The following is a 101,397-nucleotide window of genomic DNA, read 5'->3' on the forward strand; positions in this document are numbered from 1 at the left end:
AGTAGGGAGGCGGGCTTATTTCAATACACGATTAGTAGTGGAGTTACGACTTTGGCACTATTTGATTATTTAACTGTATTGAAAGTTCTGTTTAATACTGTTATATCAAGGTTGTTGATATTAAATTGTTATTGTTGGCATTAGTTTTTGTGTGCAGACCAATGGAAGTGGGTTCTTAAAATTGAACATTTGAAAACTTTGATATAAAAATAATAAGGTGTTGTATGATTGCAAATGAGACAACTCTAGTCTAAATTCAACACATAAAGATAGTCGGTAAGATAAATTCGTTACATAGTGTGCTAGAGACCTAATACGATATATACAGGGTCAGTAAATTCCATTTGGGTTTGAGGTTAGCTCTCATTCCATATGAGATTTACTGACCCCGTATATATCGTATTAGGTCACTAATACACTATGTAACTAATAGTCCAAAGTCATGATCCTTTAATTCACTAGTTGTCGTTTATTGATGTGTTACATATTTGTTTTTCGTTCATCTTTTGTAAATTATGTCGTTTGTTTTCTCGTTTGAATTGTTTTATATTTGTTGTATCGGGACCTTTTATAGTTGACTATGCGGTATGGGCTTTGCTCATTGTTGAAGGCCGTCATGGTGACCAACCAATAGTTGTTAATTTCTGTGCAATTATACCAAATCTTCTTTAATATCTATAGTTCAGCAAATATGGACATCACAATAAAAACTAAAAAAATCATATAAATTAACTAAAATTTCAAAAAGAATAAACATACAAAACAAACAAAGGCCAGAGGTTCCTGGCTAGGGACAGGCGCAAAAGTGCGGCGTGTTGGACATGTTATGCGAGATCGCAATCCTCCCTTATACCTCGAGCTAGCTAATGTGGAATACTATACACAGTAACACCCAGTTTATAGAAGTCCGAGTCCGATGTCAGATAAGGTAACTTAGCAAAATGATAACGATAAACATAGATTAACAAACTATTACTGCCAGTAACTGACATGCCAGGTCCAGACCTCAATTAAACTGATTAAAATATTATGAAACTTCGTGTTTTTTGTTTTCATTGTATAAATTGGGTGGGTGCCTGTATGTTGTGTAGCTTCAGCTATTGTGTTTGAGGTTTGCTGTGTATAAATTATGTAGGTGTTTGTTACCGTTGTTTGGCTTCTTTTTTGTGTCTAGCTGTGTTTGTTGTGTATATGTTGGTATATGTTGTGTAGCTTCTATAAGTGTTTGTGTTTGCTATGTATATTTTGTATGGTTTATTCTTTTGTGTCTATGTGCATAAATACTATGGATGTATTTTGAGTGGCTTCTTTTGTTGTGTCTGCATGCGGTTTTCTGTGTTTATGTTGGGTTTGAATATATATCATTGCTGTTTGGTGCAGTTTGTAGTTAACTCTTTTGTTCGCACCCGTCCTTCCAATGCTCCGCATAAGGTAAGATCATTGTGTAAAAGTGCTGTTTAATGCCTGTACCAGGTCAGGAATATGACAGTTGTTATCCATTCGTTTGATGTGTTAAAGCTTTTGATTTTATGCAGATTCAAATTTATTTATTTTGGTGACGTACTGAAATATTGATTTCAATGTTTGTTGCCTTTTCTTTTTCGTTTGTCTTTCTGTCTTTCAAGTTTTGTTTTTGTTTGATTGTCTGTTTTTTTGTGTCTTTTTGTGTATCTTGTCATAAAAATAAGAAGATGTGGTATTTTGTCCAACGAGACAACTTTCAAACACATTTGGAATTAAACATTTATAGGTAACCGTACAGCCTTTGACAATGAGTAAAACCGATATGAATTATAGTAACTAAGCCGTAGTATAGATGGTCAAGACATTACAAAATTTGAAACAATTCAAACGAAAAATATAAAACTCATTCTTGTAATTCTTAGTGTTTTTGTTGAAGCTTTTTTTCTTGTTTAATTTCACTTCTTGTCAGTTTTCTTTTATTTTTTTTTTTTATTTATTTTTTTTTTTTTGGGGGGGGGGGGGTCTTATTTTATACTTTTTTCGTTGTTGTTGGTGTTGTTAATATTTTAACTGCATGATACAGACAGGAACTTCTGTTGGATTAAAGTCTCCTGGGGAAGCACCTTACTTCGTTACTGATATTTGTAACTACGATTACCGTAGCAGAATATTTGACATTTCCTTTTTTTTTTAATTTGGGTTATCAATGCTTTCAGTGAAGCTCAAATAACAAATTCAAAATAAATTATAAAGTTTGGGAGTATTGAGCATTTGCCAAATACATCTTTTAAGAAAATCCTTATTTTTCGAAATCGGATTCAAAATTTTGTAAACAGTTATTGATTTATAGTTTTCTAACGTAATATCAGAAGCTGAGGGTAACTGTTTATTCAAAATACTTTTTTACTATTGGAAGAATTTACTTGACATTTGGAACCAAGCAAGATGAGAATTTATAATTAATAAATGAAAAAAAAAAAAAAAAAAAAAAAATATTTATAAGAGTTAGAAAACTTGATCTGACCAACTTGACTTTTAAACTACTAATGTCCTGGGTCGATATGAAACGGCTAAAAAATGTTTTATTATGGGGACGAAGTCCCCAATTACGGTAGAAAAATCAATAAAAAAAAAAAAAAAAAAATCGAGAAAATTTCCCGAATTTTTCATTCTATTAATGAACTCAAAATCGTTAACTTTTTTTTCAGATCTAGTTCCTGTTCCGGTTTTCCCCGCATTTGCGCAGAAATCTGTCTTGTTCGCATGAGACTTTGAAAAGAAAATTATATGTATCAGTCTAGTAAAATATAAGATTGGAACTCAATACAATTACATTTTTAATAATTGTTTGACTTGAAAAAAACGTTACCTTATGGAAGCGTTTCTTTTGTTTACATTGAATATGACGTCATAATTTAAACAACGTCACAGCTAAATCCCTAACCACAGAACCGAAATCGGGAACGTTACGGTCCGTGTATTAACACTTATCAATTTAAAGTTTTAAAAAGTTTTGAAATTTTGGATTTTTGGAATTTTGATCAAAGTTTTAAAATATCAAAATTTCAAATTGTGTAAAAGTTTTGAAATTTAGAAATTTTAACCAAATTATTAAAATATTAAAATTCTAAATATCGTTTTTAAATTTGATAGTTTAGGATTTTTATCAAACTTCTAAAATATTAAACCTTACGTGCAATTTTGATTATTTCACTTTTTGAAAGTTTGATTTTTTAAATATTTGATTAAAATATCAAAAATAGAAAAGGGGCAAAAAGAGGGGTGCCTGTAAAAAGCGAAACGAAATAAAAGCGGAACAAAACGAAACAATATGAATTGAAAACATACTGATACTTAAAAGTTAATGTATGAAATAAAACCCCAGACAGACAGTTGTAAGCGGTGAAAAATTGGATGACAAAATAAATATTTCTCAAAAGAAGAGAATTCATTTCGAAACAAGACGTACGGATCTGATATTGGCCATTTTACTTGCTGGTTTTTCTAGCACCCATATTTAAGAAGAAACAGGAGTAACAGTAAAAACTGAACAACTCGCAGTAGGTCAAATAATATGTTTAGGTTGTGCATGTATATATATTTTCTACTGAACTCTAAGCAATAGAAAGGCTCAATACCCGGTGTATTATCTCTTTTGATTTCAATTTTTTCTGTTTTGCTCTACGACTTCTTACCTTCTGCGATCATGTTGGCTAAAGAATATATCATTTAATCTGTTCTTTGTAAGTTGTTGGCCCTTAATATTCAGCTTTGAGCGTTCCCTAAGAAGGTCGATCCAGAAAAGAGTTTCGGTCGTAACTTTTAACGTTATATTTCATTTTTATCGGTTTTATGACGATCATAATTATATTGCCTTGTATCAATGATTTTAGTTAATATTTTTTTTTGGTACGGTAGGAATACTGAATGCATGGTGTCCCAATTAAGGTTGTGCTAGTCTACAATGTGGGAGGTGTTTGATATATTTATATTTTATTTACGCTGAAATTAAGAGTAATAAGACCAAATATAAGTAGATTGGAGCCAAGGTACTGTTACAAGGTATCTACATAAACTCATCATAGATGGATACCGGGATATACATTTTGCCGGTTTTTGCGCCAGACGCACGTTTCGTCTACAAAAGACTTATCAGTGACGCTCGATTCAAATCAAGTTAAAAAAGCAAATAAAGTCAAATAAAATTAAAAAGGCCAAATAAATTAAACGTTTATATCAAACTTATAGCTATGGTTTTGTAAAAGTTGAAACCAATGTTACCATTCATATCATATATAAACGTATACCATAAACATTATTTTCAGCGTTCATATGTATGTAATTGTTGCCGCTGTACTACATTAAACGCCCATCTATCTATTTGTAGGTGTCGGCATTTTGAAAATTGAAAATTCTTTTCAAATTAAAGTTTATATCAGCGATATACATAATTTAATAAAATTGTTAGCGCTTCGACAAAACAACAACACCCCACTTTTAAAGTTAAATGGTCAGAGGCGGATTAAGGGGGGGCAGGGGTCCCGGGCCTCCCTTTTGGGGAAAAAAATTGGTTGCTTATATAGAGAATCACTGAAGCGTGACTGGAGCGGGCCCCTCTTAGGTCAGTCAGTGGGCCCCCACTTATGAAAATTTCTGGATCCGCCACTGATGGTTGCTCCCTTATAGACAACGTTTGGACTGGTTATCATATACGTACATGTAGCTCCGATATGGGTCCTAAATCAACCACTGTTTTTAAATGGTAAATAAAAGGAAAGGGATTTTTTTTGTATTGAGGGATATTATTGTTCCGTTTTTGCATTTTGTTATTTGAACATTTTAAAAGTTATCGTACGACAATCGACTTTTAGCAACCTAAAAATACACAAGTACGTTCAGTCATAATGGGGCGAGTAAAGAGAAGCCAAAGTGTCAGCTGCATGTTAAATTTTTCCATATTTGGCCATACACGAGGGGGGTCTAAATAGGTTTAACAATTTTTTTTTGATAGATGCACAACCTATAAATTTCAGGATACTGTTATCACATGTGATGTCTAATATGTTTTATATAAAAAAAAAAGGCTTTCCATTATTTATTTTTGTAATTAAAAATGATTTGATATATTTCGTGCTATTTATCTATAACTAAGAATGATTGTTATCAGAGCCGTGTTTACATCAGTGTTTACAGGCACCCTTCTTTTCGCCCCTTTTCTATTTTTGATATTTTAATCAAAAATTTGAAAAATCAAACTTTCAAAAAGTGAAATAATCAAAATTGCACGTTGGGTTTTGTATTTTAAAAGTTTGATCAAATTCCTAAACTATCAAATTCCTAAACTATCAAATTTATAAACGATATTTAGAATTTTAATATTTTGATAATTTGGTTAAAATTTCAAAATTTCAAAACTTTTACACAATTTGAAATTTTGATATTTTAAAACTTTGATCAAAATTCCAAAAATCTAAAGTTTCAAAACTTTTTAAAACTTTGAATTGATAAGTGTTACACGGACCCGTTACGGTATTTCCGTTTCCTTTATTAACATGTTTGAGGTAAGAAAATAATACACAAAGACTTCGTCCCCATTCACAGGTTATGCCTGCCTCATATTATTGACAGGATATTAATATAAAATTATATGAAAAAAACAAAACAATTTTTTTTTTAAAGAGTTGGGAAACTTGACCTGACCAACTACGTCTTTCCCGTGACTGCTCATCATGGCCGATGTAAAATGTTTATAACTTTTTTGTTCTTTAAAGGATCTACTTCAAATTTGATGTCAAGGAAGATTATAACACTAAATATAGAGATACAGTAAAAGAAAATTTACTCAAAACATAATTTTAAGAGTTAGAAAACTTGACCTTACAAATGTCGACTCTGCCCTGACAAATGCCCTGACCGATGTAAAAATGCTAATAACTATTTTTTATTATTGAATTGACTAAAGAACTTACCAGGGAAGATTATATGGGGACGAAGTCCCCAATAACAGTAGAAAATTCAATAATAAAAAAAAAAAAAAATCGGGAAAATTTTCCCAATATTTTCATTGTACTAATGAACTCAAAATCGTTCATTTTTTTTTTTTTGTCGCGTTTTTGAATTACCGGATCTGCGCAGAAATCTACAATGTACTTCCTTTTTCCGGTCTCGTTTGTATGAAACTTTAAGTAAAATATATATTTATCAGTCTAGTATAAAATAGGAAGGGACGCAATACCAATTTCACTTTTAATAATTCCTTGATATGAAAAAAACGTTACCTGATGATAGCGTTTCTTTGTTTACATTGCATATGACGTCATAACTTAAATAACGTCACAACTAAAATCCCTAACAACAGAACCAAAATCGGAAACGTTACGGTATTTCTGTTTCTTTTTTAACAAATATTTAAGGTCAAGTAACAGTAAATGAACGCCGTCTAGCGGATTCCGCGAAATATTGCGACGTTTTGTACGAATTACGTCCCTTTGACCAGATTTTGCAATGTTAAAATGCGTTAAAATTGCACCCGGCGACTTTTCGATGGGACAACGTCAACGGTAAATTTGACGGAAAGTATGTTACTTCTAGGAGAATGAACTTGTTTTTCTAAAATAAAAAATTGAAAATGAATATGAAAACAGTCCTGAAGACGATCTTCAAAATGAAAATCAGGACATACGGTGGTAGAGTTTGTATATCTGCCGACCAGTTAAAACAAGTGTGAAAACTGTTGCTCACTACTATTTCTACATAATTGTGATGAGAAAAAACAGTGTGGTCTCGGAAGTATTCTATATGTAGTATGTCAAAACTGTCCTTTCAAAAACCCTATATTCACTGGGAAAAGACATCGTCTAGCAGAAAATAAGCAGAAGCTAGGGCCAGTAGGGGTGCAAGTTTGGGACATTAATACTAAAGTTAAAACTTAGTATTGTACGGTAAGACTATAATATCTCCCATATTTTGAAAATTATCACACCAGTCGGAACAAGTAAAAATATTTTCAAATTAGAGAAAAGGAAATGAACCACATAAACTAATACTGGTCATAAATTCGCCGCTGCGTCAGTCATAGATGGCACTAAACTATAATACACTTAAATTAATTAACCTTGTTCACGGTTGGAACAATAGTTTAATATTCATACACAGTTTTTAGACTATAACAAATTAAAAATAAGCAAAAATGATGTTTCACGATCATTAATCCATCGCTACATTTTGTAATCTAACGTTGTTTTTTGTTGTTGTAATGGTGCTTTCTTTCACGTCCGCAATTTCGATGTTAAAAATAGAACTCAAATCTATAAATAGATACATGTATAAATAGTATATGGTTTAAAGATTTATACAGGGCTTAGTATCTTAATAGTATTGATTCGTACGGTTGTCTCCTCAAAGGAAATTTGTTATATATATATGGGTAAAAATTAACCGAATAAAAAAAAAGTACCCTAGCTGAAAGTAGCACCTCAAATATACAATAGAACTGTTCTCAATTCTATTTCACTCATAAAACTTGAAGGTTGAGAACGAGATTATATCGATCACCTCTATATCATAGTACTACTATATATACCGACTGAAAAATATGCACAGTGTCACAGACTTTCAGTACCTAAAGTTAAATGTAAATCCCGTAAGTAGTCAGTACTTCAATAAGACAGCAACCAGACAACAACACAAGGCCAAAAGAAAATTAAAAAGGAAAAGACATTTTATGATATGCATTTGACGGGGGTGGGTGCAGGGGTCCTGATCCCGAAATCCCGGACTTAAAAACATGAAATCCCGAGGTCCCGAATTTATAGAAATTTCAATCCCACCATACCGAAATTCGAAAAAAAAAATAGCCGGATCCATAAAGGATCAATCCCGAAATCCCGTGCTGAAAAACACCCGATCCCGGAGTCCCGTTTAAGGTCCCCCCTCAGTTGTGTAGATGGACTAAATAACAAAACACAATATTACCTGTCATGTCTCAGGGGGGGGGGTTGTTGTTGTAGACATATCAAACATAAATATGTACATCTGTTGTTATGTCATATGTCTCAACCTCCGTTAATTTGGTTTCCTCGGAAATGTTTTTACACGATGTATTTTCTGGAAAATACACTGTACTACAAAGACTACAAATGTCTTGAGAGAAAGGGAAATTCAGAGAGAGAAGCACCATAATTTATTGTCACATATAATTAGATCTCAAAGGGAGTTGCAGAATAAGGAATACTGGCGAATGTCAAAATTGAACAAAAAAGTGCAAAATTATAAAGAATAACAACGGAAAATAAAATAATTATTTAATATAATAGTGTAGACCATGTACAGAATTTTACAAAATCGTTAATTGAAGATTTTACAGAATAAGCGTTATATCTAAAGATAAAGAACATTTAGGTCCACACTTCATATGGACCCTTAAAAATCATTGGATTATCTCGGTGTTGCTGGTCAGTAATGAATAAAAAATCACTGGTCAATTTAAAGGTTGTTGTAAGTGATGCAATATATTCTTATTTCCTGTTCCCCTTATGTAACTTCCAGTTTTATTACAGTTTACATCCATCAAAGCCTTAGTTTAATTTAGTTTCCTGTCATTACTACCCCCCCCCCTTTTATTTGTCGCATGTTGTGTATCATGTACTGATTCTATATATACTTTGAGCATACATATGTACACTTATGGAACAATAACCATTTAGTAAACCTTTTTAAAACGTTTTTGTAGACTTGTATACAATAAATTTTATACAGAATAAAAAAGATATTAACAAAGATGTCAGTTTGTCTGCGTGTTTTACTTGTTAACTTGAAGATGTATAAATAACCACACGACACTCTTTCAAGAATTTGTAGAATCATTGATATAATGTTTGTTTATATATGCGATGTTAAGCAGCAGTATATGGACAGAACACGTTCTGTCGTGATATAGTACCAAAACACAAGCTTTTACATGTTCCGCTGCTAAAAAAAACCCGTTTTTTTTCTTCAAAAGTGGCCAAATCATATATCGGAACGGAGGAAAAAGTGTAAACAGATGACTTACAAGATAGTCTAAGAGATTTATGAATTGGTTACCCAAAAATGACAAAGTTCAACTATCTCTCATTAGAGCAAATATTAATAAAGATCAAAACCATGACCACATGCAAACAGACAGCAAAGTACGTTCTAGGATTCAAACTGTATGCGGAATAACTATAAACTATAAAGTGGGACGGACGGACGGACGGAGGGAAGGACGGGCGGCCAGACGGAATGACGGACGGACAGACGTACAGGGGTAGTTGAGGGGGCATACAAAAATATAGCTTCATTTACATCTTTTATTGCGTCAACTTGTAGACAGTAACCCTGATGATTTCTATTTTTAAGATTTTACCATTTTTGCGTTCATGTACTTACAACGTATTTTTGTCTGAATTAGTAATTGATTTAGATATGTATATTGATAATGAACATACATGTATCACATTTTTTACAACGTATAATTTCTTTTTAAAATGTTCAATAAAAGAGGTTCTGATTGGGGTTTACGGAATACAGAATAATGGGCAAAAATTGCAGAATAAAATGCAAAAAAGAAAAAAAAAAGAAAAAGTGTATAATGAGGTGCTAAAATATAAAGAATAAAGAATATTGGTAATACTAAATAAAAATTTATGATAATTATCCAGACTCTTATGATAAAAAGAATCTATCAATACGAAACACATAGTCATCGTGCATAATCAACACGAAGAACGTTGGAAATTATTAGCATGATAACTTGACGTTATATAATAAAAATTACGACGTCACGAATTTTGATGTTCTTTTTTTTTGGTCAAAATGTTGGGTTTGCGTCGCTTCTACAGGGAAAACGAAGTCGGTGACCATATATTTTTTTAATATCATCTAATTCGTAAGACATAGAGGAAAAAAATATTAATTTAAAAAAAAATTCTATGGAGCGGTTCTCGTGATTTATACCAGAAACCGAAAACTGTAGAAGAAAAATATAGATTTACCCTATATATTCAATGTAATTTAGTACCCTCTCGGACCATTTTAAAAATGGATTTTTCTTGAAAACGAAGTCGGTGACATATACTTTATTTTACATTTTCTGATGTATATTTTCAATATCTAATTGAGTTCTAACTTTTAAAAAAATCTATGGACTAGTTTATTTACTGATCCTTGACCTTAAGTTACAAAAAATTAATTCATACAGACTTCGTCCCCATTTACAGGAAATGCCTGCCTCATATTAGCATTGAATATAAGAATTTATGCCGGAAAAAAGTATGTTAATTTTTGAAATCGGTTAGAAAACTTAACCTACCAACTCGATCTTTGCCATGATGAATGTCCTGACCGATTTAAAAATGACAATAACTTCTTTTTGTTATTAAAATGATATATTAAATCAATTTTGGTATCAGGTAGGGCTGACTTAAAAATATCTTTATAAATAATGTGGTGATAATTCATTTTCTTCACATAAGTGATACATTGACAAAAATAAAACAAGCGTTTACAAAATCGTTCAAAATAGTACTAAAAAGTAAAAACACAAAAATACTGAACTCCGAGGAAAATTCAAAAAGGAAAATCAAAAATCAAAAGGCAAAATCAAAAGTCCAAGCACATCAAACGAATGGATAACAACTGTCATATTCCTGACTTGGTACAGGCATTTTCTAATGTAGAAAATGGTGGATTGAACCTGGTTTTATAGCTAGCTAAACCTCTCACTTGTATGACAGTCGCATCAAATTCCATTACATTGTCAACGATGCATGAACAAAACAAACATACTCAAAGAGTAAAAATGTCAAAAATAGGGGTACAACAGTCAATGTTGTGTTATCATCTTAATATCACTACATAAACAACAAATGTAACAAAGTAGCACAAACAGGCATACATCAAATTCAACATTCTCATTTTGCTTTTCCTATACGGCTGAATTTATCTATGTAAAGTCTACCCATAAATGAAAGAAGGTTTTCATTACTGGTGTAAAATTGCGCGTTTGAAATTCGCACAGGTAGACATAAAAATAATTTTGTCGTATGACGGCATACATAAATGCAGACTCACGTAAAGTAGATATAACAAAAAACAGACTTACAGTAAAAATAATAAATAAAATAATGGTGTGGTTCAAAGTATGACGGGATACATAAGTACTGTATCACGTCAAATACGGCTGAATTTATCTATGTAAAGTCTACCCATAAATGATAGAAGGTTTATAATGTCAAGTATAATAAAAGGAACCAATCGTTGAAATTAAAAAAAAAAAAAAAACAGTTGCATGTTCATTGGGATATTTCCAGAGGTTTCTAAAAGTCCTTTCAGTTCTTTGAAAAAGGACGTATGACAGATTAGCTCCCTTTGTATCTTTCGGTGTATTCCGTTACTTTCCGGAATACATCGTTAGTAAACATGGACGTCTGAAAATGATGCGATTTTTAATGCAGCAATATTTTATTTTCTAAGCGAAAACAAAACCTGTAAGATCACTTAAACCATATGAAACTCTCATTCAAAACTAGAAAAATAGACCAAAAATGTTTTCTTCTGTTTAAAACACCATAAAACAGACGATTTGTCATTTTTTTATTTGTGTAAATATTTGACACGTCTCTGCACCAACAATTTAATAGTGTACCCTATTAAATATAGCTGCGTAACCGTAGCTCTACTCAGGGGCGTATCCAGCCATTTAAAATAGGGGGTTCCCCAACCCAGGGTAAATGGGGTTCCAACAAAATGCTCCTATTCAACAGGTCAGGAATAACCATCAATTGGTGGATTATACCTCAATTGAGTATAATCCACCAATTGACATATATGGGTATAGACCAATTGACGTATAATGCAGGTTTTTTGTAATAAAATGCTAGTGTGAGAGGAGATAGGAGCATGATTTTGCAACTTGCAACCTATTTTATGACCCTTATTGAGTCCTCCGAAAGATTCAGATTTGTCAAAGCCTTCTGCATCTCTTGAGAATGCATGTGTACAGCAATTCTTTTGTTGAAACATTCGTACTATTGACAATGATTGTCTTTTGATAATGAAAGTCAAGTATTAACAAAGAGCTCCATTCACCTGTGGAGTTGTACTCATGTCAGATCACATGACTGCACACAGTATTGATGTCCAATGACAGGTGATTAGTGGTTAATTTGCCAATCAAGAATTGACAAGATAACAATAGAAGAAACTGCAAATACAATTACTGATTAAATGCATTATGTTATGTGACTATACTAAACTAGGAATGTTTGACAAGTTTTCATACCATAATATGGTTTTAAGAAAACAATGCTCCATTTTGGTGGAATAATTTGCTTTGAAAAAAAAAGATTTAGTACACCAATTGGTCTATATCATTATATGTCAATTGGTGGATTATACGTCAATTGAGGTATAATCCACCAATTGGTGGTTATTCCTGACCTGTTCAAATGCATTGATCGTCCCATGAACATACCTGCCAACTTTTAAAAATGCCCATGGGGGTTTTACGTGAAAGATGGTTCTTATAGTTCTATAGAACCTTCAAGGGGGCCTTCAAATATATTCTAATGTGGTTTTTTGGTTTCTTCATGCTTTAACAAGCTCATAGCCATTGTTAAATTAATTGTTTTCTTTAAAATAGTGGACAAAATTGCTCTTACAAAATTTCCACTGGGGAGCCTCCATGGGGGAAATCCCCCGCAAATAGTGACAGTTGGCGGGTTTGCATGAAAAGGGGTTACTAACACAGGCACTTGTTTTTATCCATAGGAAGGTCGACTATCCATATAAATAGAAGAAGGTGGCAAACGTAATTTTTTTTTAAGGTCACGACAGTCTCCCCTTCGGACACTTTTTGCACCCTTTAAATTAATGCAAAAAATCCCTACCTTATATGAATCGATTCAGTGAATATTTTCCTCTAACACTAAACTAATTTTATATCCCCCAAATATATAAAATATGTAGTTCAAATATAATATTCTATTGTAATTGGGATGATTATTATGCTCAACATGCTCAATAATGGGTGCTGTGATTGGCACAATAAAATATCTTGTATCTTGTTTTAAATTTTCCACATTACAAAAGTATTCAATTAACTTCATTTTCATGCTCGTATAAAAATAGGAAGATGTTGTATGATTGCCAATGAGACAATTCTCAACAAGAGCCTCAATGACGCAGAAAATAACAACTATAGGTAATTTTGTTGCTTTCAACAATGAGTAAAACCTATATTTACTTGTACTAGAGCAATGATGAGTCCTATAATGATAATATTAACCCTTTCATTGGTATGCCAGGATGACATACGCGCCTCCACTGCTATACGTGGCATATGCCACAATGACAACAGATTTTTCATCAGGACTCTTAAACCATTCGGTTTTCATTCGGGTCCTCTCTAATTTTTCCTTGTATGAATCGAGGATATGCAAGGTCTCATTTGCGCTTGAAATCACGGCAATTTTTCTTGTAAAATCATGCAGTAGAAGGAAAATTGAAGGAAAATAAAAACAAATATTTTGACAAATGCAAATGGTGGAAATCGGAAACGAAGCTGTAAATATGAAAATATTTCAGCATTTCTATGGTGAAACTGACAACGAGGATTAGTTAAAAGGTTTCTTGTTATCTCAATGTGTTTATTACAATAAATTCGTGTGGGAAATATGATTTTATCGATCATTACAAGACGTAGAAAAAGGGGGGAAAATGGAGGTTGACTAAAAATTTTGAGGACGGAGCCACTGATTTGTGCCACGATTACATAATACATTGTACGTTGTGTATGGTGCAATACGCTACAGAATCGAGCAATTGGTGTCTTCTTTATTATATGGCAGATAAAACAACAAAATAGATGAAGACTAAAAGTAGTTTTTATTCAAAATTCAACACAAATGTAATAAATTACACCTTTTACCTGTTAATTACCTGAAAATGCAGGTAACCTGATAAAAAAATTACTGAAATAACTGCCTAACATTACAGTTCATAGTCTCCTGAGCATTTTTCATGCAATAACTTTCTCTGTATCTCTTATAATAAAAAAGATACAGCAGTCTGAAAAGGAATATACTGTTCTAATGAATGAACACAAAAAAAATGCAGCAGCAGCAGCCATTTTTCTATTTTTTTGTGTAGTGTTGAAAGGGTTAAGAACAGAAATTCCAAGAAGATGGAGGTTATATATCAATGTGACAGCACCCTTAATCATATAAGCTGTGTTTGACAAAAATTAACCTTACATGCTGTGTGCAAGTGTACATTTGTACATATACATTTTGATCGATTTTGGAACATTCAAATACCAAATAAAAGATTACAACCTAGCTCACTTGTTAGCTGACAATGTATTACACTGCAAATTCTCTAATGTGTGCACACATGTGTATTTATTTACATGTAGGCTTTAAAAGTCTAGATGGAATAAAATAAGTACATCATTCAACCTAACTATAAAACTATTCTAATTTTCATTTTTTTATTTTTATTTTCCACAGATTGTCTGGTAGTTCCTCAGCACTGTGTACAGATATCATATAGAAAAGATGTCGTAAGTATATTAGATAAAAAAAAACTTGACCATGCAGTGTTCTCCCCAGATATTTTATTGACCATCCTGGTAAACAGGGAAATTGAAATACCATCCTTTTTCTTAAAATTATAGCATCACATCCATAGCATAATCTATAAGAAAACCACTTCAGATAACATCACATTTAAGATTATAGCATCACATTTGAGATTATAGCATCACATTACCATGATGCAAAAAGGCCCTGAGGAGAACACATGCACATTTCTTTGTAGTTGAATCTCAGCTTAGAGTATTGATACAAATAATAATTAAATAAACAAGAGCATTTGATTATAAATCTGAAAGAAATAATCAATTACCTGTCAGATAGTGAGTTTTGACTCATATTCATGACAGTCTATAGGAGATCAAAGATATTGGAACTTTCAATTTATAGTATTACAGGTTAAAATTGTTTTATCACATGACTTTTTTCTTGTGCATCTACAATGTCTATGCTGTCTTTCTAACATGAAGATTTTTTTAACAGACTTTCACTTAAAACATAAAAACACATGCTATAAAAAAATATTATTTGTCTGCCATGTTTAATTTCTCTCTGAGTTTTGTCAAAGAACATCAGTCAAACTGTTTTAAATCTTTCTTCAGTCGTCATGGTTATAGTGGATCCAACTATGATAAATATGTGGAACGAACAGATACATCCACAGTTCACAAGATCAAGGAAACATTCTGGACCACCAAACAGGCAGTAATACAGAAACTAGGCAAGAAAGAGGATGAACATGTGGTGGCATCAGATGCTCAGCTTGATGCTAAGCTAGAGGTATGACATGGGAATATTGCTGAAATGAAAGTCTGTAGTACTGGAAATCTACTTTTAATATTCAGTACTATTTTGTTACTTTAAAATTATTGTAATATTTAGGTACCTGTATTTTACAGTACTTGTTTTGTACTTGAAATTTAAGTACAGATTTTTGGTTGCACGGTTACATTTTCAGCATTTTGAAAGTTTGTCTTTTTCAAATCTCATAAAATTATGATGTTCAAACATGAAATACAAAAATGAAATACTGTGATCATTGTTGGTATTATTTTTGTACCAATATTTTAACTACAAATCAAGTACTGGAAAATATAAGTATCTAAATTTTACCATTATTTTAAAGTAAAGAAATAGTACTAAATATTGAAAGTAAATTTCCAGTTCTACAGATTTTAAGTACAGAAATAGTTCATATGTAAAAGTATCTGTGTAAAGTAGCTCTGTTACAGAGAAATGTTATGAATTAATTCTGTGAATCTGTACTGACAACTATTTATTCTTGCTTTATATAAGAATAAGGAGAAGTGGTATGATTGCCAATGAGACAAGACAGTTCAAATAACGTGAATAAAGGTAAAAGTAAGTCACTGTACAGTTTTCAACAATGAGAAAACCCATAAGGTAAAGTCAGAGTTCTATAAAAGGTCTGACTTGAAAAACATGACAATTCAGATTAGAAAACTAACTTTTTATTAGTTATAATGCAATTTATAAAAAAAATAATTTTTATATAGATTAGACCGCTGCTTTTCCCGTTTGAATAAGTTGACACTAGTAATTATTTGGGGCCCTTTATAGCTTTCTGATCGGTGTGAGCCAGGCTCTGTGTTGAAGACCCTACCTTGACCTATAGTGGTTTACTTTTATAAATTGTTACTTGGATGGAGAGTTGTCTCATTGACACTCATACCACATCTTTTTATGCCCCACCTACGATAGTAGAGGGGCATTATGTTTTCTGGTCTGTGCCTCCGTTCGTCCGTTCGTTCGTTCGTTCGTTCGTCCCACTTCAGGTTAAAGTTTTTGGTCAAGGTAGTTTTTGATGAAGTTGAAGTCCAATCCACTTGAAACTTAGTACACATGTTCCCCATGATATGAACTTTCTAATTTTAATGCCAAATTATCATTTTTATGCCCCACCTACGATAGTAGAGGGGCATTATGTTTTCTGGTCTGTGCGTCCGTTCGTCCGGACGTTCGTTCGTTCGTTCATCCCACTTCAGGTTAAAGTTTTTGGTCAAGGTAGTTTTTGATGAAGTTGAAGTCCAATCCACTTGAAACTTAGTACACATGTTCCCCATGATATGAACTTTCTAATTTTAATGCCAAATTATAGTTTTGACCCCAATTTCATGGTCAACTGAACATAGAAAATGAAAGTGCGAAGTTCAGGTTAAAGTTTTTGGTCAAGGTAGTTTTTGATGAAGTTAAGTCACATCTACTTGAAACTTAGTACACATGTTCCCTATGATATGATCTTTCTAATTTTAATTCCAAATTAAAGTTTTGACCCCAATTTCACGGTCCACTGAACATGGAAAATTATAGTGCGAGTGGGGCATCCGTGTACTATGGACACATTCTTGTTATATCTATGAACTAACAACAACCACTGAATTTCAGGCTCCTGTCACGATAAATAAATATTTAACACAAAAATAAGCCATGTTGTTGTGTTATTTAATGGATTAATTATATGATTTTAAAAAGTATTCTGAACTACATTGATGAATGCCATTTTTATCTCTTAGGTATTCAGATCTATACAGAGATCTTCCATGGAACTATTGAAAGTAATAGAAAAATACCAGGATCGTTTATGTCGTAAGTACGAACTACAAGAAAATATTAGAAAATGTCAGAATTGTTTACATCTTCATATGAGGGTAGTAATGGGGGTACCTTCATGACGAATAATGATAAAAATTCTTGCCAAATGACGTTAACGGTAATTTGTGGTGCATGACGATAAAAACGTCACCTGATTTTGACGAATCATGTTAATTTTTTTCCAAAAATAACGGTAACAATAAGGGTATTTTGACTAATCACGGTAAAATTTATCTAATTTGACGCTAACGATAGCCGAAAATTACTGTTTCACGCCTGACTGTAAAGGGCATTACTACCAAGGCTTCCAAAACGATCAATTGTATAATGTCCGGTAAAAGTCCGGCTGGGCATAGCATGAAATGGCCATCTACTTTTTAGTTTTCAAGGCTTTTTTGGTCATTTTAACATAATTCACTATCTTTTGACCCAACCTTTTACCTTTAACAGCCACACATTTTTCGGTCATAAAAGTGATATGATGATTAATTACTATCAAAACAACCCCTACTTCAATACTTTCTAATTTTAATCAAGACTAATTAGTTGTTGGACAGCTGAAAACTACCTGTTCAGGTGACAGGTAAACTATTTTCAGTTCCTGACATCGTATAAATTAATCGGTCTATTCACAATTATTTTCATACATTTCAGCGGTTTGTGTCTAATTGATTTAGTCCAACAGATTAAAATTATAATAAATACATTTATAAACATGATTTGATGAAACATTTAAAAAGGTTTTAAAAGAAATTTCGTCAGAACTACGATGTATGAACAAGAACGTGTGCGCATGTGCACAGGTGGGAAATTTAATTATGCATCCTACATTTCTTCAAAAATGCTAAAATTATCATTGATACCTGTTACAAACATTCATTTCAAGTATTTTGTTGAAGACATAATGTGGAAAGAGCTTCTTCACTAAGTGGTGCTTTGTAAACGAAAACTGATTTTTTGTTGCCGTTTAAGGTCCATGTTTAACCATTGTAAGGCAACATCTGGTTTTTAAAAATGTGACTTTAAAAACGAAAGTATAGTTTTTTGACAACGTCATTTTGCACAAATAAAGAGTCTAGGGCAGATATGAGCACGCTGATGTGCACACTTTGAATGATGTACTGCCAATTTTAAGTTTACGTCAGAAGATCAAATTCATATCAAAGTAAAGTTTAATATCGTTTTTTTAAAGCAATTGCTTTTATGCTATCGCGTATGGCCATCTTTGTGACCCAGATCAGAGACTCCGCCCATATCAAGCCATAGTATTTTGTTAAACAGGCTCCTGGTCTGTCATTCTTTAACACCTATGTATGTTTTCTAATGCAATACATAGCTTGAAACTTTAAAAAAACGTTAGTGGATTTAAGAAGTTTCAGAATATGTTCTTGTAGATGTATTTTTGTATTTAAAGGGTCAACCGTTTGACTATCAAATAACATAGAAGTGCGAGTGAAAAAAAGTACATTTTTATAACTGCGATTCCGTTTTTCGCCGTTCGTACGATGTTTCAACAAAATATGGATTCATTTCAGTTGTTGATTTAGTATTGAAAATTTAACTGAATTATCTCCTATTAAATACGGTTTTATATGTTTAATTTGTGTTTCTTTAAGAGGTCAGGTGCTCTTGTTCATTCATAAAATTATCGTTCATTCATACATTTATCGTAAAATCAAAATCACTACACAGGTTAATGCGTAGTGTCAAATGATTACCTGTAATCTAAAAATAGACAAACTTTGTTTGCGCAAATAATTTAGCGGAACGAAACCCTTGTTGAAAACAAATAACAATAAGTTCGTTTTCCTTTTCTGTCAAACTCCGTAATATTTATCGATCACCTTACTAATGAAATGGACCCGTCCAAACGTAGTAGATGCCAAGTCGGTCCAGATGAAGAGATATTTCAATTTGGAATTTTCTAGTTACATAGATTGAAAAAAAGTACGTCTTTTTAAATATCATGATCAAAACTGGGAATGCATAACAAATGTCAGATGAAACCATTATCCTCGTCTTTTCAGTGAACAAGTCTACTACGTTTGTTGACACTCGACGGTCCACCGTGTTAGCAATTTTATTTCACATGTTTTCGAAATATTGAAGATCATTTTTCGCAATGTTTCCTGAAAATTGATAAATGTCAAAGCAACGTAGAGCTGTTTGTTCTTGTTCGTATAATAAAATTGAGAATGGAAATGGGGAATGTGTCAAAGAGACAACAACCCGACCATAGAAAAACATACAACAGCAGAAGGTCACCAACAGGTCTTCAATGCAGCGAAAAATTCCCGCACCCGGAGGCGTCCTTCAACTGCCCCTAAACAATACATCAGTGATAACGATTTAATGTCATGTTTGTCTGTGATGACCCCCCCCCCCCCTTTTCGGGATTGCATGAGAATTATAGTTATCTCGTACCCACATGCACTTGTTTCTATCCATAGGAAGGTCGGCTATCCATATAAAACTATTTTGGATAGAAACAAGTGCCTGTGCTCGTACCGCATCAGAAGGACATACATGTATATCAACTGAGCAATAATGTTTGGAACTTAGTTTTAAAAATGATGACAAAGTACCATTATGAAAATATTTTTATTAAGCTGAAATATATATTTATTCTTTACATGTTTATGTCTTGTAAGATATTTTATTTCTTTCCCGTTTTTTAACATTTGCGTCTGGAAAGTTGAAATGTTTTAACTTAATCATTTGTGTTAATGGTTAAATATAAATTGATAATGAAAATTGTTAAAATTAAATCAATAAAGGAAATTATTGCCCAGTTACAAACACTACCAGGGGATAATCCATGATGATTTCTTTTTATGCCCCATTTAGGGGCATTATGTTTTCTGGTCTGTGCGTCCGTTCGTCCGTCTGTTCGTTCGTCCGTTCGTTCGTCCGTTCGTCCGTCTGTCCCGCTTCAGGTTAAAGTTTTTGGTCGAGGTAGTTTTTGATGAAGTTGAAGTCCAATCAACTTGAAACTTAGTACACATGTTCCTTATGATATGATCTTTCTAATTTAAATGCCAAATTAGAGTTTTGACCCCAATTTTACGGTTCACTGATAGAAAATGATAGTGCAAATTTGTGGTTAAAGTTTTTGGCTTCAGGTTAAAGTTTTTGGTCAAGGTAGTTTTTGATGAAGTTGAAGTCCAATCAACTTGAAACTTAGTATACATGTGCCCTATGATATGATCTTTCTAATTTAAATGCCAAATTAGAGTTTTGACCCCAATTTTACGGTTCACTGAACATAGAAAATGATAGTGCAAATTTCAGGTTAAAGTTTTTGGCTTCAGGTTAAAGTTTTTGGTCAAGGTAGTTTTTGATGAAGTTGAAGTCCAATCAACTTGAAACTTAGTATACATGTGCCCTATGATATGATCTTTCTAATTTAAATGCCAAATTAGAGTTTTGACCCCAATTTTACGGTTCACTGAACATAGAAAATGATAGTGCAAATTTCAGGTTAAAGTTTTTGGTCAAGGTAGTTTTTGATGAAGTTGAAGTCCAATCAACTTGAAACTTAGTATACATGTGCCCTATGATATGATCTTTCTAATTTAAATGCCAAATTAGAGTTTTGACCCCCAATTTTACGGTTCACTGAACATAGAAAATGATAGTGCAAATTTCAGGTTAAAGTTTTTGGTCAAGGTAGTTTTTGATGAAGTTGAAGTCCAATCAACTTGAAACTTAGTATACATGTGCCCTATGATATGATCTTTCTAATTTAAATGCCAAATTAGAGTTTTGACCCCAATTTTACGGTTCACTGAACATAGAAAATGATAGTGCAAATTTCAGGTTAAAGTTTTTGGTCAAGGTAGTTTTTGATAAAGTAGAAGTCCAATCAACTTGAAACTTAGTATACATGTTTCCTTTGATAAGATCATTCTAATTTTAATGCCAAATTAGAGAATTTATTCCAATTTCACAGTCCTTTAAACATAGAAAATGATAGTGTGAGTGGGGCATCCGTGTACTGTGGACACATTCTTGTTGAGTTATATGTTTCAGCACATGTATATTTGACCCCAACTTTAGCCTGGTAAACATGTTGTCTCCTTGTGAAATATAAAACATATTAAAAATGACTTTCTGCTAAAGTCTTTTATTTATATAAAGTTAAAACCTTCTTACTTCTAACTAGACAACACTCATGTCAGGTTTAATTATTATATATATGTGGATGAAAAATAAAAGTCCCCAAACATTAACATGACAGCAATTGCTTTTACAGCCTTTAAGGCTTTGATTTTTAATCTAATGTCAATCATTGGGATGGCCATCTGATTAACATAATTTCCTTTTGTGACTTAGTCTTAGGGATTAGAATTGGGATCAGATATGAAATGTCTGGCTGGCTCATAAAAATTTGGAAGCTCTGATTACTACCCTCTTATATGTAAACCAATGTTTCAGATATGAAATTATGTGGGAAATCTTGAATTTAAAATTGAGAATGGAAATGGGGAATATGTCAAAGAGACAACAACCCGACCAAAGAGCAGAAACATACTGAGGCCACCAATGGGTCTTCTACACAGTGAGAAAATTCCACACCTGGAAGCAGGCCTCAGCTGGGCCCTGATTTAAAATGTTTTTCATTCAGTGAAAGAACAACTAAATTCAGAACAATTAAATTTGATCTAGAGAAAGTGCTGCATACGAAAGTATTAGAATGTGTGAAAGTACTAATTAAACTCCCATTGAACATTTGGAAAAAAAATTATGAAATTAAATTCTTAACATAAATTTAAAAACCAAGTACGATTTGAATTCTAGTTCCATCCAAACTTTGCAATGAAAATGTATAAATATTAGAAAAACAAAGAATACACAAAACCAGTACATGATTAAAATAAAACCAACACAAAAAACAAAGAAACTGCTTGTATTGCTGTTCTTCATCTCAATGTGACAGACCTTCAACATGGAGCCAAAAAACTATCACTGCAAGTTTTAGATAGCGTCTCTCACTGGCTTAAGGTGGTACCCAACACTTTCACTAAAATTAATTTGGCTCATTAAATTTTCATAAAATTTTGTCAAAGTATTTACTTTGAACCTTAAATAAAAATATAAAAATTTAAAAAATTTTTGAACTAACCGTTTTGTCAGAAAAATTACACTGGTTATATAGCAATTTGACAAACACCAATTTTGATCATTGAGAAGCTTAATATTCCTTTTACAACACATCAAAATTAAAATGTTTAGCTGACTTTACAGAGTTATCTCCCTGTAGTGTTAGGTACCACCTTAAGAAGAGATCTTGAAAAAAAAAATAATAATAAATGAACATACTAGTAAGTAGTTTATAAATGTATATTAAGACAAAATAAAAAGAAGTTTGAATGAATATTTTCTTTTATAGGTTTGTCACAAGAAGAAAGTAGCACAGGCAGATTCCTTAAATCACAGAGTAACATTGACAAAACCAGAGCTGGAAAAATGATGGCTGCTGTAGGCAAATCACAGAGCTTCTCAGCTCAGCAAAGGTAGGCAAATCATAGAGATTCTCAGCTCAGCAACTAGGCAAATCACAGAGGTTCTCAGCTAAGCAAAGGTATGAAATTCACAGAGGTTCTCAGCTCAGCAAAGGTAGGCATTCGTAGAGCTTCTCAGCTCAGCAACTAGGCAAATCATACAACTTCTCAGCTCAGCTAAGGTAGCCTAATCAGAGAGCTAATCAGCTCAGTAGTTCATATAACTTAATCACAGAGCTTAATCTCCTCTTCAATTGATGTGAATTCTCAGTTATTCTGGTCTCATCAAAGGTACATGAATCTCAGAGCTTCTCAGTTCAGTTTAAATGAAAGTTGTATTTTGGTTTTCAGTGATTCACAAGATCATGTAAAACCTGCAAGCTTAGGCTACAGAAATCTTAAAATTAAAAAAATGTAAAGATAAAAAAATATTTTTTAAAAAAATATTACCTTATCAAATTTACGTATCAAGCAATTGCTTGATTTTTGTTAATGTATGGTGGTCAAACAATTATGGACCTTTTAACTTTCTGTCAATTTCCATTAAAAAAGAAGCAGTTTTGTCATAGTCTTTATTTAACATCATAACATAAGCAATATGATGGGTGCCACATGTGGAGCAGGATCTGCTTAGCCTTCCAGAGATCCAAGATCACCCCCAATTTCTGGTGGGGTTCATGTTGCTTAGTCTTTGGTTTTCTATGTTGTGTCTTCTGTACTATTATTTGTCTGTTTGTCTTTTTATTTTTAGCCATGGCTTGTCAGTTTATTTTCGATCTATGAGTTTGACTATCCCTCTGGTATCTTTCGTCCCTCCTTTATTTGAATTGTATGAAACTTAAAAATCATTTGTATTTTAGGTTAGCGATGAGAGTGCCGCTAGTAAGACTTTACCAGGAAGTGGAAACATTTAGATACCGAGCCATATCAGACACATTGATGACTATAAATAGAATGGAAGGAGCCAGGACAGAGTACAGAGGTGCCCTCTTGTGGATGAAAGACGTATCAGAACAGTTGGATCCAGATACTTATAAACAGTTAGAAAAATTTAGAAAAGTAAGAAAAAATAATTTAGAAAAGAAAGAAAAAAATAGACAGAGAAAAGAAAGATATTTTAATTTTAGATTTTAGGTTTCTGAGTTTTAGGGTTTTATTCATTAAAAAAGGGGGATTTTCCAGTTTTCAGACAATAACTCAAAAATGCTTTCAGTAGTTCTCATGAAACTTTGGTAAGTAGTTTATATCTATTGACGTAAGCCCCTATTAGTTTTCTATAAATTCTGATTTGACATTGAAAAATATGTCATTTGATTGTTGAACAATACTAGAAAATAGAAATATCAAGAAATTATAATAAACTTATCTCCCTTTGCCCAGCAGCCGGAAACTCAACTTTTTATTTTGTTTAAATTTATCTGCAGATTTTATTTTGTATCCCCATAAATGACTATCTTCCATACATTTGTACATATATTTGTCAAGTAGAATCTGAAAGCTATTAATTTAATTTATAAAAATCACACATAACATATTCTATTTAAAGCCCCCCTTCTAATTAACGCCCCCCTACCGAAAATCGTGCGTTCAGAACTTTTGACTTTTAATAAACGCCCCCATTTTGTAGTTAAAAAAATAATATTGAAACTTACCTATTACAGGTAAGCTCTGTAATAGGCTTAAAAACACGAAATCCCGTGGTCCCGAATTTAAATAAAGTAAATCCCGACATCCCGAAATCCGAAAAGAAGAATTCCCAGATCCCGAAAGGGTCAATCCCGAAATCCCGAGCTTAAAAACACCCGATCCCGAAGTCCCGATAAAGGTCCTATCCCCCCTCATTACAATATTGCTAAGACATCGACCCGGTCACTCAGAAACATGAAACAAAAAATCAATAATGCCCATGTTTTAATCCACTCCGATAATCCAACACAGTGTGAACAAGTTCCAAAAATAGATCTGTCAGTTACACAGTACGCTGTTGAAATTATGTTCCATTGATGTGCACGCTTGTTCATTCGAAAATTTTAACAAATTATTAGATGAGGTCACATTACCGATAAACGCTATTTATAGATTATGGAGACAATAAGAAACACGTGTATGTTACTATAGTCTGTTTCAACAAAATTCAGGTAAAGGTCAATGAAGTAAGGTACGAAATTCGTTTCTCTAATTGATGCCCCCCTTTCGGAAATTGTCTTCGCCCCCGGGGCGTTTATTAGAATAAATACGGTAGATTGTAAAATGGGGAAATTAATTAAATGGTGTTTAGTTCTAATTTCATGATTGATATAATTTTGCAAAATTATCTCCTTGCATAATTTTTTTCTTTTTGAAGAAATTCTGGTATCAAACCAAAGAAAAATGTAAAACATCAACTTTGTGAAAGGAGTTTTCCTAGATCTGGAAATTAAGAAATTTAAATTCCATGAACAAGAAACCCTCTTACAGTTAAAAAATTTTAAAAAAAAATTTGAAATGTAATTTCTTAGTAGCAGATGATTGAGGACATACAGAATAAATAAAATAGTTCAGTGATATCTGCCGTTAACAGTCATTGGCTTCTAAAAGCCACATTCAGACCAACCCAAACACTTTCTTTATACATATATATAATTTAACTCTTTTCATTGGTCACATCTTTTTGGTAAAATCCTCATTTGCTGAATGTATTTCATAGCCCTGATGATAATGTCTTTTTTTCAAGTTCAAGCACAAGTGCGGAAAACAAAAGCTAAATTTGATATTATAATTGGTCAGTTTACTTTGAATTTGATATTATATAGGTCATTTTACTATGAATTTAATATTATAAAGGTTTGTTTACCATGAATTTAATATTATAAATGGAGAATTGAACATAGTCTCTTGATGATAATGATTTTATTTCAGGTTCAAGCGCAAGTGCGGAAAACAAAAGCGAAATTTGATAAATTAAAACTGGATGTGATGCAAAAAGTAGACTTATTAGCAGCCAGTAGATGTAATATGTTCTCACATGTCTTAGCCAATTATCAATCAACGTTATTACATTTCTGGGAGAAAACATCAAGAACCATGACAGCCGTCGCAGAAAGCTTTAAAGGATACCAGTACTATGAATTTAATATTATAAAGGTTTGTTTACTATCAATTTAATATTATAAAGGTTTGTTTACTATCAATTTAATATCATAAAGGTTTGTTTACTGTGAATTTAATATTATAAAGGTTTGTTTACTATCAATTTAATATTATAAAGGTTTGTTTACTATCAATTTAATATCATAAAGGTTTGTTTACTATCAATTTAATATTATAAAGGTTTGTTTACTATCAATTTAATATTATAAAGGTTTGTTTACTGTGAATTTAATATTATAAAGGTTTGTTTACTATCAATTTAATATTATAAAGGTTTGTTTACTATCAATTTAATATTATAAAGGTTTGTTTACTATCAATTTAATATCATAAAGGTTTGTTTACTATCAATTTAATATTATAAAGGTTTGTTTACTATGAATTTAATATTATAAAGGTTTGTTTACTATCAATTTGCTATTATATCACTAATATAGGTCTGTTTACTATGAATTTAATATAATTATAAAAGGTGGGTTTACTATCAATTTAATATTATGAATGTCAGTTTACTATCAATTTAATATTATGAATATCAGTTTACTGTGAATTTAATATTATGAATGTCAGTTTGCTATGAATTTAATATTATGAATGTCAGTTTACTATGAATTTAATATTATAAAGGTTGGTTTACTATGAATTTAAAATTATGCTGGTCAGTTTAATATTATAAAGGTTGGTTTCCTATGAATTTATAAAGATTATGATGATCAGTTTAATATCATAAAGGTTGGCTTCCTATGAATTTATAAAGATTATAATGATAAGTTTAATGTTAAAAAGGTTGGCTTCCTATGAATTCAATGTAATGATGGTCAATTTAATATCACAAATGTCATTTTACTATAAATTTTATATTATAAAGATCAGTTTATTTTTAGTTTATTTTTATTGAAAAGATTGCATTGAAATTATGGTCAAGTCTCAGATATCCACTTCTTAAGGTAGATCCATGGTATACTGCCATCTTAGATTGAACAATCCCAGTACAATATCGGTCTAGTTATATGCCCAAATCTGCAAATTTGGAGACAGATTTACAACTTAATGGTTAGACTGATTATTTATATAAAGAAAACTTGGTGATTTATTATATTAAGCAAAATATTTAAATAGTTATCATTTTTTGTTGGTTTTATAATCATTTATTTAAATGAGCCATTTAAGGGGAGATAACTCTTTTAGTAGCAAATTATACTGGATTAATAGGGAATTTTTTTATTTTTAATTGTGGCAAGAAAAAAAGTTTGGTGACACCATTTTTTCTTTTTATTTTCTTGAAACATATAATAAAACCTATCTTCTCACAATTTATAGAAATTTTTTTTATGCACACGAATGTGTTTTTTCATGAACAATCTAACCAAATTTAGGCAATTTTCAACGACTCATAGCTTGAAAAATAGCACGGTGACCCATACTTTTTATTATATTTAAAAAAAAAAAGCATAGTAAAATCTTCATATTGGCAAATTATATGAAAATTCTGTCTCAAAAAGTATATACTTATGATCTACCTTAAAAGATTGATTAGGTTTGAAAACAGGGAAGAATCTAGATCTAAAATACTTATCAACCCACATTCACGATCTGAAAAAAAAACCTTAACTAATTCACATTTAAACAACTCATTACACACCAGAAAAAAATAATTCTTACGATGCCACTTTAGAGCTTAAAATGTAGGCTGTTAGACCTTATTGCTATTCATTCCAAACTTTTTACAGATTCATAAAGATGTCTTCTTCTCAATACACCTGATCGGTATTTATTCCAATCCAGATAAGCTCTGAAATTACACAACTTGTTAATGATGTCACAAACCAGTTGAAGCTATTTGGGGTACTCGTTTACTTAATATATATTGTAAATAAAACTAGTAATAGTTAATAATTTTATTTTCCTATGTATTTTAGGATTTAGCAGAACCTAGTAGAAAATTAGCTGAAGAGGCGGGGAAAGATAAAGAAGCTGACATAGATGACGACTTTGATCCTAGCAAGTTAGTATTCAAAATGGTTAAATGATTTTTGTCTTTTCTGTGCTGTTGTGAGAAATATCAAAATATCTTTAAGAGTATCTTTATTATACAGTACCAAGGGGAGATAATTATCCATCAAATTTTATAACATTTTAATCTCACAATTCATTTTGGAAAATTTATTCATGCCTATGAATCTGTTTCTCAGTGTTCCAGCTGGGCCGTTTTCAGAGGGCGCGGCGCCCGCCCTTTTCCGAGTGTCGCCCTGTGCCCTTTTTACAGTTTCCAGGGCGCCCTGCCTTTTTTGAAGATCGATTGCATATTAATTTGCGTATTGATATGATACGCTAATTACTAAATTTTACCTGGGGAAAAGATTATGACTTTGTTTACCACCCCAAGCTAATCAATGGTTACAACTGGTGTCATAATCTGTTGTTATAGGTAATCCGTTTATCGGATGGGTCATTAATGATCATCAACATTAATTCGTTCAAATAGAATCGGTCAGTCGGCAATTATCTTTGAAGAAATGTGCATACAACAACTTGGGCACAATTTGCGATGTTTACCGTAGTTTCATGGAAGAAACGTAAAGACAGAAAGTTGGAAAACCATTATAAACTCGTTGAAGACATTGTTTTACTTGTTTTCTGTAAAATAAACAGAAAATTCAGATGTATTTGTCATTGACTGCCTTCATTTTTGATACGAAAATAACAAAATCGGGCACCATATTGTGATCATATTTACATCATATTTACGTACTGTTTATAATCCTCCAAAGAAGGAGCACACCTGAATAAAGAAAGATAACTCAATCTGATTGTTTTCCTAGCATTGAGTAACCCATTTACATATTCTAAAATGTGTCTCCATACTTCTTGCTTAAGAATATATATGTTTAGGTATTTATTTTGAGTTATGGGAAAAGTTAAAGAGGGTCTTAGTAGCAGTGTTGGTAGGGTGCCTTGGTCATCTTTTTCTGTATTCTTTATTTTTGATACTATTTTTCACTGTTGCTTTATATCCTAAAATTGTGAATTTACTGATCACAGCTGTTTTGTGCTGTATTGCCATCAAGCACAGCAGGGGTAGAAAGGTGAAACTGGTAAAATGTGGTAGACCATAGAAACAGTATGAAACAGATCTCCTTTCAAAACATACTGCATATAAAGTTCAACTGTGCCAAGCAATGATAAAAAAACTTGTGTGACAAGCTGCTTGACAAGTTTTTCAGCCTTAAAAGTAGAAAGTTCTATATGGGCTAAAGATGTTGTTCTTGTATAACCTGTGATTCAACGAATAAACACAAATGTTTGATTAACATCTTTTATTAAAATATGCCCTTTTCATATTATCATATCGCACGTTAAATGCCCTTTTTCAGGATTGACACCCTGCCCTTTTGAAAACCTAGCTGGAACACTGTTTCTGATTTATTTATTTTTATGGATTTTTGATTTTTCATGGTTTTTGCAAAAGTCTGCATGCCAAGCCTTTAGAAATTTTGTATTTTTTTTAAAATTAAAAATGAAAACATATTCTTTCATAAATTATGTTTATGTGTAAAAGTTGGAGAAAAATGTATAGAATACTGTTTGGGTTTTATGTCTAACTTCTTTTCGCATGCCTAAAGTATGTGCACAATGTAGGTTGCATTTTAACAATTTTTTCACATAGGTTGTTTTTTATAGGGACATGTATCTGCAGTGTTTGAATTTGTTGCATAAGAAATCCATACTTTTCCTGCAAAAATACTTGCCAAAGTTTATGTTTAAACCAAGTGCATACAAATGTTTTTGCTTGCATGCTTTGATTAGACCTAGTGTATAGATTTGAATTCTAAAGTTTGCATGATGAGTCTTGTACTTTTAAATGCTTTAATTAGACCTAGTGTATAAATTGAATCTTTAAGTTTGCATGATGAATTTTATAGTTTTTGAAAGCTTTAATTAGACCTAGTGTACATGCATGTTTAAATGTGAATCCTTAGGTTTGCATGATAAATCTTGTACTTTTGCATGCTTTAATAAGACAGAGTGTATACATTTTATTTTCCAAGATCAATGTTGTATTTTTGCATGCTTGATTTAACCAAGTGTATACAAGGTTTTTTTTTGTTTACTGAATTATGTAGTTTTGCATGCTTAATTAAATTTAGTTTATGCATGTTTTTTTGCTTGATGAATTATGTAGATTTGCATGATTTGATTATACATGTACCAAGTGTATATATATGAATCTTACAGATTTGGATGCTTATATTAAAACAAGTGTATAAATGTTGTTTACCCAAATAGTTCCCCTATTTTTGCATGCTATGATTGTGTATTCTGCACGTGCTAGTTTATCTGTGTGTATAAATGTTGTGTTTGTGTTGTCACTTTCAGTTACGATTACATCAAAGAAAAATGTCAAAAACAAAGAGAAGAATTTGATCAAGAATTGTCCAGTAGATTAGAAGGGCACATTGATGAAAATGATGATCAAAATTTGTTACAAAATAATGGAGATATTTCAGAAAATATTAGTGACGACAGGTAAACCTGACTGTGGATTCATTATTATTCGTCGGATACCAATTTTTCGTGGATTTCGTGGGTACAAGAGAACCACAAATTTAAATGTCCAACAAATCACAAAGATTCTTAAGAAATATATCCAGACTTTTCCAAAACTATGAAAATAAATATCCACAAATATTCAAGTTGTCCTCAAACCACAAAAGTGGTATCCATGAAAATAACTGAATCCACAGTATTTTGAATGAATGGAGATAGGCCAATGTGTTCAAAAAATTACTGTAAAAATTCAGAAATTATGAGTGCATCTATTATTGTAAATTTTGAAAAGTGGACAATCTTCATACAGATATATATATGTGATATCAGATTGCAGTTTCTTATTTTGGCAATATTCACCCAGTCACATCATTTGTACAATTAAAAACTTGGCAAAAGTTTCGAAATTGACAGTTTTTTTAATGACTTTGAGGTAGGCCAGAAAATCCCCCAAAAATAGTGAGAAAAAGTGTATACTTGTGGAAAATTATAATTGATTTAAGCTAAAGTAACAAGGCTCATTCAGCATTGATTTTGGCCACATATTTTCTCGAAAAACTAAAAAGGCATTTGCTAAAATTAGTGGTTTTGTAGTTCATTCTAACAAACTTAGTTTTCTCGTTTGAATTGTTTAACATTGTCTTATCGGGGCTTTCTATAGCTGGCTATGCGGTATGGGCTTTGCTCATTGTTGAAGGCCGTACGGTGACCTATAGTTGTTAATGTCTGTTTCATTTTGGTCTTTTGTTGATAGTTGTCTCATTGGCAATCATACCACATCTTCTTTTTTATATTTTCAAACATTAGGGACTATTTTAACATAAGAAGTAGCTTTCAAATAGAGAATAGGTGGGCCAAAAACAAGCCTAATCGTACCTTGTCCTTCTTTTAGTATTAAGTTTTAGTTTAAAGTTGACACATTGTTCAAATGGCACTTCAAAGAAGCCAATGTAATGACAAACCACAATATGATTTTTTTTATTAAACAGATTTCATTAAACTAACAGAACCAAACTTTCCATAATTTATTTACCCCAAATACTTTTACTTTAAAATTTTTTAAAAGAATTCATTGCCTTGAAACAGGGTTTTAAATTGCGGCAATTTTAGAAGCATACCTTTTCCATCATGTGGTAGATGAAAAAATGGAAGCATTCTATACAAAGCACCTTTTAGATGAAAATGACAATCATCAAATTTTGTTTTCTGTCCATTCAGTAAATTTTTAAAAGAAGGTGTGGTATGATTGCCAATGAGACAACTCTGCACAAGAGACCAAAATGACACAGAAATTAACAACTACAGGTCACAGTACAGCCTTCAACATTGATCATAGTTAGCTATAAAAGGCCCCAAAATGACAATGTAAAACAATTCAAACTATAAAACTAAGGGCCTAATTTATGTAAAAAAAAACACTTTGGATTTGGTCTTTGAGACATGTGAAATTACTTTGTTTCTCTCAAAACAACATAGCCAGAGTTTTCACCCATTGAATTGCAAAAACTTTGATAATGTATTGATAACTTTGTCAGTTACAAATATTTGGAAAAAAGTAGTGGAAACTTGAATATATAAAAGAATTATAAAATTGTCAAAATAGAAGCATTCTATACAAAGCACCTTTTGGTTGAAAATGATAACCATCACATTTTGTTTTTTATTCATTCAGTAAACATTTCCTGCAACTTTGGATTTGGTCTTTGAGACATGGGAGATAATCTGTTTTTTCTCTACAGAACTTAGCCTGAGTTCTCTCCCATTGAATTGCAAAAACTTTCATAATGTATTGGTTACAAATATTGGTATAAAAAAACAGTTTAAATTTGAATATATGAAATAGCATTTGAAATCAAAGGTCTTTTTTCTCTCTGTATACAACATAGCAAGAGTTCTCTCCCATTAAATTGCAAAAACTTTCATAATGTATTGAAAACTTTGTTGGTTACAAATATTTGGATAAAAAAACTGTAAATTTGAAGATATGGAATAACATTTGAAATCAAAGGTCTTTTTTCTCTCTGTATACAACATAGCAAGAGTTCTCTCCCATTGAATTGCAAAAACTTTCATAATGAATTGAAAACTTTTGTTGGTTACATATATTTGGATAAAAAAACAGTGTAAATTTGAAGATATGGAATAACATTTGAAATCAAAGGTCTTTTTTTCTCTCTGTATACAACATAGCAAGAGTTCTTTCCTATTGAATTGCAAAAACTTGGATAATGTATTGAAAACTTTAAAGGTTACAAATATTTGTATAAAAAAAACAGTGTAAATTTGAATATATGGAATGACATTTGAATTGAAATCAAAGGTCTTTTTTCTCTCTGTATGCAACATAGCAAGAGTTCTCTCCCATTGAATCGCAAAAACTTTGATAATGTATTGAAAACTTTAAAGGTTACAAATATTTGTATAAAAAAAACAGTGTAAATTTGAATATATGGAATAACATTTAAATTGAAATCAAAGGTCTTTTTTCTCTCTGTATGCAACATAGCAAGAGTTCTCTCCCATTGAATCGCAAAAACTTGGATAATGTATTGAAAACTTTAGAGGTTACAAATATTTGAAAAAAAGTAGTGGCAACTTGAATATATAAAAAAATTATAAAATTAAAGACAAACAATGTCTTTTATTTTAGGTTGATTGAATTTGAAGATTACCATGACGATGAAGGTAAAGACTCCTTACAGACTAATGGCAGCTTGCAGAATTTGTATGAAGGAGATGGACATGCTTTAAATGATGGTATGATTGATTTGACTATTTTAAATTATTTTTACCATGCCAATAATTAAGGTGGTACCTAACACTACAGGGAGATAACTTTGTAAAGTCAGCTAAACGTTTTAATTAATCTGTGTTGTAAAGGGAATATTAAGCTTCTCAGTGATCAAAATTGGTGTTTGTCAAACTGCTATATAACCAGTGTAATTTTTCTGATAAAATGGTTGGTTCAAATTTTTTGAAATTTTTATATTTTTGTTAAAGAGTCAAAGTAAATACTTTGTCAAAATTTTATAAAATTTAAACGAGCCAAATTAATTTTAGGGAAAGTGTTGGGTATCACCTTAAATATATTGATGGCATATATTTGGTTGATTGATTTTTGGTGTTTAATGGTTAAGCACTATTGGTTATAACTTAGTGGTTAGATTTTATTGTTCATTGTACAAACCGCCAACCTTTGTTGTGAGTTCAATTAAGATTAAGGGATCCAACACTCAACCTAAGTGTTGATAGGCTTATGATACAGTAGACAAATTACTTGAAATATTTGATAGTCTCTGTTGTATATTTTTTTCCGTTATTTTTCTAGATTCAATATAATTTTGAACTTTATTTTTTGAATAGAAACTTGACAATTTTGATGAACAAATATTGACATTCAAGATTCATTTATTTTTTGTGACATTGAATTGTATACTGTTTCATTTCGTTTCACTGCTGATTGACAATGCTTTTTATACCCCACTCAACGGGTTGCCGAGGGTATAATGTTTTTGACCCATCCGTCAGTCCGTCTGTCAGTCCTGTTTCTTGTCATCGCAACTCCTCTCAAACCACACAACAGAATTTCACGAAACCTTTTCAGATAATAAGGACATACTATGTTGTTGTGCATATCAACGGGAAATTGCGATTCAATTTTTTTTCTAGGAGTTGCGCCCCTTTGAACTTATTTACTTTAATGTACTACTGCAACAGTTTGTCATCGCAACTCCTCTCAAACCACACAACAGAATTTCACGAAACCTGCGAAGTGAGATTTTGTTTCTCCAGTGACAATATGAAGACGTGGGGTATGTGAGCATGCTCACAAAGGTTCTTTAATTCGAGGAGTAACAATCTCAAATATCACTATCATAGCTTTGTTTCATTTCATTTATTATACTGAACGTTCTGATATTAATTCCTATTTAAACCTGAATTCAAAGTAATCAACTAGTACATATTTAACCATCTGTAAAAGTATCTGTTGATACAAAAATGACTTTGTAAAATATTAGCCATATAATAAAATAAATTGTCTACCTAGTATTAGCCAATCAAAATCTAAAATGAAGTATGATAAAGTGAAACATCACACGACATCAATGAAATTTTTATACCCCATTTATAGGCATTATGTTTTTTGGTCTTTCCATCTGTCTGTCCCACTTCAGGTTAAAGATGTTTGTCGAGGTAGTTTTTGATGAAGTTGAAGTCCAATCAACTTGAAACTTAGTGAACATGTTCCCTATGATATGATCTTTCTCATTTTAATGCCAAATTAAAGGTTTTATCCAATTTTCACGGTCCACTGAACATAGAAAATAATAGTCATCCGTGTACTTGGGACATAAATTTAAAAACTAAATATTATTGATGTCGACTGCTTGACAATAAAATACAATCCTATCTAGCAACATTGAAGACCCCTTGTTGGCCATCGGCTGTTGTCTGCTCTTTGGTTGGGCAGTTGTCTCTTTGACACATTCCTCATTTCCATTTTCAATTTTCTCTAGGCACTCCAGCTTCCTCCACCAATAAAAACTGACTGCCATAAAATAGCCTAAATGTGGTGCTTAAAAGTGGTGTTAAAGCACCAAAAATCAAACCAAATCAATTTTATCTATGTTTAATCCATATTTTTCAGAAAACAAATCAATCCTTTCAAGAGATTCCAAAAAGTCTGATACTTCTAGTCCATTTATAGAGTTTGAGGAGGACAAGCCGGAGGAAGATTTTAGTGGCCAAATCATATCAACATCAGAAAAGATCAAGCTGACTAAAGTTAATAAAAAAGGTATGTACACCTCTCTTATAACTTATAATCAGGATTACAGGGTATTTTGAAAGTAATTGACTAAATTAAATTACATGTAATCAGAATTTTGGCTGATTAATGATTACTATGATTACTTGAAAAATTGTAATCAATTACAGCTGATTAACGATTACAATTACAATTACCCCAAGTCTGCTTATAATATGTTAATGGGTTGTTCATATTGGTAATGTCTGGTGAGAAATGCTATGATTTAAATGGTAGTGACAGTTGTTTGTTGAAGGGTAGGTGTACTTTTATAATATCAACGTCAAAAAAGACAAAGTAAATTTAATAAAAAAAAGGTATGTAGACCTCTCTTAGGCCAAATAAAAAAGTATGTGTGGTTCCAGTTACATCTGAAAAAAAGTTAGGGTAGGTAGGTAGGGATTTTTTTTTATTTTATGTTTTTTTTACCTTGAGTCTATGGGAGCAACATTCTGACTTTAACAGTGCTTAATGAAAAATGACAATAAAATCTTTAGGGTAGGCTATTTTAAAGCCGAAAAAGTAGGGATGGTAGGGTTACTGGAACCACACATATATTTTTATTTGGCCTTATGATTTGTTAAAGGGTTGATTAACTTTCAAAATAGATATAGGAAGATGTGGTGTGATAATGTCTGGATTTAAGGGCATACAATACAGTTACAGGGGAGGTAATGATATTGCTGACGTAAAATGTTATTTTCATGAAGTCAACTTTTTTTAAGATTTGAAACTTATAGCAAACCAAAAGTATAGTTCTGTCTAAAACATGGTTGATTGGTTGATAAATAAATTGGTTTTGTGACACGATGATCAATTGAGGGGAAGGAAATCTGACTTGCTTCTGAAAACCTAGCGTTTGGTTGATAATGACCTTGCCACATGTCTTCTATTGACCTTGTAAGATCACAAGGCGCCACATGCACACTGATTAAATTTCAAGATGGCTGAGTATTAATACATCCAGCACAGTTACATGGGTTCTCTTCAAAATCGGTTCATATACTGGAAAAGAGAAGTCCATGTCACCATATTTTAATAGCACTGTAAACCTTTGAGATCTTAAACCATGAATATCATAACCAGAAATAACTTTAAATTTGAAACCAACACATATATTTTGAATTGTTTTGTGGTGAGGGAATTTGACAACTATTGAATGAAACCTCTTGACATTTACCTCTTAAGCACAAGGACTTAGGGAGAAAACTCCTTAAAATATTCTTTTGCCACAAGTTGACTTAGAATGTCAATTGATTCTGTTTAGTTGGCTACATATATACTCTGAAGCAAATCTTTGATAAAGAAATTTTAATTGCACTAGTACATGAAAGAAAGAGAGTGTCAGATTGATTAAACTAAATTCTAGATGCTGTTTTCATATTAGTTCTTTAAAAATCAAATATATCGGAAGACGCGAACTTTGCCTAGAGCTTCTGTGACTAGAAAATGTCCATTTTTAGTGATAGCTAAACCCATAGGGTGCCAGAGTCCATCGCTTTTAGTCAGAAGATATTTACAGAAGGAACCATCAGGTAGAAGAACGTGAATACGATGGTTCTGGTTGTCGGCCACGAAAATATACCCGTAATCATCACAACAGATACCGTAGGGTTGAAGTATTTGATCTTGTTTTGTGCCGTAACTTCCATATTTTGCAAGGAATTTTCCGCTTGAACTGAAGATTTTGATATTTGGCGCTGCTGTGTCTGTTACTAAGATATTATCGTTATTGGTAACGGCCACACAATATGGATCTACCAGAACTTTCGAACCTTTGTTATCTACTGCTTCAATTTTCTTTAAAAGTTCCCCTGTTTTGGGATCGTGAACTGTTAATTGCAGTGTGCCACAATCTACAACTATGATATGACCTTTACTATTAGTAGTTATGCCCCTTGGATGCTTGAAATGACCAGAAATAGATGAAAGATATTGACCAGCAGCATCAAAGATTTTAACTTCATTCGTTTCATAATCCGTCACTGCAATATTTCCATTTTTAAGAACAGTTGCATCGAAAGGTGATCCTAACTTATCATCTGGTTTTCCAATGAATTCCAAAGTGAGGTTGCCGTTCTTGTCAAAGACTTTGACCTTTTTGTTGTCCCTGTCAACTGTGACCACCTCATCACTCTGTGTAATAGAAACTCCAGTTGGCCAGACATCTTTGAAATCGTTACTTCCTTCAGCATCGAATGTTTTAACGACCTCTGGTGAATTCTTCAATGGTGGTAACATAGTGGTCACAGTCAATTGACCATTTTCAAGAGCAGACGCAGCCTCTTTTTGACTAACAGGAACATGCTCAAGTAGAAGTTTTCCAAAGAGAAGTTTGATATTTTGTTCCATGTTTGTTCCTGTGGAGAACACCATTTTTAGTTTCTGAGTAATTCCATCAATTTGCATATTAGCAAGTTGTGTAAGACGGAAAGTTATTTGCCGATGTAAAGCTAGGATCTCATCGCTACGTCCATGATGAAGTAGATATTGAAGATATGTCGCATTATCCTGCAAAGATTTACCAGCGATTTCAAGGTTATTGCTTTTTGTTTCAAGGTCAGCCAATTCCGCTTCACATTTTTGAGAAATGTTTGCAAGCATTTCAGATTTGTAATTGTCAATTATTTGATGTAAAGTATTTGACTGGGCTTCTAAATTTTCTGTAAGTTTTTGTTTGCTCTCTTTCAAAGAATTCTCGTAAGATTTTAAATATTTCACATAGTCAGCAATGCTTGGAATACGACCTTGGATGCCCTCTAGTAATCCATAAATATGACGTTTATAGCGAGGCAAGGCGTCGTCAAATTTGATACTCTTATGACTATCATGCTCCTCATTTTTACATTGAGGACAAATCAAAATTTCACAGATTTCACAAAAAAAGTCCAATCGATCGTCGTGTTTGGTACATGGTTGTACTTGATGTGAACGCATGTCATGATCGTAGAGGCCATTTTGAATTTGTTTGAATGGTATGACACTGTGGTTACGGGTTATTTTTGTTCGACGGTGGGCATCGGAACAATTGCTACACATATCGTCATTACAGTCTAAACATAAATATTCAGCTGATGTCTTTTTCCCATCAAATGAGCAATAATCACACTTTCGTTCTTTTGGATGTTTGTATTCATGAATATTCAGTAAATTAAACAAGAATGGATTTTCAGGAAATGTAGTGGCTCCCTCTCCTGGAATTCCTATAAATGATTGACATATAGGGCACTGTAATCGATCAATAGAATTTTCTTGATTTGTCGTGACTGGTGCATCATCGGAGATTTCCTCAATGCAATTCTTACAGAATGTATGTAAACAAGGGAGAATCCTGGGATCCTGATAAATCTGGTTACATTTGGAACACCTCAGGAATTTTGATTCGATTAATTCAGCAAGAGTTACCTCCTCTTTTCCATTCATTGTTGTTGCTGTGGTCATCCCTGAAAAAAGTAATAGATGTTAAAATGATTTATTATATACTTAGTAGTAAATACAGATAAATTGTATGTGTAATACAATCAATGGCAAGCGTGCTGTATCAGCCACCCGTGATGATATCGATATCAGCATGGTTGCAAAAGATTTATCACACCTTTAATCTGTATGACGTTATCGATTGCAGTCACTGTTGCAAAGCTTTATCAAAACCCTAATCTGTATGACGTCATGTCAAACCTATAGTCTATATGACGTCATTTCAATCCTCCTTATCTGTATGACGTCATGTCACATAAAAAACATCTACTTGAGATATATGTATATAATAAAGTGTATATGATATGGCTTTTTCAATATCACACACCGTATCAACCCTCAACCAATATAATCCCTTGAGCAGAGCTCTTGGGATTATATTGGTGTCTCGGGTTGATATAGATGCGATATTGAAAAAGCCATATGTTATTCTCTATATGTATTGAAATTACATGTAAAGTAAAATCACAAAAATACTAAAATGCAAGGAAAGTTGAATATGGAAAGTCCTTTAGCATAATCAACAGCTAAAACACTTCAAATGAATGTATAACAACTGTCATATTACTGACTTAGTATAGGCATTTTCATGTGATTGTGTGATTAAAATTCTTACATATAAAAAAGAAGTGAAATTTATTTTTATGCCCCACCTACGATAGTAGAGGGGCATTATGTTTTCTGGTCTGTGCCTCCGTTCGTTCGTCCGTTCGTTCGTTCGTCCGACTTTAGGTTAAAGTTTTTGGTCAAGGTAGTTTTTGATGAAGTTGAAGTCCAATCCACTTGAAACTTAGTACACATGTTCCCCATGATATGATCTTTCTAATTTTAATGCCAAATTATAGTTTTGACCCCAATTTCATGGTCAACTGAACATAGAAAATGAAAGTGCAAAGTTCAGGTTAAAGTTTTTGGTCAAGCTAGTTTTTGATGAAGTTAGAGTCACAACTACTTGAAACTTAGTACACATGTTCCCTCTGATATGATCTTTCTAATTTTAATTCGAAATTAAAGTTTTGACCCCAATTTCACGGTCCACTGAACATGGAAAATTATAGTGCGAGTGGGGCATCCGTGTACTATGGACACATTCTTGTTAGCTATAATCATAAAATGAATGAATTGAGTAAAACATTAATTACTTACTTACTACATTGTATTAATAAAAGAGAACTTTACCTTTAAAGATCTAGATGGAATAATATCTGTATTAATTTTACAAAAGCAATATTTCCTAATGTTAATACATTCACTCCACTGCAGGGTGAAAAATTATAAATTTAAATACTTGTTTACCTAAATACCCAATTTTCCAGATGATTTTTCACGTTTTCACATGTACATGAATTTAAAAAATGAAACACATCATTCCAGTAGCTAGGGACAACAAACTTTCTATAAAAAATTCTGTATTAAATATTGATAGAGCAGATTAAATTGATTAATCACTTAAAACATATTTTATCATGATAATCGCTGGATTGATGACAGAAAAAAGGAAAATTACATATTGATTTTCATTTACCTGATTACCCAAGTGAGAGAAGTTAAATTAAGCAATTAGTGCAAAAAGGTGACATTGATTTGGTATTAGACTTTAATTAAAGGTTTAAACTTCAAATCTGTCAATTTTATTGAAAGCAACTTTCATTTTAAGACTTTAATTAAATTAAAAAAATATTGATATTCTTTTAGAACTTAACAAAGTTAGTATTTTAATAGAAAATACTGAAGAGTATTTTAATAGAAAATACTGAAGTACTACAGTAAAGTATATTTGCTTGACCTATATGGGTTTAGTTGGCATATATATACAGTCATTATTTTATTTTATTAATATGATTTAAATTAAAATACACTTTTAAATTTTGCTGGAATTGATTTTATAGGGTGTTATCATGTTTTGAGTCCACAATTGATTTGTAAAATTAAAATCAAATTTCATATGGTTTTTACACTCATTTAGTTTTTCAATTTTGCTCTAAACTAAAGTGCTAATGTATCTCCACAAGAGACCAAAATGACACAGAAATTAACAACTATAGGTCAACGTATGGCCTTCAACCCCTTCTTGTTATTAACATAAATATATCAATTTTATGGCATCGGTAATAGAAAGCTAACCGGTCATTAGAACTTTAACAGGACTAGGCTATTTGTCATTATTTGGCCTGGAATTACACCTACGAAGACAGCCACTTCCCCTTATTTACCCCTCCTTTACAAGTCGCATATCAATTTTCTATGCTAACAATAAATTAGAAATTTAAACACCACTGTATTTGCTTATTATATTATAACGGAAGGTCAGTACATAATTGGGTGTGAATTTGTTTAAACATTGTTTAACTAAGCTATATACAGTCCACTATATAACAGATATATTATGGTAATTCTGCAACAGTTTACACTAAGACACTTTAATTGAAAATCCTAATCCTTGCCTTTATATGAGGCCAGTTGGATTAAAAGGTTTAAAAGGAAAATCAAAAGAAAGGAAATTTTGATATTGTGTCCGACACTTTTCTCATATACTTTTATAGTACAATAGTCCTTTTTTTTCTTTGAAAACTTTTCAAAGTACAAAATTTGTGCTCGAAACGTCAAATCCAATTTCTTTATTTGCTGAGTACAATGAATACATATGAATGAAATTGAAGTGCAGTTAAAGGACAAAAACTAGAGTCAAAATTAGTTCAAAATTTTCAGTTTTATGGTTTTGATATAGCTATATAGATGATAAACCCTGTGTGTGAACTAACTACAACATGGATATCTGATTTTAAACATTTTGTAGGAACAAAGTAATACAATTTTTTCAGAAAGCACATGTAAAATAAGTGTGAAAATTGCTTTATTTTTAGTCTGAAATTCTAAAAACTTTAAATTGAGCAAAGACTTGGTCTTATGTCAAGAGAGAATCATGAAACTTTTAAATAAATTCATTTTGGAATACAAAAATGTAAAGGCAAATGCTTACATTATTGGCATATTCAAATTTTGACAGCATTAAAAAAAAAATTCATTTACTTCATTTATTATACATGTTATATGAAGTAGTTTATCAATGAATGAAATATAGAAATACAGTTTAAAAAGATAAAACTATTAAATCTTGACTTATAATATTTTTATAATCAATAAAAAAAAACAGATTTATCTTACCCCAAATAAATGTTTTTTGGAATCCTTAAAAAATATATGACTGTTATCTCTACGTTGTTATGTGGCCTGTTTTTAACATCTCCAGGTAAGAACTGACAGGTAGAAATAATTTTACCTTTCAAAAACTTATAATCATAACGTGCCTATAGCTTATATCGTAAAAGTATTTTAAAGGGATCAGCGTTTTAATTCTTTCAATTATTTAGCTTGAAATGTTAAATATCTATGCCTCAGTAATTTGAGCTTTCTTTTTACATGTATTTAAATGGATGATTGTGAATTAAAATAAAAAATTAAATATTGGAAATGATGTAAAGGATATGTTCTTTAAAAAAAATTGTGTAAATAGTTTAAATTTAAATCTGTGGATTTGTGTTAAATTGCTAAATGGATAGGATAACGATAAAAAATATATAAAAATTCATTGACCATTTTCTTCTTTTATGTAAGATTTATGTCTGATTTCGTACTTATACATACATGACATCATAGAAAAACAAAGGATGTTGGGTATCCATCCATGACCCAAAATCAATACATTCACAACAACAACAGACAAACAAAAAGCAAAGGAACAGTACTTTAATCGCTGTTCTATATCGTCAAACTTCAGCATGGAGAAAATAAACTCTCACCTCACTGCAAGTAAGACAGGCCCTATAGCACTGGGATTTTTATACAATAGAAACCAATTCTGATAAATGTTCCTAACTATTTAAAGTCTTTTATTTTAGATTCTTTTTAAATAACTTCAGGATTTTATTTGATTGATGGATTGGTTGGTGTTTAACACCCATCTCAAAACTTGTTATTTTGTGGCTGTCGGTTGAGGAAGCCAGAATCAAATTTCAGTAGGTAAACTGACAATTCTAGTCAATCAAGATTGTAGTCTATTTCACCAGCCGTGTGAGGGATTTACAGCCTTGAGTGTTGACAGGCTAGGGACACAGTAGTTTAATATTTAGTCCACTAAGCCACTGAGGCCCTCATTGTAATACATGTGTTGGCCAAATGGGCATTTGTAATAAAATTGGGATTTGGAGATCTCTGAATTTTCCATCCCTCATAGCTACAACAGCCCTGAACTTTAATATAAAACCTATATTATACATGTGTGAAAAACTGGTTTTTTCCGATAGTGTTATCTCAACCAATGGGTAATAAAGATACCAATCTGTCAAAATGTAGTCTCTTAAGTTAACAGTTTATTTACCTTAGTACATATTAGGGGATTTAATATCCAGGCTGATATTGACAAATGTAAAATTTACAGCCGATTAAATAGAAATATTGAAGAAAACTTCACAATTTTGTAAGATTTTTTCCCCACAATGAGGTACGGTTAAGGGTAAAGATATAATATATTTTTAGATAGCATAACCCAGTTTTACTTTAAATTCAGAAATTATTGCTTGGATTTGTTATTGTGATTTTTTTTTGAGACTAGATTGAGATTTGAATTTTTGCGATATTGACAAAAATCATGTCTAATTTTTATAAAAAAAATCAAAATGTGAGATTTACAACCTGTCGCATTTTTAGCTCACCTGTCCCGAAGGGACAAGTGAGCTTATGCCATCACTTGGCGTCCGTCGTTTGTCGTCTGTCGTCGTCTGTCGTCGTAAACTATTTCAAGAATCTTCTCCTCTGAAACTACTGGGCCAAATACTTTCAAACTTTAACTGAATGTTCCTTAGGGTATCTAATTTATAAATTGTATCCGAAGTTTTGATCTATCAACAAACATGGTCACCATTGCTAAAAATAGAACATAGGGGTCAAATGCAGTTTTTGGCTTATAACTCAAAAACCAAAGCATTTAGAGCAAATCTGACAGGGGTAATATTGTTTATCAGGTCAAGATCTATCTGCCCTGAAATTTTCAGATGAATCAGACAACCTGTTGTTGGGTTGCTGCCCCTGAATTGGTAATTTTAAGGAAATTTTGCTGTTTTTGGTTATTATCTTGAATATTATAATAGATAGAGATAAACTGTAAACAGGAAAATGTTCAGCAAAGTAAGATTTACAAATAAGTCAACATGACAGAAATGGTCAGTTGACCCCTTTAGGAGTTATTGCCCTTTATAGTCAATTTTTAACCATTTTTCGTAAATCTTAGTAATCTTTTACAAAAATCTTCTCCTCTGAAACTACTGGGCCAAATACTTCCAAACTTTAATTGAATGTTCCTTAGGGTATCTAGTTTGTAAATTGTATCCGAAGTTATGATCTATCAACAAACATGGTCGCCATTGCTAAAATTAGAACATAGGGGTCAAATGCAGTTTTTTGGCTTATAACTCAAAACCAAAGCATTTAGAGCAAATCTGACATGGGGTAAAATTGTTTATCAGGTCAACATCTATCTGCCCTGAAATTTTCAGATGAATCAGACAACCTGTTGTTGGGTTGCTGCCCCTGAATTGGTAATTTTAAGGAAATTTTGCTGTTTTTGGTTATTATCTTGAATATCATTATAGATAGAGATAAACTGTAAACAGGAATAATGTTCAGCAAAGTAAGATTTACAAATAAGTCAACATGACGGAAATGGTCAGTTGACCCCTTTAGGAGTTATTGCCCTTTATAGTCAATTTTTAACCATTTTTCGTAAATCTTAGTAATCTTTTACAAAAATCTTCTCCTCTGAAACTACTGGGCCAAATACTTCCAAACTTTAACTGAATGTTCCTTAGGGTATCTAGTTTGTAAATTGTATCCGAAGTTGTGATCTATCAACAAACATGGTCGCCATTGCTAAAAATAGAACATAAGGGTCAAATGCAGTTTTTGGCTTATAACTCAAAAACCAATGCATTTAGAGCAAATCTGACAGGGATAATATTGTTTATCAGGTCAACATCTATCTGCCCTGAAATTTTCAGATGAATCAGACAACCTGTTGTTGGGTTACTGCCCCTGAATTGGTAATTTTAAAGAAATTTTGCTGTTTTTGGTTATTATCCTGAATATTATTATAGATAGAGATAAACTGTAAACAGCAATAATGTTCAGCAAAGTAAGATTTACAAATAAGTCAACATGGCCGAAATGGTCAGTTGACCCCTTTAGGAGTTATTGCCCTTTATAGTCCATTTTTAACCATTTTTCTTAAATCTTGGTAATCTTTTACAAAAATCTTCTCCTCTGAAACTACTGGGCCAAATACTTCCAAACTTTAACTGAATGTTCCTTAGGGTATCTAGTTTGTAAATTGTATCCGAAGTTGTGATCTATCAACAAACATGGTCGCCATTGCTAAAAATAGAACATAAGGGTCAAATGCAGTTTTTGGCTTATAACTCAAAAACCAATGCATTTAGAGCAAATCTGACAGGGATAATATTGTTTATCAGGTCAACATCTATCTGCCCTGAAATTTTCAGATGAATCAGACAACCTGTTGTTGGGTTACTGCCCCTGAATTGGTAATTTTAAAGAAATTTTGCTGTTTTTGGTTATTATCCTGAATATTATTATAGATAGAGATAAACTGTAAACAGCAATAATGTTCAGCAAAGTAAGATTTACAAATAAGTCAACATGGCCGAAATGGTCAGTTGACCCCTTTAGGAGTTATTGCCCTTTATAGTCCATTTTTAACCATTTTTCGTAAATCTTAGTAATCTTTTACAAAAATCTTCTCCTCTGAAACTACTGGGCCAAATACTTCCAAACTTTAACTGAATGTTCCTTAGGGTATCTAGTTTGTAAATTGTATCCGAAGTTATGATCTATCAACAAACATGGTCGCCATTGCTAAAAATAGAACATAGGGGTCAAATGCAGTTTTTGGCTTATAACTCAAAAACCAAAGCATTTAGAGCAAATATGACGTGGGTAATATTGTTTATCAGGTCAAGATCTATCTGCCCTGAAATTTTCAGATGAATCAGACAACCTGTTGTTGAGTTGCTGCCCCTTAATTGATAATTTTAAGGAAATTTTGCTGTTTTTGTTTGTTATCTTGAATATAATTATAGATAGAAATAAACTGTAAACAGCAATAATGTTCAGCAAAGTAAGATTTACAAATAAGTCAACATGACGGAAATGGTCAGTTGACCCCTTTAGGAGTTATTGCCCTTTATAGTCAATTTTTAACCATTTTTCGTAAATCTTAGTAATCTTTTACAAAAATCTTCTCCTCTGAAACTACTGGGCCAAATACTTCCAAACTTTAACTGAATGTTCCTTAGGGTATCTAGTTTGTAAATTGTATCCGAAGTTGTGATCTATCAACAAACATGGTCGCCATTGCTAAAAATAGAACATAAGGGTCAAATGCAGTTTTTGGCTTATAACTCAAAAACCAATGCATTTAGAGCAAATCTGACAGGGATAATATTGTTTATCAGGTCAACATCTATCTGCCCTGAAATTTTCAGATGAATCAGACAACCTGTTGTTGGGTTACTGCCCCTGAATTGGTAATTTTAAAGAAATTTTGCTGTTTTTGGTTATTATCCTGAATATTATTATAGATAGAGATAAACTGTAAACAGCAATAATGTTCAGCAAAGTAAGATTTACAAATAAGTCAACATGGCCGAAATGGTCAGTTGACCCCTTTAGGAGTTATTGCCCTTTATAGTCCATTTTTAACCATTTTTCTTAAATCTTGGTAATCTTTTACAAAAATCTTCTCCTCTGAAACTACTGGGCCAAATACTTCCAAACTTTAACTGAATGTTCCTTAGGGTATCTAGTTTGTAAATTGTATCCGAAGTTATGATCTATCAACAAACATGGTCGCCATTGCTAAAAATAGAACATAGGGGTCAAATGCAGTTTTTGGCTTATAACTCAAAAACCAAAGCATTTAGAGCAAATATGACGTGGGTAATATTGTTTATCAGGTCAAGATCTATCTGCCCTGAAATTTTCAGATGAATCAGACAACCTGTTGTTGAGTTGCTGCCCCTTAATTGATAATTTTAAGGAAATTTTGCTGTTTTTGTTTGTTATCTTGAATATAATTATAGATAGAAATAAACTGTAAACAGCAATAATGTTCAGCAAAGTAAGATTTACAAATAAGTCAACATGACGGAAATGGTCAGTTGACCCCTTTAGGAGTTATTGCCCTTTATAGTCAATTTTTAACCATTTTTCGTAAATCTTAGTAATCTTTTACAAAAATCTTCTCCTCTGAAACTACTGGGCCAAATACTTCCAAACTTTAACTGAATGTTCCTTAGGGTATCTAGTTTGTAAATTGTATCCGAAGTTATGATCTATCAACAAACATGGTTGCCATTGCTAAAAATAGAACATAGGGGTCAAATGCAGTTTTTGGCTTATAACTCAAAAACCAAAGCATTTAGAGCAAATCTGACGTTGGGTAATATTGTTTATCAGGTCAAGATCTATCTGCCCTGAAATTTTCAGATGAATCAGACAACCTGTTGTTGGGTTGCTGCCCCTTAATTGATAATTTTAAGGAAATTTTGCTGTTTTTGTTTGTTATCTTGAATATAATTATAGATAGAAATAAACTGTAAACAGCAATAATGTTCAGCAAAGTAAGATCTTCAATTAAGTCAATTTGACCAAAATTGACTATTGACCCCTTAAGGAGTTATTGCCCTTTAAAGACTTTTTTCACAATTTGTTCATCATGTTGACTTACTTTAAAAAATCTTCTCCTTTGAAACTGCTGTATCAATTTCAGCCAAAATTAGGCTAAATGAGTTTCAGAGTATCTAGTATAAATTTTATATTTTATTTCCTTGTATGTCAAGAAACATAGCTCCTATGGCTAAAATAGAACATAGGAGAAAATGATTATTTTTTTTGGCTTTTGAAGAAAATAGGACGATCCAAAAAAAACATTTAAATAAATTGAAAAGCCAAAATAATCATTGATGAGAGATTTAACCAAAAGAATTAAGGTGAGCGATTCAGGCTCTTGAGAGCCTCTTGTTTACAATAATGAAAGCACCGCAATAATTTTTGAAGAACATAAATGAGGCACCAACCCAATGAAGCAAATGATTTCCAAAATACATCTAGAGGTAAAAACTCAGTTTTCAACAGTACAAAAGTCAGAATGTTTATTATGTAGTATAAGAATTATTTTACGGGTATCTGTGTCCCCCAACTGCTCTTAGGGCTCAATGGGCCAATCTGATCTATTGCTGTTATCTGGTAATGGTCAGTATTTCTTCGTTAGCTTTTCCAAATATTTCTCTTCTGAAACTACTAGGCTAATTTGAAACCAATGTGTTCTAATGATTAAGTTGATGTAGGGTATATGGCACTATATGCTAATGAGGTGTCAACCCATTGATTATATATAGAACAATACTACCAATTATTGGAGTTATTGCCCATGTAGCGAAATAGAAAAGTAGACAAATGGAGATCCACTAATTATTATTCATTGGTCATCTACAGGGGCAGATCCAGCCATTTTGAAAAGGGGGTGGGATCCCAACCCAGGACAAAGGGGGGTTCCAAACTTCCAACTTTATGTCCCCATTCAAATGCATTGATCAGCCCAAAAAAAGGGGGTGTTCCAACCCCCAGATTCCCCACTCCACCCACCTGGATCCCCCACTGATCTATATAATGATGACTTCTTATTGAAGAGCCACATACTTTTGGAATGACAATGGTTATATAGAACAGACTATAATGAAAATGAATTTTACACAGACCAAATGACTGTATAATTTGTAGGTAAACACAATTATTGAGTAATTGATTAATTGTATTGGTATTTTTAGTAGGAATGTATAGAGCAATTATGCTACTGTAATCTATATTGACATTTTAAGTGGGACTTATAATGAATAAATACTTGGTTTATATATTGAGGGTTTTTGGTGGGGAGGGGAATCGGAAAGGAGTGAAGGGAGACTAGTCTACATGTCAGTTTTTTGTTGTTGTAAAAGGGTCCAACAATGCACAGGAGGACATGTGTCTCTTCACAGGTACAGTGTAACGGCTGAGCAGACCAGTTTTTGTTCTTTCTTTTTTGTGTTGTGTACTAATAGCAAATTGTTTAATTCTGAATTAGGTCAATTGTTTTCTCATTTTTTCATAGCTGTGTCTTTTATAGGCATTTATATGTTATATGGATGTATATACAGGGGTCTATACTTGATAGCTTGGTTTTTGATATCCTGTGGATAGTTTTCTCATTTGCAATCATACCACCTTATTTTTATACTTAGAACTTTTGCTTTAACACATGTTTAAGAAAGTTTAAGTCATGTAATATAAACCACCTACACAACCCCAAAACAAACTTAGATGTAATGAATTCATGTCAAATGAAATACACAGCATGGAAACAGATTACATAATAGCTTTGAATGTGATTTAAATCTCATTTGATAAAGTTATGCTTTTGTAAATTGTATTTATAGGCGGAGTTGTTGCAAATAAAATTAAATTGAAATGTATTAACATTCATATTTAATAGAATGTATCTGAGTTTTTTCAATATTCAATCTTGTGCAGTGATAACAAATTGCAAGATCTGTCAATTTTTGTTTTGGTATAATTAAAAAAAGTTTGTGATAGAAATGAAAATTGCATAACCGAAATATTACCAAAAAAATATTAAATTAACATAAAAATTATTAAAAACCATGATAAAAGTTATCCCTTTTCTGAATGAAATACGTTGAAACCAAATAACAATATGATCATTTTATAGCATTATTGTAAAAACTTAACTTTTTTTTTTTTTATATGAATTGTTGCATTATGTTTAAATCCTGGATTTTTTTCTCTCTCCAGAAAAGTACATCAGAATGTTAATAATCTTCTGTCATTTTCCAGACATTTTAATGCATTTAAAATATATAAGAACTTTTTGACAAGAGTTATTTATTAACTCTAAAATGATTTTGTGATTTATGTAAGAAGAATGGGTCTGAGCTGATTTTGTTGTTTTGAATATTAGATTCAAAGTTTTCTTTTGTAAAAAATATGGAAAAGAAATGATTTTACTATTTGAATGATTTAAATACCCTGGACTCAATATTTCAGCTATATTACGTGAAAATAATGGTTAACGAAAAAATGTTAAAGTGTAGATAAGAATTCATAGATAATAAAAGTAATGAATAGCCAGACAGTAAAATACAATGAGAATGGATTCATATATAGTTAAACCTGAGTAAAGACAGGTTTTTCAAAAACTTCAGCTTTCACTGTACAATGAAATATTGAATCCTTGATTTCAGATTTGTATTAAACTGAATGGTACCAGGGTTGAGTTCAATATCGTACTTGAAGTGGCTACGTAGCAGTTATCAATATCTATGTAGCAGCTAGTCTTTAGCTACACTTTCAATAGTCAAAAACCAGGTTTAATCCACCATTTTCTACTTAAGAAAATGCCTGTACCAAATTAGGAATATGACTGTTGTTATCCATTGGTTTGATGTGTTTGAGCTTTTGATTTTGCCATTTATTAGGGACTTTCCGTTTTAAATTATCCTCAGTTCAGTATTTTTGTGATTTTACTTTTTATACGACCGCAAATTTTTGAAAAAATTTTCGTCGTATATTGCTATCACGTTGGCGTCGGCGTCGTCGTCGTCGTCGTCGTCCGGCGTCCGAATACTTTTAGTTTTCGCACTCTAACTTTAGTAAAAGTGAATGGAAATCTATGAAATTTTAACACAAGGTTTATGACCACAAAAGGAAGGTTGGTATTGATTTTGGGAGTTTTGGTCCCAACATTTTAGCAATTAGGGGCCAAAAAGGGCCCAAATAAGCATTTTCTTGGTTTTCGCACTATAACTTTAGTTTAAGTTAATAGAAATCTATGAAATTTTGACACAAGGTTTATGACCACAAAAGAACGGTTGGGATTGATTTTGGGAGTTTTGGTCTCAACAGTTTAGGAATTAGGGGCCAAAAAAGGGCCCAAATAAGCATTATTCTTGGTTTTCGCACAATAACATTAGTTTAAGTAAATAGAAATCAATGAAATTTAAACACAATGTTAATGACTACAAAAGGAAGGTTGGTATTGATTTTGGGAGTTTAGGTCCCAACAGTTTAGGAATTAGGGGCCAAAAAGGGACCCAAATAAGCATTTTTCTTGGTTTTCGCACCATAACGTTAGTATAAGTAAATAGAAATCTATGAAATTTAAACACAAGGTTTATGACCATAAAAGAAAGGTTGGGTTTGATTTTGGGAGTTTTGGTCCCAACATAATAAGGGGCCCAAAGGGTCCAAAATTAAACTTTTGTTTGATTTCATCAAAATTGAATAATTGGGGTTCTTTGATATGCTGAATCTAACTGTCATGACTGTGTATGTAGATTCTTAACTTTTGGTCCCGTTTTCAAATTGGTCTACATTAAGGTCCAAAGGGTCCAAAATTAAACTTAGTTTGATTTTGACAAAAAATGAATCAGTTAGGTTCTTTGATATGCTGAATCTAAAAATGTACTTAGATTCTTGATTATTGGCCCAGTTTTCAAGTTGGTCCAAATCGGGGTCCAAAATTAAACTTTGTTTGATTTCATCAAAAATTGAATAAATGGGGTTCTTTGATATACCAAATCTAACTGTGTATGTAGATTCTTCATTTTTGGTCCTGTTTTCAAATTGGTCTACACTAAAGTCCAAAGGGTCCAAAATTAAACTTAGTCTGATTTTAACAAAAATTGAAATCTTGAAGTTCTTTGATATGCTGAATTCAAAAATGTACTTAGATTTTTTATTATGGGCCCAGTTTTCAAGTTGGTCCAAATCAGGATCTAAAATTATTATATTAAGTATTGTGCAATAGCAAGTCTTTTCAATTGCACAGTATTGTGCAATGGCAAGAAATATCTAATTGCACAATATTGTGAAATATCAAAAAAAAATTTAATTAGAGTTATCTTTCTTTGTCCAGAATAGTAAGCAAGAAATATCTAATTGCAAAATATTGTGCAATAGCAAGATTTTTTTTTAATTGGAGTTATCTTTCTTTGTCCAGAATCAACTTAAATCTTTGTTATATACAATATACAATGTATATTCACTTTTTACTACCAACTGATAAATTAAAATAATCTTTACCATTCAGTGATAACAAGCAGTTTTTTTACATCTTAATATTTTATGATGTATTTAAATGAGTAGTTATTATGGCAAACTCCATTAGAAATTTTAATTGAGATTAGTTTTGGAATAAGGGAAAGGGGGATGTGATTAAAAAAATTGGGTTCAATTTTTCTCATTTGAAATTTCATAAATAAAAAAGAAAATTTCTTCAAACATTTTTTTGAGAGGATTAATATTCAACAGCATAGTGAATTGCTCTAAGAGAAACAAAAATTTTAAGTTCATTAGAACACATTCATTCTGTGTCAGAAACCTATGCTGTGTCAACTATTTAATCACAATCCAAATTTAGAGCTGAATCCAGCTTGAATGTTGTGTCCATACTTGCCCTAACCGTTCAGGGTTCAACCTCTGCGGTCGTATAAAGCTACGCCCTGCGGAGCATCTGGTTAGTACTTGGGATGATTATTTAAGTTTAAAACAAATTTTCCATTTCAGATAAAGATTTATTGTCAGATGACCTTGACCCTGATGACACGGATAAAGACGACATGACGATATTGAACGAGATTCTGAATGCTCCGTCTACAGAGGAGGATGAGTTTAGTGCGGAATGGCAGGCTGTGTTTGGAGATGGTAGAACAGCCACTACCATGGCAACCAACCAAGGGAGTGAAACAGAACAGCATGCTGAATTTATGCCTTCAAATTTATTAGACTTGAACAAAGAAATGTCGGGTATCAATCTTTCACAAGGTATGCCATGCCAATTTTATTTTATTACCTTTATTATGCACCATTTATGGGCATTTAAGTTTTCTGGTCAGTGTGTCTGTGCGTAGTCCGTTTGTTTGTTCTTTCGTCTATCTGTCCCGCTTCAGATTAAAATTTTTGGTCGAGGTAGTTTTTGATGAAATTGAAGTTACACATGTTCCCTATGACATTATCTTTCTAATTTTGATGCCAAATTAAAGATTTCCCCCCATTTTTCTTGGTCCACTGAACATAGAAAATGACAGTGCGAATGGGGCATCCGTGTACTATGGACACATTCTAGTTTTAGATTTTATTTCTCGATTGGTTTTTAGGATCATAATTGATGGATTTATGATTGTTTGCATGATAAACAAACATTACATGCATATTCATGACTAGAACCTAAGACATTATAGACATAAAGGTTTATTTAGAGTTGGTATATGCAATACAAGTACAAACATAAGTTTCTCATTTTTTTTTATATAGATTAGACCGTTGGTTTTCCTGTTTGAATGGTTTTACACTAGTTTGGTGTCAGCCAATGCTCCGTGTTGAAGGCCGTACATTGACCTATAATGGTTTACTTTTTTTAAATTGTTATTTGGATGGAGAGTTGTCTCATTGGCACTCACACCACATCTTCCTATATCTATAAGCTCTGATGAGCTTTTAAACCTGACAGAGCAACAAATAAAACAAAACTTACATATCCAGTCATGCACACATAAACTAAACATACATATCCAGTCATGCACACATAAACTAAACATATAAAGCAAGAGTTCATATCAGTATATAAGCATGCAACACAAAAGTTCTATAAAGCAGTTTACAAGTTAAACACACACTGAAACATGCACTAATGAGATAAAAACACAAAAGCAAAAGTATATGAGATAAAAACACAAAAACAAAAGCAAAATGGTATGCACATTAAAAGCACATATAGATTAGTTAGTTACTAAAATTAACACAAAGTAGCAGAAGCACTATAGTAAAGATAACAAAATAAATTTGCCATGCTGAAAAGAAAGCATTTAACCAAAAATAATGAACAGAATTTAACTGGTTTTGCAGGCAAATATAAAAAAAGAAGATGTGGTATGATTGCCAATGAGATGACTCTCAAAAAGAGACCAAAAATGACACATAAAGCATTGGCATGAACAACTAAGAAATAGGTGGTTTCTGTTAAGTAGACTACAGTGAGAAGGGCATCAAATTGAGATTGCCACTAAAAAATATATTTTGGATTGGGACAACATTTTTCCATTAAGTACTGTAAATTCAGAAATGATTGCAAAAATTTAATCTCGCATTTAAAAAAAAATATATGAATTAAAGTTTCATTATTAAACAGGATGTTTCACAATATTGCAAAGATTAAAATTGCATTTTAGTCTAAAATCACAAATTCGCAATAATAAATGCACACAATTATTTCTGAATGTACAGTAGGTCATATACAAACCCCCAAGATTGCTTTTAACTTGCAGAGAGTGTGGTGTTCTCCGTACATGAACCATCAGATTATAACATCCTCAATTAGATCAAAGGTGGTTGAGTATTTATACATCCGTCACAGCATAAAGATAACACACTTTATCATAAAACATAATATTGTGGATTCATTAATTTTCGTGGGTACCAATTTTCGTGGATAAAGGAAAACTTACATATTGGTGGATATTTAAAATTTGTGGGTTTGACAAAGTTCACATGCAGTCCTTTTGAAAATTTGCAATCTGTTGAACATTTAAATTTGTGAATTCCAAAGGCCCGTACCCACAAAATCCACGAAAATTGGTAGCTAATGAATATTAATGAATCCACAGTATTGCAGGCCATCAAAGAAGTGAAAATGTTCAAATAGAGACTAGAAAAATATACAGAAGTGACGAACAAAATATAAATGGAATCAATATAGTATAACTTTGAAAAGTCAATGATGTCAGAGCAAGTCTAATTTACATAGAGGTGTAAATGAATAATAATTCTTTAGACCATATTAAATTTTAATGATATGTGATTAATTTGATTCTTTTTATAAATTATTTAGGTGAACCACAACAAGGCAATAAAATGGCCACTGGTCAAAATCCTCAACAACCCAAAGGAAAATCACAGAAAAAGAAGGTTTGTCATATTTAAGAAAAATGGCCTTTCAAATTTTATGCAATTGTCAGGGCTCACACTACTTCAGAATTATAGGGAGAAGTGACTTCTCTTTATGAAACTGATAGGGAGAAGTGGTGAGATTTGAAAGAGAAGTGCTCATTCGGGCGGTGCGCTACAATGTTTGGATTTTACAATAGTATAAAGGGCCATATGTAAATAATGTTCTTTTTATATTGTTCAATTCATATCTGAGTAAAAAAAATACAATTTAAGTAACATTTGAAATTAAAAGTTATTTAAGTTTTACTAAGGTTCTTGTGAGAAACTTATTCCAACTAAATATTTAGCACTAAAAAAAAATTATTTTAAAAAATGTAAAGAAATTATAATAAAATATCATTATTACAATTTAATTAAAAATTATCTTGTGTATGAAATTCAGTGTTTCTCATAAAAAAATATAAAAGTTATTAAGCTGGGCCATAATATATTGAAATTAGTATAATAGTCTCAGAGTTAAGCAACTTTAATCAATAGTTTGAAACAATCCATAAAAAATATAGGGAATTATATACACCAATCCATTAGATGTAACCAAAAGTCTCTTAATGTGTGTGGAATGCGTAACTTTTCCCTTTGGGATCAATATTCTTCTGTCAGCTGTTCCGTCCGTGCGTCCGTAGTAATTATTGTAAAAGTACGGATTTCGGTCATAGCTGGTCCGGTTCAGATCCGTAGTTTAGAAATCGGTCAATGGCGGACGAATGCAAGAAAATTTACAAAAATAAACGATGTTTGACAAGTTATTTGAAAAGGAACATGACGTTTTTAATGCAATAAATGGATTAAACATTTACAGGAGGCAACTTTTATCACATTTAAATGAAGTAACAAACTTATTTTGCCGCTGAAATTTAGGTTGATGTACGTTTTCGAGTAACAAGCACCGGAACTTGCGAAAATGCATGAAGTGATAAAAAGTTGTATTTTTATCTAATAACCTGCTACACACTGCGAAGACAATGCTTCAACCTCTTTTCTAAAGATAATGAATCGTTTATGTCTGAATTTCTTTAATTATCAAAAAAAATTTGATGTTTCATCAACTTGGTAAAAATTGAAAATGTCCGATGACGGAAGGGACTGAAAGAGAGTATCGTCAAGAACAGGGCGACTTGATTTCGCTTTTGGGGGTTGGGGAAAGCGAAGTGACGGTCGGGAAGGCGACTTCTTCGCCCAAGTCGCCTGGTAGCGTGAGCCCTGATTGTTTGCCGACTTTCACTCTTTGTGTGAAATACTTTCATGAAACATGATTTAAAAGATGTGTCTTTGTTCGTGGCATGTCTTTACATACAATATTGGAAAAAAACAACAATAGTTGTGCTTTTCTTACAGCTTTCGTGCTTTTTTAATTGAAATGATATAAGATTAACTCGTCTACCTTCAATTCAGAATAATTTCATTAATGTCTGTTTTATAAGAATCCTTGATTTTGAGTGGTTGAAAGTGCGTAAAAATAAAGTGCTTCGATCTATGCTTTTACAGCCCCAACAAATTCACATAGTTAGGTAAGGAATAGCATCAATGATACAAAAATGTAACAATTAAAAGTCGGGCAGCAATCTAACAAAATGAGACAACATAAAGTTGCATTCAATTAGACAGCAAAATAAAAACAGAAGAGAAGATGTCATGTTAGAGAATAAAATTGATAATTGAAAGAGGAATATGTCAAAGAGACAACAACCAGATTAAAGAGCAGACAACAGCTGAAGTCAACCAATGGGTCTCAAAGCAGTGAAAAAATCCTGCACTTGGAGGGGGTCCTCAGCTGGACCCTGTTCAGTGAAAATGGACGTCACACTAAACTCTAAAACTTATAAATGTACAAAAATTCAAACACATACAAGACATAACAAAGGCCTGAAGAGAAGTCTATATGTTTGAAAATGTTGAATATATATTCATATCCAAAATTTATACTAATATTGTATTTTTTAACAGGGACAAGACATGTCAGCCTGGTTCAATCTCTTTGCTGATCTTGATCCATTATCAAATCCCGATGCCATTGGTAAGACGGAAGAAGATATGTCCAATGCCCAGTTCTAGGATCTGACTAACGACCAGTTGTAAGATCTGATTAATGACAAACTTAAGGATCTGACTAAATGGTTGTTTCTATGTGCAATTATAAATGAAATCCTGTTGTTACATATTTTCAAGAGTCTGTTTAGAAGTAGCTTGAAGGACTGTGTTTTTACTAATATTTTCTACTGGTTATTATTGATAGAATGTGACATCTTTTTATCGAGACTTTATAAAAATAGACATCATTCCATGCAATAATATCAAAGATCTTATTCTGAAATGTTTTTCTTTGAAACATCAGTATGTTTATTAAGCAATTCTCTCTCTTTTGGTTTAAATAATTAATGCAAAATTTAAACCAATATATTTTACCAAAAAATGGTTCAAAAAATTTTCAGTACTTACTCCTCTAAAATTATGCACTATATTCCTGCATATTTTCGTTAATTTCAACAAAAGCAAGGTAAAGTCTACTATAGACTTGCAAAAAGGGCAACTTTGGCAAAACCACTGAAATAAGTATGCAGGATTAAACAAAGGTTCATCAATCCATGAAAAAGTTGGTACTCATGACAATAAATGAATCAATACTTTTTATTTGTACATTAATTAATTTTGCAATCAATAATTTAGTTGAGTAGTGTATTAAAAAATATTTTGATATTGACATAAAAATAAAATGATGTAGTTGTCTTTTACCAGTATAGATCTGAATTAATTTGAATGAATCTGTATTTTTGTCATAATAATAACAATCTGTCTCTCAATCCATCTTATTTTGTTAATGTGAATTTTTCAGTGTTTAACATGTATTATCTTTCTGCCATAAAAAAGCATGGTCTATCTACAAGTTATATCTATTTTTATTCTTCTGTACATTTCAGTTCTTTTATAAATAACAAAATGTTAGCTTTGCTAATATCTAATTGTCAGAATACATCATAGGCGATCGCGCCATTAGGTGGGATTTTGGATACATGCAATAAATATTTGAACAAAATTTCAAAATAGGCGCAAAATTTTGATTTACAATTAGAATTTAAACTTCCTGTCTCCTAAAAATAGGTCTAAAAGGATAGAGATATTTTTACATTCCCAATATTAATCGAGTTCACAGATTTACACATGGTTTTTTTTTATCTTTTATGCAAACTACGCATCACCTCCTTTTTTGGCTAGTTTAAGTAGTGCCATGTTTTCTTGAAAGCTCTTGTGTATTAATGTTTTAACAAGTTTTTAAAGCTTTTTTCTTGAAGAAAATGTCACTAGCAGCATATGGCTAGTTCTCAAGTATCAAAACTCTTCCAATACATTTCTCACTAGCCTTTTGGCAAGTTAGCGGGCAAAGACTAAAGACACCAAGTTTGGTACAACATTGATAGTACACAATAGATAAGAAATTTGGTCAATTTTTCAAGATACAGTAATATAGGGTTATTGCATGAATAGTTATTGCATGAATATTGGGGAATATTGTCCAGAGTAGAATTTTATATTGCATGAGCTTGTGAGTGCAATATATGTTCTACGAGGGACAATATTACCCAATATTCATGCAATAACCCTTTTATTGTAAAGCAATATAATATTTGAAAGTAAAACATTGGTTTAAACTAAGATTTTTGCGTTGATGACGTCATGAATTTTGAAGATTTATTGCACTAGTGCAATATTGGAATTTATTGCACACTAACTTTTGGTTACTTTCTGTGGGAAATGTTATATTGCTATACAATAATAAGCAATATAACCAAGCATGGTTGGAAAATAATGGTATTTTCAATGGTATTTTCAAACACTGTACATTAACCGAGATTCAACTGCCAGGAGTAATGATATATGTGCAAAATTGTTGATTTTTATTTAACTAACATATGAAAATTTTGATACTATCAATAACATTTATTTCCCATGAGACATGACTCTTCAGGTTTGAATAATCAACTCTTTATTATTTATTTTTCTTTAAATCATCATAAGAATGCACGTCTGACATGTATTTCTTCTGTATCATGGTTTATATGCCAATGAACATTACATAAACCTCTAATTGTTTACATGTTTAATACATTTTACCAAGGTATTCATTCATTTAATCATACTAGTGTTCACTAATGATAATAAAAAATTCTGCCAAAGATATTTCTCATAAATGAATAATTAGCCTTTCCGTATTTGCAATTAATTTAAAGTATGACACATGATCTGTTCGTTGAGACTGGTTATTTTCACATTATCCCTCCCCCTCAAAATTGTGCATTCACCTTGTCTGAAACAAATATTTATATCAAACTTTTCTCAGGTTCTACTGACCAAAATTGTTTGTATGTTTAGAAGTTAAAAGTTATGATTTGTAATGTGTTAGCATATTTCAAATCTGTCTGACACCTACTTCCTGTTTTCTGATACTTTGATCATGTTTAATGAAATTTAGATTTTAATAACACATTTCTCCAGTTCTATTGAACAGAATGACTTCATATTTGGTCAGTAACTTTACAATGGTGAAAAGTGATGTTAAAGCCCTTTTTCATATGTCCAGAACATACTTCCTGTATTCCAATACTTTGAAATATAAGTGTAGATTTCTCATTGTTGAAGGCCATATTGTTGTCTTTATCTCAGTTAAAGGATAAAGATGCCATTTAAAGTGTTTTAGACAAGGCCTGTCATTGGTCAATTATTTGAAGTGTTTTAGACAAGGCCTGTCATTGGTCAAAATTTTGAAGTCATTCTTTCAACCAATTTTATATAATTAAATACCTCAGTTCAAGAAACAAGTATCATTTGTGTCCTATAATGTCTTCTGTCCACTTCATTTGAACTTTGGTTGATGATTCTCTCATTGGCAATCATACCACATCTCCTTTATTTTTATATTAACACAGTGACATGTGCAATTTCATGTTCCAGTAAGGGGCATTGTTAAGAAATCACATTTAACCATCTTCCATTATTAATACATCTACATCATGTTATGGCATTTAACTACATGATCTGCTTGTTAATTTATATGTTTTGTTTTATGTATTATACATTCCATGTTAAAATGTTTATTTTTGTTTTGTCTTTATATACATTCCTTTGTTTTGTGATTGGTTTATATTCTTGTTAACTTTATTTGTGGTCATTTGATATTTTTTTCAAAGAGTAATTTATGTACTTGTTAATTTTATTTATTTGTGGTTATAAGATATTATTTCCAAAAACTATTTACATATATCATTTCTCTTTCATTTGCTGATGAATTTTTCTGAAAGATCTGTTATGTATAAATGTCTTTTTATTTAATAAGATGCTTTTAGTAAGGTATGGTGTATTTTGCACTATTTTAGAGGCATTAAATATAAATAAATGGTCTATTTGGACAGTGTTCACTACATGTATTAACTTGCAACTAGCAACATGAAACTATATTGTCTGCCTACATCAAAACATGTAGTTTCTGAAAATATCACTTTTTATATACTTTAAATTCTGAAATGACTGTGACTTTCTAATAACAAAGTAATGTGAAAACTCGCGCAGTATGCGGCTCCAAATAATAAATACTTAACTTATATTTTCAGTAGTAAATTTTGTCAAACTTTTTGCAATTGCATAGATTGGATTTGGTCAAAGATTTGCAATAAGAATTGCACACATACATTTCTATTTCTGAAACTACAGTAATTCAAGACCATTTTATATTGCGATGTTTCAATAAATTGACTTTTTTCTGGTTTTTTTTTATATTAACATTTAGAGAATCAAATCTAGTAACAAAAGTTCTTTCTGTTATTGTACACATTGATATTTGATTAAACGTCTTATTGAATAAGAATGTTCTGTGAAATGTGAATGAGGGATAATTGGGGGAGAAATTGATGTATGATCTTAACTGTTGTTGCTATATATATTATACAAAGACAAAATAAAGTTGATTAATGTATACACAGTATTCATATTATTTCACACATGCAAAACATAACTAGACCAAAAACTTCAACCTAAAGTGGTACAGAGGGATTAATGCACGGACAGACAGACGAAACAACGAACAGATGTACAGACCAGAAAACATAATGCCTCTCTATTGTTGTAGGTGGGGCATAAAAAAGGGAAATCTGTGAAATTGACAAAATCAAATGCTATCAATCAGCAGAATAAGTGAAAAACAAGAATGTGTCCCTAGTACACGAATGCCCCATCCATACTATCATTTTGTATGTGCAGTTGACTGTGAAAATGGTGAAAATCTCTAATTTGGCATAAAAATTAAAAAGATCATATCAAAGGGAACATGTGTACTAAGTTTCAAGCTGTTTGGACTTAAACTTCATCAAAAACTACCTCGACCAAAAACTTTATCCTGAAGCGGAATAGACGGAAGGACAGAAGAAAAGTCTGACAAAGGATGCACAGACCAGAAAACATAATGCCCATAAATGGGGCATAACAACTACTATATTCCTGACCTGGCACCAGGATTCTCCTAGGAAAAGGGTGGGTTAATATAAAAAGAGATGTTATATGATTGCCACTGAGACAACTCACCACAAGAGACCAAAATGACACAGAAATAAACAACTGTAGGTCACCGTATGGTCTTCAACAATGAGCAAAGCCCATACTGCATAGTCAGCTATAAACATGGTTTTATAGCTAGCTAAACCTCTTGCTTCTATGACGGTCCTTTATAGTTCCATTATATTTATGAAATTGGATGAGCAACCCGAACAGATATAATAGGTTAAATTAATATGAAAATTTTTATTTGCAATTGCATAGATTGGATTTGTTCAAAGATTTGCAATAAGAATTGCACACATGCATTTCTGTTTCTGAAACTACAGTAATTCAAGACCATTCTATATTGCGATGTTTCAATAAATTGACTTTTTTTCTGGTTTACTTTTTATATTAACATTTAGAGAATCAAATCTAGTAACAAAAGTTCTTTCTGTTATGGTACACATTGATATTTGATTAAGGGTCTTATTGAATAAGAATGTTCTGTGAAATGTGAATGAGGGATAATTGGGGGAGAAATTGATGTATGATCTTAACTGTTGTTGCTATATATATTATACAAATACAAAATAAAGTTGATTAATGTATACTTAGAATTCATATTATTTCACACATGCAAAACATAACTAGACTAAAAACTTCAATCTAAAGCTGGACAGAGGGATGAACGCACGAACAGACAGATGAAAGAACGAACAGATGTACAGACCAGAAAACATAATGCCTCTCTATTGTTGTAGGTGGGGCATAAAAAAGAGAAAACTGTAAAATTGACAAAATCAAATGCTATCAATCAGCAGAATAAGTGAGAAACAATTACCTTAATCCTGCCCTGGCACGAAAATGGTGGGTTAATATAAAAAGAGATGTGGTATGATTGCCAATGAGACAACTCTCCACAAGAAACCAAAATGACACAGAAATTAACAACTATAGGTCACTGTACGGCCTTCAGCAATGAGCAAAGCCCACACCACATAGTCAGCTATAAACCTGGTTTAATAGCTAGCTAAACCTCTCGCTTGTACGACAGTTTTTTATAAATCTGTTACATTTACAAAATTGGGTGAGCAACCTTAAACATAACATTAAATCAATATGACAATAATTAAGATTCAAGCCACCAACAATGTGTAAATATACATCGCAGACATTCAACACAACTGATTGAAAAATTCACCCAAACGTAAAGATAAATCTAACAAAGACACCAACAAAAATGGTGAGAAATACAAAGTATTTAAAAACAAGAATGTGTCCCTAGTACACGGATGCCCCACTCGTTCTATTATTGTCTATGTTCAGTGGACCGTGAAATTGGGATAAAAACACTTATTTGGCATTAAAATTAGAAAGGTCATATAAAGACCATGTGTACTAAGTTTCAAGTTGATTGGACTTCAACTTCATCAAAAACTACCTTGACCAAAAACTTTAACCTGAAGCAGGACAAACAGACGAACTAACGGATGCAGACCAGAAAACATAATGCCCATAAATGGGGCATAGTAAAAATGGTGAGAAATAGAAAGTATTTAAAAATAAAAAAGTCAATTAAACCAACACCTTCTGGTGGCAGAAGCTGGTAGATTTATCTGCATGGATACTGAAGTATGCCGAGTTTGTCTTAAAACCTTATTAATCAGGACTATAAAGGCAACAACATTCTGGTTACATGAAAGAAATTATTTTATAGTGGTCAATATTTTTTTTGTTATTTAGAAAGTATGCATTGTCATGTTTACAGTTTAATTAAGGAGTGACACATACATATATTGTCCTAGAATCACCTCTATGGTCAGCTTGAGGCTGACGGTCATTTGCCTGATCCCTTACCGGGTCAAATCAGAATTTAGAATTGGGTATTTTCTGCTTCTCTGTCAAACACAGAAAATACATGTTTGTATGTATATTTGTTCAATGGTTGTTGGTCTGGTCTGTTAAATGTCCAATATTTTAAGTATATCTTGCTAATAACACTTGTATAACAAACAAACAAAACAAAAAACTCTTATCTTTATTAAAATTTTATTCATGATAAAATTTGAAGGTTTTGTATAGAAATAAAAAGATCATCCTAAAACAGTTAATAAAGAATTTCTAAATATAGAACAAACACATCTAAATATAGAACAATAAATGTCTAACGATAATATAAACTCTGATATGTAATAATGAATTTGTTAAAGCATTTAATGATATTTAATTGTAGAGAATACATAATGCTTGCCAGTCAGTTATAAAATGAAACGGAAAATAGTCTGATAACAAATGAAAATTGAAAATATACAAGACTGGTCCCTTGTTCTACATAAGTATCTTATAAAACAGTCATACAAATTGGAATATTTAAAAGTTAAAGAATATTGAAAATTGAAAGTATAAAATAATGGTCCCTTCTACATACATATCTTATAAATACATATAGGAATAATTGGTAAGTTAAAGAATATAAAAAAATATCTTAAGTTATACCAATAGGAATACTTTTGAGGTTTAAAGACACTTACATTCATAATTAGATTACCTTCACTAATTCAACCTTTATTTCAATTGATAATTAAGGTAAAAGTCAGTGTAAAAAAAAATTGAATATCTTCAGGTAGTGATTCATAGCTGTGTACAGTTTTGTCAAAATTAGTCTAACCAGTTGGAAAGAGTTGTGCTTACAACAGACCCATGTGACATATTGCAACATTGAATTGAGAGCTCCAATGATCTCCCTTATTAATAACTTCAATGATCTCCCCTTATTTAGAACTTCAATTATCTCCGCTTCTTGAGAACTTCATTTATGTCCCCTTATTGATGACTTCAATGATCTCCCCTTTTTGAGAACTTCAGTTATCTCCCCTTATTGAGAACTTCAGTTATCTCCCCTTTTTAAGAACTTCAGTTATCTCCCCTTATTGAGAACTTCAGTTATCTCCCCTTATTGAGAACTTCAATTATCTCCCCTTATTAAGAACTTCAATTATCTCCCCTTATAGAGAACTTCAATTATTTCGCCTTCTTGAGAACTTCATTTATGTCCCCTTATTGATGACTTCAATGATCTCCCCTTTTTGAGAACTTCAGTTATCTCCCCTTATTTAGAACTTCAATTATCTCCACTTATTAAGAACTTTAATTATCTCACTTTAATGTCTAGGACAGGGTTGTATTCCTATAAGCACATCATGAGGTAGTGCTCTACAATTGTGATGGTAACTTTTCATTGTTATCTGTCTAGATTTGGTAAACACCAGATATTCTTTGAAATTGTTCCACATATTTTGTTTTTGTTTTACAAACACTGAAGCAGGAGTCGCACTTATAAGTCTTATGGACAAAGAGGCAGAGTATTGTATTTATTGCAATAGATCTTTTGGTCACTAAAAAGGCTTTGTTAAATTTTCCCATTATTCAATTAAAACATCTAATGAATGTATTGAAGTTGGAAATATATGAAGACAAACCCACTCATACAAACCCAATTAAAAGGTAGAGATTGGAATAATAAGAGACTCAATTTGGTTCAAGTTCTTTGCAAAGGGAAAACACCCATTTCGAAAATCTTAAATCTCATACTTGTTTACTTTCCCTAGTAATATGCTGTTTTTAATAATACAAAATAAATATAAAATTTGTTCATCAAGGCATATTTAAACAGTATTACACATAATAAAAGGCACTTTACATAGTAATGCACAAATAATGTTCACTCTGTTGCATATTAATTCACTTTTCAAGTGAGCATTAAAATGAAGTAAAAATCACATGTTCAAATACCTTGTTTTCTATACACCCTTCAGTAGGCTGCTATGAAGTGAAAAGAAACATAAAAAATTGTCAACAAGAAATAGTATCACAGTGTTATACAGAATAAAAAGGCACTTCAAATAGTAAGGCACAACAATTTGTAAAATTCTTATTTGTACCTCAAAAATGGAAGATAGTACAAAATGTATAATAAACATATTTTATTTTTAAAATAATGCAAAAAAACAAATTTTACTTGAATAAAATGCAAGAAGACATATTAATAAATACAATATTATAGTAGACATCTAATTATTTATTTTTTTAATAAATAAAATTTCAATTTTTTTTGTTAAAGAAAACAGCTTTTTTGTCATATTTAAATAAAAGTAGTTTTGATAAAGGTTTTTTTAGAAACACAAAAAGTAAAAATATCTTGGTGCATTTTATTAAAAGGTTAGTAAATAGACACAAGTTAAAAGTATTACAGTAATAAGGCACATTTTTTAAATAATTAGTAAATAAAATTTAGCAACAAATATTAAAATTTAATATCTAATAATAACATAACCTCGCAACAAGGAAAATAAACCATAATCTCTAATTTTACTCGACCAAATAAATATTATCAAAAATTTATTTCCTCACAATTTTTTAAATTTGAATTTGAAATTTTTCATTCAATACCGTACTTTATATGTTGCTTATCCTTTTGTTTTTTTACTAATTGTTATAGTTACTATATGCAATGCAAATAGTTTTACAGAAATTTTATCAAGATGCATGGTTTTTAAAATATTTCAAGAAATATAGAGATTGCTGGGGAAAATGATTTTAAATTCATTTCGTAGGGAAACAACATAGAAAAGTCATAAATAAAAGGCTAAATATCCTTCATTGTCATATACAAATGATTGTACCATGTTAATGTGAGTATAAAACATCCAAGAAAGCACATTTCTAGCGATGATTGCAAGTCTGATAAAAAATACTAATCTGGGTTGAGTTCAATATCGTAGCATCTATGTAGCGGCTACGTAGCTGCTATCAATATCTATGTAACAACTAGTCTATAGCTACACGTTCAATAGTCAAAATCTACGTAGTACTACGTAGCTGCTATGATATTGAATGCAGCCCTGGTGTCCTAAAATTGCTTCATAGATCTGACAACTTTCTGTTTTGAAGACTGTTTGGTATCCTCTGTTTTAATCCTAATAATACACACCTTCAAAAAATTTGAACGCTGGAATTTCATTAGCTGATGTAATTATTACCAGAAGCAATCTGATAAAACTACAGATCTTGTGTCATTAGGAAGGATTTACTTCAAAAGCAATATTATAAAGTGATAACATGATAAATTTTCCTGTTAGAAATAAAATCATCAATGAAGTGTGACCAAATTTCCTGCTTCATAACTTTCATGAAAATTATTAATTTTCCTGCTGAAAGTATAATCAGTTCTGTGGGGATATATAAGTTCTGATATAATTTTCCTGCTGGTTTACTTTAATTGAAATATTATTTAGTTTCTAGCTGAAAAATTTTGAAGAGAAATGGTAATGTTTCCTACTTTTTATAAAAAAAACTTTGATGTAAAATGAACAATATTTCTGATGGATTTATTTGCTGAAAAGAAAATATTTGATAAACCAGGAATGAGTTACACAAAAATATCTTAAAACTAAACTTGATTGTAAGTCTTACTCATGTATACTAAGATCTTTTGTGAGACTCGTTCTTGAGACTTATCTCTTTCCAAGACATACAAATAGATTCCTCCACATTTCCTGTCATATATAATGATTCCATTTAAAATGAGAAAAACAATACAAATACACAATTTTAAGTATAATTTACACATATTGAACACATTGTTACATTCATAATTAAATACTCATTCTTTTAAAAAACAAAAAAGTTAAACGTTTTTATGTATAAACTTGAATGGACATAAAGCAACCTTTTAAAATCATTGTTAATTTTAAGTCATATTTAGTTTTTTATAAACTATATATATATTATTTTATATTGACATAATAATAATAACCACATAATGTCCAATCTAATATACTTTTGTAACTTTAATTCTGATTGGACAATGTTGAATGCTTCATGACACCAATTATATAATAGATGTTTTTGTATGCTGCTATATAAGTAACTCTTACATGTTATGATAAAGGAGTAGGTTCAGTAAGACCCCTTTTTGGCCCCAAAATATAGCAGTTTTACAAAATTGTTAAAATGTAAACCTTTAGTTATTTATTGGACAGTAGAATGCTTCTGCTACATAAATATGGGCTGTTTTTGACAATACAATGCACATATATCCGGTACTAGCACCATTAAGTCATGCTAAATTACTGAAATCCTCATAATTCTAGCATTTTAGTTAAATTTTAGACGGTTTTCGTGTAAAACGAAAGTGGCCGCATTCGTGTTCATCCTTAATATTGAAATGTAAGTTGTATTTTATGATAATACATAACATATATAAAGGTTGAGGATGAACACGGATGCGGCCACTTTCATTTTTACCAAAAACCATCTGAAAAGTGACATTTTTCGGCATATTAGGCCACACCAATTTAATTTCTTGTTCTACGGATTTTTGGACTCCAAAATTTGGGGCGAGCGAGCGATTTGAAAATTTTAATAAAAAAATATTTAATTTGCAAATTTTTGAGGCGAAGCTTGAAAAATAAAGGCGAGCGATTATAATTTTTTTTTGTAAAGATAAAATAATAGGTTTTGACATATCAAAACTTGATTTATCACTTGTACTTTGACATTTCTTTAATTTCTGAAGTATTTTTTCCCTGTTCACCAAGAAATAATTAAATCTGGTCTATGTATGTGTGACTGACAATGAGACAATTCTCCATCCAAATCATAATCAGTTTGGGGGCAACCCCTTAATGTTATAAATATCCCTTTTACATGTTTTATGAGGGATCAATATAAGTTATAATATATTTGTTTGTACAAAAGGGCTCATATTTTCTCATAGAACTATATATCTACCTGGTATTAAATGGTCAAAACATGTCCAAGAATTTAGTAATATTCCTGGACTTGAACCATGTTAACACATTTACTTTTAACAGTTTAATATTGTTCAAAATAAGTGGACCCCTCTTTAAGAAAAATTTGTTTAAAATATGATGTAACTCTCCTATTTTTGAGTACAAAATTCTAAGTGTTCAAAGGTTTGGTATAGAAGAACTATACAAATCCTTCGTATTTCTATTTTCTTTTCTACATCAGTAAAATTACCCCTTGTCTGAATGTCTGAGGGAGGGTTGTTCTCAACCTGATAATAACAAACACAGGTCGAGTACGGCCTTTGACACAGGGCTTTGATACAGACCAAACAGGAAGCTATAAAGGACCCCAAAATTATTAGCGTACACAATTCGAACAGGAAAACCAACGATCTAATTTATATATCCAGACGGGAAAATACCAATGAACAACATCAACAAACGATAACTGCTGAACGACATGCTCCTGAATCAATCAGGACAGGTGCATAAACATGCAGAGGCTATGGATAGTTTTGTTTCGCCAGCATAGAATATAATTGCAGTTGAAGGCAAATCCTTCATAAGTTCTTTGTACTTTATTCTAACAACGATCATTTTCTGATAGGGAATATAAGTAAGGGGGAAAGAAACCAATTTTTTGTTCTTCACAGAAATACCCGCTGTTATAACTTTTTATCGGAGCACTCCCAGGTTTCATGCTGAAACAAATATTCTCACAGATATTTACACAGTGTGGTGGGGTGCTTTTATGTTTAAAATCGTTATATACAGGTTAGACTGTGATAAATTTGACAAAGGTTGATATCTTTTTATAATATTTACACAAAAAAACGGTGCGGGAAGCGGGAATATAAAAAAAATTAAAAAATTCTGTTTTGAAAAAAATAGGTGCGGGCGGGTCCGTCGAACAAGGGATCAAATTGGTGTGGCCTTCGGTAGATTTTTCATATTTGAGCTTGAATCGGATCATTTTTAATGACTAAATCTGTTAAAATCTTTCACATAAACTAATTAATTCAAATAAAATAGACACTTAAGTGTTTAAAAAGTGGTCAAAATCTTTCGTCAGATGAACCTGAAATTTGAGGCCAAAATCGGTCTTACCGGACCTACTCCTTTTCTCAACTATTGTCACCATTCCTTTTATTACTCTTTCTTATTTACAGACATCAATTCAATATTTGATGTTAGTTAAACAACGCATTGCTAATTCACTCAATTACCAACCATCAACTCAATAACAGATGTCAGCAAATATTTTCTTAACAATGGTGTCCACCAAAATCCTTATCCATTTAAATAAAAATATAAATTCCTCTTTTCGTGAACAGCAACCTTTTACAACCTTAAATTATGTCATTAACAAGGAAACAAGTTTTGAGCCAATGGCCTTTGACCTGTTGTCACTGTAACCCTTTATTTTTCATTTAGGCCTTTTCTGTGATTTCAAAAAAAGTACAATTGATTAAGTTTTAGCCTGTAAATAACGATTAGGCTGCTCAATTATAAAAATAGCAAGTTTTTTAAAATCTTTTATAAACTGATAGTACATGTATATAAAAAAAAACAGACCTAAAAGTCTTCATTTCTCAATTAAAAAGCTGCTTTGTTAAGGCAAATAAAAATCTTGTTATTTAATTTTTTTTTTTTTAAACATTTGGAACCAAAAAGAGATATGGAAATCAGATCCCTCTTATCAGACTGTTATAAATCCATACAGATAAAAGAACTAAAATGATTCATATTTAAATAAAACTGCTGCTTTGTCAGGGCCAATAAAAATCTTGTTAGTACATTATGTTGATTGCTGATAATTTTCAAAATATTTTTTTTCTTCAAAAATGTAAGAAAAACAACAAAAAAACATTCGAAACTGAAGACAAATACATTATAAATTAACTTTTGGTCCCTTTTCTCCTACAATATATGTGTTCTGTAAATTTTCCTTTAGACTTTTGATTCTCTTTCTGTGTCCAGGTAATCAAAACTTTGAATTGTGGGTAATGGACGGATGCCATGTTGACGTATAATGCTACCGGCAGGTTTGAGTTTAAAGTTCCCAGCATGCCGTATTTTGTTTTTATCTTCGTCTAATATGAACACATTATTCTGAAAATAAAAAATAAATTTACTATTTAATTAACAAATAATTACATAGTTGTTTTTGGGTTGTTATTTTTCTTATTTTTCATATGGCTGTTTCAGAATTACCCTTCCTTTTTATATCAACACCATTTATTATGTTGATTTATCCTTACCAGAAAAGGTCAACTTTGACATAACCATTTAGCATTATTTGTCATCTCCCCTGACATGTAATTGAAGCTGAGTTCACAGGTAATTCGAATTCGATTCGCATTAACTAATTCGAATTAATTTAATTCACATTATAAACGTTTAACATCCAAACGTCAATTATAATTTGAATTGCAATTGGCGTCAAATTCGCTTTACTCTCCTAACGACGTTAACTTTTAATTCGTATTAACAAAAATGTATTTCTAATGCAAATTAGGGCTATTCCAGAAAAAAATGTATGGGGGGGGGGTGGGGGGGGTTGGAAGGCACATTATATTAATAATACATGGGTGGTTGGTATCAGAGCAACTTTTCACACTATAATGCACTATAGGTCTCAATTACAATTGTCTGGGTGGCGGGTGCTGACAAAAAGTGCCTTCCAACCCCCCCTCCATACATTTTTCTCTGGAATAGCCCTTAGCCAATTCAAATCAATTTGAATTGAAAAAGAAGAGTGTGTGAATGTGATTAGTGAATTTGATTCGCATTCAATTCAAATTCAATTCGAATTAAATGTACCTGTGAACGAGGCATAAATTACCAACTGGTTTTGCCAGTCTGCATAAAAGCCTATAGAAAATTATTTTACTCACTTATGGGGATTCTTAAAAATTCTTAAGAACTTCTGGATAATTTTAAATCTTTGACTTTTTCTGCAATTAGTTCTAACAAAACTTTGATTTTTTAACCCTGTATACCACTATTTCCCATGTAAAATTGTATTTTTTTTAAAACACTTTGAACAAAAAAATTATTTTATATTTCTTCCTGTGTGGCAAGCAATGAAAGTGGTTGTTAAATTTGGTAAATGTTTTTGTGCTTCTTTGTTGAATGTTTTTTGAGATTTTGACACAGTGAGGACTGCTGTACCCATGTTTTGACAATTTTACCTATTGTGTGTGTTTTGTTCACGCTTTGTTGTAAATGTGATAGAATTTGATGCAACTTTCATACAAGTGAGAGTAGCAATATAGAACCAGGTTTAATCCACCATTTTCCACATTTGAAAATGCCAAGTCAGGAATATGACAGTTGTTTTTCATTCATTTGATGTGTTTAATCCTTTAATTTTGCCATTTGATAAGGGACTTTCCATTTTGAATTTTCCTCTGTGTTCAGAATTTTTGTGATTTTACATTTTTCTGAATTTACAGAAAATAAATCTTACATACCATCCTACTTCTCATTCTTTTTAATTTTCTGTCATTTTTTCTATCCTGCAAATAAATCAAAAGTTATAAAAAAAGTTCATTTTGTACTGAAAACCTCAACATCAAGGATAGTCAAAAGTAACTAGGATGTAAAGGGAGATAAGAAAAATGTCAAGGAAAATAAACCATAAACAAGGGAGATAATTTAGAATAAGTCAGACTATTTTTTTTCTCTTTTGAATTATTACACATTTTGAACTACTTTCTTGGATAGTTATGTCATTGGCAATCACAACACCTCTTCTCATTGTTCTACTGACTAGTAACAATGATTACAAAAACTCTCAGTGGTTTTCCAAGGCTTTCATAAATTTACTTCACATGCTTAATGAACTCTTTTGAAAATTTTGTTTCATTTTTTATTCATATTTTAAAAGTGAACAATAAAAATGGACAGTGAAATAAACAGCTGATCTTTCAACAGAAAAACTGATTTTAATCAATTAAGATTAGTAGTGGAAAAAATTGCATTACTTAAAACGATCAGGACATTACTTACAAGACCAGGACATTACTTAAGAAACGAGGACATTACTTACAAACCAAGACATAACTTAAAAAAACAGAGCAAAACTTACGAAATAACTGAATGTACAACTGGCGGGAATCCATAGAACTAAAGAGAATATGATGATAGTTCCTACAATGTTACTCTTCATAAACGCCACTGTAAAATATAAAATTATAAAATATTAGGGATCTGAAAAGGAGACTGTTCCTTAATTCATTTAATGGATGATAAAAGAACAGGTACAAGATCACATGTTATATTTAAGAAATAATTCTTTCATGTCATGTTTTATTTTCATGGGTAGATATTATATTTGTCAATATTTTTACGAATACAAAACCTACTCATGAGAATAGAATGTGACATGAAAGAATTATTTCAATTCTAATACCAAAATTCAATTTTTGTAATTCAAAACAGAACTATAATAAATGTTCAAAAGGCAGCCATTTTGATTTGATGAAGCCAAAATGTTATAGAAAACTGTAAAAAAAAAATGGACGCTCAGACTGAAAAACATAATGCCCCTAGGTGGTGCATAAAAATAAAACAGTATTTCCTGAATTAAATTATAATAAAGGAAACATTATAGATACATCTACTCCATTATTATATCTTACATATGAATAAAAGTCCTATCCAATTTTTTTAATTTAATTTGGACTAACTGGTAATACTTACCAAATTCATCAGCTGTAATATTTTCTATAATACTGAATAATCGCTGAACCATGTCTGACACTTGCTTCTTACAATGACCCTGGAAGAAATGTCAAGGTTAATTTCAGGATCAATCATTTACCACTATCAGCCTTTGGTTTAAATTCCTCTGTTTAATATAATGATAAAATATAAAATTGTAACATTGTCCTTTTTTCAATACAACTCCTTAAAATTACATTCAAAACTTTTTTTTAAATCCAATGTTTTTAAATATTGAAATATCGTCTTAAAAATCTCTTAGAAATACATACACTTTCACAGTAACCATGGTAACAAGGTCTGCCGTCTGTTAATTCTACAATTCTCTCATCTACTTGACAAGTTGAGTTGGTAGTATTGTATTTACAACATTTAAAACATGCATAACCAGTTTCTACAAAGAAAGCAATCAAAAGATTTACATTTTAATTTAGCCTCTGTTCTTAAAACAAACTTAACAAGTGTTTTCTACAATTCCCAAAAAGTTGTTCCCAAAGAAAAGTATTCACTGGTTTCCAATACATAAAACTACTGTAAACAAACTTATTTCGCGGATACTTTATTTCACGTTTGACCCTTTCTTGTCCACATTTGGTCTATTTAATTTCCAATTTTTATAAATCACTTGGTGTAAAGATCCAAGTTTACATATGTGCTACGATTTATTTTCGAATTATTTTTCTACTTGCAAAATCCCGAAAATAAATTGCTCGCCAAAATAAGTTGGTTTACAGTATTGATGGCTGCACCTGATCAAATAGTAAGAAAAGTGTGACTTGGATGGAGAGTTGTCTCATTATCACAACTTCTTATATCTATATACATTGAAAAGTTTTGAAAGTGTTGTGTGCAAAAGTTCTTCGAATTTTCATTTTTTGATTTATTTACATTCTGAAGAACTTTAAAAATAAAATTCTTATCACATAATATATGCCATGTAACTTCTAAATTCAACTAAATTATATATACCATAGAAGCTAATTTAATTACTGTAATTTCAGTAATAGCTGCATACAAACACTGCTATCAAAATATATGAGTTCTTATTTTTGTAAAATATGTCCTGTTCAAATTTTCTAAATAATAAACAAAAATGGCAAAAATTTCTAAATTTATAGTAGTTCCTCAATTTCCTTTTATTGAGAAGCATTTATGAATCAATTTATTTTTCTTATTATATATAAATATTATTACCTGGATCACATATACAAGGTACTTTGCCTTTAATTTCACAGAAGTTCAGACAAACACCATCTTTACATATACCTCTGAAAAAAAACACCACATATTGTATAAGCTTAGCTTGTTGAGCCCATACTGACTGTGCAAGAGCTGTATAGCCAGTCAAGGTCGTTAAAAACTTCCATTTGTTGTTAAGCGCATTGCCATTACATAAATTCCTTGATTCCGAAATTGCTCAGGTAAATCTAAGTTATCTCTTAGCTGAAAAAAAATATTATGACTAACGAGTAATAATGATTTTACTTATGATCTGCTTCAGATAGAACATGACCTGCAGATGAATATCAATACATCTGTTACCTATTTCAAGTTGAAAAAAATTCTATGCAAAGTCTGCAACTTTTTGAAAATTTAGTTGATATAAAAACACTACAAAACAGACAAACAGTCATCTTATATTCAATGTTCCAAAATTAATAAAAAACAAGAATGTGTCCAAAGTACACGGATGCCCCACTCGCACTATCCTTTTCCATGTTCCAAGGACCGTGAAATTGGGTAATTATCTAATTTGGCATTAAAATAAGAAAGATCATATCATAAGCAACAAGTGTACTAAGTTTCAAGTTGATTGGACTTCAGCTTCATCAAAAACTACCTTGACCAAAAAATTTAACCTGAAACTCCCACTTTCATTTTCTATGTTCAGTGGACCATGAAATTGGGGTCAAAAGTCTAATTTGGCTTAAAAATTAGAAAGATGATCTCATAAGCAACAAGTGTACTAAGTTTCAAGTTGATTGGACTTCAGCTTCATCAAAAACTACCTTGACCAAAAACTTTAACCTGGACGGACGGACGGACGAACGGAACCACAGACGGACGGACGAACGGAGACACAGACCAGAAAACATAATGCCCCTCTACTATCGTAGGTGGGGCATAAAAAACAAAAATATAGTGTACATCTGTGATCAATTTCTGTCTGACGCAGCTCAAATTTTGATATTTCAGTTTTGATATTGTGAACTTTCTATTTCTATTTGGCAATATTCTGTCAGCACCTGCTACATGTGGAGTTGTATCTACCTATTCATACCTGAGATCACCCTCTTACTAGTGAAATTCGTCTTTAGTTTTCTATGTTACGATTATTATACTATTGATTGTTTTTCATGTTTTGCCATGGCATTTGTCAGTTCATTTTCTACTTATGAGCTTAAGGTGGTACCCAACACTTCAACTAAAATTAATTTGGCTTGTTAAATTTTCTTAAAATTTTGACAAAGTATTTATTTGACCCTTTGACAAAAATATTAAAATTTTAAAAAATTTGAACTAATCATTTGATCAGATATTACACTGGTTATATAGCCGTTTGACTAACACTAATTTTGATCGTTGAGAAGCTTTACATCCCCTTAACAACATGATGTAATTAAAACGTTTAGCTGATTTTACAGAGTTATCTCCCTGTAGTGTTAGGTACCACCTTAATTATCCCTATTGTATCTTATGCTTCTCTAGTCTCTAAACAAAGGTGCAAAAAACCAGCAGAATTATTCAAGCCCTCTAATTTTTTAATAGTCACTTAAATTCTGAATCCCACGTTTAAACATTAAACCAAGGTAACACCATAATAATCAATGTACACCACTGTCATGGTATCATGGTAGCCATCTTATTTATTAGGTTGTCATGGTTACTTACCCATCTATACATGGTCGGCCATTGTTTTTAATCCTAGGTTCAGGACAATTGAGACTAGATCCACTGATGAAAGGTTAAGGATAATAACAGGGAAAACATGCAAAACAAAATCCCTATTAAACCATGATTTAAAACTCAATTTTTTATATGGTCACCTCTTTGTCATGTTTCAAACATGAAAAATTCAATTTATTACTTCCATTAAATTTTAAATCATCATGTCACTTACACCATTGAAGAAAAGAGAAAAGTAAAATGTTCTTTTTATCACAATATACTCATCCAATTGTTTGCCATAGATTTTGATAAAAGGATACTTGCACACAGCGTCCCCTTTACAGTCTAGAGTATTTTCAACACCACAAGAAGTATTTTTATCTGCTATTTTACATGTAGAACGCACACAGCATTCATAATTCCATCCACTGAAAAATGAAAAAATTCTGTTAAAACACCTTATACAGTCATTTTCACATCTTGTGTATATTGAAATTTAAAATCCTTGTTCAAAACATAGATCTGAAGCAAAAAGACTTTCTGTCTTCAAGAGGTTGAAAGTTGTCTGAATATTGATTTAAAAAAATAGTTACAACTAGTCAGCATTCAACAAAATGACTTTTTCAGAATCGGGACAAAGATATTTTCAACCTCAATTTCTTTAAGTTTTGTACATACATGTACAATGAAGAAGTGCTTTACATCTAAAAATACCTCAGGTTGAAATTTGCTATCTTTTATACTGTTACCATAGCAAAGATTTACCTATATATTGCACTGGTTTGAGTTTACAATCTTTTATACTGTTACCATAGCAATGAACTACAGTCAAACTTGAGTAAACCGGACCCTGAATAAACCAGTTTCCTATTTATTCCGGCCAAAAAGTCCCATTTTTTTCCCTTCAAAGTCTTTGTTTAAATACCCTTTGTAAACCAGACCCTATGTATTCCAAATTCCAGTCTTATGGCGCAGTCCCAGTCGATCGTGATGAATTTTCATTTGATAATATTCTGGCTTTTTAATCGGCCATACCAACATTGGAAATTAACGATCATGATAGTAAAGCGAAACTCTCATCACACAATCCAAACTACGTGAGTATTATGATGCAAATGAAAACAATGAAAAACAAAGTGAAAGTGAAATTAACAAGTCGGAGACTGATGCTACCAAGGTCTATTTGACATACAAGAATATGTAAAACACGGTTAAAATATTATTTTTTATAATTCGAGGAACAACCAGTTTCTTAAATTGCTATAGCCAATGAACATGAAGATTCAAAACAAAGATCATATGAACTTATTACCATTTTCATAAGTGGGGGCCTGCTCCTGTCACGCTTCAGTGATTCTCTATCTAATCAACCAAATTTTTTTTCTCAAAAGGAGGGGCAAGGGCCCCTGTGCCCCCCCCCTTTATTCGCATCTGATTATGTTATTGCGTTTTGTATTTTAATTTATCAGTTTATAATTAACAATCTTACAGAACTTTTACATGCAATATATCGGACGTCACAAGTCATCTACTTTTGGTCAAAACGGAAACCTGAATAAACCAGCTCACTGTCTAAACCAGCCCTTTTTCAAAGTCTAGTAGCCGGCCGGTTTATACAGGTTTTACTGTACCTACACATTGCACCTGGTTTCAGTTTACATAGTTACCATAGGAATGACTTACCTACATATTGCACCTGGTTTGAGTTTACAATCTCTATCACAACAATTATCACCATAGTAACCAGCATCACATTCTTCATCCTCCTCAAGTTTACCATTCCCACAAAATGTCACATCAGAACTTTCTAAAAATCATTTGTAAAAGAAAACAATTATATTTACACTTTTATGTATTTTCATGCCATTTAACATGCAAAAATGTATATCTTGTTATGCCCCATGGTTGTCTAAAAGAGAACTTATTATTTTATTATTCATTATCATTCATGGAATACTGCTATTTTATAGTGTGTCTTTTTTATGTGGTGATGTTACACTATTGTTTCAAATAAGGAGAAGGTTGGTACCTATTCTAACGTTTAAACCCGCTGCATTTGTTTGCACCTGTTCTAAGTCAGGAATCTGATGTTCAGAATTGTAGTTTGTTGATGAGGTTCATAAGTGTTTTCTTGTTTCTCCTTTTTTTATATAGATTAGACCATTGGTTTTCCTGTTTGAATGGTTTTACACTAGTAATTTTTGGGGCCCTTTATAGCTTGCTGTTCGGTGTGAGACAAGGCCCTGTGTTGAAGACCGTACTTTGACCTTTATTTGTTTATTTTAACAAATTTTGACTAGGACGAGAGAGTTGTCTTATTGGTACTCATACCACATCTACTTATATCTATTGAACATATTTGAAGCAACTAAGAATAAATGATTACTCACCCGTAAAACATCTTGGTCCTTTTGATTCTAAAACTTTAAATATATACTGTTTACTGCATTGACTGAAAAACTGTAAAAAAAAAAGTTCTTAAACATTTATCACATGATAGAATTTAAAACTCAATGTTAATACCAGTTCAGTTTTTTAATCTGATGGGGAATAGGAGGCACTCAAATTATCTTTTTTAAATTTATAAATTATTGTAATTTTGTAATTTTAGACTAAAATGCAATTTTAATTTTTACAATATTGAGAAAAATTCTGTTTAATTCATATAGAGCAATTTTCAAATTGTGAGTTTAAATTATTAAACATAACCATGTCACATTTATCACTATAATATAAACATCGCAATAATTTCTGAATTTACAGTAAATAGGTCCGAGACCTCAATTATTTCGTAGTGCATTTCTTTTAGAACATAAAATGGAAATTAAAAATATACCACCTGCGCTTTCTCAATGAAATTTTTACAGTGTGTTGTACTACTTTTGGGACAAATTATATCAAAATCATAGAAAACTTCATCGGCTCTAACTCAAAATATGGACAATTTTATATTTAGGGCGTCTTGAAATCTTTTGACAGCTTCCGAAGTGCTAAATTTTAACCTTTTTCAGTTGGACCAAATCACTACTTTCCTTTAAAATTCTGGACCCAAATTTTTTTACAGTGTAATTTCACCCCCCTACTTAAAATTTGAGGCATTAAACATGGAGAAATAAATTTGGAAGGGGAATAAAACAAATTGGCAAGTAACCCACTGTCAACACTAGGGACTATATTCATGGACAACGAAAATCAAGGGACGAGAATTGTGGTCTCGGACCAATATGGGTCATTGCATTTTTATTAAAAATTTTCAAGAATTATAAATATAATTGTATTAATATTGATACAATTATATAAATATGTTCCCTATTGGAATTTTGAAAACAAGGAATTATAATTAAATAAAAATTGTTATTGTATGGGTGGTTAGGGTCTTTAAAGGTACATCCAATGCATTAATTATCCTTAGAATCATGATTCATTTTACAAATACAGAAATATTTTTTCAAAACATAGCCATATAAGGAGAGATAACTCACTTGATTCAATTTTAGAAAGTAAATTTTCCATATTTTGTTTTTCAGCAAGAAAAAAGGTACAGGAACCATGTTTTTTTCTGTTCTGAAGCACATTATAAAAGATATCTTAAATTCTATTGTTTAGTTTTCTTTCTAATCGCAAAAAAAGTGTATTCCCATGTTTTATGTATTCTTAAAACTCTGCAATGTTTCTGCTCAACCTTTTTTAAATTATGTTTTTAAAAATAGCATTTGAGCTGCAATGGATAAAAATACACTTTATGCAAATGATACTTCTGATTATTTATTTCGGGTTAAAAAATGCAAAAAAGAATCTCTATGCAAAGTCTGAAAATGTTTGAAAATTATTTTGATATACAAACCTTTCAAAACAGACCAAAATTTATCCTTTTTGTAATTGGTTGCTCCAAACACAATCAAAATCATAAGGTCGATTTCTATCGAGCAGCTCATATTTAATTTACCCCTGCCCCATCAACCTTAAACGTCCTTACCTTATTATTTTGGTCATACCCAGTAACTGCATAAGGATACATGAGGTAATGCCCTCCTCTCTCAGAGGGTGGGGCACAGTCTGATGTGTCGGGGTCATGTTCACTTCCCCAGTTATGACCTGGAAATAAACAAACATCCCCATAAAGTACCAAACAAAAGCTATGTCTCTCTTTTGATAAACATGACATGAATGTTTCATTCTAAACCTGTAATTTTGATTGGCTGACAACAATAGTGAGGCACTCCAATAAATGTATCATAATTTATTTCCATATAAAATATAACAGCTATGACAACACATGCTATCTGTGACAATGTTAAAATAATGCAAAGAAATAGAAAATTTTAATGTATGTAGCATGAATATATAACTGAAAGCCTCTTTTAATAATTTTATAGGGTTATAAAAGCGTGATCATGCATATATTTTGAGAATGAAAGGTGTCCACACTTCATACAAAATGTGATTCTGAGCCTTTGGTCAACCCTTTTACAATAAAAAAAAAAAAAAAAATCTTAAATAAACTATTTTGTACAGACTTCACTTAGAATGCCAGAATCCCCTATAGAACTAATTTTTTAAGATAAAAACATGTACCTTACTGTAGAATTAAATATTGAGAAGACAGAACTAAGTTGAAAAACTTGTGTCTAATCCATTTGTTTTGAGCAATAGAATATGTTTAAACTAAACTATTTAAATAGAAAATGCAGGTGAGTTGTAGTTTAACTTATCATAAATCGCATAAATTACTTGTCTTTTTTAAGAAAGATTCAATCTTTACACATAAAGGTACACTTACCTAATTCTGTCATTTTCAGCAATATGAAATTAAAATAAAGGGATGGATTAGAAATAAATAAATAATAAAATTCATCAAGTTTAATCAAATAAAATAAAGAAGATCAAATTACAAATATTGCAATAAAAATGTTGAGAATAACAGATTTTTTTTATTGAATATTTATTTTGTCATTTTTTTGTTTTTTTTGTTGTTTTTTTTTTTGGGGGGGGGGGAGGGCTTCATACCCCATCCCCCACATGTAAATTCTTATCAAAATATTTATAGGTATCCATTTCAACTAAGACAAATGAGTCAAGTGAACAAACCTGTCCTAAGTCAGGAATCTGATGTTCAGAGGTTGTCGTCTGTGTATGTGGTTCATAAGTGTTTCTCGTTTTTTATATAGATTAGACCTTTGATTTTCCTGTTTGAATGGTTTGACAGTAGTAATTTTTGGGGCCCTTTATAGCTTGCTGTTCAGTGTAAGCCAAGGCTCCGTGTTGACGGCCGTACCTTGACCTATAATGGTTTACTTTTATAAATTGTTACTTAGATGAAGAGTTGTCTTATTGGCACTCATACCACATCTTCCTATATCTATCTAAAACACCTTCTGGTGGCACAAGCTGGCAGAGTAATCAGGGCGGATTCTGAAGTATGCTTAGGTTTTCTTCAAACCTTGTAAATCCAACAGTAACTTAGGGTAAATGATAACAGAAGATATTAAAGTTCAACAGATATAAAGATATCCACATCAGCATCCATTATATATTTTCATTTTAAATATAAATGATAAATTCTCAAATTGAATTAAAATAAACCCTTGAGGAAAAATAAACATGAATTATTGGTTAGATTGATGTAAATTCAGAAATTATTGCGAGGGTTTTTCTTATTGCAAAAAATGCGACAGAGTTGTAAACGCAATAATTTAACTCGCATTTTAAAATATTTTATATGAATTTAACAGGATTTTGATGAAAATTGTAAAAATTAAAAGCGTATTTAAGTCTCAAATGACAAAACCACAATAATAAATGCACGCAATAATTTCTGAATTTACAGTAATACAAATAAATGGTAGATTAGATCACCAGATTTAGGGAAAACAAAAACTTTTTATGTAATATATCCTTGTATATAAATACCCACCATGTGAAGTAACTAATGCTGCTTCTAGTGATAGAATGCGATGACCTTTACTATTCTTACTGGTACTAAGACCAGTATTCAACATCGAGTTATGTCCTTGGTGGAAAAAATCTGAAAAATAACAAATATGATAAATCAGGGGTCCAGTAAGGGATGGAAATAAGTTTGACATTTGTGTTATGATTAAAAAAGCTATCATTTTATTTATTTAACTTGCAGTAGAAAACAATATTAGGTCAATGTCAGAAAAATAAAAACATTTTTGAATCAGGCTGAGAAACTGGGCAAGGGTGAGGTTCTACCGAGCCCTTCCCTAGTTTTGCTCTGAGTACAAAAATTTTATAATTTTATGACATTGACCTTATATTGTTTTATACTGCAAGTTAAATAAATAAAATGATAGCTTTTTTATTCGTAACACAAATGTCAAACTTATTTCCATCCCTTAATGGACCCCTGATTGTGGAAAAAGTGTTCCATGATGAAATTGACATTGTACAAAATATAGCTGTGTTACTATATATATAAATAAATGTTTAAGGCTTACTCCACATTTCTGTTGAATTATGTTATTAATAAAGATGTGGTATGGTTTACCAATTTGCAGTTTCAGATTCTAATGCATTCTGGGTAATATTTCCAAAACATACACCAAAAAATTGTGATTGGTTTAAACTGTTCTAGACAATGGAAATAAAACCAATGATGTAACGTTCTTTTCATTTTTGTGTACGAACAATGAGATTACCCATAGTACTTTAGATTCTGAAAAGGCGATTTTGTCATATATATTGTCGACACCTAAAGCTTTAGAATTGTGCTAGTTCATATCGCACATTATTATTTTTATTTAAAGCATATATTTGAACTCTCTGATGTAATAAGTCATATAACCTATGTCGTGTTTAACAAATTTTTAGAATTGTGCAAGCGTCTTACCTGATGTTCGGTTTGACTTTTTTATTGTATAAATTTCAAGATTGTAACAGCTTAATCTAAGTAGACTGATAATTGATTCATTCAACATTACAATCATTTATACCGATGAAGGATATCTGTTATCCGAAATATTTATAAATTACATTTATAGTTCTTTTTTATATTATTGGTGTTGTTATGTACACCTTTTAGGCATTTATATATAGACCATATATATATATATATATATAGACCATGGTCATGGATTCTTTTTTAAGATTTACAGATCAGGTTAATCAGCGTACATGATGGCAGAGAAAACTTGTTAACTTGTATTTTATATGGTTCCTGGTGGAGAGTTGTCTCAATGGCAATCATACCACGGCACCTTATTTGTATTTTTAATACTTCATACCTACCCCAAGAACACAAGCCACCTGGATCCTTTTCTTTGTGTGATGAAATGTAAGCGAGTCCTAAAACTCCCCGTTCAAATTTATGAAATGTAAATAAATGAGCCAAGCAGAATCCACGGAACTGCTCGTCACGACTAAATGCCTGAAATAAGATTTATTGATTAAATATAAGATACAAAAATAATGTAATAAACGTATGTGCTTGCTTTAGTAAAAGTCTTCAATATAAAACAAGAGTGCACACACTGAAATGTCTCGCCTTCTTTACTAATCATTGATATTATGTTGATACTCCTAAATATAAAGATTTTTTACGACTGTCACATAAACTTAACATGAAACATGAAAATGAGGTCAAGGTCAGTTGAACCATATGCCAGGCAGACATGTTCAGCTAACAATGCTTCCATACAACAAATATAGTTGACCTATTGCTTATAGTTTAAGAAAATAGACCAAAACACAAAAACTTAACACTGAGCAATGACCCGTGAAAACCATCTCAAGGTCAAATAAAACCTGCATGATTGACATATAGATCATAAAATATTTCCATACACCAACTATAGTTGACCTATGCCATAAAGTATTAGATAAAAAGACCAAAACTCAAAAACTTAACTTTGACCACTGAACCATGAAAATGAGGTCAAGGTCAGAGTGACATCTACCCACTAGACATGTACACCTTACAATCATTCCATGCAACAAATATAGTAAACCTATTGCATAAAGTATTAGAAAAACAGACCAAAACACAAAAACTTAACTATAACCACTGAACCATGAAAATGAGGTCAAGGTCAGATGACATCTGCCCGCTAGACATGTTCACCTTACAATCATTCCATACAACAAATATAGTAAACCTATTGCATAAAGTATGAGAAAAACAGACCAAAACACAAAAACTTAACTATAACCACTGAACCATAAAAATGAGGTCAAGGTCAGATGACACCTGCCAGTTGGACATGTACACCTTGCAGTCCTTCCATACACTGAATATACTAGACCTATTGCTTATAGTATCTGAAATATGGACTTGACCACCAAAACTTAACCTTGTTCACTGATCCATGAAATGAGGTCGAGGTCAAGTGAAAACTGTCTGACGGGCATGAGAACCTTGCAAGGTACGCACATACTAAATATAGTTATCCTATTACTTACAGTAAGAGAGAATTTAACATTACAAAAAATCTGAACTTTTTTTTCAAGTGGTCACTAAACCATGAAAATGAGGTCAAGGACAATGGACATATGACTGACGGAAACTTCGTAACATGAGGCATCTATATACAAAATATGAAGCATCCAGGTTTTCTACCTTCTAAAATATATAGCTTTTAAGAAGTGAACTAACACCGCCGCCGCCGGATCACTATCCCTATGTCAAGCTTTCTGCAACAAAAGTTGCAGGCTCGACAATCATATGGTCTCATTTCAGACAAAGAGGGAAAAAGCATAAAAAAATTCAAGTAATTAGTATGATATGATTTGGTGCTTATTTGGCCCCGTAAATTTGTCAAATATTTAAAAATTATTGTTGGTCATCTCAACAAGATTGATTTTTTCGCTTGGTATGGTGAAAGTAAGAAAAGCAATTGAGTTGAGATGACCAATGATAATCTGTTTATTTGCTATTTTACCTATGACGACGTTGTTAATTTTATAGACAACAGGCACTTTCATCCTTAGTTTCTAGCGATAATTTTTCATATCACTCGACTGCTGAGGAAGGAAATGAAAAAAACCTAACGGTATGACATAATGAAAATGACAATATCATGGTTTTTTTTATTGAATAATTAAATGTTGGTGTTTTAACACCCCTTTCATGTTTATGACACAAATAGATTGTGAGGTCATAGTGACAATTTCCCAAATCTAGTCAAAAAGAGAACACAATTTAACTTTTGCTTGCTGTCATCTTTATTAAATTCTAAAGCATCAAATTCCACAATCTCATTTGTCACAACTCTAATGTTACAGATTATTTTTTTTGCTCAGTATATTTGTTCATGCGGTCATCATTTCGTTGTGTTTCTATAGTTAGAAAATGAAAACCTTCCATAACATAAAAATAAACCCAAATCAAAAATAAATTTTGCTTCTGTTGGTACAAAGTAGATTAAAATCCAAACACAATATTTTTTGTAGTAAGACATCAGAGAGTGAAATTTTTGAATATATTTTACATGTATGTGAAATTATCACTTAAAATTTCCTGGCTAAATCAAAGTATTCCACTTCAGCTAATGTAATAAGCATGTCTGTACTTGCCTGTAATAATGTGTTTGCAGTCCAATTTTTCATTGGACCATAATTATAATGACCTTTTTCAGCGGAATAGTTCTGGTGAATCTGAAGCTGAAAAATAAAAATGGTCAAAATTACATATTCAATATCCTCAATCATGTGACCCCATGTTGACATTTTCATTGGACCATAATTATAATGACCTTTTTTCATTGGACCATAATTATAATGACCTTTTTCAGCGGAATAGTTCTGATGAATCTGAAGCTGAAAAATAAAAATAGTCAAAATTACCTCTAAACAAGAATGTGTCCATAGTACACGGATGCCCCACTCGCACTATCATTTTCTATGTTCAGTGGACCGTGAAATTGGGGTCAAAATAATTTGGAATTATAATTAGAAAGATCATATCATAGGGAACATGTGTACTAAGTTTCAAGTTGATTAGACTTCAACTTCTTCAAAAACTACCTTGACCAAAAACTTTAACCTGAAGCGAACGGACGCACAGACGGACAAACGGACGCACAGACGGACGAACGAACGCACGGACGAACTGAGGCACAGACCAGAAAACATAATGCCCCTCTACTATCATAGGTGGGGGCATAAAAATTTCATATTCAATATCTTCAATCATGTGACCCAACTACAACTTACAAATTATATACATTTCTTTTGTGAGTCGAATTTCCTGGATTGATGAAAAATTGCATTTTTTGTGGATATTTGATCATGTGGTTTTTCCAAAGTCACAACATGAAAGTCTGCATACATTATCATCGAAAATTTGATATTCGTTGTCAATCAGAATTCATGGTTCCTGGTTAACAACGAAATCCATGATAATTGGTATCCAACGCATAAAAAAATCCACAGTTTAACAAATTATTTTAATGAGGAAATGAAACAATTTAATTGTACTTTGTTAGGGCTGTTCACACACTTCAGAATATAACAAATGTATTTAGACTTTTTTTATTCAAAAATACCAAATAATTTCATTATCAGTCTTATGTCTAGCAGTTTTAATTAAGCGATAGAATAAGCTACAATATATTTAAGAACAAATACAGGTTTATTTTGTTTGAAATATTTGTTAGTTTATATAAAATATTAGGAGAAATGGCAAAACTGTCAATTTATTAACCAGAGTGCCGGTGCACTCAACTCCAATCTTAATTGACTAGGATTGTCAGTAATTTTCCCAGGGTACTCAGGCTTTCTACACACATAAAAACTGGCCCCAAGTAAGAGCCCAAAAGTGGCGTTAAACACCAAGAAATATAGATTCCACAACTGCAACAAGTATACTACGATATTTCTCCACTGGAGACAGTTAAATATTAATATTTAAAGCGCGAGGCTTGCCAAGCTTTTTAAATAATTAAAATTCAACTGATGAGAGTGGAGAAATATCGTAATACACAAGTTACAGTGGTGGAATCTGTTTCTCTAAAGACTTTTATTCTTCCTTTTCAAAGATTTGAGGAAAGTTGTGTACTTTTGATGTGACGTCATCAGGCATGGTTGCCTTTTTTCATGACATCACAATAAGAAAATTCAGAAGAAAACAAGAAATTTAACATCACAATTAAATTTATACCAATCATTTGCCGAGAACAGATTTTTCACTAGTGAGGAGAAAAAATTTTCTCACACAGGTTAGGAAATGTGAAAATAGCACAAAAAATAGAGAACAATCAATCACTTTACAATAATGGTATGTTAAGTATGATGTCCATTTTCACTCAACTAGTACACATTTTGGTTTAGGGGCCAGCTGAAGCACCCTTCAAGGTGCTGGATTTTCTTGCTGCATTGAAGACCCATTGGTGGCCTTGGGTTATTTTCAGCTCTTTGGTCGGGTTGTGGTCTCTTTGACATATTCCCCATTTCCATACTCAATATAATGTGTGTTCTTACCTCAGCAATTTCAAATCCCAGACCAATAAGATCTGAACTATCATCTGGCCATTTTGTTCTTCTAAATATTTCATTTACTTTGTTCAATGTGCCTATCTGAAAAAAAATAAAAATAAAATAATGATGACAGTTTTTCAAATATTCCATCATTCATTAATCAGGTCTATAATATTCAACCATGAACACATTCAAGTGATAACTGTGAAACTCAGATCAGGAGATTGGGAAATTTTGGTCAGGAGATTAGGACACAGATCATGAGGTTTTTCATCCAAGAAATATTTGATAGACAGGATTTTTTCTCATCAAGAGGAGGACAGGAGTAGACCCCTGAAAAGGGTATTATTGTACTCCTTTCCTGAGGTTCACATACATAGGCTGTACTGACTACTGATTCAATGTCTTTTGAATAAATTACACGGTACAAATATCGTTACTTTTCAATTTTATACCATGCCAAGGGTATAATCAAAGTCAAATCAAAGATGTCTCATATTGCCACCTTGATCATAAGGCAAAAGATTGATTAAAGGTCTCTCATATTGCCACCATGATCATAAGGCAAAAGATTGATTAAAGGTCTCTCATTTTGCCACCTTGATCATAAGGCAAAAGATCAAATTAAAGGTCTCTCATTTTGCCACCTTGATCATAAGGCAAAAGATCAAATTAAAGGTCTCTCGTTTTGCCACAATGATGATGAAGCAAAAAAGTCTTCTTAATTTAAGTTGTGATGCAAAAACAATTCTGGGAAAAACTGAAATTAAAACAATTTTATGTTTTTGATATAATAGGTCAGTCTCAATATTAAACCTCTAGAGGCTGTTCAAGAATTAATTGTTTGAGGGGAAAAGGAGACACTTCTTTTAAAATTTGATTGGTGGTAGTTGTATTATAAAGATAACTCATACAATTTTAAGTATAAACCAATTAAAATTTAATGCATTAAATGTCCTCCCATCCAACCATACAATTATTTCTGAAACAGCCCTAAACTTTATGGTTTAAATATACTTGTATCTGTACTCTACAATGCTATGTTATACTTACAATATAATTTGCTGTGGTATGAGCTCTTCCGTCACCAACATTTTTATGGAATTCGTAGTCTGCAACTAAAAACAGCTTGCAAACTCTCTTTGTTCCAAATGATTTTATGTTTTCTCTTTTAACTCTACTTTGACCTACAAAAAGAAAAGTACCATCACGATAAATACAATTAAAATCTTATATATTTGATACTGAGGATTCAATATTATTTGTGGATTACCAATTTGTTTAGATTACATGTCATAGAGATTAGGTGAATCAATTTATAAGATCAGTAAATTATCAATTCCCTAAATATATGCTTGTGTGCATGTGGTTGTGTGCACGTGCTAACTTTTGCAAAACCATGAAATCAAATGTCAACAAAATAAAAACCCTTCCTATGAAAATAAATGAACCCACAGTAGCACAAAAAAATGCATAAACCATCCTGTTTTCAACAGTTGTTATGTTCCAGGAATATTACAGTTGTTTTCTACTCAATTGATAATATGTTAGAGCTTTTGGTTTTGCCATTTGATAAATGACTTTCCGTTTTCAAATTTTCCTTGGAGTTCAGTATTTTTGTTATTTTACTTTTTACAATGTAACTTTGTTTTGAACCAGACCCATAGAGTAAATTCTTTATACAAAGTCTATTAATGATACCATCTGGTAGTTTGAATCAATTTGCTTTGCATTCAGTGTTATAAATTTGACATTATTTTTACAGAGCTCTTCAATACAACATATGGAGATAACTGTATTGTATTTTCACCCCAAACCGATGCCACTGGTGGAGTACGATAGATCTTCTTACAATTCTGGAGCAACCGAGATCCCCTTAGTTTATTGTGATATTTGTGTTGCTCAGTCTTTAGTTTTCTATGTTGTGTTGTGTATACTGTTGATGTTCTTTTTCTTTATTTTTTACCGTGTGATTGCATCGCAATTATTTTTTGGCTTGAAAGTCCCTTTGATATCTTTTCCCTCTCTTTTCCATGCAGCTATCAAGTTTTAAGAATGCAAATAACTGTTTTCTGGCTCCTTTTAATTTCTATCTATAAAATCAATCACAAACAGTATTTTTTGCTCATATAATCTTCAACAGACCTTTCAGAGGTGGATCCATCCATTTTAAAAGGGGGTTCCTGAACCAGGATAAAGGCGGGGGGTTTCCAACTACATGTCCCCATTCAAATGCATTGATCGTCCAAAAAATAGGGGGTTCCAGCTACCTTTTTTATTTTTTTTACTAAAACTCACCTGTTTGTGTCTGAGTATTAAGTGCTGCCATCTGGAGGAAATATTCACTAGCTCTGTTATGACTTTTATCATATTTATCATCTTGTGCACAAAACCTCACCCTATGAAAATATCAAATAAATGTTACTGTCAACAATATTCTTTCTCGAAAATAACAATACTGAGTGGAATACAAAATAAAACCTTTCAACAATCACTTTAATAAATAAAAATTACCTACATCAAAATATCATATGTGCTGTTTGCAAATCACTAAAAGAAATTTTCCTCTTTATTTTACTGTATCCTCAATCTCCACTTTTTATCCCCTCTATCCCACAAGGCCACATGCTTCCTTTTTTATCCCAATATCACAAATCACAAAAGCATGAAATTCCCTGTCTTTAACCGTGACTTACTTTTCTCCTCCAAGATGAAGTTCCTCTAATTTGACATCAGATTTTCTATATGCTATTAAACTGTGATTTGTTGATTCTCCTAGGACTCTCCATGATGGCTGTAAATTATACAATTTTTTTATCAAGAAAATTGCACTTCATTTCTTCTTTTCTATTTGTGATACAAATTCATAACTAGTAAGATTTGCTCCTTAGAAAGTTAACCTAAGCAAAATAACGCCGAAAGTGTAGCAAATTGAATCTGTTTCAGGCATGTTTACTTTATGACTCCCATCAATTACCCTATGGTAAGGGTTAATTCTGGTCGACATGTTTCACCAACAAGTGTGGCATCGTCAGGACAAGTAGCAAGTAAGAAATTGCACAAATAAGAAATAAATTCAACTGTATTCTTCAGGGTTTCGTAAAAAAAAATTTGTATTTTCAAGTGCGTGACTTTTTGACTAGGTCTGATATTGTTTTATTCAAATTTTTTTTTGGCTTGGTAACTCTCATCTTTAAAACTTAATTGATCATGTATATAAAGACACCATACATTATAATCTATGAGTGTTTCTATAATCTGATTAGCCAATAAATTCTACTATACCTCTATGATATAGATGTCATCTGCTGTTGTGATATACGTTGAGAGTAGGTTGTCTTCCCAATGAGCCTCTACATGGGCATCATCATCACCTATCAAAACAATGAAATTATCAATTTATCAATTTTAAAAACCAAAACATTGAAAGTGACTTCACAAAATTGACTGATCTGTCATGAGAAATACAGAAATATATATAAACAATTTTTTTTATGAGATGTATTATCAGTTGTAATAGACAACTTTCGAGTTCGATGCATTTCCATCAAAAACTTCAGTTTTAGTGAACATCATTTGTGTGTTTAGCGGTGGCATCACTTCTGTTCCAATGTTGAGCGAGTGGTTGGAAAACTATGATGCTATATTGCATGAATAATTTCGACAAATTGAATTCTCATAATTGACAATCAGCACTGCTGTCATAAGGGAATTGTGATTAAGTACCTACAGAACAACTCTTATTTCTAGTTTATCCTGCACAATGACGATCACTAAGACCCTTGATGAACGTTAATAGAACAGGGATACAGGCTATCCCCTCTATCTGGTAAATGACGTCATAAAGGCATGCATAATTGACAAGTTTTTTCCGGTGAAGGACAAACTCAAAAGTGGTCTATTGGCTTTGTTCTAATTTTCAGTAACTGACAGCATTATTAGATTTGAATTTTGTGTCTATTGTCTTTTAGTAATTTCTTTTCTTTTAAAAAAAAATCCATGAACCAATTTCTTGTAGTTCAACTTCAGCAATTCAAGTAAAAAAATAGATTTATGTTTTTAAATTTGAAGTATCATTTGACTTTTAAAACTGGGCAATATACTAAAGGATAGCATGGATACTGTGGATTCATTTATTTTCATAGGTACCAATTTTCATGGTTTGAGAAAATCTTTCATATTCATGAATATTAAATTTCGTAGTTTTGACAAAGTCTGCATACATTTTTCAAGAAAATTTGTAATTCATTTAAAATTCAAATTCATGGTTTCCCTGAACCCAATAAATCCATGAAAATTTGTATCCAACGAATATTCATAAATCCACAGTAATATGAAAATGAAAAAAGATTAAAAAAATATTATTGAAGACCCCCACCCCCCTATTTCACTAATCTTACCTGCAATTGTTCCAGTAAAAAAATCTTGTAAATTTAACTGGTTTTCAACTTTGCCCCCACTTGGCGTTATTAGCGTCACTTTTGTTTTTCTAGTCACTACGGATGATTGCTTTAACATTAAATGAAAATCCCTGAAAAAAAGACACAAAATTCTAAAGAATGAAAACACAATTGAAATAAGCAAAAGCAGGTGTGTTTTTAGACAGTTAAAATAATCATACATGAAAAAACACCAAAATGACAACAAGCTTTCAATATATATATGTGTGTTCATGAGTATGGTGTAGTAGTCCTTGATTGGTTATATTGGTGTGTATTTTTTACAGCGGATTGCATTGAGTGTGTAGGCAAAGGTAATATCTTTGGTTAGCTTGCATGTTAGCTGAACCATGAAGTAAATATTAGGTAAGGTAAACTACCCTCCTTTAAGCATGTTAAGAGTAGACATGTCAGACAGATGACCAATTTAATCAATAAGAACTTGATAAAGACGAGATCAATAGATTTTTTCTCCTATCCTAACAAAGCTCCAATCAATTCAGTTGATCGAGTTTATTATCATAAAGAAGAAGCAGGGTTCTCAGAAAGGATTTTAAAAGGAGTCCAGGGACTTGGTGTTTTTTTACATGACTAGTCCAACAATGAGAAAAATTTTGATGCTATAAAATTCATTATGTTTTTCATTTATTATTTTGAAAATAATATTTATATCATGAAGATTATTAAACAATAGAGAATATAACAGAAAATCTTTCAACAATGTCAACATTCCAAGGTACATGTATAGCATGTACAGTGAAACCTGTCTAAACCGAACCTCTTCGGGACTTAAGGTTTTGTTCGGTTTTGGCTGATGTTCGGTTTTATAAGCTTCACAACGCATACAATTTGATATGACGGTGCTTAATAACATGTTTGGTTTATACAGGTTTTTGGTTTATGCAGGATTCAGTTTAGACAGGTTTCACTGTACAATCATTGTGCAAGGTAACTATGCCAACCTTAAAAATATCTTTGTTTCCCCTCCCCGACTGAGGGTTTCAGGGTATGGGTAGGTAGGTAGGCATATTATTTTATTTTATTCCTTGATATGATTTTCTATATTGAATTCGTACAAAATAGTAGATAGATTTTATAGCATGATTCAGACCATTTTCACTCAAATATTTTATCCTTTATACAGAAGAGGTTAATAAAGACCAAGCAAATCAAGATGCACTCTGACAGTGGGTTGAAAGATGCTTTATTTTTTTTTATTAGAGATACCAATTCAGGGAATTATTTGCTGCAGATTAAATTTATATTGGATTGTATCGTACTTTTATCTAACATCAAGGCATCTTTTCTTTTACAGATTTATATATCATTGAATATTTTCTAAATCATGTTTTACCAGTCCATGTTTACTATAAATTCTCAATATTAAAAGTTTATATGTAATAATATGCCTAGTATTCTAAAATATATTATTTTATTGAACATGTTGAGATAAGAACACAATACATGACTAGACATATTCTCAAGTGACTAGAATCCAACAGGATCCTTCCTTGAACTTCAAAGGATATTAAAACCATATTTCAAAACAGGGTGGAACTCTAATGCTGTAGTCAAGGGCTCATTGTTATCAATTGTGAATGGTTCATCGCTATTCTCCGATGTTAATAGTTTGGCAGAAAAGTTGCCATTCGTAAGGGCATAATCAATTGGATCATCAACCTCTGTGTCTCCTATTGCTTCGTCCATGATCTCACTTATTGTTAATTTTGGGCTTATCTTCAAAATTTTCTTAGAAATGATATTCTTGACAAAATTATTGTCGTTGATAATCCTTGCAGATACAATGTACACAAATAGTGTGACCAGCCATGTTTACATTTTTCTTGTTTACGTATCATTTAGGCGCTTCAATACAAAAATGTCCAGTATTCAAACGCACGTGGACTACATCAGCGGAAAGGTATCACCAAAAACCAAAATGAAAAAAAATAAAAAAAATAATGAACACGAACGGTCAATAAAATTTTTCGGGTCGCGGCAATTTTACCGGGTCGGTAGTGGGAGGGGAAACAAACAATATTTTATTTTTGGCCCTACAAAAAAGTTCGTAAATTAGAACATTGATCGATTTTGTGGTAATGCATTTACATGCGGGAAAAAATTGCATCTTGAAAATAATGATAGTGTCACAGAAAATATTATAGCGTCACGGTAAAAAATTATAGCATCTCAGTACCGTGACGTTTAAACAGTCTGGGGAGATCACTGCAATGTAGCATACTCTTTCATGTCTTTGAAAAATGTTTGAATACTTGATAATGAATAATGTGTAGGCGGAATGTTTAGCTTTTGTAGTTAATGTTAATAAACCTTGTTTTGTTGTTTAAATGTGCTTTTTCAGAATATTTCATATTTTACTGAATAAAATAAAGACAAATATCACATGTATCATACAATCATAACAAATATTTCATTTCTGAATTAGCACTAAATCACCAATGATCACAAGCACAATTTTAAATAACCATAATAATTACTATATAAGGGCGCTATATAATATATATAATTAACACGATTTTAAAGATTTTTTTTTTGATTTTTTTTATTAAAGTGTCTGTTATATCAGTTGTATATACATGTATGATAGACATAGGCCGATTTAGGGGGGGGCCCGGGCCCCCCCTTTTTGGGAAAAAATTTGGTTACTTATATAGGGAATCATTGAAGCGTGACTGAAGTGGGCCCCCTCTTAGATCAGTCAGTGGGCCCCCACTTATGAAAATTTCACGATCCGCCACTGATAGATAGACAAATGATAGATACTTTAATTTATTCTCTAAAAACTAAATAAAAGTTTAAAGAGAAAAATACAATATGAATACAGATATAATAGTATGATGTTAGCATGGTAAAATGTCCTGATCATGAACAAACTTACCTTCCAAATGATGAAAACCAGAACTCATGTAAACGTGATGCTGGATTTGGATCTGGACTCCTTCTGACTCTTGATCGAATATCTGATGACTTCAAAGTCTCAAAGTATTTTAGCTTAAAAGTTTCATCTCCTAAAAGATAGTTATATACATTTGTGTATGTGATAGTCATACATGTCATACATTTTTTAATAGTCATAGAAGTGTGGAGTTTTCATGAGGTACCAATTACCATCTTTTTAAGGTACATCGTGCATTACTTTGTAGTCCACATTCATTGTAAGTTTTGTAATGAAATAGCTTGATTTGTTTATCATTGTTTATTAACCAGTCCAATCTTAGAAAATTAACATATGTGGTATGGGCTTTGCTCATTGTTGAAGGCCGTACAGTGACCTATAGTTATTAATTTTTGTGTCATTTTGGTCTCTTGTGGACAGTTGTCTCATTGGTAATCATACCACATCTTCTTTTTTATATAATCTGTTTGTTTTCAAACTTATATATATCATGAATATAGACCATGGTGTTGTCAAGTTTATTTTATGACTTAAGAGTTGGGATTTCCCTTCAGTATCTTTCGCCTCTTTTCCAGGTGTGGAACCTCCTTGAAAGTTTCCAGACTGTTTACATTGTAGGTTGTATAATCAATGTAATCGTCAAAATATTGCATTATTGGATTGTGTGGTTGGCCAAATAGACCTTTTAACTATTTAGAAATCTGAGACACTTGAACCGAGAATCTGCGTCATTTGAACTATTGATGTCCCCATGCAACAATCACTTTTTCATTGCGGCATCAGATATTTTCTATTATGATATCCAAATTTTACGGGAACCTTTGAGCATGTTGTGAGTCCAGTAATGGTGGACAAATAGCAATTAGGCGCATCAAAAATTTGCTACGAACCCAGTATCTAACAAAGAATTAGTCATTTAGATGAACTAAGCCATAGCATATCAGCAACTTCAAACAAGAACTTTGTACCAGAACCTCTAAAAACTGTGAAAACTGATCATGCTGATTGTTTAAATGTTTTCTTTGGGTTTTTTAAGACAGAGAGGTTGGACTTAAGAAGCATCGTTTAAAGTGACTCACAACTTAAAGTCTTTTGACCTGTAAATTATGAGTATACCATGAGGAATGCTAAAAAAAGGGGGTGTTTTCGGTTTCATAAGAAACCTAAGTGTGTGATGATAAAAGTGATCAGACTAAAATTACCTGTAGACAGAGTTATAAAGATAAAAGCTATCCATAAAAATATCAATATTCTCATGTTTCACAGCCTGTCATAATTATTTTCTTCTATCAAACTCTTGTTTATTTGCGGAAATTGAACGGAAATTCGCGCTTAGATAAAGGGAGGTAATTATTAAAATATAAACCAAACAACTCCGGATGGATCAGAGTTTCCGTATTTTCTAACCGTATTGTATTGTTTTTGAAGCAATTATATTTTCTAAGAATAATTCTTTTAAAGTTTTGCAGAATCTTTTCTTGGCTACACTCTTTATAACATCAAGCTCTCATCCGTCAAACAGTAGTTGCTTTAAGCATCCGAACACATTTAAATCCAAAAATACACATATTTTTTTTCGTTTATACTGGGACTATACTAACGTTAGTATTATAGTCCCAGGTTTATACACTAACAGAGAATTGTATCATGTGTCTCTGGTGTAGTAACGATCAGTAACGGTTATAATTTGACCTTAACTTACGGGATGATATGATATATTAGTTAATGAGTCTACATATAATGAGAAAAAGAGAAAATATCAACAAAGAACAGAAAAGGAGACCTAGCTCTACTGTAGCAGTGGGTGTAACAGCACGACAAAAGAACAAATAGTAAACACTAGTTGCAAATGGCTTATCCCAGTAGATTACTAAGAAGCACAACAATAACCATCATAATAAAACAGAACTTGAACACAAATGGTCGATTTAACAGTACTTGAAAGGCCAAGGATAGAGCGAATATTTTAAAAGAGTGTATGCTAAAAAATGTTTTCATATTTTCAAATCAAATTGGGGCGTTAAATTACACCTCAGAATTACACCCTCTTTGCACCACCACCCACATGATACTGATACTGCTATTATGGTCGTTACATTAAGTAGGTAAGACTTGTACTTGTTCTTATATTCACGGGTCCTAGTAGTTCCATACACAAACTATTGTTATAATTATCACAATTGGTGCTTTAGTAAGTCCTACTTTTATTCAGTATTAGTCCTAGTAGTTCCAGACACAAACTATACTGAGTTACAATTGGAAAATTTAAAGATACAAGCTTAGGTATGTGTCTGTCCCAATTAAGTCAGGAGCCTGTAATTCAGTGGTTGTCGTTTGTTTATGTGTTACACATTTGTTTTTCGTTCATTTTTTGTACTTAAATAAGGCCGTTAGTTTTCTTGTTTGAATTGTTTTACATTGTCATTTCGGGGCCTTTTATAAATCAAATCAAATCCAATATTTTATTGTCGTATAAACTTTACAGTTTGTGACCAACATATATCAACACAATAAACATCTATATATATATATATATATATATATACATACATATCAAACATACACTATAAAAACAGCATCAGAATTCATAACAAAAACAAGCTGTTAAGAGTCCCCTGCCCTTAGTTCTAATGACTTTTCAAGAAGGATTATTACTTTTTTGTTTGCAAAGGCGTTGATGGATTTAGTGAATAATATTTTTTTCTTCTTTAGTTAAACTATTAAAGTTATTGTTTTCAGTACCTATGTGTTGAAAAAGGCATTTCTTAGAGTTTTATTATAATCACAATAGAGAAGAAAACAAATTCTCTCCACTAGTATTTTACATTTATGACAAAGTGGTTCCTCTCTTGGGATTTTAAAATATCTTTCCTTTTCAATTTGTAGCTGACAATGCGGTATGGGCTGTGGTCATTGTTGAAGGCAGTACGGTGATCTATAGTTGTTAATTTCTATGTCATTTTGGTCTCTGGTAGAGAGTTGTCTCATTTGCAATCATACCACATCTTCTTTTTTTTTTATATTCAACGAATAAACATACTAATAATCTATCGTTTTATGTTATCTCATACTATTATTTTATATATTTTAATTCCGCTAAGCCGTTCCATCCCCCATCATATATTTATATTTTTTGATGAAACAACTAAGGAAAAAGGGACAACATCTCTTTTGTAATTAAGTTTAAACATGGCACTATATCATTTAGTAAAAGTATCAACAGTATTAAATTTGCATCTCGAAAGTTGCCGGAAACCCGCTACATCTTAAACATAATTAAATTATACAACGGATGAATTTCAATACTAGTATTTTCATTTTAAAAAGTATATCAATTTAAATATCTCTGTTCTTCCTTGGGGTTATTCTACTGTTTATCTTCTTGTCCTAATTTCAATATGCCTTGTCAATTTGATCCTATAATCTATTATGAAAATATAATTGGTAGCTTAAAGGCGGGAAACATCACGTTTCATGGCTGAAGGGAGATTTTGACAAGCCACACTATTGCACGTTATTAGACGGTAATTGCTCCATTATATTAATAGTTATTTGATACTTGAACTGTGCAGGATTCTTTTATTTATTGTCCGTCAATCTATTTGTTTAAATCAAAATTTCAAACATTTTCTTAAATGAGATAAAGAATGCTTGATAATTTCAAATTGTCCTTGTCTTTTATTGCATGGCATGCCACATATTTTACAAATAAATATTTTCCGTGGAAATGCATCTACATTCTTCGTCCATTGAATGATGATAACAGATCAGCATTTGCATGATTTTATAAGCAACACTTTGACGTAGTGTATTTTGTAAAGAGTACGTCAGCTCTTTGCTCGTTCAGTTAATTTACTGTACAGTTTTCTTTCTAATCTAAAATTATTTCATAATTGTAGTGGGTACATTTAAATAAGTATTAAATGCTTCTTTTTGTAACTTTATTGAGAGTGTAAAAGCGTTGACCGAACAACACTTTTTCAACCCTTTAAAATTACTTAACAACAAAACAGAAGATTGCAGTTTCCAAATTGTGAACTTTCCATTTTTATGTAGCAGTATTCCAACAGCTTCTGCAAATGGTGTATACATTTCTTAGTTGCTTCGTTTTGCTACGCTATCTGAGAGCTTGTAAATATACTATCATGATATCATCAGGGTTGTATCGAAATGAGCAACATAATTGTTGCCAAATGAAGAACAGGATCTGATTACACTTCCATAGCACCGGCGATTACCTCCAACTTTTGCTACGATATCTGAGAGTTTGTACATACCCTATCATAATATCATCAGGGTTGTTCTAAAATGAGCAGCACAATGAATGCCAAATGAAGAGCAGGATCTGCTTATCCTTCCTTAGCACCAGCGATTACCTACAGATTTTGGTGGTGGTCGTGTTGCACTGTCTCTTGTTTTCTATGTTGTTTTTTACTCTTTGATTTGTGTACTGTTGTTTGTCTCAGTTTGTCTGTTTTCTTTTTTAGCCATGGCGTTGTCAGTTTATTTTCAATTTATGAGTTTGAATTGGTATTTTTATGCCCCACCTACGATAGAAGAGGGGCATTATGTTTTCTAGTCTGTGCGTCCGTTCGTCCGTCCGTCTGTCCGTTCGTCCGTTCGTCCGTTCGTTCGTCCGTCTGTCCCGCTTCAGGTTAAAGTTTTTGGTCAAGGTAGTTTTTGATGAAGTTGAAGTCCAATCGACTTCAAACTCAGTATACATGTTCCCTATGATATGATATTTTTTTATTTTTAAGCCAAATTAGGGGGTTTACCCCAATTTCACGGTCCACTGAACATAGAAAATGATAGTGCGAGTGGGGCATTCGTGTACTGGGGACACATTCTTGTTTGTCCTCTTTTGATTACTGTTGTGTGTTCTTCAGAACGATACGTAATATTGATATCGTCTGTGGAAAGAAGAAAGGACGTCATCACCTTATGGATTCTGAAAAGTCTAGCAAACATCAAATTTCCTGCTGTCAATCAAGACCAACCCATATGTCGCATTGCCTACTTATTTCATGCACTGTATGTTTTTCATGATCGTCCTGACTATACTGGAAATAGTTGATAAAAGTCAACCACGTTTTTTGAAGCAATTCAACCAAAAAAAAAAAAGGAAAAAGTTTCTCGACTTTCTTAAAAATGCAGTAAAGGTATAGCACTCTCATTTATCAAGTTTGGCACAGATCTTCACACGTGCTTTTGCGCCATCGTCTCCTTTTTCCATGACTTTTTTGGATTGCAACCTCATTTTTCATCGTCCTTGTCGATTCCCATTTGTTTACGTTATATATACTAGAGAACGAAAAAGAATAAAATGTAGGAATTTTATTTGCTATCATATATTGCAATATATATTTGAACCCTACGAACTTATGCATTAGTTCTTTATTGTTCATTTTAGTTTTTTCCTTTGCCTCGTCGATATTATCGTTTTAATTGTTTGTACGATGTTATTCAAGTTAACATAAGGTGTATAAGATCATGTTTAGTAACGCTTTAACAGGATTAGTGTAAAATATAACAAACATAAAAATACCGGAATCAAATATTTCCTTTTTATGTCTTCTCAACAACAAAAGAAACTTAATAAATTGACCCATGACATGTCATCTCATATGTTTGAATGTTCCTATTGTTGTGGTACAACTCGTTCACGTTGACTATTTTAGAAGCATTTTCTTAACAGCGTGGACAACCGCAATACTTATGTTGGTAATAATACTGATTCATATTAATAAATTGGTCCATGACATGTCATCTCAAATGTTTTAATGTTCCGATTGTTGTGATACATCTCGTTCACATTGACTATTCTATATATTAAAAAAAAAGATGTGGCATGCAACTCTCCACAAGAAACCAAATGACACAGAAATTAACATATATAGGTCACCGTACGCCCTTCAACAATGACCAAACCCCATACCGCATAATAAGCTATAAAAGGCCCCAAAATGACAATGTGAAACTATGCAAACGAAAAAAACTAAAGGCTTCATTCATGTACAAAAATGTGGTGGGGTTTGTTAATCGTTTTACTTAGTACATAAGAACAGTAAAATAGACCGAGTATAAAAATCATGTCGGGTAAAAGGTTTACAATTATAAAATTATAACATGTACATGCTTATGGAATTATTATCATTCAACTTGTATTTATATTTTATATATATTGGACTATTTTATATATTTGAACTATTAATCGGGTTTGTAATAGCATGCAGTGGCGGATCCAGAAATTTTCATAAGTGGGGGCCCACTGACTGACCTAAGAGGGGGCCCGCTCCAGTCACGCTTCAATGATTCCCTATATAAGCAACCAAATTTTTTCCCAAAAAGGGGGGGCCAGGGCCCCCTGGGCCCCCCTCTAAATCCGCCTCTGGCATGAGGAACACGACGGATGCCACATGTGGAGCAAGATATGCTTACCCTTCCGGAGCACCTGAGATATCCCATAGTTTTTGGTGGGATTCGTGTTGCTTAGTCTTTAGTTTTCTATGTTGTGTATTGTGGACGATCGTCTTACTTGTTTGTCCTTGTTTTTACCATGGCGTTGTCAGTTTATTTTGATCTATGAGTTTGTATGTCCTCTGGTATATTTCTTTCATGTACTAATTACTATTTATGGTAATTTATGTGTGCATGTCTCTATAATATTGTGTTATGGTTTATGACGCAATAAAAAGATATAAAGTACAAAAACAAACTTCACAATCATGAGCTAGGCTACTTACAGATTTACAGCTGATTGCATTGAGTGTGTAGTCAAAGTAACAGTGAAAGGTAACATCCTTGGTTTGCTTGCTTGCTTGCGAGTCATTATTAGGTAAGGTATAATACCCTGCTTTCGAAGTAGC

The 101,397-nt window shown here is 31.7% G+C and overlaps 3 protein-coding genes and 1 long non-coding RNA gene across 7 annotated transcripts; 1 reads left to right on the forward strand and 3 right to left on the reverse strand.

Moving 5' to 3' along the window:
• The first annotated feature begins 11,393 nt into the window (after positions 1-11,393).
• On the forward strand, positions 11,394-58,814 carry LOC143058004 (islet cell autoantigen 1-like). 2 transcript variants are annotated; one of them, XM_076231467.1, is made up of 14 exons: positions 11,394-11,474; positions 14,496-14,548; positions 15,182-15,359; positions 17,114-17,186; positions 22,585-22,708; positions 23,557-23,755; positions 25,595-25,819; positions 27,745-27,830; positions 30,203-30,352; positions 33,024-33,130; positions 35,022-35,171; positions 52,350-52,607; positions 54,670-54,746; positions 56,733-58,814. In XM_076231467.1, exons 2-14 carry the CDS (start codon positions 14,544-14,546, stop codon positions 56,838-56,840), a joined length of 1,740 nt encoding a protein of 579 aa, XP_076087582.1. In that variant the 5' UTR covers positions 11,394-11,474; positions 14,496-14,543; the 3' UTR covers positions 56,841-58,814. The 2 variants fall into 2 exon arrangements, with proteins under 2 accessions (XP_076087582.1, XP_076087583.1); XM_076231468.1 differs by lacking the exon at positions 30,203-30,352.
• Positions 36,477-41,964, reverse strand: LOC143058002 (E3 ubiquitin-protein ligase TRIM56-like). 3 transcript variants are annotated; one of them, XM_076231464.1, is made up of 2 exons: positions 41,823-41,964; positions 36,477-38,623 (listed from the first exon to the last, which is right to left on the reverse strand). In XM_076231464.1, exon 2 carries the CDS (start codon positions 38,619-38,621, stop codon positions 36,579-36,581), a length of 2,043 nt encoding a protein of 680 aa, XP_076087579.1. In that variant the 5' UTR covers positions 38,622-38,623; positions 41,823-41,964; the 3' UTR covers positions 36,477-36,578. The 3 variants fall into 3 exon arrangements, with proteins under 3 accessions (XP_076087579.1, XP_076087581.1, XP_076087580.1); XM_076231466.1 differs by lacking the exon at positions 41,823-41,964 and adding an exon at positions 39,954-40,043; XM_076231465.1 differs by lacking the exon at positions 41,823-41,964 and adding an exon at positions 39,837-39,933.
• Positions 58,815-63,336: 4,522 nt separating the features above from the next.
• On the reverse strand, positions 63,337-65,747 carry LOC143058005 (uncharacterized). The gene is made up of 2 exons (XR_012972908.1): positions 64,471-65,747; positions 63,337-64,314 (listed from the first exon to the last, which is right to left on the reverse strand). It is a non-coding gene; the product is annotated as an uncharacterized LOC143058005 (long non-coding RNA).
• A 4,016-nt stretch (positions 65,748-69,763) lies between these two features.
• LOC143058137 (ADAM 17-like protease) lies at positions 69,764-95,876 on the reverse strand. The gene is made up of 22 exons (XM_076231599.1): positions 95,734-95,876; positions 94,514-94,643; positions 91,576-91,706; positions 90,461-90,549; positions 89,872-89,969; positions 89,474-89,574; positions 88,229-88,362; positions 87,179-87,274; positions 85,274-85,360; positions 82,991-83,129; positions 81,654-81,764; positions 79,716-79,885; positions 78,130-78,199; positions 77,423-77,546; positions 76,060-76,167; positions 75,743-75,805; positions 74,045-74,118; positions 73,123-73,244; positions 72,830-72,908; positions 72,216-72,304; positions 71,599-71,643; positions 69,764-70,234 (listed from the first exon to the last, which is right to left on the reverse strand). Exons 1-22 carry the CDS (start codon positions 95,786-95,788, stop codon positions 70,073-70,075), a joined length of 2,277 nt encoding a protein of 758 aa, XP_076087714.1. The 5' UTR covers positions 95,789-95,876; the 3' UTR covers positions 69,764-70,072.
• Positions 95,877-101,397: the final 5,521 nt, after the last annotated feature.

Source organism: Mytilus galloprovincialis, chromosome 14, assembly GCF_965363235.1.
Source record: "Mytilus galloprovincialis chromosome 14, xbMytGall1.hap1.1, whole genome shotgun sequence".
NCBI lineage: Eukaryota > Metazoa > Mollusca > Bivalvia > Mytilida > Mytilidae > Mytilus > Mytilus galloprovincialis.

What these genes read in the sequence shown, in the direction of transcription:
- LOC143058002 (XM_076231464.1), bottom strand. Translation starts at nt 38,621, where the DNA reads ATGACCACAGCAACAACAATGAATGGAAAAGAGGAGGTAACTCTTGCT.
- LOC143058004 (XM_076231467.1), top strand. An exon ending in AGCTTGATGCTAAGCTAGAG is followed by an intron (nt 15,360 to 17,113) that starts GTATGACATGGG and finishes TTTATCTCTTAG; the next exon opens with GTATTCAGATCTATACAGAG. An exon ending in AGTTAGAAAAATTTAGAAAA is followed by an intron (nt 23,756 to 25,594) that starts GTAAGAAAAAAT and finishes ATTTTATTTCAG; the next exon opens with GTTCAAGCGCAAGTGCGGAA.
- LOC143058137 (XM_076231599.1), bottom strand. Translation starts at nt 95,788, where the DNA reads ATGAGAATATTGATATTTTTATGGATAGCTTTTATCTTTATAACTCTG. An exon ending in AGGTGGCTTGTGTTCTTGGG is followed by an intron (nt 81,765 to 82,990) that starts GTAGGTATGAAG and finishes GTTATTTTTCAG; the next exon opens with ATTTTTTCCACCAAGGACAT. An exon ending in GGCCGACCATGTATAGATGG is followed by an intron (nt 74,119 to 75,742) that starts GTAAGTAACCAT and finishes GTTTTTTTTCAG; the next exon opens with AGGTATATGTAAAGATGGTG.